Source organism: Gallinula chloropus (assembly GCF_964237585.1).
Source record: "Gallinula chloropus genome assembly, chromosome: 9".
Classification (NCBI taxonomy): domain Eukaryota; kingdom Metazoa; phylum Chordata; class Aves; order Gruiformes; family Rallidae; genus Gallinula; species Gallinula chloropus.
Window position 1 is genome coordinate 5,010,266 of NC_140094.1, and position 133,574 is coordinate 5,143,839.

Here is a 133,574-nt window from a genome sequence, read left to right on the forward strand (position 1 = left end):
GAGGAGGAAGAGGAGGAAGAGCAGGGTGCAGGAAGCGAGCCAGGCTCTTTGCAAGGGTGATTTCTCAGCAGCACACACACAACAGATGTTTCCCTAAAGGAAGCAGCTTCTTGTTTTTAACCTGCTTTTCACAGGAGGCCCCTGGACAGCAGCAGCTCTTGCCCTGTCCCCGAGGCTCTGGTGGCTGCAGTTCGTGTCCCAGGTGCTTGTGTGGGAGTTGTGGGTCTTGCATTGCTCCGGAAGCTCCTCACCCTTCTGATTACAGAGGAAAGCTGGAGCAACCAAACCTGGAGAGCTTAAAATTAAAAGGCAAGTAAAAATAATCTGAAACATGCTATACTTAAACCCTTTGACTCCCCCCCACACCCCCCCCCCTCCATTTTGCAGTCAAGGAAGGATTTTGCAGCGACAGAGCGGGTAATAAGGCTGCACATCTTGACCCAGGCACCGTGGGTGACAGCAGCAAGAGCAAGGAAGGATGAAGCCAATATACTTCAAAAGCCTGTGACTAAATCAGGAGCCCTGTGCTCGATTCGCAGATGTGCCCTGCAAGCCAAGAGGATTTCTCTTTCCTTGCCCAGCCTGGCGTGGGTAGTGCTGGATGTTCAGAGCAGCTGCATGATCCCAGCCTGAGCTGGCTCTGGCTCAGAAGCTCCTGCAGACCAGACACAAGCCATGTCAACCCTCTTGGCACGTTGTCCCCATCCTTTTTTAGAGGTTGATGGAGAAGATCCAACCATCAGCCCTCGATGCTGCAGCAGGGACGTTCTGCACAAACTGATCCCTCTCCCAAACCACATCAGCGATGGGTCCATGAACATCAAAGCTCTGCAGTCCCCACCTCCTACCCCCCCAAGAAACATGCAGGTCGAGCCCAAAGGTTTCACAAATCCCCACACACCCCCAAAAGAAAAGATACCACCTCTCAGCACTGAAGGGCAGGGCTTCACACCATCACTGCTTCCTCACTTCGTCCCCTCTCCCAACAGTTCACATGATGAAAGCAGCATCCTGGCTTTGATATCTTAACTGTGAGCACAACTCGGCTCCTGTTAGTCTTTGAAGGTACAAAGTGAGCATCTGAGCAGGGTGCTTTCTTAGTGTTAAATACAAACACCACACACACAAAAAAAAGGGAAGAAACTAAGGAGCTTGGAAACAAAGGCAGATTTTTCAACATCAAAACTAGCTAAAAATGAAAATCCACGCTGCTTGCAAGCCTGCTGGTAATTAACAATGAAAGACCTTCCAGGGAGGAATTGAAATGGGAGATCTTCTCCATCCCAAATGATTATTTTTGACTAATTTTCCTTCCTCAAACCCTGCAATACCCAAGATGTGTGCATAAGAAATGTGCATAATAATGAAGTTGACAAAAAAAATAGACAGAAAGGCAAAGATAAGGGCTGTGATTTGCAAGTTTAATTTCATGCTCAGACAGAATTTGATGGAGGAGAGGAAGGAGTGCCAGAGAGGATAGATGGGTGGAGATGCTGGGGCAAATCCCATGCTTCCCAACAATGTGTCTGCAGCATGCAGGTCAGCTCCGTGCATTTCAGGGAGGTTCGTGTGGCTGTTTCTCCCTCCCATCAAGAAAATACTGCACAACACCAGCAGTTTCCAGCTGCTGGTGATGTAGAAATCAGATATGCAATGCCCAGGAGGATTTCCACACAGAACAGGGCATCTGGCACCCCCTGCAGCGCTACAGGCTGGGGGAGACTGGCTGGAGAGCTGTCAGGCAGAGAAGGACCTGGGGCTGTTGGGTGACTGCAGCCTGAATATGAGCCAGCAGTGTGCCCAGGCGGCCAGGAAGGCCAATGGCATCCTGGCTTGTGTCAGACACAGTGTGGCCAGTAGGTCTGGGGAGGGGATTGTGCCCCTGGACTGGGCATTGGTGAGGCTGCACCTCGAGTGCTGGGTCCAGTTCTGGGCTCCTCACCATCAGAAGGACATTGAGGTCCTGGAGCGAGTCCAGAGAAGGGCAACCAGGCTGGGGAAGGGGCTGGAGGGCAAATCCTGTGAGGAGCGGCTGAGGGAGCTGGGGGTGTTCAGCCTGGAGAAGAGGAGGCTGAGGGGAGACCTTCTCCCCACCTCCCCTGCCCTGACAGGAGGGTGCAGAGAGGTGGGTGATGGTCTCTTCAGCCAGGGGACAGGAGATGGGACAAGGGGCAATGGGCTCAAGCTGCCCCAGGGCAGGGTCAGAGCAAATGGGAGGGAAAAGTTCTTCCCTGTCAGAGTTGTGGGGCTGTGGCACAGGCTGCCCAGGGAGGGGCTGAGTCACCTTCCCTGGGTGTGTTTAACAGATGGGGAGATGAGGTGCTCAGGGATCTGGTTTAGCTTGGGATGGGAATGGTTGGACTTGATGATCTTAAAGGTCTTTTCCAACCTGGTGATTCTGTGATTGTGATTCTGTGATCTTCATCCTCCATTCAGTAAAAGGAGGGGTGGAGGTTGAATCCCACCTTATTTTCAGCCTGCAAAAGCTGCCAAAATCAGTCAGGTCCACAGAGGGGTAACTGTGGTATCCCCACGGATGAGCAGCTGCAGCTTCCCACTGTGCAGTCCTTGGGCGTAGGGAAAACAGCTCCTGCTCCTCTCACTGCAGCCTCAACCCAAGGCAAGGAGCATGGCAGTGCCAAACAGCAAAGGATGTGGAGGAGCAGAAGGAGGTTTTGAGGCTTCTTTGAATCAAGAGGCAGAGCAGTGAGCCAGGCCCAGGAGAAAACAAATCCCACGACACTAACGTTGGGCTCCAGAGCCTGTGTCTTTTGGTTTTTGATGAGGCTGCATCTGAGTAACCTCAATCCTGCTCACTCCAGAGGAACAGAGCTGAAGGGGTTTGGATGTGGCCATCCCCAGACACAGGGTCAGGGCTGGGGACGGTGAGTCACTCACTGCTGGCTGACTCCAGATGTTTTAGGGCTGCACATGTGACTGGAGGCTGCTTGAGAGAGTGCTCAGTGTTTATGCAGCACACAAGGGTCATTCATAGGCAGAGAGACCGGCGATGGACTCCAGATGGACCACCACACCAGTGGGACACTGGCCATACTGGGATGAGCTCAACTGTTTAAAAAGGGCAGACATGGGCAGGACAAGGGGGTGGGGTGAAGCTGAAGGAGGGAAGGGTTAAAGGAGATATTAGGGGGAAGTTCTTTCCAGATAGAGTGGTGAGGGGCTGGAACAGGCTGCCCAGAGAGGGCGTGGGTGCCCCATCCCTGGGGGTGTTCAAGGCCAAGTTGGCTGGGGCCCTGGGCAGCCTTGTGTAGCTCCAGGCCTGGAGGTTGGTGACCCCCTGGAGAAACACTTCCAAAAGCCTGGGTCAGGAGAGCTGCCCACACACACGCCTGCCAAGGGCACTTCTTTTCATGTAGGAGGGAGGTGGTGAAGCTGTCCCCTTTGCAGAGGTGTTTCTGCAGATACTGTAGGATGAAAAGGCTCCTTCTCGTTTCAGCTGTGTTGCCTTTGAGGCACACAGGGATGGAGAGCAAGCTGTTAGACCCAGCTGTCCACCAGGCCCTTGGAGAGGACGTCCCCTCCCCCAGGCACTGAAAATGAGGCTTTTTCCTTCCTCCTTTCCTCCTACTTTGTTTCCACATCCCTCCCAGGCATCCTGCAGTCCTTCCGCCGAGGTCAACACTCTCCACAGCATGAAGTACTTCTCCAGTCACCACCTCTGCTCTCCAGCAACCCCACTGGACTGGGGGAGGCTGGGACTCATCAAAAAGCCAACAAAGCTTTTTTTTTTACCCCAAATCTGAGAAATATGAGGACTGCTCCCCCCAGTATATCACCCCTCTGCGCTGAGTCTTTCTCTGTTCCCAAGCCACCTTCATAGTGGCATAGCCAAGGGCTGTCCCTCCTCATCCTATTCACACCAGGCTGTGGGTGCCAGCCTGGAAGGGAGCAGGCAGGACCACTGTACCTGCAAAACATGAGGTCAGAAAAATGCCCCAAGTCCAGCAGAGGCAGGTTTGCAAGACACATTTCCCTGTCCTGTATGTGACTGGGAGCCCAGCTCAGGGTCCTGCCATGTGTCCTCCTTAATACGGACTGGGCCAGAGGTGGGGGTTGCAAATGGGGAGGGCTGCAGAGTCCACTCTGACATGAAGTTCCCATAGCGCTTGCAGCTCCTTCCCACATCTCCTGTCCTCACAGAGGCAGGGGGAATTTCACGGCAGGGATACCCCAAAGATCACACCCACACATTTTCCTCCCACCCCCATACCCGACAGACCCTCCCATTGACCCCCACAGCTTCCATCCCATGACAACAACCAGGTGCAGCTTCCTGAACACTGCCACCGTCCCCAGCAAGGGCACTCAGCCCATGGCCCTCTGCCAGCGTCGCTGCTCCGGGTCCCACCACACCAGACGAGCTGCCGGCTCACAGAGCAGCGGGGGGTTCGGTTACAAAGCACACGCTGCATTTCCATCCCCCAGGAAATGAATCCAGGTCAGAGCAGGCTAGCTAGCTGGAAATATTAGTGAGGGATTTTATCACAGAATCCCAGACTGGTCTGGGTTGGAAGGGACCCCAAGGGTCACAGAGCTCCAAGCCCCCTGCCACAGGCAGGGACACCAACCTCCAGCCTGGAGCTACACAAGGCTGCCCAGGGACCCAGCCAACCTGGCCTTGAACATCCCCAGGGACAGGGCATCAACCACCTCTCTGGGCAGCCTGTTCCAGCCCCTCACCACTCTCTCTGGAAAGACCTTCCCCCTAATATCTCATCTAACCCTTCCCTCCTTCAGCTTCACCCCATCCCCCTTGTCCTGCCATTGTCTACCATCTTAAGATTGGCTCCCCTCCTGTTCCTCTGCTCCCTTCAGGGACTGGAAGGCTGCAATGAGGTCCCCCCACAGCCTTCTCTTCTCCAGGCTGAACCAGCCCAGCTCCCTCAGCCTCTCTCCATAGGGGAGCTGCTCCAGCCCTCTGAGCATCTCCGTGGCTCCTCTGCCCCCTCTCCAACAGTCCCACATCTTTCCTGTACTGGGGCTCCAGCTCTGGACACAGGAGTCCAGCTGGGGCCTCGGGAGGGCAGAGCAGAGAGGGACAATCCCCTCCCTGTCCCTGCTGCCACCCCTCTGCTGATGGAGCCCAGGATCCCATTGCCCTTCTGAGCTGCCAGAGCCACTGCTGGCTCATGGGATGTTTCTCATCCACCAGAAACACAAGACTTTTCTTTTTTTCCCAGTAACACCTCTGCAAGATCACTTTTACTTTTATCAATTCATGATAAAAAAGGAAAAAAAAAAACTTTTCCTTCAAAGCCTTTTTCTTCAATGAACTCACCCCCCCCCTGCTCCCCCCACCCCCCCACAACTCCATGTAGGCAGCACAGCAACCTCAAGTGCACAGGCAGGGGAAAGCGAGCAGAATAAATACCTGGGCAGTGCCAGGACGGGATCACCACGTCCCAGGGAAAGTGAGGACACTGCAGCCCAGCCAGGCAGAACTTCGAAAGATCTCACAGCGGTGAAGATCAAACCCCACCTGGGCAGTCAGGTATTCAGCTTGCTTACACTCAAGCTACTCACTGCTTACAGTCAGCACACGTGCAAACACCAGGTGTGCCCAAACGCTGCACACTCAACACAAACTCTTCATGGAGCTGGGATTGTTCAGTCTGGAGAAAAGGAGACTGAGGGGAGGGAGACCTCCTTGCTCTCTGCAGCTACCTAAAAGGTGGTTGTGGTGAGGTGGGGGTCGGTCTCTTCTCCCTGGCAGCCAGTGACAGGGCAAAGGGGAACGGCCTGAAGTGGTGTCAGGGAAAGTTTAGGTTGGTATTAGGAGGAATTTCTTTACTGAAAAGGTTGTCAGATATGGGAATAGGCTGCCCAGGGAGGTGGGCAAGTCACCATTCCTGGGGGTGTTTAAAAGAAGAGTAGGTGTTGTACTGGGTGACATGGTCTAGTAGGACCTAGTAGGGCTGGCTGGATGGTTGGACTCGACAATCTTTTCCAACCCAAAACCACCCAAAAGTGGTTCTGTGACTCACCGCTTTCTCTACAACATAATCAAAGCTGGGTGTGACTGAGCTAACACAAACCTGTATGCTGTTCTCCTAAGGTAAAGCCCACAGACAGACCCACAGCCCAGAGCTCTCCTGTGCAGCACCCCTGTTTCTCCAGAAAAAGCCTCAACGGCCCAGCAGCATCCCTAAGGTAAAGGGACCGGGATGCCACTAGAGTCTGTGCTTTCAGACACACTAAAACCCCCTTTCAAGTCCAGCTTCCTATGAAAACCAAGTGCTGATTGCATCCCTGGTTGTCCTTCTTCTCCCCAGGAATGCACCAGCAAACTACTTAAGTCAGAAAGGAGATCAAAGCCCAAGGGGTGGTTTGGGAAAAAGTTCATCAGGAATCAGACCAACGCAGGCAGCCAGTTGGTGTTGCAGCACACGTCCCCCTGCCCATCAGCTGTTCCATCTTCTCCATAATCCATGTCATAGCCATCCTGAGGGAGAAAGAGTTATTGCAGTGGTGGGAAAGGGATAATCCAAAGGAAAATGAAGCCTTGAGAGGGAATTACCCCTTTGCTGCTGCTCCCAGAGCAGCTGATTGCAGAAAGGCGAGCGCTAGTGCACCACATTTCTAGAGGCTCCCACACATTTCTGGAGCCCACCCTATGCTCCACGGAACACAGCTTTTTTTTTTTCTCCAAGAAAAGCCCTTCCCAAAGCAGCTCCTCCATCTCAGCACCATCCTCCTCCTCCTCATTCTCCCCTTCCTCCGAGGCAGTTGCCAACAAGGAAGGGAATACAGCAACTGCAGAAGCTACCACGGAGCTCGTCTGCGGCTGATGCTTTCAGCTTCTAAATTGCAGCTGTCCCATGGCAACGTGTCAAAGGCATCACGCTCAGCCATCCCCATGGCAGTCCTCCCCATTGCCATCTGTTTGGAGCCCAGCCCCCTCGACAGGTGGCTGGTGGGACGATGAGAGGAACCGTCAGCTTTTCAGGGGGTTCTGCAGCACGGGATACACCGACTTTCTCCCAAATATCCTGCCGCCCGCTGAGGAACAAGTCCCACCAGGAGATTCCCACTCACAAAGCCAGGCAGAGGCACTGTCACGACAAACTCAAGATCAGCTTGCTCATTCTCCCACGCTTTTCACAGCAGCTTGATGGACCTTGGGGGTGGTTGGCAGCGCAGACCACCTTGTCCCGCAGCAGGACCCACCTGGGGGTGCAGCCACAGGTCTCACCTGGCCTGCTGGTGAAACAAACCCCATCAGGAGTCCAGGTAGCTTCAGGACATTTATTTGAGCTCAAACACACTCCTCTAGCTGGTTTGGACTCTTTTTTTTTGGTTAATTTTTAACCTTTAGCCTGTGGTTTGTTTGCACCGAGCTCAAACTGAGACAGAAGAAGGGCAGATGTCAGCAGAACCCTGAAATAACCACATACCTCTGCACTCTCCTCATCTGGTTTTTCTGGAGACCACATGCCCTCAGCGCTGAGGTTTATCTGAGATTTGGAGGCCACTCCCAAAGCCCACCAGCCTCACAGGGTAAAAACACCACTGTGTGCCTAGAAACCTTGGGGAGGGGATGGAGGGTGAAGGGACATCCCGCTCGCAGCTGCACAAGCACCCACCCCACTGTTCCTGGCACCCCAGCCTTGCTGGAGGCACAACCATCCTCCACCTCCCACCCAAGCACAGGTTTTGAAAGGCAAAGCAGTCAGGACTGCTGGCAAGGACCTCCAGAGATGAGATTTCTAGCCTTCCTGCCACTCTTTAGTCTTTACCAGACTTCCCTTTTGCTCCTGGCAAGCTCAGAGCCGGTTCCCTTTCCACACACACATCCCCCAGGCTCAGCATATCTCTAGAAGGTCCCTTTTAACACATCCTCTGCTCTTCTTCAGGGGTTAACCTTGCCTAGTTTATAAGCTTTTTCCCCCAAAACTAGTTCTGCTTTATAAAAGCATGTGGGAAGGTGGTTTCAGACTTTCCACTGAGACTGGCTTCTTCCTCCACCCGTACTTCCCTAAAACTGTAATTCAAACAACTTTAATTGCACGTTATTTTCTTTCTGAATTGCCCCTATGGATAATTTATCTTCTTTTAGTATAGCTGTAGGGTGTACAATCTTATCTTTCAGCTCCAGCAACGCTGACAATTTCCTATCATCTGATGCCTTCTGCTCTTTCCTACGTTGGGGCTTTGTTATGGAGTCGATTAAAGCCAAATTGCTTTTTGCTGCAATTTTACTGCAATCTAACCCAGAAACACCCAAAGAATCACAGTCATCTCTCACAATGCTCATCTGTTCGCTGCTAGAAAAGTCCTCGCTGCTCAGTCTGGAGCATCTCTAATTCGGTACCAGCCATAACATTTGCCATCAATTGAACCTCCCTTATTGACAGCACTCAGAACTTTTGTAGGTTAGACACTGGAGACATTCAGCTGAGCTCATGGTCACTCACTGCTACCTTCTCCCATTCATTTTCTCTTATTGATTAAAAGAATAATTCTGCACAGAAATTGCTTTTCTTCTTGTATTTGCAGCCAGAAGCTTTTACCCTCCCTCTACACCGCAAAATCTGAAGCCCAACACACACAACCTCTGTGAAAGAGAGAAACCCAAACTGATTCTCCCCATCCACCTCACTTCCAGACCTTAGCAGCACACACCATCAACCAACACAGCCCCCCTCTGCTCTGCCCTAGTCAGGCCCCACCTGGAGTGTTGTGTCCAGTGCTGGGCTCCCTGGGATAAAAAAGTCAGGGATCTCCTGGAGAGAGTCCAGAGGAGGCTACGGAGATGATGAAGGGCCTGGAGCATCTCCCCTGTGAGGAAAGGCTGTGTGAGCTGGGGCTGTTCAGCCTGAAGAGGAGAAGCCTGAGAGGGGACCTTATTAATGTTTATAAATATCTTAAGTGTGGGATGCAGGGGGAACTGGTCAGCCCCTTTTAAGTGTCTGTGGGGACAGGACAAGAACTTTTCCCCAGTGAGGGTGAGGGAGCCCTGGGACAGGCTGCCCAGGGGGTGTGGAGTCTCCATCTCTGGAGATATTCCAGCCCTGTCTGGACACCGACCTGTGTGCCCTGTCCTAGGGGGTTGGACCCGATGGACTCTTGAGGTCACTTCCAACCTCTACAGCTCTGTGAGTCTGTGAAAACCAGTATGTCAGGGTGACAGATGCTTTTTGGCTATTCTAGTTCACACAGGTACACTAAGCTATGCCTAGTTTCTGGATCCCAAACAAAGTGCAAATTCATGGCTCTGAGCTTTTATGGATCCCCTGGAGCAGTGAGTGGGTGTGCCAAGTGAGACTCAAGGCCATTAAAGCCCATCAGCACCCTCATGACTGGACCCAATTCTTTCTCACCATTGGTATTTATTTCAGGTGTCCCTTTGAAGGGGGAGGGAGCCTCAGGTTTCATTGAATCACTTTTTGCCCCATTGCATCACTGGCTAAAATAAATGTGCCCCAGTCCAGCCCGGACAGCCCCACTGCAGCAAGCCAGGAGAACCAGTAAGGCTAGAAAAAAACAGGGGTCTGATCTCACCTGCATCATGCAGGAATAGGAGAATAGATTGAGCTGAGCTAATTGTATAATTTATGACACTGTAAAGGCAGGTCAATACCTATAGCTTGGATTCAATTGAAACAGAAATGCCATGTATGATGCGATCCTCAGCAGAGGCAATGTGCCTGGTGCCCCACTGCCCATCACTGGGAACTGTCTCCACTGCCAGGAGCTGTTGTTTGTCAGCTCAGTAATGAACTCAAGGCCAGGCTGTTCCCTCTGTTGTCCCCCCAACCCTGATCATCTTCATTTCATGTTAATCATCAGCGTTTAGTCACACGTATCGGCCTTTCTGCCTGGGTGGCTGCCCGCGGCCCGGACCCAGCGGGTCGATGAGAAGCCATGATAGCAGAGCTGTCATTGATGTTTGGGTCACTGGGCTGCCTCCAGCCTCCCAAAAGCAGGCCTGAGCACCCCTGAAGCAATGCCCATACGTGAATGATGCTTTACGAAGAGACACGTGTTGGGGTGGGGGGGAAACCGGCACTGGAAGCCACAAGCCCAGGAGGGAAGAGCAGGGAGCCATGGTGGGTGGCACAGCCAGACGCAGCCCTGACAAGGTCCCTGAGGTGTCCCTTGATGCAAACACCAGTTTGCAGCGCTTCAGGGATGGCACAAGCTCTTCTATCTATGCCTGTGGGCCCACTGTCACGTTCTGGGGGCAGCAATGGCCCCTGGGCACCTGGGCCTCCCACCCACACCTGTCCATGGGCTTAGGAGCCCACGGCTCAGGGTTCCTTGTTCTTTGGGCTGTGCCCTTGGGGTGTTAATCTCCAGCTCAGCCCAAGCTAAGGTTGCCTGAGTGGTGTTGACCTGAGCCCTGACCTGGACTGAGTTCTTACTTTGACTTCAGGTTTGGGGGTTTTCTTTCTTTGCTGCTTTGGATTTGCCTGGGGATCACCTGGCCATGTCTGACCCTGGTTGCCCACACCAGAATTGATCGTGGCCTGTGGATTATTTCTCAGCTTCATCTTAAGCCTGTGTCATTGCTGTGAGTGTGCCTGATGACTGGGGGGTCCTGGCTGCCTTCTACTCTCCTTATGCAGCTACTTTGGGGCTGGTCCTTCACTCCCAGCCATGCTGGGCCCTTGCTTCCCCCTTGAGGAGCAGTACCCTCTGTGCTCCCTGGCACATCACCCCTGTTTGCTGGGGGCACCCCTTGACCAAAGCCAAACCTGACTGCCCCCGGTTGAGGAAGCATGACAGGAATAACCTGATCGAGTGCCCCAGGGCCACAACATGCAGGACACAGATGTCCGTATGTGTAAGCAAAACAGCTCCTTTCCCTGCCTCACCCTGTGCAAACCCTGTGCTAATCCATGGGTGCCACCTGCCGTCTACTTCTGATGGCATCATCCCCGTCTCCACCTTTGCATCATGCAAATGACTCCAGATGTTCAGTTTGGGGTTTTTCCCTGAGCTTTCTTGGAAGCCTCTTGCTGGGACTCACAGCGTTGTGAGACCCAGTTGGGGTGTAGTGTGGTTATGTCTGTGCATCCTGCCTGTGGCCAGCTGGAGCTGCTCCCAAGGAGAGGAGGAGGATAACGTCATCCCGTTCCTCGGGATAATGAGGTCAGGGAATAGCTCTTGTCTGTAAGTGGAAACTAAACTATTGGATCCGGTTCCCTAAAAGAAATTGGGTGGAGAAAAACATTACTGCAGAGCTGAGCTGGATGCAAAATCTGCAATTGAAATAACTTTGGGATTGGGTCGGGGGGGGGGGGGAGGGGGGGTGGTGAAGCATTTTCTTTTTGTCCTTCTTTCTCCACTCTGCAGCAAACAAGGTCAGATAAACTTCAGGTTCTTGTGCTAATGAAGAAGAAATCCAATGTGATTTTTTTATTCAGCTCTTTGTTTACACTGCAAATTGGTCTGCCCAACATTCCCCTTTCTGTCACAATGTTTGTTAGGCATGAAAAGACATTTCTTCTTAGAGGAGGGGAAAAGAAAAAAAACCCAAAAAAAATCAGTTAAAACATTTTGACCAGTTCTGACAGGAACATTTGAAGATGTAGGAGGATGGGAGATAGCTCAAAATAACCAAACTGCTATTACCCAGTGGGGTTGAGCTGTGTAAAGCCAGCTTTCTGCAAAATAAGAAAGCACATCTATATTCTCTTCTCATCACTACTTGTATAGGGTTGTTCCTCTTTCACCACCCCCACCCCCCCCAAAAAAAAAGCCTGTTTCTCTGTTATTTTACAAGCTTCCTCAGAGCATTCTTTTCCAGTTCAATCTTTCTTCAGCTATTTAGGATGAAAGCTTGATAAGGAGTTTTCTGTGGAGCACACCTGTCTGTGAGAAAAGCCAGAGAGCCTTTCTGGTGACTCACAGGAGGAATGGGTGTCACCTCTGTCTGGTGGCTCCATTCTGTTATCTGATAAGGTTAATGGTGTTCCCCCACCTGCCATTGTGCCTCTGGGGAGATTAATACGCATTAATCATGTGTTATCTTGGTCATAATGTGGTCTTACATTCCAGGTTGTGCACATGTGGCTGCCTCCAAGTTGATCTGAGCCTGTTGGGTACAGGTTTGTGTTCTCCTCGAAGTATTAACCCATCTTATTTGGTGTTTCTCAGCCCTGGGAACAGCTGAGTTTCACTGCCAGACATCAGGAAGCATTTTGTGCTTGCTGATAATAGAGTCAAAAGAAGGTGAACTGAAACTGAGACTTCTAGAGATGAAACATTCTTCAAGTGCCAAAGCCTACCAATACAGGATCTCTTAAATGCTCCTGGCTGCAAGGAGACAGGCTTGGAGAATGCACAGAGAAAAAGGGTTGATGGCTCCTGTTGGAGAACATGGATGAACTGTTGGAGAGGGGTCAGAGGAGCCACAGAGATGCTCAGAGGGCTGGAGCAGCTCCCCTATGGAGAGAGGCTGAGGGAGCTTGTTAAAGGGCAGACAGGAGCAGGAAAAGGGGGATGGGTTGAAGCTAAAGGAAGGAAGGTTTAGATTGGATATTAGGGGGAATTTCTTTCCAGAGAGAGTGGTGAGGGGCTGGAAGGGGCTGCCCAGAGAGGGGGTGGATGCCCCATCCCTGGGGGTGTTCAAGGCCAGGTTGGCTGGGGCCCTGGGCAGCCTTGTGTAGCTCCAGGCCTGGAGGTTGGTGTCCCTGCCTGTGGCAGGGGGTTTGGAACTGTCTGATCCTTGGGGTCCCTTCCAACCCAGACCAGTCTGGGATTCTATGATTCTCTTGGCTGTTCTGCAGTGGAAGAATTGAAACTCTTTCCTGAACTTGCTGCTGCTGGCTTGATTTCCTCTCTGCTTGTTTTTGAACCCAAGATTTTCTGGCCTATTGAAGTCTCAAGGAATAACTGGAGAATAATCAAAATTGAGGCACGCCAGGTGAAAAGACAGGCCAAATCAGAGGGGTAAATGAGGGGATTTTGATTGACTGTGAATGTGTTTGAGGTCCCCCTGATGCTTGTGAGGTCAGGAATCGCTATACCCACACAAGAAAACACACCACCTGTCAGCCTGAAAAGCCTCAATCTGCTGCAATACTTGTCTTCGCAAGAAGCCTGTTTCCTTTCTATCAAACCCCTGGGTTGAATCCAGTGCTGCTGAGTCCTGTTTCTCTCCACAACTCCACTACAAGTTTCAAGAGGATACTCCTGTGCACCGTAGAGCAAGTTTGTACCCTACACTGGCCATAGCTGGATACAAGACTATGGCAGGAATACACCTTGTTGTATGCATTAAGGGATCTGTAGGGATCACATTTATGTGCCTCAAAAGTCTCCTGAAGTCTGTGGCCAGCAGGTCGAAGGAGGGGATCCTCCCCCTCTGCTCTGCCCTGGTCAGGCCCCACCTGGAGTGTTGTGTCCAGTGCTGGGCTCCCTGGGATAAAAAAGCCAGGGATCTCCTGCAGAGAGTCCAGAGGAGGCTACAGAGATGATGAAGGGCCTGGAGCATCTCCCCTGTGAGGAAAGGCTGAGTGAGCTGGGGCCGTTCAGCCTGGGGAGAAGAAGACAAAGGGGGGACCTTATTAATGTTTATCAATATCTTAAGGATGGGATGCAGGGGGAAATGGGCAGCCCCTTTTCAGTGTCTGTGGGGACAGGACAAGGGGCAATGGCTGCAAGTTGGAGCACAGGAAGTTCCACACCAATCTGGGGACGAACTTTTCCCCAGTGAGGGTGAGGGAGCCCTGGGACAGGCTGCCCAGGGGGTGTGGAGTCTCCATCTCTGGAGATATTCCAGCCCCGTCTGGACACTGACCTGTGCAATATGAGCTGGGGAGTTGCTTTGGCAGGGGGTTGGACCCCATGGGCTCTGGAGGTCCCTTCCAACCCCTTTGAGTCTGTGATTCTGTGAAGGTTACATAAAGCTTCAGATTGGGCCTGTCAGCACAGCCTTTTGGCCACAGCAGTCTTCTGTTTTGGTTTCTTGTCTTGTAGGTTCACAGAACCCCTGTGTAAACCACAAACCCACGGGTTAGATCAGCACAGGCTAGCCAGGAGCTTTGATCTGCTGGAGCATGGTGTTGCGTGCCTGGGGTTGTCCCCAGCACAGAGCTAGAGGAATGCAAATGTGATGGGCAAATTACGCAATTGTGGGGAGAAGATGCAGCAAAACAGTGAGCTGAGCTGAGGTGGTTCCAGAGGAGAAAAGAAATAAAATACAAAAAGCCTTCTGCTAACTTCAGCCCAGGCCTCTGGCAGGGTGAGTCACTGCGAGCTGCCATGGTTACGAAAGAAGGATTACTGTGCTGATACAAACCATGCTCAGAGGCAAGTACATCACTAACTAGTTCCAAACTTGGAAAACATTTGAGTGTAGGTAAGGCCTAATGCTGAGTGGGTGTTTGCAAAAAGGAGAGTTACAGCAATAATCCTCTGGAGCTAATATTCAGCAGGCAAAGCAGCATGCTTTGGAAGGATGTTGCTGCATGAAACCTTGATTTCTGGATCTTTTTGCCTCTTCTTATTTTTTTTCCTGGTTTGCAAGTGCAGAACTGCTCCAGAGAGAAGGGGGGGGGAGGAGGGAATATAAAGGATGTTTCTGCACCATAGCGAGAAAACAAATAGTAGTGTCACAGATGATTCAGCTGGCATGAAGAGTGAGTCATGGAAATGCACCATGGCAGTTCTCCAGCGCAGGATGCACGGCGCAGGGCAATATCTGATGCACATCAAATCTAGTACCACGGCATCCCTGGAGACCTGTAGGGGCAGCCATGATTACCTACAGCATTAGCACATGCCCAGATGTCTCTGGCAGGTTGCCTCAGCTCTGCAAAGCTGCAATAGTTAAGCCCACGATGATCACCACCAAAGTCCCAAAGCCCTCAAGCAGCAATTTCACTGGCTTCAAGCAAGCAGAAGGGTTTTCAGGGAAAAAAATGTGTCCATCCTCCTCTTCAGTCTTTTGAGTCACACCAGCAGTAAAAGGATGTGGAGTGGGGTTCTGCATCTACTACCCCAGTCTATTGTGTTGTTGCTACTCTGATGCCCGCTGAGAGCTCTGGATTTGAAACAGAGGACTGGCTGGCTATAAAACTGGTAAAGGGTTTAGAAAACAAATCTTACCAGTTGGCTGAGGGAGCTGGAATTGTTCAGTCTGGAGAAAAGGAGACTGAGGGGAGGGAGACCTCCTTGCTCTCTGCAACTACCTAAAAGGTGGTTGTGGTGAGGTGGGGGGTCGGTCTCTTCTCCCTGGCAGCCAGTGACAGGGCAAAGGGGAACGGCCTGAAGTGGTGTCAGGGAAAGTTTAGGTTGGTATTAGGAAGAATTTCTTTACTGAAAGGGTTGTCAGATATGGGAACAGGCTGCCCAGGGAGGTGGGCAAGTCACCATTCCTGGGGGTGTTTAAAAGAAGAGTAGATGTTGTACTGGGTGACATGGTCTAGTAGGACCTAGTAGGGCTGGCTGGATGGTTGGACTCGACGATCTTGAAGAGCTTTTCCAACCAGAAGTATTCTGTGATTCTATGCTTTTTTGGGGTTTTTTGTTCTAGCATCCTTCTCTGCTGGGCTGTCCTACAGTCTCCTGGAACTCGTGCATCTCCCTGCCTTGGGTGTGTGCGGGAATGACGTGCTTACACTCAGGTCTGACCTGGAAATGACAGTGGCTGTTTTCCACTGACGCTTGGCAGGTCTGAGGAGACTGGAGCCAGTGCTTGTGCTTTCTGTGCCCGACTCCATTGCTCATCTGGGGCAAGCACCTTTGCTTCTTGCCTCCTTGGTTTCCTACCTATGCCAAAAAAGGCTGATGCCCTTGAAAAAAACACACTGACTTAAGTTTTTCATCTAGGTCAGTAGTGGTTATTGGTAATTTTGATCTTTCATGGATGGGTCTTCCTAAAGCTCACAGCACTTCAGTGTGGGTTTTGCATTCCTCAGATGCTGCCTGGACCTTGCAGGGAGCCATTAGTGGCCATTAAACTCCTCAATTCCCTCTTGAGACTATGACCAGCGCCAAGGTGCAGGTTCTTGGGCTGCCTTCCCTTCTCCCCAGCGGTGTTTTAACAAGAGAAGCGAGGAGGCTGCGGTGCTCCTCAGGCTGAGGGACGCCCCTATCCCGCTCACAGCACCCTTGAGGGGGGAAACGCCGCCCTCAAGCGGTGCCCTCACTGCCGGTATGAGGCTCGGGGCTGCCCTCCACCGGCCCCGGGAACTCGGCACCTCAGGCGGGAAGGCCGCGGGATACAAGGCCGGGCACCCAAGCCACAGGGAAGGGAATAACGGCGACAACATGGCGGCTGAGGGGGGCGGTGACGCGTGACCCCACCCCGCACGGGCGCCCCCCGCCCCGCCTCAAATCTCGCGAGAAGCTGCGGCGGCGTCGCGAGAGCGGGCGCTGCGGTAGGAGGTCGGCGGAGAAGGACGGAGCCGGAGCCGCCTCGCTCCCGCTGCCGCCGCCCGGCTCACCCTCCCCTCCCCTGTCGTCCCCTTCCTCTTGCTTCTCCTTCCCGGGAACGGGCAGGAGGATGCCGCGTTCCGGGCCGCTTCCCGCCGCCTTTTCGCTGTTGCTGGTGACGGCCGCGCTCCTGCCGGGACCCGCCGCGGCGCAGAACGGTGAGGGCGGCGGGCAGGGGAGGGAGGGGAAGGGGGGGGGGGGGGGGGCGCGTTGTTATGGGGGCGGCTGGATCACTACGGGGTGGCTGCGGCGGGGGGCGAGGGTTAAGCGGGGGTTTTGGACCCTCAGCTCCGCGGCCCCCTCGGTTCTGAGCCCGGGGTGTGTTGTGGGGTGGGGGGGGGGGAATGTCCCTGTGGGTAGGGGGGCGCTGACAGGGCCGCGCGTGGCGGCTCTTCCCCTGAGGCGGTAAGATGGAACATCCCCCCCCCCCCCGCCTACTGCACCCGCACCAGCGGGGCTGCCTTAAATCATTTACAATGCAATAAACCCCTAGTTCCTTAGCAACTACAGAGCTCCCCTGATAGGAGCGTAAAGGGAGGAGGGGGAAATAAGAAATAATTAAAGAAAAAGAAAGGTAAAGGAATCCCCCAGCCCACCCTTCCACTTTCCTCGCGGGGTAGCGGGAGCTGAATTGGGCGCCTCATGCCTCCTCCCTGGTGAGCCCGCAGCCAAGTGCATGGCAATTAGCGGCAGAAAGAAGCCGGGGCCAGGAGGCTGGCCGGGAGCGTGAGCCTGCCTGCTGCTGGAGGGAAGGTCCTGCCGCGCTGCCCGGCGTGCCCGCCTTGCCGGGAGCTGCGGCGGCCAGGGCGAGCTGCGCGGGCAGGGCTGGGCGCCTCGGCGCACCGGTCCTTATGCGGCACCACGGGGGGAGCTTAGCGATGGAGGGGCTTGGGGCCTGTCAGTGTGAAGGGCAGGGGTCTCGGCTCGCATGTCTGTGTGCCTTGGGGAACATTTAGCCAGAAGGAAAGGTTGCTTTAGTAATATAACAGTGCCGAGGGGGTTTCATCCTTCTTTCTCTTGCCATCCGTTCTGCTTTGCAGATACAGTTCGTTCCTAGCGTTTTCCCCTGTTAAGGCGAGTTTTGCCTTGCAGTGTGAGGTCAGCAGCTTCCTCAGCTGCTTGCTCTGGAAGAACCATCGAGGCTTTTGGTGTACTTGACAGCAATAGGAGAGATGTAGGTGAAAGAAATAATGTCCTGAAGATCCCAGATCAGAATTGCTGCCTTGGTGTGTGCAGGTTTTGCTGCTGGAAAGCAGAACGAAGCCTGGTGTTAACCAAACAGAGGGAGCTTTGGCTTCTGCAGTGGTAGGCTCCCTGCAATATGAGGGACTTTTTGAAGAAATCTGGGCAAATTTCCCTTGAGTTCAGTGGGAATTGGGGACCTGACTTCTGTGAGCTCCCAGGTTTGTGCTGGTTGTGGATAAAACCTGGTTCTCCATTGCAGAGATGCTCTCTGCTTCTTGCAATGGCTGCTGCCATCAGAGCATCATTGTGGCAGGTTTAATCTGCCTGTGCTGTTTCCCTCTCTATTTGGGTGAAGCGAGGTGAGGTGTCTTCTGACGTGTGGGTTAAATGGGTCATGTTCTCGTGCGAGGTATCAAATGCCCACATATGGTGTAACAATTCCAAATAGCTGGTTAATAGGCAGTGCAAGCATGCAGTGTTTGACAGGAGTTTAATGTCTGGAGATCAATAATGAAATCCAATTTGGGGATAGATGGAAGGATTTAGCCTTTCTGTGTCTAAATTGTGACTTCTATTCCTGGCATAGAGTGAAGTAAGCAGATCTTGGCATGAGGTAAGACTGCAGACCCCAGCTGTGGCCTGCAAGCTTATGAATTTGTTTGGTTAACTGGGGTCATCCAAGCAGTTGTGTGGTAAGGGAGGCTCCAAATACCTGTGCTGCTGTAGTAGTGTCCACAGGTGAGTGAAAGCCTACTTGGAAAGAAGCAGAACCCTCACGGGGGTCCTTCTGAATACCGCTTGATTCTGCTGTTGGAGTTTAACCCCAGTTTGAAAGCTGTTGTAACAGAGGGGAACAGTGTTAAAGATTGTAGGCCCTGCCACAGAGAAGCTCTTTCCTTTCATTGCTGACATGCTTAACAAAACAGAACCATTCCCTTTCTGCTTTGGCACGAAGAATAGGTAGAGTCATTTTCCTGAGTTGAGTATGTTCCTTCTAAGTCTTTAGAAAAATGATGCTGTGGATTGAATGGATGTGTGCAGGTGTATTAAAAAACCCCCAAACAGGTATCTTAACACACAGGCATGTGCTTTGAGGGCATGCAGAAGGATCCCAGAGTGCCAATGGAAGGGTTGTGTTATCCCTTCTTGATCCAGAGCCATCAGCATGGTGAAAGGGGATGGGTCCAAGTGCCGTTGAAGTCACAGCAACACCGTGTGAGTTTAGGCTCAGAGGGGAATGGTAATGAACTTGTTGAAACCACAGGGCTAGTCCACTGCTCGCAGAAGATGCCCAGTGGAATTCCCTGAGTGGGAAACAGCCCTTTTCTTTCTGCTTCTGACAGGAGATGGCTGTTGAATCACCAGTGATATTTCCAGCATTAATGTAACTCGGAATTGAGTAAGCTTGCTAAAGTAGGGTTTGACACTTGTATGGCTTATTTTTAAAGCTCATGCATAAACACAGAAAAATTCACCTGTTGGAAAACTAAACCTTTTCTTGAAGATTCTTTTGAGAAACTTGTTAGGGCCTTCAAGGCTGCATTTCTGATGCACACTAGCTAGTCTTTTGCATCCAGAACACAGTTTAGATGAAGTGACGGAAAGGAGGGTTAGAAGAGAGATGAAACCTGAGGAGGAACAGCTCGTAAAAGCCAGTATATCAAGATGATCTGTGTTAAACCTGTAATTCCCAACTGGTATGTGTTGGGAAAAATCACTTTAGTGCTTCAAAACAGAGAGCATCCTCCTGATGGGAAGGTGCTTGACTTGCTGCTTGGTCATGAGTGACACGCCTTGTCCAGCTGCTGTGTTTCAACCTTTGCAGTATCCCTGTTTCTCCAGCTGCTTGCTTAAATAAAGAGTTGAGTGTACTCATACTCTCACCTTAGGGTGTTTGGATTTAAAGGAGCGTGGCTGTATTCTTACTGCTGTCTAAAATAGATGCTTGGGCTGCCCCCATGAAATCTGCAGTGCTGCTTCAGCACAACCAACATGTGAGTCAAATTGCCAGCAATTTTTCAAGTTCTTCCCTTTTCAGAGCTCTGGTCTGGCAAAGCATGCTTAAACCCAGACTCTTACTGTATGGTGTGTAGAGGAGGGCATTAAACATTGTGTTTCGAAACTGAATTCTGTCTTAATAAAAGCTGCTGGGGTTACTCAAAGCTAGAAACTGGTGGAAATAAAATTGAAATGAAGTTAGGTGGTACTTAGTTAGCTCTGCTCTCATCATTCTCTGGGTGAATAAGAAGAAACTGGCTGGCTGAAAATAGAATGTGGTGCTTTTGTTGGCAGAAACTGGTATAGAAGTGACCATAAAATTGGGAAAGAGTAGCTTCTTAAAATGAGTTTCTTCTTAAAATCGTTTTTTTTCCCATAAGAGCAAGTGAAAAACCTTCCTTTAATCATAGAATCATTGAACGTGTTAGGCTGCAAGGGACCTGTAAAGGCCATCTAAACCCCTGCAGTGAGCAGGGACATCTTCACTAGATCAGGGCACTCAGAGCCCCAGCAAGCCTGACCTTGAGTGTCTCCAGGGATGGGGCCTCCACCACCTCTCTGGACAACCTGTGCCAGTGATCCACCACCCTCATATTGAAGAACTTTTTCCTAATATCCAACCTAAATCGCCCCTTTTCTAGTTTAAACCTGTCACCCCTTGTCCTATCACTCCATGCCCTTGGGAACAGTTCTTCCCCAGTTTCCCTACTGGCACCTGTCAGGCACTGGAAGGCTGCTATCAGGTGCCCCCAGAGCCTTCCCTTCTCCAGGCTGAACAAGCCCAACTCTCTCAGCCTGGCTTCACAGCAGAGCTGCTCCAGCCCTCTGATCACTTCTGTAGCCTCCTCGGACACGCTCCAGCAGGTCCATGTTGTGATGCTACTTCTGAGCGCTGACTCTCATCCATTTTGTACTGATTGTTTTCTGACATGGTTTTAATGGTCCCCAGATAAAACTAAGGCACAGTTTTTTACAGCATTTATGGAGTGTGAGTGTGGGCTGAACATCGAGGAAAATGTTCAAAGTTCTGTTCTCATTCCCACCATTGCTATTCTCCTTCCTCCTACAACTCCCGCATAGGAAACTTAAATACAAGTGATATGACTAACGTGTATACACTGGAAAATTACACCGACTTCTGGCAGCTGTCAGCTAACAGGTAAAGAGGCAATCACTGCTAGAACTGACATCCCAAACAATAGTTTTAATTATGTCAAGCAAAGGGTTCAAAGCCAGGGACTTTTAGTAGTGGAACTACTTTTCAGTGATGAAATACAAGGTGAGCATGAAGTGTCCTTTACAGCGGCGCTACTGTATGAAGACATCTTGTTAAATTCATGAATGAGGTGCATTCTTCCCATCACAATGAGCTGTTTCTTTTGCTGGCAGTACTACTTCACAGAAGGCAATTGTAGAAACTTGCATTGTGAAGGACAATGATAGCCTGTGATTCAGCCTTGGGTTGTAAAGCCAGAGCACTCAAACTCTTCTTGAGTGAGTGCTGGAGGCGCTGCAGCTCCCACCCTGCTAAGATTGAGAGTTAGATAAGCTGTTTCTGCTTATCCATTAGCTGGAAAACTCCTCTATGAATCTAATCCTAACCGACTTTTTTTTAGGCTTTTTAACACATTTTTCTTTCTTCTTTTTCCCTTCTCTGTGGCTCAAAGTGGAGAGCAGGGTGTTAACTTCTCATTAGCAATGCCTTTCTGTACTTCTCCAGGTCAGTGGTCAAGGTTGTTCATGGCAAGTTGTGTTTTCCTTGCTGTTTCCAGTGCTCTTCCATGCATTTTCTTCAGTCACGTGTACTGGAGTGTGCTGTGTAAAACAGGACGCTTCCAGTTGGGACCAGACCAAAGCTCAGTGGAGTGGAAGGATCCCTCAGTGTGTCTTGCATATGGCTTTTCCGTTTGCATCACAAAACAAATGGTTTCTTAGTCAAACATTTCTGACTCGGGTCCAGCAGGATCCTTTATGGTGGTCAGATCTTTGGGCAGGAGTGCTGCTTTGCATTCCTTTACTGCCCAAACCAAGTAGTTCTACTTAAGTGGCATCTTGCCTACTTCTGAAGTCTTTTCTCCAGTTGTCAAAAGTCTCATCTTCTCGAGTGTGTACCCCTATTATAGTTCACGTTGCTTTCATCAGCTTAAGACACCCTCGAGCCTGTCACAGGTCTTCTTTCATTCTGGTTTCCATCTACTTGTTCATGTACTGTATCTCATTAAAAAAAGCCCAAACAAACCCTCATGTGGCACAGCAAACTACAGTAATGAGATTTTATTTTTGGTTATGAGGCTCTTGGATAGGGCAGTATTAAAAGCTTTACTAAAATTAGGAAAACTGTGCCTGTTCTTTCTCCTCTGGAGTCTCCTTTGGATTTTATTAACTTTGTAGTAGGAGGTCAGATTGTCACAGGCAAGCTGTATCAAACCATGGGTAGAATCATAGAATCACAGCGGTTAGAAGGGACCTCAAGAGCTCAACCCCCTGCCAAAGCAGCTCCCCAGCTCATATTGCACAGGTCGGTGTCCAGACGGGGCTGGAATATCTCCAGAGATGGAGACTCCACACTCCCTGGGCAGCCTGTCCCAGGGCTCCCTCACCCTCACTGGGGAAAAGTTCTGCCCCATGTTGGTGTGGAACTCCCTATGCTCCAACTTGCAGCCATTGTCCCTTGTCCTGTCCCCACAGACACTGAAAAGGGGCTGGCCATTTCCCCCTGCATCCCACACTTAAGATATTGATAAACATTAATAAGGTCCCCCCCTTAGTCTTGTCCTCTGCAGGCTGAACAGCCCCAGCTCACTCAGCCTTTCCTCACAGGGGAGATGCTCCAGGCCCTTCATCATCTCCGTAGCCTCCTCTGGACTCTCTCCAGGAGATCCCTGACTTTTTTATCCCAGGGAGCCCAGCACTGGACACAACACTCCAGGTGGGGCCTGACCAGGGCAGAGCAGAGGGGGAGGATCCCCTCCTGTGACCTGCTGGCCACACTCCTCCTGATGCCCCCAGGATCCCATTGTGTCTCTCAGCCCCCAGGGCACACTGCTGGCTCATGGCCACCCTGTCATCTACCAGCACCCCCAGGTCCTTCTCCACAGAGCTCCTCTCCAGCAGGTCACCCCCAGCCTGTACTGCTTCAAGCAGTAGGCGATACAGCTGTGGTCTTCCCTTCATCAAGCCCACCTTTGGTTTTTAAGCACTTCCAGGTGGATGCCTTTTTCCTGAAGGCTGAAAATGGATTGGCTGCTCTGTGATTCCACAGGCTTTCCATTTAAGCACAGTCCCTGGCTGCCCATTTTTCTCCATGTTATTTTTTGTCTCAAAGGAGATTCAATCTAAACTAAATATATTTTTTGACCTGGATCAAATGCCTGTGTCTAAACTTGAAAGTACTTATCCCCTAGTAAGGTAACTATTGCAGACTTTTAAAAATTCATGCCCTGTTGATAAGCTTGAAGCTTATTTGGGTCATCCGTGCAGCTGAAGTCACCGCTTTGGTGCTGACGCAAGCTCATTCAAGGAAAAAGACAATAACTTTTGAAGCTGGGAAAGGTTCTTCATCATATGGTGACAGAAGCCATAGATCTTGGGTGTAATTAAGAACAGGAAGCTTTTTGAGAGCCAGATAGGTTTGTTCTTTGTTTTTTGGGGTGGGTTTTTTTTTACTGTTCCTTTTCAGAATGCAGTGGAAAACAGCATCATCACGTCAGCGTAGTATTTTGGCTTTGGGTGGGTATGTATGCGTGGGGAAAGCATGAATGGTGGGCTCTGATCTTGGGAAGCAGGTACTGAGTAAATACGACCCCAGATGGCTCACTCTTGAAGAGCTGGAGGATAGGAGATCCTTTTTCATTTTCTTAATTGCTTTGATAATAAAATGGCTTGGGAGAGCAGAGATGTCTGCTTTTTGGTGGAGGGAGGAAGAGGGAGGTATCAAGTGGGTTTTCTGCTCTTTGGAGGTGTAGTTGGAACTTCAGTGTGTAAGATGGAGTCCTAGGGACACTGTTGTTATTAACTGGGTTTTAGCTTCTGGTATCAGGTTGGAAGGCTTTTCATAAATCAAAGAAAAAGCAGGGGCAGGGACATACTGAAAGAGCAAATTTTCCAGTTGAGGAGGAGTAAAGTGCCCAAGACAGTAGGTGACTAGCTAAATGGATTTGCACTGTAGACCTTTTTGTGGAGGAAAATTAGATCATAATGTCCTGTTCTGGTTTGAATGAAGCAAAAAAACCCCACAACCCCAAGGAGGAGGTCCTAAATTGCTCTAATTTGTGTAGGCTTGTTTTACATGGCATGTTTTAAAATGCCACATTAATGAACCTAATGAGCCAAAGTGCTCCTTAGTGTAGCTGCTTGCTACTTCCCTCATTTTGTGACTATTGCTGGTTTTGAGTGTGGGTAGGGATCATGGTGACTTTCCCTAGAGTGAACTCATGGGTGCTTTGGAAACCTCAACTAAACACATTTTCTTACAAGTCTATTGAAGATGTGGGGAAATAAACCATTACAGAAAGGGAAGACATGAAACAATGCTGTTGGTCCAGAACTCTTAGTAGTAAAAGTGAGTGAAAGAAGTATTTAATTCTGGGAGGTTGGTAAAACTGACAAAGAATATATTTTAAATTAAAAAAAAAAAGAGTAAATTAAACTTCTATGCCTAGAAAAGGAGCTTGACAAGGATTTTGGCAATGCAGTAGGCTCCCAACAGACATCATGGCAGACCGAAATAATTCAGTGAAGGCGTACAGCAGGAGTTGGAAAAAACAGATGCTTGAGTGCATTAAAAAAAAAAAAAGAGTAGATACCATATTGACTGATCTTGCTTGAGATTTCTAACAAATGAGGCCAAAAGAAGGAAAGGAGGAAAAAAAAAAGGGTTTTGGTAGTTAACTTGGATAATCCACCTTTGCAGGTTCAAGTTACAAATGGGGAAATGTTTTAATCCGTAACATACTCATTCCAAACTCCTAATAATGAATTGTGTGATGCTGATCTGGTTTAGATGCAGTTAGAAATTGGAGTTCAGCAGCTCTGCTTCTGTTTGTCATGTTCAGTTTGTGCAGGTGGTGGAATGTGAAGAAGCCCTTGTCTTCCTGTGATGCTAAACATAGCACGTGGTGATTGGCATAAGTGTTCAAAATATTGCTCGATACCTACTTGCTTGAGGAAAATATGAAATTAATAATGTGGTCCAGAGCTTAAAAGAGCAATGAAGATTGCTCCAGAGGTGGGCATAGGACTTGGGATTGCTTGGAAAGAAAGGATGCAGGGTCTGTGATTGTGAGAGACATGAAGAGAGCTGGCTATGGGTGGTTTTGTTTTCTGTTTGTTTTGTCTTGATTCTCAGCAAAGAGTAATTAACAGATGAACAAAATAGATGCTACATGGGCATTACTTTGCTCTGTGATGTGTAGCTTCCATGGTCTTAGGTACACAAGTGGTAAGATTAGCCAGGCTGCTGTGAGTGCAAGGATTATCTTTTCCCCTGAATTCCTGGTGCTAAAAATCACAGGATCATTAAGGAAAAGACCTCACAGGATCATCTAGTCCAACTGCTCCCCCCCCACCTCTGTTACTCACTAACCTGTGTCCCCAGATACCTCATCCAACCTTCCCTTGAACACCCCAAGGGACGGTGACTCCACCACCTCCCTGGGCAGCCCGTTCAATGCTCAACCGCTCTTTGGGAGAAGAGATTTCTCCTCATTTCTAACCTGAGCCTCCCCAGCACAACGTGCAGCCATTCCCTCTGCTCCTGTCGCTGGGTATCTGTGAGAAGAGGTCTGAGCCCAGCTCACCACAACCTCCTTTCAGGGAGTTGGAGAGAGCAGTAAGGTCTCTCAGCCTCCTCCAGACTTAGCAGTCCCAGTTCCTCAGCTGCTCCTTGTAAGACTTGTGTTCCAGCCCCTTCACCAGCTTCACTGCTCTTCTCTGGACACACTCCAGGGCCTCTGTCTTGCTTGGAGTGAGAGGCCCAAACCTGAACCCAGTATTTGAGGTGCAGCCTCCTGAGCGCTGAGTACAGGGGGATGATCACCTCCCTGGCCCTGCTGACTATGCTATTCCTGATGCAAGCCACAGTGGCATTGGCTTTGGCCACCCAGGCACATTATATATATGTCTGAACATCAAATATATGCCTGAACATCAATTCCATAGTGTTATGGAAGACAGACTGATTTAAATTCCCTTTGAGCAGGTTATGACTGTTATGCAGGCTGGCAGAGCAAAGAGTTGGAAGATACATACTGTACATGTTAACAGTGTGATGTTGATCTTGTATTCCAGATATCTTCCAGCCAGGGCAGCAAAATTATGTTAAAACCTAATTTCTGCTTGAGAAATTTGAACCTGTACACAGATAGTTTCCCCAAAGCAGCTTTTTACAGGGGGCTTTAATATTGTTTCATTCTCTCCTCTCTCCTTCAAGCATCCAAGGTTGCAAGCAGCTGACTCCTCCTCACATAAAGATACTGTGACATATCTTTATGATTTTTCTAGAAGTGTGCTGACATTAATTCACATTTCAGGCTCTAGTTTGAAATGAGTAAAACTTCTGCTGCACTGTGGTACTTGAAACGCTTTTGCATATTAATCTAGAAAACTTGTAAAAATGCTTCTCTAGTAGCAAAATCTCTGCCTACAGTTCTCCAGGTGTTGAGGAGCTTTGCAGGAAAATCTGCCTCTTCCAAAATAAAGATTTGGGTTTTTTACAGGTGGGCAAAACTCTTACAAGAACAAAATTTCATAGCTGAGTCTTAATGATAAAGTGCATACAGGGGCATTGTGTAAGACAAAGACATCTTTTAGCATCCTCATCAGTGAGGACCCAGAAATTAAAGTTTGAGACCTCAGGGGTCGTTGTTAACTGCGGCCTTGTACCATTGATTTTTGCCTCTGTGAGCTCCTGTGTCATCTTTATTTAGAAATAGGGGGGGGGGGTTTAGAACAGAAAAAGGTTAAAAACTTATTCTAAGGAGGTTTGAGGAGGGAGTGAAGAGATTGAGATCAAACAAAGCCAAGATTAGATGATGTAAAGGAAATAATTAAATGTATAGGTGTATGTATGAAGTCTGCTGAATTTAGTCAGAAAATGTGGTAACAGGTTGTGCAAACTGTGGTTTTAAGCCAGGTAGTCACTAGAGGAGCAGTTTTATTCTGAGCGTGATGCATTATCCGGTGGGTCTCAAGCTTGTAGCTGAAGACTTTCAACGTAGCCTCCATCAGGCAGCTTAGTTTACCCGTATGATAAATGACCTTAATGACTCTAGGAAATAAACAATAACCTCAGAATCTGGTGATATTATTTATTCAGCATTTGCATATGGTGAAACAAGTTCTGCAGCAAGTTTTTTCTCTTGTTACGACTGCCAGGCTACATAAACAGTGAGTTCAGCAGTTGCCTGCTGTTGAGGCTTACCACTTCGCTAGGAGGGACTTGCCTTGCAGAAGCATTTGCAAAATCCCAGAGCAGCTGAACGGGGAGGTTTTGTGACTTGGAGCCAATCTGTACCTGGGCTTTGGAAGTCTCCTCCATATGGAGACTCCTCTTCTGTATCAAGGGCTTGTTTGGTTTCTGGCTTTTTTTTTTTTCTTTCTGGTTTTCACCACTGTTGTTTAATGCTGAGGAAGGAAATGTCTGGCAGAGTGAGCAGAGCTGTTACTGGTGCTACGCTGTATATGACCCACCCCATTAGAAGGAACTCTTATTTAACCTCATGATAAAATCTCCATGTGACTCCAACAGACTGGAGGACTTGGTGCAGATACTTTTGAAGGGCAGGTGGAAGAATTCACTTTGACAGCTGAACAAATAGATGTTTTGGTTATACTTTAATACGGTCAGGTTCATGCTGCCTTTGTGCTTAATTTTGACTTGAGCATCTTATTTAGTGCATGCTTGGCCCTGTAGACTAGAAACTAACACTGCCAGTTATTTCATTCAGGGTACTTGCCCTTTGGCTCATGTGAGCTTTATATCCCTTTGTGCAGGCCTGGGGATGACCCTCAAGCTCTGGTCTGGCACCATTTTCTTCAAAACTGTCAAAAATCCCTTGTGTTTCACAACATTGTCTTCTGCTGGTGACTAGAAGCCATGGTATAGTGCTTTAGGTTGCACTCACCTTTGGATTGCCCCTTCTGGGGTAAGTGCTATCCAATTGCCTCTGACCCTTGTATTTTTTGCATTATTTGAGCCTTACCCTGTCTGCACCAATTCTATCCTTTTTGTTTTTAAAATGTAAAATGGTTGGGAATGATGCTCGAGTTCTTGTCCAAGCTTTTCTGATGTGACCATAGTAGAAACGTTTTCATTTCCAGGAACAAACTGCTTAGAAGTAGGTGGGACAGTTCATGTATCTCCCTGGTTTTGAGAGCACTGAACCTAATAGGAGGCTAAAATACACAGTATCAATGGTTTACTTTTGGATTTAATGGGTAAGATTTTTAACTGACAGGTTTTCCAGCACTTTACAGCAAGTTCTGTAGTGCTCAGTAGCAACGTATGGTCTCACTTAAGGTTACAAGATAGATTTAAACAGAGCTGTGTGTTTTGGGTCTTAGGCTCCCAAAGCTGCTATTTTTAGCAATACCAGGATCAATTTAGTGACCCCAATCTTGAACCATATGGAGTAAGAAAAAGAAGCCGTCAGTTTGGGCTTCTGGGAAGGGAGCTACGTGGTAGAATGAAGCAAAAATGACAGGGCAGAGAGAAAGAGCTTTTAAGGAGCTATAAATAATGGCCGAGGCAGGAACTGTAAGAGGGCACGAAAGAATACAGAACTGCTTGGAGCAGCCTCTTTCCCTGCACACCTCCATCTTCATCTTCTCAGATCTTGTTTTATGTAGGGACAACAAGGTACGTGGATCTCTTAATACACATCAAGTGTCCAAGAGTTCTAGCTGTTTGTTGGTGGCCTGCATGTGGTTTTTACAGCAAAGCATTAGTGCACTTGTTTTGATGTCCATTTATTTATGGTGCTTCTAGGCACCAGATAAATGGTCTCTGCAGTTAATCCTTTTAACAGCACCTACTAAATGTTAACCTGGCATTGGTTGCCCAGTTGGTACTAGTATGACAGTGCCTTGACCTGCATTGCTGCTCTCCTATTCTGGGGCCTCTGTGTGACAGAAAACAAAGTGGATTTATCTGGTTCCCAAAGGGCTTTCCAAATACTACACCATCATCTTCTTTTGGAAGAGCAAACCTGAGCTATTGTCTCTCAAAGATGGAAAATTACTCAATAAACTCTTCAGTTTAAAGGTCAACTTGCTCTAAGGTGGCAATGAAAACATCATGGAGAGCCATCTGTAGCAAACCCTTGAAGGTTGGTAGAACATCACTACATGTCTGCCCCCTTTCTTACTGCAACCACCACTGTTAAAGGCCTGGTACAGGATAAATTATTTTGATGCTTTTGTCTGGTCTCTGGTAAAATATTTTTATAATACCTTTTAATAATATTATTTATAATGTTATAATCTTTAATAATATGAAATACCTGCACTGTTGAATGTGGTCCCTAGTTCAAGAGCACGTGAAAGATTTCTTTGTGTCATTGTGGTGTTCCTAAGTACAACAGCTCTTCAACAGTGCTGCAGTGTAAAAATAGGAGTAGTACCTTTTTTACTTGAGTTTAGGGAGATGATTCAAATTAGATTTGAACCATAACTCTTGTCACACCACAAAAATAACTACAATGTACTAAATATACTTCAGGTGTGGGTCTGGATCCCCTGATACTGAATTGGCTGAACTTGAGTTCTCCTCATGCTTCAGGGATGCTGGATCTCTTCTGTGCAGTGGTGTGTTTCTTTTGTATCTCATCCGCTGTACAGTGATGTCATCTCAAACCCCTTTAGCCTTTCAGGCTTCTCCTTTGTACTCCCATCAAGCTGCCTGTGTAAATGCATTGTACTGATGACGTGGTGTGACCACTGAATTAGAAAACAAAAACCAACCCAAAAGACATTCGAAATTGGTGTTTAAAGTTTGCTTTTGTTCTTATGGAAGCTTTATAACAAATACAAGTTTGGGGTCCCTGCAGCAATTGGGATTGGTAACATGGTAGGGCTGTTTGCAAGGCTGGGGTTTTTTATACTGAACAAAGGAATAGGTTTCCATCTATATTTTCTCTCAGCTGCTTTTTATGCAAGGGTCCCAATCTGCTTGGCCCTTCATTGCATAGTTGCTTTTCTTACAGAAGGAAGAGGAGTAGGGGAGCCCACAAGCGAGTTCCCACTTGTGTTTGAAACTGTGCAGTCTACTCTCCTAATACAATGCCAAAGCTCAAAAATGACCCCCTTTAACCACAACTGGCATTTTGGGGGTGGGGGGGTGTGTGTGTCTGTGTCTATGTCTATGTCCCTTGTGTGAGGCATGAGGACAAACCTTGGTGGCTTTCTGGCTGTGGGTTTGGGTGCGCAGGGTGGGTAATCACCAGTTAGGTTTGCATCAGTCTTGGCTGATCCTGAACTTGAATTTCAGCTCATAAATACAGAGGAGCTGCCCTCAGAAGTTTATTTTTGTACTAATAATCTAAGCTGTGTCAGTAGGCCATGTGAGATCAAACCCCTGGTCCAAGGAAGGATCCGATTTATGACGTAACTGATGTAGCCACATGTACCCGCACGAAGCGATTGGAAAGGGCAAAGCTATTTCTACTGGTATGTCCTATATACAAGCAGTAAGTGTCAGCAGACAGCCTGGTATGGATGTCTGAGTTAGGAAAGGCTTCCTGTGGTCAGAGGCATGCTCTTAGAGTAAGAGACATCTCAGGGAGGAGCCATAGTAACGGCTTGGGGAAAAAAATCGCTTAAAAATGTGACTTGGAACAGGCATTTCTCAATTTGCAAAGGACCCTAAATCTGACAAACCAATTGTGGCATCTCTGCTGCTTTTTAACACGGTTTCTTGCTGCCTTCTTTCTCTTCCCTGTAGCCACAATAGTAAAGTGGTATTTTGGAGGATCCACTGGCCACTTGTATGTGCTGCATAGCTTGTCTGACCAGACTAGAGAGGTGGAGACCTGACCTGCTGGAGATGTGTTTACTCTGCAGTTAGCAGTGATTCTCTCCAGCTACAGAAATTATAAACTTCTGAAGAAGCATTCCTCCTCTAACAATCTCCTGCCATGGGGCCAGCATTTTACATCTTGTTGTTAGGCTGATCTTGCTCTGTTAAAAGCCAAACTCTTGATTTAACTTTAAAAATGCATTGTACTGTCTGCTAGTAGCATTTCTTGTGCATTTAGTGTGGTGGTGGTGGTTATTTATTTATTTTAAAAACTGAATTACTTGTTCTCAGCCCTGCCTGGGATTGTGTGCCCTCTTACATAATCCAGCAATTCTGGGAAGGGTACTTCTTTGGAAAGGTCAGTGTATTAAAATGCCCTGCTGCTTCAGGGGTGACACAGAGTGGCTCGTACTTCTCTAGACTGCAGAGAAGGGGAAAATAGGGGATTGACATTCAGTAGGTGCTTCCTTTATGCTAAAGAGAAATGCAATCAGTCTCTTTTCAAACACATTTGTTGGACTGGGAAAGGTCAAAGCAAAATTGATGAGTACTTCAGACCTTTAGTTCTCTAATGGCATAGTCTGAGGATTTTAAACTGAGCTGAACACAAGATACTTCCTGTTACCCTCACCAACATTTTCTAGCGCTTTCAGGATCTTCAAGACACAAATCTGGTGGTCCTAAATACATTTTTTTGAAGTCTTTGACATGCAGGCTTCAGTTCTAGTGTTACACATCAACACTGGACAAATAGCAGTTTCTCTCAGCTGTAACTCAGCTTGTCTGTGTTGTGAAGCTGAATTCCTACCTGCTTATTCCCAGACAGTGGGTTCCTAATTGTTAGTTTATTTTCAGTATACAGCAGCTCTTCGACTCATGTCTTTGTGCTTCAGAGAAATTATTGTATATTCCTTGGCTAGAATAATATTTCTGTAGTGGCCTAAAAAAGGAGTTAACGCTAAAAAACACTGGGGTGGTTTTTTGCTTCCCCTTCCTCCCTGCATGGATGATTGCAAGTCTCTTGCCCCTAAGTTGTGCCGTGGAGAAGCATAAATTGAAAGAACAGGAGAAGAATCCCAGCCTCTTCTGAGGATGATGCAAGCTTAACCTTTGGAAAGACCTCTGAGAAACTGGTCGGTCTTTGCAGAAGAAAAATCTCTTGTGATAAATGCTTCTTGATGGGTAGAAACCAGCTTGCTGATAGTGCAGGCTCTTCTGAACAGCCCGGCATGCAAAAGCTGTGCTTACCACCTAATTAAGTTTTAAAGAGGCTTGGCTTAGCGACCTGCCCACCGGGCAAGCAGCAGTCCCAGCTCCTTCAGGTGATAGGATAGTGCTCTGTCAGTGCCTGTAGATAAAGGGATTTTTTTTCCTTTTGCCTTCAGATTACAATAGTTTATAGCTCAAGGTCTTACTGGAGGGAGAGTGTGGATACTTAGTAAACCTGATTACCTTAGATGTCTGCTTTGAATCCCTAAGCAGTTGACTAGAGGATGGAAACTGCCTTGAGTCACCTAACTCTCTTGCATCAGCCCCCCAAGGCTGAGCCCTTTACTTTGTAGTTGGCCCAGAGGAGTGTTTTCCAGTCAACACGTGTAGGGTTCAGGAACACAATGAGGACAAACCTTTTTGGGATTTTAAGATATTTGAATATTCATAGAATCCTAGAGTCTCTGGAGTTGGAAGGGACCCGTAGGGATCATCCAGTCCACCCCCTGGCTCCACACAGGCCCAGCCAAGTCACAGCCCGGGACTGAGCGCATTGTCCAGATGCTTCTTGGCCTCAGTCACGCTTGGTGCTCTGACCACTTCCCCGGGAAGCCTGTCCCAGTGCCTGACCACCCTCTTAGTAAAGAAGTCTGACTTGTGTTCTTCTGGCATTGCCCTGAGTTGAAATGGGCACCCTCTGTGAAGAAAGCTTGCTGTGCTCTTGGAACTGCTGAGGTGGCTTTGCCGTCTGCATTTGTTAACGGAGTGTCACACGAGTCTCTGTGAACCACTGAAGCTGCCTGGACTTGCCTTTGTTAACACAACACAGTGAACTCATTCTGTTTAGGATGGTGTCTTCTGTGCTACTCGTGATGTGCAGGGGCTGCTTCAGAGATGGCTAAGAGTAGTTCTTGACCAATGTCCTTTAATATTTGCTTTGAAAGATGAAGAAATGTGCTTTTAAGGCACTCAATAAATGCATGGAGTTGCTGTTGATCTGGATACCATTAACAGGCATCCATCAGGTGGATCAGAGCTGGCTTCATACTGTCTCTGTCGATCTATTATTTATTTGTAAAGTGTTGGTCAAAGTGTTCTAAGCAAAGGAGAGAATTTTCTGTGCTTGTGATAAAGTGAATGTTTTGATACCATGTCTGCAGGGACACTTAAAATGTCTGTCCCAAGATGTCCAAAGCAGAGAGGCTTGGGACTTTCTAGTTTATATTTCTTCAAGACCTCTAAGCAGACAGGCTTAAGAATTGGCTTGTTAAAAGGGTAGATAGTGGCAGGACAAGGGGGATGGAGTGAAGCTAAAGGAAAGAAGGTTTAAATTAGATACTAGGGGAAGTTCTTTCCAGAGAGAGTGGTGAGGGGCTGGAACAGGCTGCCCAGAGAGGGGGTGGGTGCCCCATCCTTGGGGGTGTTCAAGGCCAGGTTGGCTGGGGCCCTGGGCAGCCTTGTGTAGCTCTAGGCCTGGAGGTTGGTGTCCCTGCCTGTGTCAGGGGGCTGGAGCTCTGTGATGGCTTGGGGTCCCTTCCAACCCAGAGCATACTATGATTCTACGATTTGGGGAGGCAGCTAGACCAAAGGACCTTCAGAAATCCTTTTGCAGTCTGACTTCTCTGATTTATAATGCAGAAGCTGGTTGCTGTGTCCTTTTTCCATCCATGTGTGCAGAGAAGTCTCTCCTGGCTGTGTGGGGCATGTGTTCCTACTTAGGCTCTGAAACCCTTTATTTAAGGACTCTTTGAATTTCACTTCACCCAACAAATGAAATTAGTTTGTCTGTTAATCTTTTTGTGTGATGACCTAAGCAAGGTTTTTCCAATGCCCAGAGAAAGGAGGAAGTTGGTCTGAATGCAGCAAACATTAATCCTCATGTCTGCCTCAGGTTTCCCTCTCTGAAAGGAGTGTAACATTACATCATGCATGGGCTCACACATTGCATATGATGGCTCTCTGGGTGTCTTCCTCTGTAGCAAGTCATAACTTACCTTCAGCTATAAAAAGCTTGCAGGCAATACTGGCTCAATGGGATGCCTGATACTGGTGTCTGCTGGGTTTAAAGCCAGCTTCTGTAGCTGGCTAAAGACTAGGGCAAAGCAGAGCAACAAAATGAGTGCCAGTGTTTTATTTTATGGAACTGACATGGTGCATTTTGGGGCCTGGGAGCCAAAGGTTGTCTGACAGCAGTGGTGAGTCAGCAGAGGCCAGGAAGTGCACTCTAAGGCTTTACCCAGTCCCTTATCAGTGAAGTCATTAAGACCAAACTCATTCCTTATCAGTGATATGATTAAGCCCCATGCTTTCTAGTGATAAAGGAATGGGAAACCATGGAACCTGGGAAAACAGGCAGGATGCTTTAGTGGTTATCTTCACCTTCTCCTCCAGCTGAGTTGCTGGGTGTCACTTTTTTGTGGATTTGACTGATTTCAAATGCTTTGGATTAAGGGCAGGCATTGGAAAGAAGCTCTACATGGATTAGGTTGTTTGGGTTGTTTTTCTCTCCTGCATGAAGTAGAAATGCAATGCTTGGATAAAGTGATGGTGGGATTTTTTTTCTGCCCTCAAAAATATTTATCACTTGGTTAACACTTCATTCAGTGAAGAAGAAAAAGGTGTTAATTGGACAGAATACCAGTTTAAATGTAGACACCAAATGCTGGGTGATTTCAAAGCCCTGATGATGGGTGCAGTAGGAAAATGGAGAGAGGGAGGAGGGCAGCTTATTTGTACTTTCATTTCATGTTCTGATGCAAGTTAGGAGTGAGACTGTTGCTATATAATAAAGGTGAAAATAAGCTAAAGGGAGGGCAGAGCAAAAGCACCTGAGAAGGGTTTTGTAGGCCACCGAAGATCATCTGTGCATCTGTATTTTAATGAAGTCTTTACAGCTCAGATGGGAGGGAAAAGCTCTTCCCTGGCAGAGTTGTGGGGCTGTGGCACAGGCTGCCCAGGGAGGGGCTGAGTCACCTTCCCTGGGTGTGTTCAAAAAAAGGGTAGATGAGGTGCTCAGGGATCTGGTTTAGCTTGGAATGGGAATGGTTGGACTTGATGATCTTAAAGGTCTTTTCCAACCTGGTGATTCTGTGATCAGCCTCTTGCTGTTGCCGTGGTGGTATTCACTGTAAATACAGGCACTCTGTAAGGTCCCTAAGCAGCCTGCTTTCTGTCTGGGTGTTGTGGGCTCATACTGAAAATTTGGTTAACTTTTGCACTAGTTTTACAAACTCTACTTTCTTTTTGAGCTTTGTCTGTGTTTTCTTTCTCCATATAAGTGGAATCCAGCAGAAGGTAAAAGACAGGATCAGAGCAGGATAGGAGAATTACCTTGCTTGATAGAGGTGTGCACTGCTTTGACCCCAGCTGTAAAATTGCTTTGTGACAGTTATATTCCTTGTCATTGAAAACCTCCCTGGAAATACATCCCATTTCCTTCATTTGAGTCACCCTCAAGTGATCTTTGGTGTGTGTCCTGCTCTGAACCTCAGCAGCCCCTTGTTTCCTTGGGGCTTCATCTTTCCTGGTCTTTGCTGGCTGTTTCAGTACGATCTCCTCTTGCTTTTTTGTTACCAGCTTTAATCTATTTGCTTGATATACACTGGGTTTTTTAATAGATTGGGCTTTTTGCAGTTCTGTGTTTCATTTAAGCCTGCTTGTTTCTGTCTTTGCTGGCTACTGGTTTAACATTTCCTTTCCCCAGCTAGCACTCATCTACTTTTTTTTTTTTAAGGCAAAACCCAGCTTTATTTTTTAAAGCCCTTTCCTTAGACTGAACTTTTAATTTGTGAAGTTCAACAGTCTCCCTGCTTTGCTTTTTCCTGTGCCATTGGCTCTGATTCTTTAGCAACCCAGTACATCTTATTTTACCTTTCAGTAATAAAAGAATATTTAAATCAATAGCACAATTTATCCAACTCCAGGATGACTTTTGCTGGGCATTGCTTTCTGTATGTTCTTAGACTGGTAGATCACTATTAGCATATTTCATAGGAATTGCTCATTTCTCTCAAGATCCCTTTTTGTGTGTGCATTCTAGCAGGAGAGGAAGTTGGAACCTCTTTGGTCAGAGCAGTACTTATTTAAAGCTCTTCAGGAACTGTCTTTTGTTGCTTTTTCACTTGAGTTCCAGCCAAGGTAGACCATGAGCTGCTCTACCAGCTTCAGAGAATTAGTTAAATATTTCCACATGCTTCTAATATGTATAAATTTCTAGCTGTGTGCTATACTTAATCCTACATGGTCAGGTCAGCAGGAGGATAAGCCGTGTGCCTTCTCCCACCCGTGTCTCTTCCAGGGCTACTCGGGCACCTGCTCTGGGCTCTGTCAGTGAGGGGAAGAACCGCGGGTGGGAAGGTGCTGCTGCCCCGTGACGTCGGATGGGGTATTGTGAACCTGGAAAGCCAAAGCTGGAATGTAGCTTGGCTCAGCCTCCCTTGCTTTTGGCCAACAGGCAGCTTGGAAACATTGGTAGAAGAAAAGTTAATCTTGAGAGGTGTCTTTCGTTGATAAAGCCTCACTGATGAAAACGGGTCGCTCAGGAATGTAAGGCCAAGCGTCAACGCTCATTTAAACTCTCCCTCTGTAGGCTTCTTGTCCACTCTCCTCTTCTGAACCCGAGATTTGTTTAATGTGGAGCTTTTCCAGCTTTTTGGCTGTGGGAGGCTGCTGTACGTGTTTCTCTTGCTGCATATGGGAATTTTTGGTTACCCTTTTGAATAGCTCTTACCTCCCCTCACCCAAGTGCACCTGTCTTTCAAAGTGCTTACTTTGGTTTTGTTTTTAAACCTGTATTTAGTGGTTCTTCACTACAATGTCAACTTGAACATAAGGATTTTGCAACTTGCACCCTGGATTTCATTCCTCTCTGGCAGAGCTGTATGTAGAGACTAAATTGTTTCTCTACTTTTAGAGCATTGATCCATTGCTTTCCTTGCCTTTATCCTCTCTGTTGGTAGATGAGATCAACTCTTCAATAAACAAGCATCACTCCAGCAAGTGATTTTAATGTGATTGCTGCTTGCTGTTCCTTCTGTCCTTCAGGCAGATAGCCATCAATAGCAAAGAAATCATTGGCTGGAAACATCATAGTGTGCTGGAATAGCTGTGCCTGGGCTGTTGTGTGTTACTTTCTTGCATTCTTCTGTGTCGTGAACACTTGTAAAGACCATGCAAGGGACATTTAACTATAGGTTTTCCTCTGTTTTTTGATGCATTAGAATAATTAGTTTTAAAAATATCCCAAATGTGAACAAACACCCCCACACACACACCCCAAACACCTTTTCCTTTTAATGAGGAAAGCACTGCAGTGTGAGACTAATTCATTAGTGACTGCAGTGGAATAAATGCATCTGTCAGCAGAACGAAAGTTTACAGCCACAAAATGTCACAAGAATATTTCCTTTTAAGCACTTGAAGGTGCTTATTCCTGTTGTATTTGACATTAGGAGGGATTCACTTAAGACTTGGGCTGTTCTACTTCCCATGGGTCTATAAGATCATAAGGTATGATCTGTGGCTTATTGTCTCCTTCCTCCACCCTCCCAAGAGCCCTGACCTTTGTGAGCATTTGAATGTTGGCTGGGGTTTTGCTCTGCTATTCTGTACAGGCCTGACACTTGCAAGCTGAAGCTGAAAATGATTCTTGCAGCCTTACAGCTTCCTCTTTGGAAATGAGACTGCTATAAATTACAAGGGCAGGCTTTTGGTTTTAAACAGATAGTGTATAATCACTTTAACAAAACCTGACCTCTTGGCTTGAACTGGTTTTATCATATTTGTTCTTTTGATGCTCCTGGCTGTGGAATTGTGCAGACCATGGTAATAAGAAAGCAATGAGTGCAGTGCTTGGAGAAGACCAAGTAAGGAAACTGTTGGGCTCTGAATGCCTCTTATGTAAGCAATGAAAACTGTATAGTGTCATTTTCTGTTTGGTTTGGAACGATTATGGAAATCACTGACAATTGCCAAAAGCAGGAGTACTTCAGTTTCCAGGCTCCTGTTGTGTTACAGGGAGCATTGTCTAATATTTAGCCTTTTCTTCATTGAACCCCAGTCTGGTTTGGGTGGGAAGGGACCTTGGAGCCCCCTAATGCACCCCTGCCATGGGCAGGGACACCCCCAACCAGCTCAGGGTGTCCAAACCCCCATCCAACTTGGTCTTGATCCCTGCCAGGGATCCAGGAACAGCCCCAGCTTCTCTGGGCACCCTGTGCCATGCCCTCCCCACCCTCCCACCAGGGAAGGATTTATTCCTAATATCACATCTAAGTCTGCCCTCCCGCAGCTGAAGGCCATTCCCCTGGGTCTGTCCCTCCCTGCCCTCGGCACCAGCCCCTCTCCAGCTTTACTGGAGCACCTTGAGAGACTGGAAGGGCCTTGGGAGCTCTCCCTGCAGCCTTTTCTTCTCCAGGCTCTACTAGCCCAGCTCTCCGGAGCAGAGGGGCTCCAGAGCTCAGATCATCCCTGTGGCCTCCTTTGGGCTCGCTCCAACAGCTCCATGGCCTTGTTCTGGAGACCCCTGAACTGGAGGCAGCGTTGCAGGGGGGTCTCCCCAGAGTGGAGCAAAAGGGAAGAATTCCCCCTCAGACTTGCTGCTGGGAATGCAGCCCAGGATGTGGGTGGCTTTCTGGGCTGCCAGTGTACACTGCCAGGTCAGGTTGTACATCTCATCCCCCAACACCCCCAAGTCCTTCTCAGAGTGGTTCTCAATCCATCCTTTGCCTTTTGTTCTTGGGATTGGCCCAGCCTACGTGTAGGACCTTGCGCTTGGCTTTGTTGAACTTAATAAGGTGGGATGGTTCCTCCCTCCAAACATATCTGCCTGGTACTGGCAGATTCCAGCTCTTTCTGCAGCCTCTGGCTCGCTGTCTTCATGGGGACCAGCCCTCGGGCAGATGTTCAGCAGCTGGAAGCATCACCTGGCCTTACTGCTGCCGTTTGATGTATTACAGCCTTTGCTGGTTCTGAACCAGCAAAGAGACTCAAAGTCTCTTGAGTAGAGGTTTTATTAGCACTGCCTGCCCTTTGTAATGGTAAGGGGGCTTTTAAATTTGCATATGGAAGCTTTTCTACCACCTTTATCCCCACTTCTCATTCCAGGATTTTATTCTGACCTGGAATACCTTTAAAAAGAGTGGGTTTTATCTTGTGGTGGTGTGGGGAGGGCTGCTAAATCCAGTTTGATTCTTTCCCCGCCCTCCCCTTTTCTTGCCATCATTATGGAGTTACCTGCACTGAGGTGGTTACTGCAGTGAAGATGGAGTTTACATCAGAAATTTATCATAATCTGAGATACTGTTTTTCAGGAAGATTTGAGGCTGATGGAAATACAGGGTTTGGAACTTAAACCCAGAAAATCTTTACTAAAGAGACATTTTGATGCATTTGTCCAGCTTCATCTTGTAAAATTATTTTTAATGTTTGTGCAAAAGTGGCATTAACACTTCCAACAGCTTAGTGAATGCAGCATCAGATTCAAACCCAAAAGCTTTTGACAGGTTGTTTTGTCCAAATTACTGATTCTCCTTTTACTGAGAGGTTTTACAACGCTCCTTCATACCACAGATGTCTGTTGTGTAGCCCCAGCAGCGATGCAGCTAACAATGGTTTTAAAATACACCATCACACCTCTTCATCCTGGCCTCTGGGGCAGAGTAAGAAATGTTTCTTGTAGAAATGGTTGCTTGGTCACCGGGACAGCTGGAGGAATGGGATTGTGTTGCAGCTTTCAGGTTTTGGGTTGCTTGGCCTTTGACTTCAGAGATGTGTTTTGCCACGGGGAGGTTCATCATTGCACATCAATGATAAGTGGAAACTGGGAACCTGTAGAGAGGTCTTGCTTTCTGAGTAGACTTCCCAGAGTCTCACTGGTTCAGCATCCATTGGAATGAGGAGAGTCCAGCAGAACAAGATCAGGACCTGATCTCAGGTGTGACCCTGAGCAGCAGTGGGAAAACCAGCGTGATCCTTGTGAACCTCAAGAAACAGCAAGGGATGGTGGTCTGAGTGTGGTTTGTGGCTCTTGGTCAGTAGGGCACTTGGACAGCAATAGCTTTTCCCCTTTCTCCCTGCAGCAATGCATTACTTGCTATAGCATGTCTCCTGGGAGTAGACCTCCATCAGTGCTGGAGGATCCCTGTAAAATAAGCTTGTAATTGAAACAACTTCTGAGGTTAGTATTTTTTCCTTTTTGAGCATTTATTCTCGTAGCTGTTACCTGCAGCTACCACACAGTTGCTCTTCAAACAGAACAGTGCTGGTAAGGGATGGTTTCTGTTTGTGCTCTAGAGACTCTTGGTTGTGTTTTCTAGCTCAGATGGTTCTTTAGAGATGCATCTGGAGCACAAACATCCCATGCATTGTGTGTCAGTGCACAACTGTGTGTTCCATGAGCATAGCTGAACAATGTCTGTGTTGGAAATGCACCAGCAATGGTTCCAAGGCTCAAAGTCCACGTTTCCCTCTTCTAAAATCTGTTGACTTGTCTTTCAATCCTCTTCCTGAAAACAAGCTGTGGATTTGAGTGCAGGAATGAAACAATCTTGAGTTTTATCAGCTGTGTGGCACTCTTGACTCTGCTTGCTGATGAGAAGCCCTGCTTCCTGGGGAATGCAGCAACATGACAGGTTTTGCTGTATAATCTGTCTCGCCAGCTGTATTCTAATCTCTTGGGGCTTTTTTTGGGGGGGGAGGGGGGGAAGTCTGGTGGGGGAAGAGGCTAGCTTTAAGGCAACACTGTTTTCAATAGATACCTTTGAAAATAGGATTGAAGGACAATTTAGTATGTCAGTGCTCTTAGCACAGCTCTGAAGCTGGTAAGTATTGAAGGATTTCATGCAGTAATAAGGGTATTTTGGCCTGATCACGCGTGTCAGCACAGCATCTCGTTCCACAAGGCAAAAATAACGTGGTTTGTGTCTCCTGTATGAGTATATGTCACTGAATTTCCCCTTACCTTAGGAGGTCATGAGAGTCCTGGAGCTGCCATGATCCAGCTACTTCAGGAAAATGTCGCTTGTATCTTGGGGAATTCCCTGTCTCAGAAGTCCAGAGTAGATGGAAGAAGAGGTCAAAGCAGAGTTCACAACCGCGAGCTGTGTAGGGCAGCAGGTTAGGGGTTTTACCCATATTTTCCCCTGCAGATAGGTCACACAAAGCAAAAAAACTCTTCAGAGACAAGACATCTGGCTGTGAACACTTAATATTTGCAATTACAAGGTGCACATGACTGAAAAAGGCTTTGAAAGCCCCTCTGTCTGCTCTGCTGCTTGCAGCTACCTCCTCACCAGCGTGGCTTGAGGCCTGTGGCTTCCTGAGGACAGGCCACAGGTGGATCCTCTGGCATGGGGAGGGCAAACGCCTGGTGCCCTGAGGCTTTGCCTCCTGGTTGGGAATGTGCTGCAGTCCAACCACTCACCTCCAGCTGCAAGCACTGGGCGTTGTGCTTCTCTGCTGTAATAAAAGTTGGTGTTACTGTGGATGCTGATGTCTTATCTAACTCTGTTTTCTGCACCTCCTTGCTTTGTTCTTTGTAAGATCTGATTGTTTTCTGCCGCTCTGTCACTGCGTTTCTGCTGCCCCTTCCCTCTAGCTGGGTTTGTCAAGTCGCCCATGTCAGAAACTAAACTCACGGGGGACGCCTTTGAACTGTACTGTGATGTGGTTGGGAACCCCACTCCAGAGATCCAGTGGTGGTATGCTGAAGTCAACCGGGCTGAGTCTTTCAAACAGCTGTGGGATGGCGCTCGGAAGCGCCGTGTCACCATTAACACTGCCTACGGGGCGAATGGGGTGAGTGTGCTGAGAATAATCCGCCTTACCTTGGAAGACTCTGGGACGTACGAGTGCAGGGCCAGCAACGATCCCAGGAGGAATGACTTGAGGCAAAATCCCTCCATAACATGGATTCGAGCCCAGGCTACTATAAGCGTCCTTCAGAGTGAGTCCAGCACCCTACAGTAGTGGTACTGTAGTGTCTAGAAGCAGTCTAGTGACCCTTACCCTCCTGCTATCCCCATAAACCCCTGTGCTGCCTTCTCCCGTTGTTCTGAACCCACGACTGCCCCTTGCCTGTAGTGCTGCCGTTGCCTGCCACCCGTATCTCTTCTCAGGATCAAAGGACTCGGGAAAAGCTATGGATCTGTTTTCCTGCTTCTGTGTGAAAACAAGCCCAGTGTTCAATTTGTGTCTCTTCCCCAAACCCCTTTAGTTTTGTAGTAGGTTTCCAGCCACCCTAACGCTGGCTTCTCCGTGAGTGCCTTTCTGTTTGATTTCTGTGTTCTTCCCAGGTCTAACCATTTTATTTTGATTTCTTTGGCTCTCTTGGAATTTGCCTGAATGCCTTTTCACGTGGGTTTGGTTGCTTCCATGCAAATCCCTTCCCTTTTCATTGAGTGTGACCTTTAATGTTTAGATTTTTCCATGAAGTCGTGGTGCTTCTTTTCCTTTCTGAACAGCAGTGTGCTCCTACCGAGCTCTCTGATGCAGCAGCTCTGAACTGATGCAGCTATTCTTAATCCACCCTGTGAAAGGAGGGGCGAAATATCCTCCCCCAGTGTTGTATAAAGTATTAACTTCAGCTAAATGATTTTCATCTGAGAATACAACTTCTGGCAGCAGAAGAGCTTTCAAAAGCAGAAAATATGATTGACCCAGAATTGCTTTTTAGTCTCTATTGTTACAAGACATTTTTTTTGGGTTCAGCTCGCTTTTAAAAGCAGGTTTGTACTGCTTTTGAGTTCTGTCTGGGTGCAAGAGTGTTAAAATCTGTAGTTGTATCTCAGATACGTTTTGGGAAAATAATAAAAAGAAGTCTTCCTAAAGCACACATTCCCCTCTGGCTGCTGGTCTGCAGGACGACAGGCTGTGTGCAACGCCTGGTGATGGGTCTCCAAGGTATTGCTGTGTCCTGTGACCAAGCAGACAGTGTGTAGTCTGCTGTGATCCGTTGGCACTGCTGGATCAGAGACTGTCCTTCTGGGAAGTGGAAACAACATTGATGCATGTGGAAAAATAGATGGTGAACCCAATGATGTGGATTGACTTGTAAAGTGACTCTAACCTGCTTGGCTTTGGTTCCTAATGCTTGATACCTCTGTCATCCTTTGAGGTCTCAAAGGACTCTGATCAGTTGGTTGGTTGCATGACCCACACCAGCGAGAGCTGTGTGACTTCAGGAAGTGATATTGTCTCTTAGGATGTAATGTCTCCTGGAAATCCATCCCCTTTCCAAGACCTTTAGTTGTTGGGGTTGGGTTTTTTGAGTGTGACAAGTCTGTGTCAATCCCATCTGTGCTCCTCTCCTTGTCCAATCAGTTTTAGTAACCTACTGAGGGAGAAAATCCTTTTCATATGACAAGTCAGTGACACATCTGTTGGGGAGTGAATTACTGTGAAGATGTCTCCATATGGAAAGTGGGTTTTTCCTCTCTCAGGCCACTGATACTAACCTGCTCCAAGGAATAAGTTTAACCTTTTGTCTTCCTCCCCAGTTAACTCTGTCTTTCTGGATCTGGTGCTACTAATTCTGGAGTGTGTATTGTGACTTTGTTGCTAAGTGCCTTGTGCTGGGGTAATTCTTCTGCTTTTATGTTTTATTGATGGGGAGGGGGAAATGTTGACCAGAATAATGCCTTTACTCTGTAGTATTGTGTGTGTTAAGAGATCTGACTAGCTGCTGCTTGGGAAATGGACCGCTTGGACAACAGTCTCCTGTGTGACTGTGCTGGAAACAGAGATGGGGTGGGGGTTGGGGAGCAGGTTTCTAAGCCATCCCTGGAAGGTGGAGACCATCTGTCTGAAGCTGTCCAAAACGCCTCAGCTGCTCTATTGTCTGTGCAAGCATGATTTGTCTTTGAAATGGGGAACTTTCTGACTCAACAGGGTTGGAGTTCCCCTATTTTGCTGTGGGCATTATTTGTCATCTACGTCACTGAAAGGGACCATCAAACGCATCACAAGAGCACAACCTCTGTTTGCTGTTCTTTAAACACCAGGAATGTAGAGACCTCAAATGCAACTTGAATTTTCCCTTTTTTTTTTCCTCAAATTGAAGGTTGATGAGGTTTTTTGGTTGGTTTCTTTGGGTTTTAATTTTAAAACCTCAGCTGGCACAAAATGGGGCAGTTTAAGTGACGTGTAAAAAGAGACTCTAACTAATTGCTCTGTGAACTGGCAATCTTTCTCTGGATGTTGCTGTCCCAGAGTATTTCATTCACAGTTTGTCTTCTAGAATTAAATCAAGCTGAGACTGGTTCTGGTTCTTCAGTGTTAGAGGCTGAAGAGCCTGTTATCCACAGGATACCGAAGCTGGAAGATTACCATGGTCAAAACCCTTCTGGATTAAGCCTGTAACTTTCTGGTTTCTTTAGGGACGAGGTGAAAATGTTGAGTCCTTCCCCATGGCTGGCATTGATGTGATGCTTTCCTGAGGGCAGTGTGTGTGCTTTCTGTTTCCAGGATTGCTGCAGGCTGATCACCAGTGGCTTGGTGGAGCACAGACAGCGTCAGCCCCTGATATAACAGCACTCACTGAGTGTGTTGCAGCCTTGGTTACAGCTGCCTGAAGCCTGTCCTGCCAGCAACCTCTTCCTAAAAGGAAAATGCTGCAGACTTGAGGATGATGCTTTCATTATCAAAGGAAAATGTTTAAAACAAAACCCAGTATGACTAGTGAATTGGAGCAAAAGAGATTTCTCTAGGTGGTAATTTGGTGTCAGAACTCTTTATCTCAAGCTTCCACATCTCCTGTAGTGTGTTCCTGAGAACGCACGCACGGGTTTTGTTGGGAATGGAGAAGCATGTAGGGCAGTCCAGTAACAATACAGCTTCAACAAGACAGTTTTGGACCCAGATGGATCCCTGCATGCTTAAAACTCCCAGCATGGGAACAATGAGGCAGCAACACAGCTGAAAACGTGTGATGACAGCAAAGTGACTATGAGAAGTGTCAAAAAACCCCTCTGTTACTACAGTACCTGCCAGTTTTCCTCCAGCTAAATGGCAGTCCAGGTTTTAAATAGCTGTGAAAAGAAGCTGTGTAGTAGTCAGCTGAAAGAGGGGGAAGGGATGTGCCAGAGCCAAATAGATTTATTTTTTTCCTCCCTGCCTCTCTGGGCAATAATCTGAGTCCTGTACCATTGGGTAGGTGAAAGCTTTACATGCTGAAAACCAGTGTTTCTGATGGTACTGGTATTTTCCACTCCCCTTGTTCTGTTTCGTAATTCTTGCTCTGAGTGCTTTGCAAGTGAATATCCAAAAGGCTGCATGGGAATGACTCAATTTGTATTCCAGATGTGTCACCACAAGGCATAACCAAATGTACAGGATGAAAAATCCTTTGCTGACTTACCAAAAATCATCAGGATGCTCCTTGCAGAGTGACTTCCTCACCCTCTTGTACTTTGCTGGCCAGCAGAACACAGAGGAGGTGTTTGGAGAGGTCAGCACTGCAGGAGCATGGTTGGTGACATGAGTGGCTGGGAACAGCTCTCTCTTTGGAAGTCATTTTGCTCTGTAAAGTAAGGAAAGACAGAGGATACATCGGACATGTTTACATGGTACAGACTGCTACAGCTTGAGTTGAAACTAAAGCCTGTACTAAAATTTCCTTTAAGATCTGTCATCCTGTGTTTTTAAGGTAGCTATTTTTTTCCTGGACAATCCTTGTTACTTGGGACAACCCCTGTTACCCATACACCTTAGGAGATGATGTGCTGGGAAGCAGCCCTGAGGAAAAGGAGTTGAGGTAACTTGAAGCTGGACATGAGCCACCAATGTGCTTCTGCAGCCCAGAAGGCCAAACCCATCCTGAGCTGCATCGCCAGAAGTGTGGCCAGCAGATGGAGAGAGGGGATTCTGTCCCTCTGCTCTGCTCTGGGGAGACCTCAGGAGTGCTGTGTCCAGCTCTGGAGCCCTCAGCACAAGGAGGACATGGACCTGCTGGAGTGTGTCCAGAGGAGGCCACAAAAATGATCAGAGGGCTGGAGCACCTCTGCTGTGAAGCCAGGCTGAGAGAGTTGGGCTTGTTCAGCCTGGAGAAGGGAAGGCTCTGGGGGCACCTGATAGCAGCCTTCCAGGTGCCAGTAGGGAAACTGGGGAAGAACTGTTCCTGAGGGCATGGAGCGATAGGATGAGGGGTGATGGTTTTAAACTAGAAAAGGGGAGATTTAGGTTGGATATCAGGAAAAAAGCTCTTCAGTGTGAGGGTGATGGATCACTAGCCCAGGCACAGGTTGCCCAGAGAGGTGGTGGAGGCCCCATCCCTGGAGACATTCAGGGTCAGGCTTGGTGGGGCTCTGAGTGACTTGATCTAGTGGAGATGTCCCTGCTCACTGCAGGGGTGCGGACTAGATGACTTCCAAAGGTCCCTTGCAACTTTAGGCATACTATGATTTTTATGGAATCCCAGCTGTGAGCCACAAAACCTTCAACAGAAAGATCACTTTTCCAAGTTTGGGAAGAAACCTGTCCCTGACTCTTCTAACAATCCATTGGCCTTATCTGTTAAAGCCTGATAGCTGCCTGCATGATCTGAAGAAAATGGGGCTAGCAAATGTAAGAACAGAGCCCTCATGTTAATCTTACAGCTCTGAAAGGCTTTCCCCTAAAAAAAAATTGGGGTTGTAATGTGAAGCAGCCTGGGTCCAGTTCCTGATGGAACCAGCAACGTGGGGCTGCTTATACAACCAGGCTCACTGTTTATTCCTTCCTAAATGTTTATGTTTAAGGTTACTTTGGGAACGAAATAGTTCTCCACTCTAATTTTAACACTGTGTATGTTCTTACCTTTGATTGTTAAGTATTAAGGGCTGCTTTCAGCCATTCTTCATAAGGTTTGTGCCTTATTCCCACTGGGTGTTTGCTTGTATTTGGGATCAGGAGAGTTGTGTGGTTTGAAATGCTTTGTCTGCACAGGGTGTTCCCCTTAGGAAGACGTTACCCTTTTGCTAGGGGAAGGTCCAGAAATACTGTTTGGAAGGTTTAACTTTGAGGGCAGTTCTGCATAGAAAATGGGTTTTGTTTTAAACCCCAAGGCCAGCAGAGGAACCATGAGATACCCAGACAGAAGTTGCTTCCAAAGGACTAGATGATCTCTTGGGGGTGGTCACAGGAGACACGTTTTCCCCTGTTATGGTCAGTAATGCATTAAAAATAAAAGACCAATGAGTGTTACCCAGAAATCTGTAGTAATGTTTAGTTTTAAAATCTAAAATAAATAATTCTCTTTTTTCCCACATAGGGGTGCTGATCCATAAGGTGGCCTTCTGCAGTGGTCAGCTGTCTTATTGTGGCTTTCTTGATGTCTCCCAAATTAGTGCGGTGACATTCCTTGTGTAGTCTCTTTCCCTTCCCGATTCTCCTCTGAATTTTAGATTAGTGTGGCACAACTGTCAGTGAAGATTTGTTGCTATTTAATGCATCCTTTGTTTCAGAGCCCAGGATCAATGCCAGTGAGGATGTAGTCATCCATCTGTATGGTCCAGCCGTCACATTGCAGTGTAACCTCACCACAAGTCCCAGCCCCCTTTCTACCAGTTACTGGGTGAAGAATGGAGAGGAGATCCCTGGCACTAGAAAATCTTCAAACACTACAGAATACAAGTAAGTCTCTTCAGAATAATCTTCATGTTACGCTGGAGAATGATAACCCTGGTAGATGTATGGCTTTGGGATAGGTGGGTTGGGATTTGAGACTCTAAAGTACCTGTTTCAGCTCCTCAGTGGTCAGACAGGTCGAGTCAATCTGCATTAGAGGCTCCACAAAAAGTATGGCTGTGAACAATGTTAGAAGAGGGATCCCGGAAAGATTTCATGTCTGTGGCCATCCCAGCTAGCTCAGGTAGACATCATGTCAACAAAAGCATACTGTAACCTTCTCTCTTCAGTCTGAAGTCATTTACTTCTTCTCTAGAGCATTCTGGATGTGTGGGCACAGGCACACAGTCTAATTTTCTTCTGCTCAGAGTATGATGTGCAGTCTCTATCCTGCTTATGTCTATGTAAAGATGGATCTGCATCTTTATTGTGTGTGTAAATCACTGCTGAAAGCAGCTGGGTTAGTCACTTTCTGTGCTGGCATGGATCACAAATACAGCTATGTGCTCAGCATTAAGCTAAGGTGAAGAGTGCTTTATGGTGTGCTCTAACAGTGGTGGTAACCTGCCCTTTGGCTTCTGACCTTTTGCCCCAAAGAGGTGCTTATCTCTGATCAAGGCCAATGATGTTATAGTTCACATGCTTCATATCTTTAGTAGGTTCCTTGCCTATACCCTAAAGCAAGGAAACGTGCCTACACCCTCATCTTGCTTTCACTGGCTCTGGCGGGCACCTTCTGACACTGGAGACGTTTCCTGGCATAGGATTAAGAAATACTGAAGGGTTTTTTGCCTTAGCAAAGCATCCTTTCATCCCTGGCACAATGGAAGTTGTGTTTGGTTCTGATAAAGATGTCTTCAAGATTTTTCTTTTGGTTTTCCACTTTGCATTTATCTGTTCAATTTGCAGTTCCAGGCTTGTTTAGTTCCATAATTACATCCTGTTTCTCTCTCAGTACAAACTCAGTCTGAGTTTTAAAGGCTCTGCTTTCTTATCTAGCAATTAACTTGATGAGCAGTCTTGTCCAAAATTCACCAGTTTGGGGTTTAGAAGGCACTTTGCATCGAGGTTACTGAAAATCTCACGTTATTGCTCAGGGAACCAAGTATTGAGGCTGACTGCTCTGTAATCTGTCCTAAGGTAGGGAGAATTTTTTCCTTCAAAATTCTTCTGGAGAAGAAGACTTGAACTTGGCTTTGGTTTTAACTTCCTGGAGAAGAAAGCAGCAAGGTGGGGAGACTGTAAGACAGTCCTCTTGTTCCCAGTGAGTGAAGGGTTGTTAGAGCATGCTGCATTCACAGGATGGGAGAAAACTTGAATATGCAGCATTGACTTCAAATTCCTGCTCATTTCTAAGCTGCTTTGCTGTATATTCTGGTCTCAGGCATTTGTGGCCTTGCTTCATTGCCTGTGCATCTGGTTTAGTTAGATCCAGAAATACTAAATTCAGTAGTTGTCAATAAAAGCTACTTCACTTCAGCACCTCTTTACATGATTGATTAGTCTTTGGCATTCTCCTTATTTTCCACAAAGAATAAAGAAATATTTCAGATTCTTGGAGTTTCAGTCATAGAGATGTGTTGCTTTGCTACAAAATGTGGTTAGCTCATCCAAGTTCATTGTTGTTTACCGTTCAAAAAGCTTCAGCATTTGTAAGTTAAACTACTCAGCTTTAACATCCTGCTTTGTGCAGAGTTACACATTGGAATGCAATGTTTCTGATTCTTCTTTCGAGCTCAGTGTAGCTGCTCTGGCTGGAAGGCAACTGTAGTCAGAAAGCTCAGAGTTAAGTGTTGCATTTCAGCTCACCATTTTGATTAACAGGAATTATTTGACAAGCAGAAAGAGCCTGGAAGTCGTTCTGGCACCACGTGCTTTCATTCCAGAGACGTGTCCCCTCATCTGCTTTATAGTTTGGAGGAGAAATTCTTTCCAAATCCCTTGGCAGTGAATTCAGCATCGAGTAGCAGGTTGCTGGGCTACATTGAAGAGAATGGGGATTTTCTTGGGGGGTGGTTTTTTGCATCTGTTGGAAAGCCTGTGTCTACAAAATACTGGGCTCTTGGTAAAACCACAGTACTGAGGGAAGTTGTTGGCCAAGGAAACTTGTTTCTGGTGCTTGTTTGTTTATAAAGCTTTGCAGCTGCATCAACTTACACTGGCTGTAATGATTTATGGTAACAATACTCCTGCAGAACCTGCCATCCTTTCACCCTTTGCAGAGAAGCTGGTGTGCAACTGAAAGAACACAGCTCTGTACTTTCCTTTCCAAGCGTTGACTCTCCCGAGGAGTGGTCAAAGGAAGATTAATTAACTATTGAAGTTCTAAATGCCATTACAGAAAGCCAGGTATTTTCTGCCTTCCCTGACTCTTGGAGAGTTTTAGGATAGCTTAGCACTGGGAATAGCTGGGGTGGAGGCTGTCCCAGGGGAGCAAGGGGGAGGGCTGAGCCTTTGCCAGCAGTGTCGGCAGGCATCAGGAGTCAGGGCAGCCGTGTACTTCCTGAGGATCCTTCACCTGCAGTTTAAGCACAGTCATTGCTTTGATGTTTGCTACTTGATGACTGATCTGTCATTAAGATAATATTTAATGTTAACTCTGTGAAAAGCTTATGTATTCTTGCCATCTGAAAGACCTCATAACTTGATAACTAATGTTGAACTTTCACCAGTGACTCTTAAGTGCTGGGTACAGTGAAGACTTGAGTCAAAGGATTGTGTTAAACTGAGCAACATTTTCCATGTCTCCAAGCAGTTTCCACCTGTAATTAAATCATTTCATTACAGTGCTCTTCTGCAAGGTCTCTGTTCTTCTGCATGCTGGTTACTGAATGTGGTATTTTTAAATTGAAGAAGAAAAAAAGAAAGCCAAAAAGGTTTTCAGTTAAGGGAGGGACAGGGGAAAGCCTTCCTTACTTTCTGTGTGGGAATGTAAATTCTGGTCATGCTGCCATATGCTTCTGTAGTCTCAGATGTCTTCTGTAGGTGAATTTCTGGAGAAGGTATGCACAGGGCTTTTCAGTCGTTTGTATCCCAGAGCTTTCCAAAGGACAGCAGAAGCTGGCAGCCTTGAAGTTAAGCACAGTTTTGAGTATAAATTAATCTTGGGGCCTTTTTCCATGTTGGGGTTTCTGCAATTATTGCAGCTCTGACTTTCTTGTGGCTGGCTTGTATCTGTTTTTTCCCTCAACTAGCTGTTACTGTGTTGTCATTCCTAACATTAAGGGGCAGCAGGTTCCTGGGTGGTGTATTCCTTCATGAGTTGTCCAGCTTTTGTGGGTTTTCCACATGGAGTCTGAATCAGAAAATAACAGATACAAGCCTGGTCCTTTATTAGCTTACGGGAAACCAAGAAACCAGCTTACAAGTGGCAGCTTGATTGCATTTCTAGCCTGTTGCTTTCCAGTTGGCCACATGTGACTCTTTGATGCAGGCAGTAGGTACAAACCCTGGTTCTCCCTCGGTGGGAGGTGACACCTGCTTGGTGTGCCTGGGACTCAAGGGTGACATGCATCAGACTAACCATGGGGTAGAATTAACAGCTGTTGGGCTCCTTTGCTCGTAAACTTAATGCAACTTCTCCAGCTAAGCTGGTACTGATTTCCCCCCTGCCAGGTCTAAAGCTCACACCATCCTTTGTTTCAAGTTGGCATGCCTGTACAGCAGTGCCTTGAATTAACAAGCAACAGCTATGAAATTCAGTTCATTGTGGGGTTGGGGAGGGGGAAATAAATTCCTAGCCTGCTCATTTTTGATTGCTAACACAGTACCTAACACAGCTCCTGTGTTCTCTCCCTGTCTGCAGGATTTTGAAGCCCAGAGCGGAAGAGTCAGGGGAATACTTGTGTGTGTTTGTGTTTGCAAACTCACCTGTAGCCAACGCCACTATAGAAGTGAGAGGTACTGGTTTTTGTTTTGTTTTCCTTTCCCTGAAAACGAAGTGCTTTCAGCACCATTCCTCATGAAATCAAGCATATTGGCCTGTCTTTGGTTATAATTTCAGGGGAAGTCTTGCATGCAGCTGCAGGGGAAAGAGCTCATCGACACAGGAATACGACCACTGCGTTTGTGGTCCCCACAGGGCATATTTAAACACTTTCTAGTGCTCCTTTGGTAAACCTGACCATCGTGAGAGAGCCTGCCTGCCCTGCAGGGTAGAGGTTACTGTAGAATATGTCCATGCTCACGCAAAGACAGCTGTGGTTTCCTCCCTGTCTCATAGGAAATGAGGCCCTCTGAACAAATTTTATTTATTTGTCTTCTCCAAATAGCAAAGAAAGTAAGAACCAGCATATTGGGGATGTTGTTTTCTTCACAGAGGCCAATTTGGTTACTTGGGAAAGCCTGGGTTGTGGTTATGACACATGCTCTGTACCAGGGTGGGGTGTCTACTTTCATGCACCCTTTTTTTCCCCTCTCATACTGCGTGTGTTAGTAGTCTTCTGCCATCTGTAGAACCCTAAAATCATGAGTAGAAACAGCAAGATGTGAAAGCTTCACACAGTGTTTGGCTGTGGCTGTTGAACAAAAGAGCAGTGTTTGTCAGGCACGCGGCATAGAGAGATGGTGGTGTTTTATACAGTGTTTAACTGCTGCCACAATACAGTGGCTTGTTCATTGAATAACTGGAAATGACTGGCCCACTGCTCTGCAGCAGCCACAGCTTGTCCATGCTGTGCTGCAGGAAGGTGGAATCAATGCATCATGCAACTTTTAGTGAGAGGCAGATGAGTTCATGCAAAAACCCCTTTAAAAAGTCTTGCAACCAGCCTGTGCGTGCCTGGGACTCTGCTGATGCTTGTGTTGTTTTTGAAGGTGGACCCTGAACTTGTTTGAAATCTAAGCTAGAATTACTTAGTCTTCCTTGCATCCCCAGCTTCCTCTGCTCCCCTGTGAAAAGAGCACATAGAGGAGGATGCTTCATGCTGTCTCTTAGCATCCCTGCACCAGTCATGCAGCCTGTCCTGAATGATCTTTAGATTTATATGTTGTGGATCTGTAGGAAAAGCTGACCTCTTCCCAGGGAATTTCTGGTGCCTCACTGAAGACCACATGGTCATGTTCCTGAATCTGTGATGAGGAAGTGGGAGTAATTCAGCAGTAATTCAGCAAATGCATGGTATTATCCCGAATACCATCTTGCTTCTCTATAAAGAACAGCATCTTTTGAACCCTACAAACAGTTTCCTGGGTAAGAGAAACGTTGCCATATAAATAAGCAGCCTGACTGATACTGCACCAAGAAAAGCTTGCTGATTTCCTGTGTCGATTTCAAAAAATGGCTTGCTTTTTTTCCCAATGATCTTGCATAAACCAGCCTATCCCAGTATTAAATACCCAGTATGTAACCAAATCTGGTGCAAAGCTGTCGCTGCGAGGAAAAATGAAATCTAAAATTGAGTTTAAAAATATAACACAAGTTCCTCCTGGGCTAGGATTAAAAAATCTGACTGCATTGCCTTGCTTATAGCAAGGTCTTTCCCTCATTTGGGGGGGGGGGATTTCTTCTGGTCTCTGCTCTTCTGCTCCAGTTGCTAAATGGAATAATACCTTCAGTAAGATCTGGAGCACTTCCCGCTTCCTCTAGGTTGTCTGGGTTTGGGGTGGGCACAGAGAGAACCCGCCTGAGAAGTTTATAGGGACATGAGATGTAACTGTCACTTGGAAACTTGTGTCCTAATAAACTGGGACTGCCTTTAAAGCACGGGTTGAAGAGGACTTTGCAGTCTCCTTGACTCACTGCTCCTGGAAGAGCCAACTAATCTCATGTCCCATGCCTTTCCTTGGGTGTGAGTGCCTCTGAATAACATCCATGCTAGTCGCAAAGAATACCCAGGGGTGTGTTTTCCCCTCTTTGCAAAGAAAAGGGTTCTCTGCCATCCCTGCAGTTGGGTGTAAACACTGTACCCGTTCTGCCAAAGCAGTTCTAGTTCTCACAGCAACCTGACTTTGATACTACCTCGTGTGTGGAGATGTTACCTGGCTGTTAGCCGGGGCCGACGTAACGCCGCGGTGACGCACGAGCCGGGTTTGACCACGCAGAGCCCGTAACTGGGTGTGAACTCACCCCGTGAGCGTGGCGTGGCACAGCTTGCAGACAAACAGGCCGCCAAGCTAATTGCTTAATTGCTAGTTGTAATTATACTGCAGTTTTTAACTGCTGAGGCACAGAGAAAAGATGGCTCTGAATATGAAAGTGCTTGTGGACCAAAATAGTGACTTTCTGACAACTTGTGAACGACTCTAACAAATGCCTGGCAGCAGATGTGAGCCAGGATGCGCCAGTACCACTTGCCTTTTATGTAACACTCCCTATTTTCTTCCTGGATCTCTCCATGTGCTGTGTAAGACTCAAATGCAGAGATGTGAGTGTTGCCATTAGAACTGCTAGGTGTGCTTGTACATTAAAAGCAGATTTTCTTGGTAAGATACAAACCAAAAATACCAGGACAGCACCAGTATCACGGTGGTTGGAAATACTGGGATTTTAAAGCCAGAGGCAGGGAATTCCCAGGACTGGTGTGAGTCTAGCCTCCCTGTACAGCTGGCTTTTTGGATGGAGTGTCTGGTGAAGACTGAGTATCCTTGCTGAAATTATCTCTGAGCTGTCACAGCTTCACGCTGTTCCCTCGGGTTCAACCCCTGGTCACCAAAGAGGAGATGGGTGCTGCCCCTTCGTTCCCCCTCGTCAGGAAATGTAATTGCTCTGGCTCCATGAAGTGGAAATACCTGCAGTGATTTTGCTGTGGTGGTGTGAGGCTCTGAAGAATTCTGCCTCTACAGTCTTTCTGCTCTTATCAAGATCTTGGGAGGAAGAGGAGAAAACAAATTTCTCTTTGTGTTCCATTGTCTGGTTTGGAGCAGCAGCTGTGAAAACAGAATCACACAATCACCAGGTTGGAAAAGACCTTTGAGATCATCAGGTCCAACTGTACCTGTCCTCTACTAAGCCACATCCCTGAGCTCCTCATCCACTTCTCTTAAACACACCCAGAGTCGGTGACTCAGCCCCCTCCCTGGGCAGCCTGTGCCAGTGCCTGGTAACCCGTGCGGTGAAGAGCTTTTTTCCTCATGTCTCATCTGAACCTGTCTTGGTGCAGTACTTTTAAAACCCAGTGGGGAAGAAGGTACTTATAGTTCTCTCTGGCTGCCCAGAAAAAGCACAAGCATCAGGAAGGATCTTGATGGCAGTAGCATGACTGATAGAGGTCATCTGTTCTCCCTGCCCTGTTGAAGGCTCCCTTCTTTCTGTGCACCTGGACAGGTAGAACTTCTTAATGCTGCTGCTTCTAAGGACTTTCTGCTCTTACCTCATCAAGGGAATTCTTCTGCCTTCCCTTTCCTTGCTCGTGTTGCACCTTCCTCTTCACTCCTCCCCAGTTACGATTTGTTTCCCAGTAGCAAATGCTCAACCAGTCCTGTTTGCTACTTCTGAGACACACAAAGCTTAGTGCTTTCAAAAAATGCTTGGGACATCTTGGTTTCTTGACTCCTGGCTGTCTTAATGTCTGCTGCAGTTTCACAACCAGAAAATTAACCCAGGTATATTCTTGACACAACAGCATCTTGGAGCAATCCTAAACATTACAGAGAAAACTCACATCACATTCTCCCTTCTCACAGTACCTCTGGTGTCCCAGCTCTCTCTGCCCAGGTGATAATAAAGATTTATTAAAAATAATGCAGAAAAGAAATTTTCCAGAGACCGTTTACTAGGTCACACATAAAACCTAAATGATTTTTTGTGTGCAAGAATAATTTTAGGTGCTTTTGCCCTTGCTTTAATTTTGTCTTTTAATGGGAAAACTTCAGAAGGGCTTTAACTGGGACGTGGTTTGGAGATGCTACAGGTGTTAGTTCTCTCCTTTTTAGTAGTTCCAGTAAATTATCTTGAAAATACCTGGAAATTAAAGACTGAATACCTCCTATATGTCAAGAAATGACATTGTATGCCCTGTAACAAGAAAAATAAGCTCTCTTTTCAGGGCTGTGTTAAAAGCCTGCCATTCAGAAAGTGTATTCTGTGCCTGTGGGGTACTTGAAGCATGGAGGCACAAACCCCCTTCCTGTTATGATTCAGCTTGAAGTAGTCAAAAGAGGATGCTCACCAGAAGTTTAGTATTGTGTCACAGAATGGCTAAAGCTGTAAATTTTTTTCCCATAATAACAATTAATTTAAGCTCTGTTTCAAACAAACCTTCAGTGTTTAGCTTTCCCATTTCACCACATGAGAATAAAACCCTTGCCTCTCTCAGGGGGGCTTATCTTGCTTCAGTGACGTAGCATGTTGCACCCACGTCTCCAAGCCTACTGTAGCTGATGTGGAGATACGGATTCTGCTGCTTAAAAGCTGAAATCTAAATCCTTTCCCAACAAAACCTCCTCCTTTCTGGGCTTTATCTGTTATGGATGCTGGGGCAGAGTGGCTTAAGAAGAAAGCTCTTGACTTGAAAAGCCTCATGGGAAAACCTCACCCTGTTGCTAAATGGGTGGCTGGGGTCAGTTACAGCCGTGTTTTAATTGCAGCTTCCATGGCAGAGCATCATTAGCCACTCTGGCAGAATAAATACGGGATGAATGCCTCAGCCCTAGCTGAAGACAGGCTAGCATCGTGCCCTGAAATATTCATGCTCCCTGCAGAGCTCCCCCCAGGCTGCCTACAAAAATAGGCCCTGCCCTGGCAGAGCTGGGAGTGGCGCTGAGGCGAGAGCAGAGCGTATTTTTGTCACTTCGAGCTCTCGTTGGGATAACCCGGTGAAGATGTCCTCTTCTCTAGGAAATATAATTATCTCCTGGCTGTAGAAAGAACATGAGGTCACCCTGCAGTAAAAGTTACCCTGCTCTAGAAAGCTTTCCCTCTTTCTTTATCAGCAGCCTTACAGGAAAAAGTGGGCCAGCTGCCGAGCGCGGTGCCTTACTGTCCCCTCTTCCCCCGCGAGGCTCTGCAGTGCCTTGCTCTCTGCAGGGAGATGCAGTGACACACCAAGTGCTGACAGATGGAGATGGTGTGGGGCTTCTCTCAGAGCCCGTGAATCCCATTTTCCTAATGGGGGTAATTTGCATTGGCTGTTGACAGCCTGTTGTAGCCATTCCGGGACCATCGCCTTGCTGCTGCAGCCTGTCTCTCCTGCTCTGCTTCTGCTGGCCTTGTGTTCTCATCAGGTTGGCTGTGATCTCTGTGTATCGGTCTCTAGCAAGCAGACACCACTGGGAAGTCGCTGGGCTTGCCTAGCTCCTGCCTGAAACAGCACTTTCTAAGCCTGGCAAGCAAGGGATGCCACCTGGCAGTAGATTATGAGATGAAATTCACTTCTTGTTGAACCACCATAATTTGGAATCAATGTTATATTCCTCTTTGAGGCTGCAGATGATGGTCTGAAAGGATGATGCAGTTGTGTAGTGATGCCTAACAGCCTGAAGATACAATGCAGCACACTCAACCTTAAACCTGAGCTTATTGCCCTTTGTAAGCACAGGTAGTACACACCATCACTTAGCAAGTACTGACCGTTCTTTCCTTTCCTTCCTTCAGTTTTTATAGCACTGGTGTCTTCACTCAGTTCATGTGGTTTTGTCTCTAAAAGTATTATCACTCTTGCAGCGTAAAGATCTGGTTTTAGGTGTCAGTTTTCTTAAAGATCAGTAAAACCCCTAATGCCTTGTTCTTTGTCGTGGCTGTGGTTAGCATCATCTTGCAACTAGTTGGTTGCAAGTCACCTTCCCTGGACGTGTTCAAAAAAAGGGTAGATGAGGTGCTCAGGGATCTGGTTTAGCTTAGGATGGGAATGGTTGGACTCGATCTTAAAGGTCTTTTCCAACCTTGTGATTCTGTGGTAGTTGGCATTTGACTGGCTTCATCTGCTGGTCTTGATATACAATGTTAGCGAAGCCACCATTTGCCAACTTACAGACTTTGATCGAGTGATTCTTTCGTCATCCTTATGGGATGGAACAATCACAGCATTTTTCTTAAAAATGAGCTTTGTACCTTCATAGAATCATAGAATTGTAGGGGTTGGAAGGGACCTTGAGTGATCATCAGGTCCAACCCCCCTGCCAAAGCAGCTCCCTAGGACATATCATTCAGATTAGGCATCCAGATGGGTCTTGAATATCTCCAGAGAGGGAGACTCCACCACCTCCCTGGGCAGCCTGTCCCAGGGCTCCCTCACCCTCACTGGGGGAAAGTTCTTCCGCATGTTGGTGCAGAACTTCCTGTGCTCCAACTTGCAGCCACTGCCCCTTGTCCTGTCCCCTGTTCCTGCTGAGAAAGCATTTACTTCAAAATTGGGGAAAGGAAAAGAAGAGAATGTGTTTAAGATATGCCATTTGGAAACATTTCAGTAAATTCCATGGCTACTGGGGTTTTGAGGAAAAGTTGGGGTTGCTCAGCCTCTCCTAGTGCTGCCTTTTCAGGCAAACTCAGACACACTGAAGAAGGATATAGCTTAAGTATTCTTAAAACTCTGATTTCTCTGTTTGTTGGAACGATGCCATCAATCAGCTGCTTGGCTGTCTGGAAAGAATCTTGCAGGAGCAAGGCCTGGGATGGTTTCTGCCTTTGAAAAGCCTTTGAAACACAGTGATACCTTTAGTCCTTTGATTTTCTTGTGATTTGGGGTTTGGTGTTGGGGTTTGTTTGGTTTTCTTTGGAAGAGCAGGTTCAGCTGACATCCCCTGGTCACACAAGATGCTTCCTTTGCTTTTGTTTGCCATGGCTGATGACAGCAGTGAAATTTGCTTGACCCCTTCAGCTGGCAGCTGCAGATGAGCTGTCCAAAACCTGATCTCCCTCTATACTGTAGGGGTTGGTGGTGAAGGGGATCTCTCCTTGAATAAATTCCTGGTGCCTGGAGGTCTTTTCCTGGAGCACTCAGATTGGACTCTGACCGGATTAACAGATCAGCATCCTGTGATCACACAGCAGGCCACGTGTGGCATAATTAGCGAGCTAGAAAGCGAATGGGCTTTAAAGGTGGTCACTACAGCACCAAAGCCATCTGCTTAAGCCAAGGTTCAGCCTGGGCACTCCATTGATCCATTGTAATCTCTCGTGAGGCATTAGGCTGCGGAGAGCCGCTCTGGCCAGCACGGCAAGCAGTGGAGAAATTAAATCAGAATATCCTCTGTCGCTCTTCAGGGCTGTGTTTTGCTTGCAGTTCCCCATCTTTGTGTGAAACCCTCCTTAGAGCATATGTATTTGTGGGTAGACTGAATGAAACAATTTACTCTTGAAGGGGTTTTGACTTCTGCTGTGGTACAGGTCCCCAGGAGCAGTGTTGCTCTAAGGTGTCATCAGCAGAATGAGTCGTGGCATGGTTGTGGGCCAAATCTAAAATCTTGCTTACCTCGACTTGGCTTTTGGCAATTGGTGTTAAGACAGTACCAGTTTGCAGTCCTGATGAATGGGTAGGTGGTGTCCAGGCCAACAGCTGTATTTGGAAGCTGAAGGAACCTCCTGAGTTAGCTGGGAGGGAGACATGGATCACAGAACATTAGGAGTTGGAAGGGACCTTGAAAGATCATCCAACCCCCTGCCAGAGCAGGATCACCCAGACTAAATCCCACAGGAACACATCCAGGTGGGTTTGAATGTCTCCAGAGAAGGAGACGCCCCAGCCTCTCTGGGCAGCCTGTCCCAGGGCTCCATCACCCTCACAGTGAGGAAGTTCCTCCTTATCTTCTCATGGAACTTCCTCTGCTCCAGCTGCACCCGTTGCCCAGTGTCCTGTTGCTGCCATCCCTGAGAAGAGCCTGGCTCCAGCCTCCTGACTCTCATCCTTCACATATTTATAAACCTTAATTAGGTCACCCCTCAGTCTCCTCCAGGCTAAAGAGGCCTGGCTCCCTCAGCCTCTTCTCTTAAGGAGGGTGTTCCACTCCCTTCATCTTGGTGGCCCTGTGCTGGACTCATCCAAGGAGTCCTATGTCCTCCTTGATCTGAGGGGCCCAGGGCTGGACCCAATATTCCAGGTGTGGTCTCACCAGGGCAGAGCAGAGCGGCGTGGCCTCTCTTGCCCCACTGACCACTCCCTTCTCATACACCCCAGGATGCCGTCAGACACCTTGGCTACAAGGACACATTGCTGAGTCCTGGTCAACCTGCTGTCCCCCAGGTCCCTCTCACCTACGCTGGTCTCCCAACAGGCCAGTCCCCAACCTATACTGGTACCTGGGGTGGTTCTTCCCCAGATGCCAGACCCTGCACTTGTAAATGTCATTAAACTTCTCCCCACCCACCTCTCCAGCCTGTCTAAGTCTTAGTGGGTGTATCTCAGCTTACCTCACTGGGCAATAGCAGAGCCATCTTAAGTTTAGTAGATGTACAGTAGATGGGGCAAACCTGATGTTGAGATTTCTCCCTTGTCCCTCCATTTGCCTGGCAAGCCAGTCCTGAAGGATGTTCCTGCCGATCTTCAGTTGAGATGCTGCTTGGAGAGATGTAGGAATCGCAGTGTTCCCTCTGCAAGGTGGGCACAGTGTGGGAAAGGACCAGTGTCCAGGGAACGTGCTGCTTGTTTGCTGTTGAAATCCAGAGCTTGAAATAACTCTTGTCTACAAGGAGCAGCTAGTGAACAAGAGGTGTTTTCTTTCACAGCTACTCCTGACATCACCGGCCACAAGCGGAGTGAGAACAAAAACGAGGGGCAGGAGGCGCTCATGTACTGCAAGTCCGTGGGCTTCCCGCATCCCGAGTGGGTCTGGCGCAAGAAGGTCAACGGAGTGTTTGAGGTAAGAAAACTGGGGTGCTGGGCACGTGCCAACCTGCCAAAATCCCCTCTAAGCAAGGGAACGAGCACTGTGGCTCGAGGGATTGATTATTTTGAGGGGGCTTTCTGACCAGACAACTGCAGTGCTTAGGGTATTTCCAATACACAGCAAGCCATGAGATAGGAAACGGGATTTAAAAATGTGTTTGGCTATAAATCTCTCAAACAGTGCTGTAGTTTTGCTATTTGAGTTTGTAAGACTTAATACAAGGATGTGGCAGTGATATTTTCAGTCTAGAGAAGAGAAGGCTGTTGGGGGGACCTCATTGCAGCCTTCCAGTCCCTGAAGGGAGCAGAGATACAGGAGGGGAATCAGCTTGTTAAAGGGTAGACAATGGCAGGACAAGGGGGATAGAGTGAAGCTGAAGGAGGGAAGGAAGGTTTAAATTGGATATTAGGGGGAAGTTCTTTGCAGAGAGAGTGGTGAGGGGCTGGAACAGGCTGCCCAGAGATGGGGTGGGTGCCCCATCCCTGAGGGTGTTCAAGGCCAGGTTGGCTGGGGCCCTGGGCAACCTTGTGTAGCTCCAGGCCTGGAGGTTGGTGTCCCTGTCACAGAGTTGGAGCTGTGTGTTCCTTGGGGTCCCTTCCAACCCAGACCAGTCTGGGATTCTATACCTGTTAGCATTTCTTTTCTTCCCGTACTGCAGCTGATATGTTGAGCAAAAAAGCTTGCCCAACAGTTGGAATAGCAGAAGAGAAGAGAAACTGGAGCCTGCTAAATCCTCAGCCCACCTATTTTTTACATTGCTGCATGATCTGCCAGAGAGGTAGTTATCTGATTTATGGGCAAGGGAAAATTGTTAAGCATGTAGTAGCATGGGTTAATTGTTCACTGAGTGCAAGCTTCAGGTCTTTAGGATAGTCAGTCCTGTGTGGTGTTCTGAAGATTTCCATTTGCACTGTCATGCTGGTGAAGTTACTTACTTAGTAAATCTATCCAGGGTTGTCTTTCAGGAAGATGGAACATCCTTATTCTGGCAAAGTCTTGGTCCTTTTTAATTCTTTAAACCTCATCAACTCTGGAAGGTGTTTTTTTTTTTTTTTTTTCAAATGTAGAAAGAAATGGGTCCCTCAAATTCTAGCTTCTCTAAACATTCCTCAAGTCGGTGGCTTAGGCTCTTCAAAAAAACCCCTCAGATCTCTTCCAGTTTCCGTAACGCAGAAACACGAGGAGCCCAGAATGTACTAAAGCTCTTGCTCTCCCTTTTCCACCTTTCTCCTCCTACCAGGACATCAACAATTCTTCTGGCAGATTCTTTATCTCAAACAAAGACAACTACACTGAGCTCAGCATCACAAACCTACAGATCAACGAGGATCCCGGCGAATACCAGTGCAACGCGACCAACCAGGTCGGCTCTGTCTCGGTCACCACCATCCTCCGCGTCCGCAGTCACCTGGCTCCTCTCTGGCCCTTTCTGGGGATCTTGGCAGAGATCGTTATCCTCGTTGTCATCATAGTTGTGTACGAGAAAAGGAAGCGGCCGGATGAAGTCCCAGACGGTAAGTGTGCTCAGAGCCGCCTGTAAGGAGGAACAGATCCAAGGCCAAGGCAGCTCGTGGCAGCAGAACAGAGTGGGGCTTTGTGGCAGGAAGGATCAGCAGCGCAGTTTGTTCAGCTCGGGGCTCTCTGCTTTTCTCATCTCTTCTCCCCCCAAACATTAAGCCCAGCAAGCGCAGAGGGTCCCACCGCTGGAGTTCCCCGAGATCTCAGACTGTGGGGGTGGGAGGGTGGTTATTTCAGTGGCGTTAAACCTTGTGTTGCTCCAGGGTTCTAGTGTTCCCGTCTTGTTCCCTGAGAACTCCTGCTCGTTGGCCGTAGGGCAGCGCGGGAGGGAGAGGCGGAGACGCTCTAACCCCTGAGGCTGCTCCCGTGCGGTGTCTGGAGCACACGCTGGGCACATCCCCTAAGGAAACACTGCGCTGGAGAGGGATTGGGACCGCAGAGATGCTGCAAAAATAACAGTGTTAAAAGAGTGGGGGTGGGTGTCTTGTGATCTGTAATTGAGTTTAAACTATATCTGATTGCAGTAGCTGCTGAGTTATATCTTCTAAAGGTTAGGCTTTCATGCTCAGGTTTGATGGTAGCACGGATTAGTTAGTGTACTCACTAAAACAGATAGTCATACCTTTAATTTTTGAGCAGCTTCTGCTGCACTCGTTCTTTAAAAGATGAGAGGAGGGGGCAGTTTGAGGTTAAAACCAAGAATTTGAAAGAAACACATGGAGAACCACCTCACTGCTGCTTGTCAAGAAAACTTCTCCGAGGAACCCCAGGAGCAACAGTCGTGTAGGAAAATGATGCATCCAAGTACTGGAGAGCAGGTGCGGTAGAGTCCATGGAGGGAAACATGCTGAATCAGGACAGGAGGCATGGAATCGAACCGTTAGTGCCTTCTCAGGGTGGACATGCCCTCCATAGAGAACTTTCAGAGACAGTTGTCGGGCTGCACAATTCAGCCTTGACCATTTGCCTCTTTGGGATGAAAATGTAGGTGCTGAAATGGTGATCTGAAGTTGGAGCAAAACCCAACTTCACGGATGCGGGGCCACGTTTCGGAGAATAATACAGCAAAATAGTCACCTTACCAAAAGTTAATGCTCTGAGAATGGCTGAGGCTTGGATCACTCCTGTAGCAGGTCAAAACTGTCTCAAATGGTGCATCTCAGATAGTGCATACCTAGAGGAAAGTAGCTTTTGGTCGTAACCTCTTGAGTATCATTTACTAACCGCTTACAGAGCATGCGTTGAGACTGCTCGAGGTGTGTACCCAGCAAAATTCAAACTGTAGTGCATGTTCCTTTGCATTAACTAACAGCTTCACAGTTGCTAAGAGGGTTAATACTGCCAGCAGTTGGTCCTTAAAGTGGCTCTGGACCAGCCCAGAAAACTTTAAAGAAAATAATAAGGGGGGTGGCAATTGAAATGTTCTCTTGCACATCTCACGGGTCGCTGTGCTACATTGGCCTGGCTTTGATGTTGGGATGTCCAGGGAGAACCTGTGGCTTGTCACAGCTCCCTGCATTTCAGGATTTCATTTGATGGAGTTTCACCAGAACAAGGTGTCAGATTGTAATTTGATACAGAAAAAAATCATCAAAGAAAAGACCTTGCATGGACTTAAGTCAAAGCCAGTTTCTATGGGATTGACCAGATCACAGTACGACCACCACGCTGGTGCAGTGGGACACACATTGGAGGTGTCCAGTTTGCTACCTCTTAGTTTTGAAGGCAGAAGTTTTCCTGGCTGGTCTGACCACTCCTCAGATGCCTGAGGGATCCAGGCTCATCATCTCTAATGGAGGTGTCCAAGATGATGAGCCAAGTAACTGAGGTTACTAAATTTGCTTGCACAGTCTGCTGTTACTTCAAGGCAGCTGAGCTTGAGTCCTGGAGAGTGACAGAGCCTCTGTGGCGGACAAATATCTTCCCTGTCTGCCTCCCTTGGAGGACAGAACCCATATTGGAGCCGATAGCTGTGTGTTAGGTTTGCCTGGATGGTGAGGCATGGTCTGCATACTGTCTGCCCTGCAACAGGCCGACTTGGGTCCACATTCCCTGGGGTACTTCCTGTAGCAGCACTGAAGCTTCCTGCGATGTGGTGGTGGGAGATGCCCTGTAGACGGGGCGCGGTTCACAGGCGCACACGTGTGGAATCATTGATAGCCTGCTGATTTCCACACCTGGGGTGTTTTGTTTCCTTTGCTCTTCATTTCATTGGTTTGGAATATGTTGTTAGGAAATGCCAAAGTTAAAGTCTTCACGCAGCAGTGTGCTTACCCCATGAAACTTAACCCCCTCTCTGCTCCCATAAATCCTCCATCCACCTCCGCACGCTGCAGCGAGCCGTGTGGGTAACATCAGCGAGCCTGCAGCAGAGCCAGCAGCTCCTGCAGGTATTAGTCTAAACACCCCATTACTTAATATAAATATCATTTGGCAGCAGCTCTGATCTTTCTCAACTATCAGCTGGTTTCCTGAATATTTTTAAGGGGTTTTGGTGCGCTTAAACCTTAAGGACAAGGATTGTGCTTGCACCAGGTTACATGTGAAGCCACAGCAGCAATAATGACTAGAAAAACCTGGTAGCATCATGGGCAGGGTGACTTTGCTGAGGACCCTCCTTGCTGGGGTGTGAGCTTTGTCCATGGACCTCACTGGATTTTTCTGTAGATGCCGAGGTTCCTTCATATTCCCCACCATCCCCCAGCTTCCCATGGTGGAATAACTCTGGAGCTGCCCGAGTCCCCAGGTTTCTCTGATGTTCTTCCTTTTTTGAAGCTGGAGAGCCCTTCTGCATCTTGCTTTGGACTGTTCACCGTGGTGTGTCCTACTGCAGGCCATCCCTTCCTGCAGATACGGTGTCTGCTAGCAGTAAACAGCCCAAATATTGGGGTTCAAGCTTTGTTCCTGCAGTCTCGCTCCCTTTGCAGCGCTTTGGGGTGGGCTGCTGTAGATCCCACCTTGAAGAGAGGCTTCTCCCCATGTTCAGTGGAGAATTCTCTGAGGAGTGAGGATTTCTGCAAAGTTGACTTACTTGAGACACTTTAAGGCTTTCTTAAGTGTGGGAGAAACCCAGCGATGCTGAATGGGCCAATTTCCCTGCCTACAGGAAAAGTAAAGCCCTCCTGGCTAACAGTGTAGGATGAAGTGCAGTTCAGCTGCGTTTATCTTGGGTCTTGCTGGGAGATGCTGGTGCCCATGCTGAACTCTCACCTCATGTGTGCTCCCTAGACCATGGTTTCTAGGCTGGCTCAGTTAATAGGGGAGATGGTAAATCCTAAGGGTCAGGGGGAGGGACCGATTCTCTCTTGTAAAGTGCCTGGGATACAGCCCAGAGCGCTTGGGACCTCTGCCTGAGCAGCCAAAAAACCAAATCCCCCAAGTGAATGAATTCCCTTTCCTTCTCTCTCATCTCTCTCCATGTCTCATGGGTTAAAATTCCCTGTCTTACCATGCCAGGTACTTCAGCTCTTGGGTTGAGTGACAGAAAACCTGGTTCCATTTTCAGCAGTTCTCAGTTTACTGCTCAGGTTTCAGGGATCAGGGAGGGGGAATAAAGGGGTTGTGTTACAAACCCCTTTCCCTGCGCATTCTCTGGCCTTTCCAAAGGTGTTACCTCCTCCTAGAAGCGCTGCCATGGTGGAGGGGTGAGGGCACTTCTTTAACTTTGGCATTTCCTGACTGCAGTGCTGGGGTTGGGTTGGGTTTGGCTTTTATTTTCCATTTTGTTTTCTATTTTCTGCACGGACCTGGCTTTTCAGTGTTTAGTTTAATTGCTTTTCTGTGGTGGAACAGGGCTGCTGGGTAGCTCCTTTGCTGCTATTTCCTCCTTCACATAATTGACTTCTGGAGTTGATTGTTTTATTGTTTGCCTGCTGCTGTACAGCAGGAAAAAAACCCAGGAACTTTGCACCCACCAAATCCTTATTTCCACAAGCAGAGATGGTGCAAGGATGGCATTAGTGATGCCTGGGGCAGGTTCTTGCTGTCTTACCTGTGCAGTCAGGGCGTTTGCAGCCCCTGGGGAGGGGAGGTGACCGCAGCCTCCAGGAACCTGCCTGCAGGAGTCAGCCCTGGGCATCCCAATTATGTGCTGGAAGGAGGAGGGGAGGGCAGGTTTGCGCTTGAGTTCCTGCATCCTTTCAAAATGAAGAGTTTTGATTTGCTTTACGAGTGGTAAAGCAACACATGGATGGTGACCCTCTCCCAGCCAGTGGCTGGGGTTGGACCGTTGGGGGTGGGGTGGGTGCCGCGCCGCTTCCAGTGGCTGTTGGGGATGGAAGCTGCATGCACGGGGCATGTGGAGCCCGAGCCGCTGGCGCATCGCTGCATGTACCACGGGAAACGGTTTCAGCAGGGGGCTGCTGGTGCCTTTTGCTCACGACTCAAGCTGCTTGGGCTTCCCTGGAGGAGAAGAGGGAGCAAAGAGCTTTTTATTTCCTCTGTGGTATAGCTCAAGCTGGTTGTTTTCGATAGGCAGAGCGCTCAGCCATTGCGATCTGAATGTGGCATAGCAAAGATTCCTAAAGAAAACGGGGTGGGTGTTTTTCTGGTGTTGGATCAAATAGCCTGAAATTAGGAAAGACTCTGTTTGAAAGGGTGCGTTCTGGGGTAAGTAGAAAGTAAGAACTTCCTGGCTACACTCCCTCATAGGAATGGAAAGAGTTTTTACTTGGAAAATCCACATTCTTACACGATCTGTAGCTCGAAGCCACGAGGTGACTGGGTTGATAACATGTCCTTTTTCATTCTTCCCTTCTCGCTTCTCAGCTTAATACAGTGACTCTCTGTAACTGTTTCTCTGCTCCGGCTCTGTGGAAGCTCCATCCATATCCCCACATTCTTTCTAATACTCTTTTTTTTTTTTCTTGACTTTCCCTGTTCCTGCTATTACTGTAAGTAATTTGAAGAACAAAATGTTTTCATTTGAAACGGTTTTCCTTGTAACAAGTTAATTTTTGTTTGGGGTTTTGTGGGGGTTTTTTTCCCTTACCCACACCTTTCTCCCCCATGCTTAAAATTCATCAAGGGGAGAAAATTGCCAGCCAGGCACCCTGTGAGACTATGTAGTTATCAACTCTACCCAAGATTGAATGTTATTGTATCCCAGTGGTAACAGAATAACCCAGCTCCTCTGGGCCTTTATACACTTGTTTCTTAGATGTTATGATAGGATGAGGATTCCTCCAGTCTGACATAAGTGATCTTGGCCAGAGAATCTCCGTTGCCGATACGCCGGTGCCTTCATTCCATTTCAGAACAGCTGCTCTGATTTACTGGGGCGCTTTATGGAGCGAGACGGGCGTCTCCGTTCACCTCTTCCTCCTCCTCCTTCCCAAACGTTCCCACTAATGAAGCTGAAGGGAAGGGCTCTCTGCTCCAAACCTGTATCACAGGTGGGCAGTGCCACCTGGGAATCTATCTCAGCCTGCAGCCAAGGCCTTGAGTGGTTTTAGTGCGGGAGGTGACGCTTGTGAGAAGGCACCAGGGGCTGGGGGTGGCTTTACAAGCAGAGAATGGAACAACTTAGAAGAAATTTAAATTGTTTTTCAACTTGGCCAAACTCATCTAAATTCTCATCAATGTGTTTTGCAAAAGTTTTTAAGCCCCAGTCAGATTTTCCTCTTCCCCAGAAAGGAAAAAAATCTTAAGCCAGCCTTTAAATATCCATTTCCCCCTCTGTTTCCCTTTATTTTAAACAGGGAGTTTCTCTGCCATGGTTCCAACCCGTTGCCTCTCAGCCCCTTGTGTTGTAACTCAGGGCACTGGCTTTGCCTTCTGAGCCTTCCAGCAGGAATGGAACACGGGGTTAATGTTTAATAAGGCTCTGGTTTGCTCTAGATCTCCACAGGCAGGTGTGCGGGCGCCGCATGCCTGTGGGTGAGCTGCTGCTGGAGCACCAGGTCACCCTGATGCTCTCTGTAGGTTTATTTTTCCCCTGGCGAGTTTCTGAAGCACAGGCAGAAGTAGCCAGCAGTGGTTGGCTTGTAACTTCAGCCAGGCAGAGGTCACACAGGATTCATATTATTACAAAGAAATCCCAGAGCTCTCCAGAGGAAATGAAGGCGGAGAGTAAAGAGGGGGCCCCAAAACACAGCCCCCTGCTCAGGCTGCCAAAGCAGTGGGACATCATGGACAGTAAACACGAGCTGAAGGAGCTAAAGCAGGTTTGTCATCAGCCTGCAGTGCCTGTCCCTGGAAGGACTGATGTACACGTGTTACAGGATGTGTTAACCTCTCTGTTCAGAAACCAGCTGTTTCAGGGCAGCGCTGGGCTGGTTGGGTTGGGCTTCATTTCTTTCATGGTGTATTATATAAATGAGGTGGAGAGAGGGGTGGGGGGGTGGTTTGGAGCCTGAAGAACCCCCCCTCCAAATTGAGAAGTAAATTCCAGTGCAAGGAGGAGGCTTGGTGCAGTCAAGTCTAAAAACTGCAGCTCTGCTGGGAGTGCTTGGGGAGCGGAATGGAATGAAGCACCGTACCGGGAGGACGTTCTCTCCACAGCCAGAGCTTTTACCTGCGATTAGAGACAACCAGCTGCTAGACCAGGTCTTCTGGCATAAAGGTTTTTGAGTTATATTGATACTTGTCAGTTACTATGACTTCTTTTTTTGTTTTGTTTTTTTCCCCCCACCCCCCTCCTGCCCCCTTCAATTGCATCATACCCTTTAAAAAACGGTGGTAAGTGAGAGCTCTGCATGCTTTGGAGTTTGTTTAATCTCCGCTTCAGTCTATACAATGCACAAGTCATAACGTTAACACTTTTTTTCTTAAACCTTCTTCATTCACCTTCACGACTAATTTGGATTTGAGTTTGCTGTTTTTAATCTTTATTTGGTCTAATTTTGTACTTATTTTTCTGTTGGTCTGTTGCCCCCCCCACCCCTCGATTTCGCTACGGTTTCGGTCTTTGTCTGTACTGTGCTGGGGATGCTTTTCTGGCAGTTAAACAACTGACCAGGACAGTAGCTCACAGAGGAATACTCCTCAGTCTGATTTTCTTTTAGGCCATAGATGGGGAGGGGATGGGTGGTGGTAGTGACCCACCAGATAAATCTGAAGTGTTCCAGTAGGGGGTTTTTTTGTTGGATCTTTGGTAGGACAACAGCCCCTGGCAGCTTGTTTTTTATATAAACACACAAAACTACCTGTCTGAAACCGGCATTGAAATATTTTAATGGAGAAGGGGAAAAGGGTTATTTTTGTTAGGGAGAGAGGGAGAGGAAGCTTGTATCTTACTGGTGCAGTCCCATAGCTCTGAAGTCCAGCCAAACAAACTCTCAAAGCTGTCATTGACGCTTCTTAGAAAGCAGAGAGAACCAAGTCTGGAGGCTGCATGGCACCGACAGCCGTGCTGAGCCGGGGCTGGGGGCAACCCCAGGGCTCACTGCCCACCCCAGGCTCTCCCCCCAGCGTGGGGGGATGTAGTGCAGCCTGCTCTCAGATCTTTTGTGAAGTAAAAGATGTTTGCAGAGGGAAGTTCTAGATCTGTGCTTTGTGTTCCAGTACCTGATGTGTCTCTGTATATCTCCACTGTATATACAACAGCACATTGATGTCTGGTTGTCCTTACTAGTCCTAGTTCTCTCTGTATCCTGTCCGATAGTGTACTGTTGCTGGTAATGGACTTCTGTGGACACTGGTGTATCGCTAGTGTGTTATTTTTGGCTGTAAAGCTCTTGGTTTGTGGTTAGTTCTTTCTTTTTTTGAAGTATTTTTTGTTCCAGTCACTGTCTGTGCTAGCGGTGGCTTTGCCTCTCCGTTGCCGTGAAGGTCCAGGCGGAGTAATGTCCCCTCTGACCGACATTACTCCTCGCGTGTGCTCATGCGGATGCCTACACTGTTAAGACTGTAATTTCCATAACTGCTTCATGTGCACTAAGCACCCTTGTGGAATCCTGCTGAGAGTTTCTCTTAAAGACTTCAGTGAAAAAACAAACCAGTCAAATCCTTCTGGCACGAGGTGGGAACGGCAGCTCTTGAGTGCCAAAACCAGCAGGTCCTGAATTGGTGTGTCGTCCCGTCCGTGTCCCCCCCACCCCCACCCCAAAAAAGCCCACCCCACTGTTACAGGAGCAGTAATGTTCTGGATTGAATGATATTATTTTTTTACTTTATTTTATTCTTGTGGTACTGCTGTGGGAAGGCAGCTCTGTCTTCTGTACCGCAGCCTGGGGGCGAAACAAGGCGCTTTACAATTCGATTGGTGATGAAAGAGTTGATGTGGAATGTTACTCATTGGCAGATCTTTTTCCAATTCTCCAAAGCTACTCTTTTTGCTCTGACACAGGCAGAACAATGCTGTCAGTCTGCTGTAGCTGAAGTCTGTTGTGCCTGGAGGTGTTACCACAGGGCGGTGGTGCTGTCGGCCGCGCGCGCGATGCCCGCTGCTGTCCGCACTGCGCTGGGATGCTCGAGTCGAGTGTCACACCTCCGACCTCCTCCTGACCTGGTCCCTTCTGATTAGACACTGAGGGGGAAAAAAACCCACAAACTCAGAATGTGTAGGGGTTGTATCTTCCATGGGGGAAGATGAGTGTATGGTCTATATACCCTATCGTGTATATACCACCGATCACTCATCAGTGGTTGAAGAACAGCTTAAAAAAATTAAACAAAAATCAATGCAAGAAAACAACCAGCAGGATTTTACAACTGAAACGTTGGTTTGTCTTCTCATCTTATTTTTTACGAGATTGAACCACTGGAACTTGGGGACAAGATGAGTCTGACCATATTGCAACAATCTGTCCGCTACAGTTGCAGTTCTTCATGACAAGCATTCAAAGTGTTAACCCAAACCATTGAAGCAACACACCCGCCATTAAAACCTGAATCCTGAACAAAAATTCAGTCCAATAATAAATAACTCCATGAATCTTGGCGCTACCAAGTGGAATGGCCTTTACTGCTGTAGATAGAGCGGTTTGCTGCTTGCAGGTCAGCCGGGCACCAGTGCAGGGACTAACTCTGGTTTTTTTCTCTCTCCTTTTCCCTGTCTCCCCCCCGGATCACATGGGAATTCTTGCTGCAGATGATGAACCAGCTGGGCCAATGTAAGTGTGTTGTAAGAGGGAAATCCTGCTTGATCGGAGGGTTGATGGGAACCCTTTAATCCCTTAAGGGTGTTCCCCTCCCTGCCCCGCCCTGTGCTTGTGATTAATTTTTTGCATTGCCTTTTTAATTATTTCTAATTATTTCTAATTATTTTTCCTTTTTCTCCAGGAAAACCAATTCTACAAACAATCACAAAGATAAAAACTTACGCCAGAGAAACACAAATTAAAAATGCTTCTCATGTAAGTACGACTCGCGCTCGTCTGGGCAGCGGGCAGGCTTGAGAGTCCTTCACTGTAGCCCTTGGGCTGCGTGGCTGGAACTTGCTGCACGAATGAAAAAGTTCCTGGAGGGGGGCACAGGCTGCCAGAGAGCACCCAGGGGGGCTGTCAGAGAGCACCCGGGGCTATCAGAGATTTTTCTTCTCCCCCACCCCTCCCCCCCAAAACACACAGGTAGTTTAATGAGCCTGTAGCTGTCGAACCCTCTGTAATCATGCCTGTTGCTTAATTAAAACCAACCCCACCACAAAATCCTTCCTCATTCAATCTTAAACCATAAAGTAACCCAGCAGCGGCTGGGTTGGGGAGCCCTGAGCTCCCTTCAGGGTGGAAAGGGCTGTGCCAGGCTTTGCTTGCCTCTGGTGTGCAGGTGACGCTGCGGATGCTGCCCGGGCATTGATTAGCACCTTTGTTTTCTCCTTTTCTTTTTTAGAGCTTTAAGTTTCTGAGAGACTGATGGCAATATGACCTGCTAAATTTAAGGGTTGGAACTCTTGGTTCTAGAACTCCAGTTCTGTCTGATTATTATTATTATTATTTTTCTTTCCTTTTCAAGTGAGCAACAATATGACTGTCTAAAGCATGCCTTATTTAGCCTCTCCTGTAAGGATGACCTAGCCAGATAAATTTTAATAATGCTTCAGTGTAGAAGGTGTAAAACTATTTTTGGGCTTGATGTGCTGTGAATGTTGCTTTTTACTTTTTTCTTTTTTTTTGGGTTTCTTTTTTATTTTTAAATTTCTCCTCCTTTTCTTTTCCTTCCCGTTGTTGGTTTGGTTTGTTTTCCCTGTCTCCTTTAATCTATTCACCCATTAGGAGTAGTCAGCCGGATCACGCATGCGCCATCACTCCCTTTTTTTTTTTTTAAACTTCCTTGTAGCTGTTCTAAAATTGGCAAAAGCTCTAAAAAGCGCACCGCTGCCATCTAGTGACGACTTCTTTTTGTAAAGTACGGCGAGACTTCAAACAAATCTATATATATACAGTATATATTTATATTGGGGGGAGGGGGAAAACCAAAATCCAGTAACCGTGTTTCATTTTGAAGCTGCTGATAATTCATTCCTTACTGTATGTCTGAGAGGTGAGAGAATTCTACTGTGCTGGTACTTAGAGAAGTAATATAAATTGAAATTATTTTAAGGGCTTAACCTATAGAAAGAGAGAGAGAGAGAGACTTGGGTGTCCTATAATCAGACTTCAAAAGCTGGAATGGTTCGACGTGGTGGAATTGCAGTTGAAAACAAACAACAAACCTTCAGTTTATAAATATATATATATGATTGCTTTTTAAGTGAGTTCTTTTTTGTTTTGGGGGTCTTTTTTTTTTTTGTTAACTCATGTAAATTCTCGAATCCTTTTGCACTGATGTGTTCAACATATTCTTGTACATTCGATTCAGGCAAAACTTTTCTAATTTCCTTTGTTGTTTAGTTTCAATGATGAGATGTTACAGCATGGTGATATTCTATGCAACTGGTTCTACTCTTCAGTTTGACACTGTAATTTCTCCTGATTTAAAGATTGTAGAAATAGCCCTGACAGGGTTCTCACGATGTGCGTAACTGTAGATGCATGAACTTGTGTTCTGTGTATTTGTTGAAGTGCAATGATGTATAAAAACAAAGTGGATTTCACCTGTTTTTAAAAATAAAACACTGACCAAAAAAAGGAAAAGGAAAACTGAGGCCTGAGGCTTTTGTGTCTCGTGTTTAATCCCGCTCACAGCTCGCGTCCCCCCACCCCAGGAGCCGCTCCGCTTCTCACCCTTCCGTGAGCTTTTTCAGTTCCTTTTCCACATCCTCCACGAAGGCCGGGAAGTTCTGATCCAGGAGGCAGAGGCGGATGAAGGGCCCCAGCTCCTGCGCCCGCCACGCCGAGTGCCGATACGCCAGAGGGAGCTCAAGCTGCTTCCTCAGCACGGACTGCGGAATAAACACAACCCGCAGAGGGGCCGTGCTGAGCCCGGGCATCGCAGCGCACGGCCAGGGCTTTCCTGCCGTGCCCAATACAGCTACAGCTGCATCCATCTACCTCAGTGCTGCTGGAAAACATTCCAGCCGGTAGGATTTCTGGGCGTTAAGTGTGTTCTGCTACTGAACAGCTCCCAGTGCAGCTCTGAACCAACCTGGGATTCCTCTGGGGTTACTGAAACCCAGAGTGCTGGTTCCTGGGTACCGTGGCTTTGTGCCAGGGCCTGGGGGCAGCCTGAGGATAACCAGGTACCAGCTCGAAGCCCTTACATCAGCAAGAGGTAAATCATGGGGCTTTCCAAGAGCTAAAACACCTTTTTTTGGGTTTTTAAATGCCCATCCAATCCCCCCACCCACCTCCCTGTGTGCTGACATCCTTAAAGCTGGGTACTTGGCAAAGAAGAACATCCCTGAGGTGCTGTTCTGAGGGTGAGGTAGGTATGGGGCCCAGAGGCGCTCCGAGGTGGGTGGTGTTTTGACTTGTGAAGGGGGAAGGACTCGGGGGGCAGGGAGGAAACCCCTGACCCTTGATATTCTTGTGAATCTCAGGGTTGGTTCCCATGGCTGTGCTTTAGAAGGGAAGTTCTACAATGCAGGTGTTGAATTTACAATTCCTGGTGTTGCCTCTTCAAGCGGAGACTGATCAGGAGAAATAGAGCTGCTGAAGGCAAGCCACAGACCAGTTTTGTTTGGTGGCTCTTGTCGGGACAGTAACAAAGTGGAGGTGTTTAAAAGGCTGGTTGGGGTTTGGGAGGGGACAGGCTTGTAATGGGGAGCACAGGAGTGGTCCTGTGTAAACACGGATGTGAAGCAATGTTGACCTGACCAATCCTATCAAAACAGCCAAAGGGGTAGGAAGCAACTGCCCCAAACCAGAGGCTGGGGAGGGGGGAGTGTTCTCAGTCTGTCCTGTCCCAGGCTGACAGGGTAAGCAAAGAAGAGTCAGCTTCCTGCTCTTTTGTGGAGATGGTTTGTACCCCAGACATCTGGGTGAAGCCATCAGTTGAATTACGGACTCTTGTGCTGTGCTTGAGGATGATGGATGTTTTCAGACTTGAGCTGTGACTGCAGAGGTCCTTCTGCAGAGTCAGAGTGACAAAACCACTCACTCACTCACTGCGAAGAAACCCCTGTGTGGTTTGTGTTTACAGCAAAGCACAAGCCTGTTCTCCCTGCCCCAGAGCTTCAGTTACAGGATCAGAGTATCAGGTATTTGTGTGTTACCTGTGCTAGCTGTGTTACAGATCTCCTTTCTCCCAGGCTGGTGCAGGAATTTGGTAGAGGCTCATCTGGCTAGAAAACAGCAAATGCAAATAAGGGCTCGTTAAGGAGCAGAGTGTGGGTATGTATGTGCAAGAAGGGAAGAGGCTCCATTTTTAGAGAGAGCAGGAAGAGAGTGTGCTCAGCTACCTTATGCAGCAAGACAGCTTTTTATGGAACCTGAATGCACAGCTGCTGGAGTCTTTACAAATGAGAGACAGGAAATCAGGGACCTGCAGTTACACTGTCACGTCTCAGTGAAGGGAACTTTTAAGCTACCTGCTGGCAGGAACTGTTTTAAGCTGTGCTGTGCAGGAGTGCTCACCAGGGGCAGGCTCCTTTCTCCCTCCTCCTGGGTCACGTCAAGGAGCGATGGTTTAAGCTGTCGGCTCTATTTTCTGGAGCAAGGTTTTCAGTGCTACTCATGGTACTGAAGTTATGACTGTTGGTGTTCAGTAGCATTCTGCCATGAAATGCTTCCTTTACACCTTTCAGTCTTTGCTCATTTCCTGACAGGCTAAAGCCCCAAAGTACATGTCACCTGCTTAAAGACAATACATCTTGCCCCTCAGCTGTTGGAGGTCTGTACGCCTTCCTGGAGGCGGTGTGAGGCAAATGAGCCACACAGGGATTCCCCCCCCAGCCCCTGCTCTGTCTCTACCAGGTATCATTCCCCTGTCCAGGGGAGCAGCACCTTCCTAGGTTGTATCTTGCAAATGATGTAGCTGAAAGCTTTGATGTTTCTTCATCACATGCCCAAGGGCTAACCTGGCTAAGTTAGGCTGTACAGAGCTGGGAAGTGTGAGCCTCTGGATCCTCAGGAGAGCAGAATCTGTCACCCTCAAACACTACCTGCATTTGCCTTTTCTATTCACCTCAGGTCTTTGTCTTGGAGAGGAGAAACATTCCATTCCCACCCTGAAGCTGCTTTTAAACATGTCAGGTTTAAGCTCCCAGTGACACAGTTGCCTGCTGACCAGTTTCAACACTGCAAAAGGTGAGTGACTGGTAAACACTGCGAGAACACAAACCATGGTCACTTAACTGGCTCCTATCATTTTTCTTACCCCATGTGATTCATCTGAAAGTCTGGCAGGTGCTTTCCAGCAGGCTTGGCTGAAAGCCATCCCGATGAGATTGGAGACATGGGCTTTATTTGTAACTCTTCAGCTCTCACCTTCTGCTCCCTGCTGTTCATTAACCTTAGCAGAAAGCACCTAAGTTTTCCACAAGACCCCACCTCCACCTGACTGGGAGTTGGTAAGTCATGCTTGGCCATAGTGTTTGCTGCCATTTCTAAGGGTAACCTCCCGTCCTCGCCTGAGCCCTGTGTGACTCTCCTCTGCTGCCAGGTTCCCTGGCTGAGGAACAAGCCAAGCCCCAGATCTTCCTGTCTCTGCATCCTCGCTTACTTACTCCGTGTAGTACCCAGGCACTTTGTCCAGTGTCCTTCGCTTGACTGTCACCGACGACGAGCTGGCTGTGACTCTGTTCATCAGTCACTTCAACAGGTAGGTACTCCACGAGCTTCTGCACGCAGCTGCAGCAGTGTCCCAGCATCTGCTCCTTGGTATCACCACCGAACTGCACACGGAATATGCGGCATTCGTTCTGCTCAGAGACCAGGGAGACGTGTCAGTTCCCCTCACCCTGTCTCGATTTCATTCAGGTTGTGTCTGTTGCAGGTCTGGATCGCTGCACTGACTTGAAAGGCAACGATTTTTTCCCTGCTCCATCGTAATTCTTCCCAGGAGCTAAACCTCAAAAGCATGACTCACAGTTTGAAAAGCAGTTTAAAAAAAAAAAAAACCAGGAAAATAAGTGAACAGGGTCACTGGGCAACTAATTAATGACACCAAAATGAGCAGAATTCACAAAAAAAAATTGTGGGCAGTGTTATGTCCCATGTAGAAACCATGTCACTGTCTGCAACCCAGCCTTCCCTACCTACCTGGTGTGCCTGTGCATAGCCAAACATGGAAGGTTCAGTGTGGTGCCGCAGCTGAACGCTGCTGTTCCTGGACCAGCTGATGAGCAACACAAGGTGCTGACAGTGCTTGAAATAGTGAAATAATACTGGAAATAAGAATAAAGCCCCCTGGATAGATCTGATACCCAGTGTGGGCTGTTGGGCCACACCATAAGAGATCCTGATTTGAAGTATGTGTGGAAAACAGGGGCTGGAAGAGCCTGGCACGTACGGCTGATACAAGGCAGATAAATATTGAATCTTCTTGTTCAGGGCTCAAGGAGTGACACTGTTCATTACAGCCTGAAATTCAAAGCTCAGGTAAAGTACTAGAAAAGCAGCAAGTTTGCCTTGGATCAGCCCCGCTTCTGTGAGTCTTCATTTTGCTGAGATTTCAACGTCAAACCCGTTCTGGTAGTGGGCAGACACGCCACTAGCCTGCTGGGGACGTAAGCTGAAGGCCATCTTTCATGTTAAAAGACTTTGCTGCTATTTTAAGGTGCCTGTATTTCATCAAATGATCATTTTTTTTAGGACATTGCAAAGATAAAAGCTTGTCTTGGTGCCTTTTAAAGGCAAAAAGTGTCAAAAGAATTCAAACTAGTACTCATTTTACCAGTGCCCAGTTACATTTCCCCCAGTTATCTAAGACATCAACTTAACTGGGTTGGCATCACGCAGCTGAGGACTGGTTTGTGAACATGCCAGACAGGTAAGTTGGCACTAAATGACAGAAAAGTAACTTGCCTCTTAATCTGATGAACTCCTTTTGGAGACATTCAAAGAACACTGGTTGTAGTTACCCTCACGCCCTCTAAGTCAGTGTTCAGCCTGAGCTGTCTGTATGGCCCTTGGCCTTTTCCTGAGGACTGTCAGGCTGCAGTTTAACCATGATGATAGATGATGTCAGGTTGTAGCATAACCTGAGTACTGGGTGCTGAGACCTGAACCATAGGAGAGCCACAGTGTTTTAAAACATCACAGTCACTTGGAGCATCAGATTTGCACCATGCAGTGGCGAGTGGGGTGGGGCAGCTCTTCAATATGAAGGGAAGTTGCTCACTACAAGAACATGAAGAACACTTGTCTTGCTACCTCTTACAGATCTTCCTACAAAGGATTTTATTGTAGAGGATGTGAGAGTGATGTGAGAGAAGGATTACTGGAGATGGAGCTGTCAGAGGGCGGTCACAGCCACTCCAGCTGCTGCTTTACTGAGTGTGAGACAGGAGGGTGCATCTGACAGGCACAGCTTCAGGACTGCTCACTGAAAACTCACGGAGTAGAATCTGGTACAGCTGAGTTCCACTAGCGACCCACAACAGGTATCTTCTCTACATGTCCCTTTCCTTTCAGTCTCTTAATGCTAAGCTTCTCAAAACTAGTGTTTAGGAGCTCACTTTTGCTGGCTGAGCCCACAGTGCCCTAGTAAAAGAAAGGAGTAGCAAGTTTGGCTACAGATGCAGTATTAATGACATAACAGGGTGGTTTGGTTTCAGGTAAGCATAACCCAGGAATTTAGAACAGTTTGAGTTAGGGTTTACTCTGAAACAAGAGGAGGCCTTTATTTAAACAATGTTTATTGTGCCTCCCATCTACTCTCACCTTGCAATTAGCAAGGCATTCTCCTCTCTGCAAACTATATCATGCAGTTCACAGCATCTTCTAAAAAGAGATTTTATGCATCTTTTATAAAAGAAAGATGATAAAGATCCAAATACACTGCAGAGGAATTCATACAGCTTTCAGCTACTCAGGGTATTGGTATTACCTGCCTGGATTCCTGTCAGAGCAGGGTGCCAGAACACCTCAGAGTAGTTGAAATGGTTTTTTTTATGCCTGAACAGCTCATGAAGAGGGCAAAGAGTTAAAACTGGTTTCTAGCAGAGACTGAAGGAGGGGCTATCCATGAGGCACTCTTGCCAAGTGGAGATGGTTAACTAGAGGCAGCTGTTTCTGCTCCAAGAGCAAAGCCTAGAAGCTACTGGGAGATAAGGGAGAGCTCTTCTCACTTTGAAATAGGCTTTGTTTCTGAAAAACCTGTTGAGTGGTCAGCATAGATGAGTTAGAAACGTCTCAGAGTTCACCTAAGAACCAAGAAAACAGATTTCTACATGAGCTGGTAACGAGCAAGCGCCGTTCTAACTGCTTTTCATGAAGGGAAGACCAGAGACCACATGCCTGCATCACCAGCCTGCCACTACTGCCACACGGGCCACAAAATGGCTAAGTTACTGTTTGTGTGGATGCTTTGTTTGCCAGAGCAGAGTGTGACTGTAGGCAGATCGTTTCTGGACATGGGAGAGAATGGCTTCATCCTTTTACTTGTTGGCTGTGGCAGATGGCTGCTAAAATAAACACCCTTCTAGCTGTTCCTGTAGCTGACTCCAACAGGAAGCAGCAGTTGGAAGGGCTGGAATATTAGCAGTTACACAAGACATTAAGCTGATTCCATCCATTCTTCTTTAGTATCTAGAGTTAAAAAAAACCCCACAAGTCTTATAATTTATAGAGTTTACAGTACCTCAGCACTTCTGGTTTGATTTCTCCAGCCTTAAGAAATCTTCTGCACAACTCTGTTAGCTCTTATAAAGGTTCAAAGCGGCTCCACTCACCTTTGCCTGTGCACGGAGCAGGAGGCACTCTGCTCTCCTGGCTACTTTTAACCACTTGTGGGACTCAATCAGTGAGAAGCCTTCCTGAAACGAAGCAGAACACAAGGCACTCGCACAGCAGCCACACAGAGCTCAGAGGCACACGCTCATGGGATAGCTGAGACAAGTGGGCTGAGGTTTAACAAGGCCAAGGGCAGAGTGCTGCACATGGGACAGAACAACCCCCTGCAGCGCTACAGGCTGGGGGAGACTGGCTGGAGAGCTGCCAGGCAGAGAAGGACCTGGGGGTGTTGGGGGACTGCAGGCTGAACATGAGCCAGCAGTGTGCCCAGGCGGCCAGGAAGGCCAATGGCATCCTGGCTTGTGTCAGACACAGTGTGGCCAGTAGGTCTGGGGAGGGGATTGTACCCCTGGACTGGGCATTGGTGAGGCTGCACCTCGAGTGCTGGGTCCAGTTCTGAGCTCCTCACCATCAGAAGGACATTGAGGTCCTGGAGAGAGTCCAGAGAAGGGCAACCAGGCTGGGGAAGGGGCTGGAGGGCAAATCCTCTGAGGAGCAGCTGAGGGAGCTGGGGGTGTTCAGCCTGGAGAAGAGGAGGCTGAGGGGAGACCTTCCCCCCACCTCCACTGACCTGCCAGGAGGGTGCAGAGAGGTGGGTGATGGTCTCTTCAGCCAGGGGCCAGGAGATGGGACAAGGGGCAATGGGCTCAAGCTGCCCCAGGGCAGGGTCAGAGCAGATGGGAGGGAAAAGTTCTTCCCTGGCAGAGTTGTGGGGCTGTGGCACAGGCTGCCCAGGGAGGGGCTGAGTTACCTTCCCTGGGTGTGTTTAACAGATGTGGAGATGAGGTGCTCAGGGATCTGGTTTAGCTTGGGATGGGAATGGTTGGACTTGATGATCTTAAAGGTCTTTTCCAACCTTGTGATTCTGTTTAATCCCCAGTGAAGGTCAGCCCTCTGCATACATGCAACTTCTGTATCTTGTCAGTTGCCAACACGTGAGTTTTCCCACCCTGGGAATTCACTCTGAATCCATAGCTCTGGTAACAACAGCATCTCAAGGTATTTTTTCATTTCCACTTATGTTTTATGTTTCTCTTTGTGCAAGTTATGAAAGTCTCTATGAAATGCATAATAGAACACCTGCAACAGGGCTTTAAATTCTTCTGCAGCCCGTGAAATTGCCCGAGAGGGCAGCAGAGGGCAGGCAAGCCTGGAGAGTGGGGACAGCAGTTGGTTTATCTAAGGCTCAGCCAGGCATTTTCTCCAGATGGAGTCCGGGTAACCAAGAAGCAGCTTTGATAACTTGATAAAGATGTGTTTTTACTCCAGTTGTCTCCTCAGACAAGATGGATTGCACAGCATCCTGTAAAAATACCCCTAGGAAGCTGAAAACACAATACAAAAATTGCAAGGCAATGGGCTGTGTCTCCCAAGGTACCCCACGGGCTGCCACGGGCTCATTAGTTGGTGAAGTTTTTTTGGGGGGGAACCAAAACAAAGCTAATTTAAGGGCAGGGAGGAAATTGCCTGTTTTATCTGAATTCCTAATGCTTTCACTGACCACAAGTTTTCACACAGGCTGATTTTATGTGTGTCCTAAGGGCCAAGAACCTCCAGTTGTGTCCATCCTGCCCTGCCAGTAGTGTATTATTGCCAGAATTACTCTTCACCTTATGCAGGTCCAGGCTGGGAAACCATCTGCTGCTCTGTTTTGGCCTGAGGAACCACCTCAGTGGGATGTGGCTCACTCAGTGTGCTGGCACTGCTGTTACAGCCTCACCCAGCAACTGCATGCCAGTTTTTAAGGGGCCTTTTACCAGAGGAATGCCTGGGAAGCATTGAGGGGTCGAACCAAAGGGAAAGTGGATCTGATACAACAGACTCCAGAAGGTAAGACAGCAAGCAGGTATCACTCCCAAAAGATTTGGGGTCAGATGGAGAAAAGAATCTCCCTCTGTGCTGTAAAAGCAGGTGCTGACAGCAGGTAAGACAGGCTGGTCACTTGCAGCATGTCCCTCTGCACTGAGCTCTCTCAAATGTCACTAGGCAGGGCTTGCTAAGGTGTGAAAGGCTTCAAGCTCCAAAGAGGAGGAGAACCTCACTCTGTGAGTGATGCAAAATAGCAAGCTATGAGGAATTAGTGATCTACCTGCACATGAGAAGAGCTCAGAGCAGAAAAGAGCATCTTTCTTGGTAAGTCAGTGTTCTCCAGCCATCCTACGAGATTTCAGAGATAGGGAATCGACTCGGAATTCACCCTGGATAACATGCACTGACAAAAAAGAGGTAGTCCCTCCAGCCTGCTGCTGTCAGCAGCTGACAGCAATACAGAGACCAAAGCAGCTGTGGTCACTGTTCTCCTTGAGCAGGCAACAGCCCTGGCTGCTTTACCCCACCCCCCGAGCTGGGCAGTGCTGAGCAGTGTAGGGTGTTGGCAGAGACAGCTGGCACTGTAAGATTCATCAGAATTTAGACAAAAAGGCAAGCTAGAACTGGTTTGAGATGCTTTCTGAGTCTGGTCAGAGATGTTCAGTCATGCAGGTACTCCTCATGTCGCTCCCCAGGATCAGACCTGATAGAGCACTGTGTTAAAGGAGAACACCTTTTTTCATGCACCTCTGGCACCATCTAATCTAACTCAGAGGAAGGACCTCGAGAGGAATTAAGCTGAAAGAGGAAAAAAAGCCAAGGATGTCCCAAGTATTTTGGAAGCAAGAGACAACCACACCTTGCACGAGGCGGAGAAGCTGATAATCCTGGCCTAGCCTCACACCCACTAATTGGGAAACACTTTTGTATTCTGATTTTCCATTTTGGCATTCAGAGAGCTGGTGGATAACCAGGCCTGTGTCTATGTGGGAAGGTATTGCATGTTACCTGTGGATGTTCTTCTTCTTGTATCACCTAGAAAGCCTGTGGGGTTAAGCAACTTGCAAACACAGGAACAGATCCTCCAGTTTAGATTAATTGCAAGGCCTTTAGGCAACCCTATCTTAACTACACATTAATTAAGGTTCAGAAACCTTATCTGTGTAACAGCTCAGCTGGCATATATCACTGCCTTGTATTTACTCCTTCATGAGTGAGATGTTTTCAAACAAGACTGAACTATGTGTAAACAGCAGCTTAGGAGGTAAAAACTTTTCACCACAGACTTTACACACTCCACCTTAAATTACACTCCATATTAAGAAAAGACAAGCACAGCACACAAGGACACCCATTCTCCAGCTCTGGTTGCCAAATAGAGAAGGCTCCTGAAATGCAAATAAAAGAGTTTGTTCTCAGAGTTCCCAGTTCAGGATAAATCATAGAATCACAGAATCATAGACTGGTCTGGGTTGGAAGGGACCCCAAGGATCACAGAACTCCAACCCCCCTGCCACAGGCAGGGCCACCATCCTCCAGGCCTGGAGCTACACAAGTACAGGATGCATGCAGCCACCCTTGAGCCAACCCTGCCCTAGGGGACTCGGCAACAGATGAGCGTCTCTTGCCAAAATGCAGGTGCTGCCAGGTATCAGCTTCCTACAAAGAGTTCCCTCAGCTGGGTACAAACTACAGCTCCTTGAAGATATGCCTCTAACTCAGGACAAACATTGATATTTCCTAGTGAGAACTGTTTCTTCTTCCCCCTCCTGCTCCCCCACTTCAGAACAGTGACATGACCAGGGACCTAGAGGGGTGAACTGGATGCTTAAAAAAATACACTTCCCTAGATCGATACCATCTGTTAAACTCGAACTTCAGGGTAAGGAGATTGCATTAATAAACACCACTCCTCTTTGCAAACTATTCTACCACCCAGGTTTAGAAGAATTGGGGCAAGAGAGAAGTGAAGATCAGAACCCCCTACTTTTTTTTCCTGCTGCCAATCACCAATACTCAATCATTTTACAACAGTAGTTTATCATTATATCAAACATGAATGGGGAAGCTAATGAGGAAAGATATTAAGCTTGTCCAAAACAGTCGTGTCAATGGGACATGTTGAAATAAGCAAACCAAAACTGGAATTTTGTAACCACCATCATTGTACTGTATAAGTCAAGCTAAGATTCCTTCTACTCCTTGAAATAGCAATCTTAAGACCTTTAACAATAATAACAATAATAAATAATAATAATAGTAATAATAACAAGAAGAACAAGGGTGTAGCATTGTGATGTGCTGCCACTAAGCAGCATTAGCAACCTGCTCACTTCCCTCGGTTCCATCAAGCGGCCTCATTTATCGCACAAGGATCTTCATCTGCCCAAGCCACCGTTCCCAATATCAGCTCAAAAATTTGGTGCCCAAGTTTCAGGCACTGCAAAGAGAGCATCAAGAACATCAGAACCTCTGCTGAATACTTGCCTAATTAATGAGTTAGAATCCAGTGTATCCTAAGTGCTGTTAGCTTATTAGAAGTCACGAGGGGGCCGGGAGGGCGCTAAGGACATTAGTCTACACTTGGAAAGATCGGGTCACAAATCAATTACTCTGGATTAATTTTATCCTATTAAATACGTCCTCTTCACAATTTCAATTTGTTTAATTTGTAGGACATTAAGAATTCTAGCACTGGAATTAGTTGCACTGAATAAACCACCAAAATATAATTTTCACCATGTGCTGATTGGAAGCAGGGAAAGGAAATAAGAGTTATAGTAAACAGAACATGGTGTATCTTGAGAGTGTGGCCAGAGACTGACAGAGATACTGTTGAGATAGTCCTTTTAAAATCCTATTATCTCCAGTATGCAGGAATGAGATGTTTGTCTGCTGTAAAATATGCAGTCTGTTAGACAACACTGCAGCAAAGTCAGTGTTATGTAATTTCATTCCAAAGGAAGAACTTTGTTTTAAGGAAACAACCACTTTCCTTCTGAAATGGAATCTGCTTCTTGTGATCAGCCAAATGAAATGAACAAGAGGGTAAATAGAACTTCAGAGCCTGGAACATAAAAATCCTTAAGGTGGAGTGCAAATCAAAGGGTGTTTGGGTTTTTTGTTGAGTTGGAGGGTTTTTGGGAGTTGTTTTCTTTTTAAACTAAGTTCTTCCTTTGGAGTGAAAGTCTGTCTCTGGCAGCATCATTAAAGGATGTTCGAAGTGGTCTTGAATGCATACCCATTCCCCAGATGTGCAGCCATTAAAATTGCTTTCTTTGTGCAGCTGATGGGAAACAACTGAACACATCCACATTAATAGTAACGTTCTGGGCTCCCTGGGATAAAAAAGCCAGGGATCTCCTGGAGAGAGTCCAGAGGAGGCTACGGAGATGATGAAGGGCCTGGAGCATCTCCCCTGTGAGGAAAGGCTGAGTGAGCTGGGGCTGTTCAGCCTGGAGAGGAGAAGACTAAGGGGGGACCTTATTAATGTTTATCAATATCTTAAGGATGGGATGCAGGGGGAAATGGCCAGCCCCTTTTCAGTGTCTGTGGGGACAGGACAAGGGGCAATGGCTGCAAGTTGGAGCACAGGGAGTTCCACACCAACACGTGGAAGAACTTTTCCCCAGTGAGGGTGAGGGAGCCCTGGGACAGGCTGCCCAGGGGGTGTGGAGTCTCCATCTCTGGAGATATTCCAGCCCCGTCTGGACACCGCCCTGTGCAATATGAGCTGGGGAGCTGCTCTGGCAGGGGGTTGGACCCCATGGGCTCTGGAGGTCCCTTCCAGCCCCTGTGATTCTGTGATTAATGACAGGCTGCAGAGCACTCCCAGAAATCATCACCAATTGTGTTTCAAACCTCTGGCACACAGCAGCGTGCGCGGCACGAGGGTTTTCCTGCTCAGAGTCAGTGCCTGCACTGTGGCTGCTTCTTGGCAAGGAAACAGCATCCCAACTGCTGTTAGTGAAAGGGCTGCTAGAAGGGAATTCATTCAATACTCTGCTGGTTTATTGCCTGTGAAAACAATTCTGCAGTCTGCCCTGTGTATGTGAATAGCTCATTGCTATTTTACAAACACTGTTCTTGGAAAAGCATGTGAGAAAAGTCAGTCTCACTTGGCTCTAAACAGCTGGAATTCTTTAAGGAAAGGAAAAGGTTTCTTAACACTCCCCCTTTAGGAAAACAAAAAGGACTAAGGAAATACACATATACAACTTTATAGAGAAAATATTTTGATATCAAGTCAGGAAATCTTGCCCATTCTTCCTAGGATGGATCTTGTTATTCCAACCAGTCAATGAAATGAAGATTTCCATTTCCACACAACTCTTCCACCTCAGTTTTATGCAAATGGGGTTGTAATGAAAGAATGAAAGCTTTCTGTAGGTGAAAGCTGGGCACCAAAGAGGAGGATTCACTAAGTATACAACTTACACAGAACCTATCTCCTCCTGCTTTTGCACCCTTTAGAGAGTATGTTACAGAAAATAGTTTATGTATTCCAGTATTTTGTAACTTGACATTAAAAATGTTTAATGAAAGAATCACTAAGCAACAAAACAGAATATGCCCTCATCCAAAGAATTGAAAAAAGCCCCTTTTGTTGCTCTCTAAGAGAGGAAACATTGGGAGCTATCCCTAGCACACTGGCCAACAGAGATCAGTTTAGCAGAAAGCTAACTGTGAAGCTGATGGGCACTGAGTTCCCATGAGGGGTTAGTTCAGCTAACACCTCTGCTTGCTGCAGTGCAGAGAGGAGAGGAGAGTTTCATGGGAAAGACAAAAGAGCTGAAGTTGGGAAGTTTATGCTTTTCAGTACGTGACTTGGATGGGTTTTGCTGGGCTTCTTAAAAAGCACCAACCCATGGTATTATCAGCATAACAGAGTTTGCTGGCAGCCAAATAAGTTTGTTTGGGCTGTTGTAAAATGTACACACCACTGAAGAACAGATGCACTCTGACTCTTACCTTCCTAAAGAAAACACAGGGTACAAACCAAGATAGTTTACATCTATCAGTGCACTGATTTTACTACATTCCTTGCCAATTTAAAACCAGAAGAGATATATTCTTATTGTACTACAGTATTACCCATTTCAAAAGAATCCAATTAATGAGTTTTCTTTGGCATAGATGCTGGATGAAAAATTTATTTCTTTCAAAAAAATATTACTTAGGACGATCATGTTAATTCTTGGGGAGGGGATTCTCACTCTATCAGTACTGCTGCCATCAATAAAAAAATAGGAACTGAAAGAATTACGGAATAAATTCTTGAATTTAGTTAGCAGATCATTCCTGGATTACTGTTAGAAGGGAAAAATAAAATCCCTTTATTATTCATCCACAGAAACTGTTCAAAAATACAATATAGTTATTCAAGTTGAGAAGGAAATGGTGCCCCTGTGACACAGATGTTGTGCCTCGCTGTGTTTCTGTACAGGGGTATGAGGTACAAAGCTATGGTAATTGTTACCCAGTTCCCTCCAAACCAGGAGCCTGTAGAACATCAAACGGTCTGAAAGGTGGGGATTAGAAGATAGATCAAAAGGCTAGACATTAACAACTTAAAGGATGCAGTTACTACATAACAAGAAACAGTTCAGCATGTACATCAGAGGGAATTTCAGTGCAAGTCAGGCAGCAGGTACGTGTTGGAGAAAACCTTGGCAATACAGAGGTGTTCTCAGTAGCCCAAGCCAGCCAGCAGAGGTGAAGGTACACAGAAAAAATCCCCATCTGAGTCATCCCAACTGCCGAATTCTATCAAACTGGGTATGTTCCCCCTGGAGCAGCAACTTTCATGTTCTCCTCTGTGACAAAGTGTCCATTATAATGGACCCCCAGTGAGAGGATTTGGTCTGTGACAGACTGGAAAGAACTCTATGTACTTAGTGATGCAAAGCTTGTTTCAATATTGTGACAGGTTTCTGACAGCTCCTGAGAGCTGGAGACTAGAGGGAGATAGAACCAGGGAGACAGTAACCATTTTTCCAGTCCGGTTATTTCTACTGCCATAACAGGCAGCCCAGCATTGCAACTTGGGGTTTCTTTTTGGCCTTATGGCATCTTAATAAGGAGCTCACAACGTTTCACCAGCAGCCTGGCTAGCTTTGAGTCTCAGCACTGGAAGTGGTTCCTGCCGTCCAGTTCCGATTGCTGACAACGCCAAAGAGGTGTAAACTGCCCTAGGACAATGTTAATGGGCTTCTGGTGTCCCTGCCTGCTAACTGAAGAAAACTGTTCAAAAATCCAATTATGGTCATACATTGATGCTTTGATATCAATGCTGTTAGCAGCTACTGTGTGTTTTCAGCACAAGCCCTAAGCACCACCTTTCTGTTTGGTGATACTGGCTGCTATTCCACAGACTTTTTTTCTTCTTCAAAGCCTGAAGAGATACCTATAGACTGGAGTCGTCCCAGGAAGATAAATTTTATCACTGTGTGTTGGAAAAGATATGCATTTCTGGGTGGACATGTGTCTGAGGAACAAGCCAAAGCAGCAAAGCTAAGCTAGGTATGCTGGAGCATATCCTTGTAAACAGGAAACCCAACACAGGTTGGCATAGAATCATTGCTAAAAGAAATGTTGCTTTTTCTTAAAAAAAAAAAAAAAAGAAACAAAAAAAGAAACAACTTGTTTTTTCTTTTAAACTCTCAGTATTAGATATAGGTCACATTTACCAAGCATGCCCGTTCCACCTCTATTCTGTGCTGATCTTAGCCTGTGATCATTACTGCAATATTTTAGTGTCTCTTCGAAGCTGAAACAGACCTGATAGATCTCAGAGATCCCTCAGCTGGCAGCTGGAGCAAGGCAGCTGCCTAAAAGCTTCGCTGGCCACTAAACCCAAGAGCTGTATCAAACTGCTTTCCTCAGCCAAGTCTTTATACAGCTTCTCTTTCACTTTCACGCACTCATCCCTCACCACAGCACGCTTTTATCTGCTCATTGTTACTTGCCAGGTTCAGGCTATGCCAGTCACAGTCTTTGTGGGGTACAGCATCTGTGTCTTTTCTGCTCTTTAGTTATTGAAGCTTACTTTCAGTTAACCTTTATATAGTTATTTCAAGGACATTCTATAAAGTAATACAAGTCTACTAGTTAAACACTTAGAATCAAAGAATCACAGACTGATCTGGGTTGGAAGGGACCCCAAGGGTCACAGAGCTCCAACCCCCTGCCACAGGCAGGGACACCAACCTCCAGGCCTGGAGCTACACAAGGTTGCCCAGGGCCCCATCCAACCTGACCTTGGACACCCCCAGGGATGGGGCACCCACCCCCTCTCTGGGCAGCCCCTTCCAGCCCCTCACCACTCTGGAAAAAACTTCCTCCTAATATCTAAACCTTCCTTCCTTCAGCTTCACCCCATCCCCCTTGCCCTGCCATTATCTACCCTTTTAACAAGCTGATTCCCCTCCTGTGTCTCTGCTCCTTTCAGGGACTGGAAGGCTGCAATGAGGTCCCCCCACAGCCTTCTCCAGGCTGAACCAGCCCAGCTCCCTCAGCCTCTCTCTGTAGGGGAGCTGCTCCAGCCCTCTGAGCATCTCCATGGCTCCTCTGCCCCCTCTCCAACAGTCCCACATCTTTCCTGTACTGGGGCCCCAGCTCTGGACACAGGACTGCAGCTGGGGCCTCCTGAGGGCAGAGCAGAGAGGGACAATCCCCTCCCTGTCCCTGCTGCCACCCCTCTGCTGATGGAGCCCAGGCTATCTCATCTGGATACCACAAGCAGGGCTGGCCCCAGGAGAGGTGCCTTCTGCCCTGATCCATCCCAAGCAGAATTTGTCAAGAGATAGCAGCAAGTTGCATTTCTTTTACCTATCTGGACTTTCAATTACTCCATCCCCTTTTTCTTATTCAACACGACTGCTGAAATACTTTCCATGTTCTGCTTTTACCTTGTCCAAGAACATCTAACTTCTCCTCACTAAATATGTGAGCCAAATGCTGTGTCTTGTGTGAGGGATATCCAGACTGGCAGCTCTCTCTTAGCTCATTCATTATCTATTCAATACTCTTAGCATACTCCTAGGCCAAAAAAATTCAAGGCTATCCTTGGTTCTCCCCCTAAACTTGCAGAAATATCTTGTAATTTTAAGACCTTTTAAAAGGCACAGCAAAAACTAATTTTTATGTTTATTCATATTTAAAGCTGTAATATTCTCTCATATATATTCTGAATTTTAAAAAATACTTTGTTGTGTTTATACTGCAGCATCTTCTAGTGGCTTGTAATCAAAGGATTGTAGAATCACAGAATTGTAGGGGTTAGAAGGGACCTCGAGAGATCATCAGGTCCAACCCCCATGTTATAATAGCTTTATAATCTATTTATCAGCCAATTCCTACTTGTTATCATTACTGAGTGTCAGTGATATGAACTGAACACATGTGATTCCACTTTCCAGCACAGGCCACCTCTGCCATCAGCATCAAACCAACTCCACCTGGACCGAGTGTTGTTGTTAACCTCTTCAGTGTTACTCTTTTTTACAGCATAGCAGCTGGTCAGGCCACAACCCCAGACCCTTGGATAAACCAAATTACCAAATCTCTAACAGGTCATTGGCAAGAAACTAGCTGGACCGGACATTCTAGGGTCTAATAATTATATTTTTATCTATTTTTAACAGCCTATTTTCCATTTTCTTAGGTGGAAGAACCATTAAAAAAACAACAAGAAAAAAACCCAACCTAAAACAAGTGCGTATCTTGCAACACCAGCAACACTATTACATCTTAATCTAGATTTTTAGAGCCACGGAAGAAACACTGTTGTTTGTCAGTATGAAATAATGCTTTTACTATTATTCTGACAAACGTAGAGAGAAAGCAGCACATGAGAAGTACCAGAAGCAAAATAAAAATTGGCAGCTTCCTCTCAGTGGAAGAGAAAGTGACGCTGAGAAGGAAACAAAGTTAATGCTGATGTTAACCTGAACAGAGAAATGTTCTTTATGCACAAGAAACTTACCAGTACCATTCGCCCTTGGGAAATAAAGAAATGGCCAGATACAACAATGGTAAGGACAAGATAGCCTGACTCTTCATTCGATTCAAACACCTTTAAAAAGATAAACAAAATTAATATTAGCTCTTTAAGCTCTGTAAGCACAGAATGTACATTTTTCTGTTTCTAATGTAAAATAAGGGTTTTCAAATGTTGATGGTGTAAGAAGCCAGGTGTATAATTTACCTCTCAGTAATGCAACTTGCCCTCCACCTCACAGACAGGAAACATGGCTAATCACAGAACATTAGGAGTTGGAAATGGACCTTAAAAGCTCATCTAGTCCAACCCCCCTGCCAGAGCAGCATCACCCAGACTAAATCCCACAGGAACACATCCAGGTGGGTTTGAACGTCTCAAGAGAAGGAAATTCCCCAGCCTCTCTGGGCAGCCTGTCCCAGGGCTCCATCACCCTCACAGTGAGAAAGTTCCTCCTTATCTTCACATGGAACTTCCTCTGCTCCAGCTTGCACCTGGTGTCCTGCTGCTGCCATCCCTGAGAAGAGCCTGGCTCCATCGTCCTGATGCTCACCCTTTACATATTTATAAACATTAATGAGGTCACCCCTCAGTCTCCACTTCTCCAAGCTAAAGAGGTCCAGCTCCCTCAGCCTGTCCTCATAAGGAAGGTGTTCCACTCCCTCAATGATGTTGGTGGCCCTGTGCTGGACACTTACAAGGAGTTCTGTGTCCACCCCTGGGTGTGTTTAACAGGTGGGTAGATGAGGTGCTCAGGGATGTGGTTTAACACAGGACAGGAATGGTTGGACTTGATGATTTCAAAGGTCTTTTCCAACCTCATGATTCTGTGATTCCTGAACTGAGGGGCCCAGAGCTGGGTGCAACATTCCAGGTGCGATCTCACCAGAGTATTTTACTAATTCCCTACAGACTAATTACTACCTACAGACGTAATGCTTTAAACAGCCTTCTGGGCTCTTGTTTTTAATACCACAGGCCGCTGCTGAAGGAAGGAATTAAAAACCGGGAGGGGGGCGCTGTGGCATCACTGATGTGTTTACACGAATAACGCACAAAGCAGAACCTCTCCTGATTCCTGCACCAGGTGAAAGATACCTGCAAAGGGCTGGCTTCCTACTGCCTCAGAGAGCCCCCTGGGGCCAGGCACAGCGACACCACGCAAGCAGCACTCCCCCCTGCCCCCCGACAGCCCGTCACCTTCCACGAGGAGGTGTTTTGCCCTTCATCTTCGTCGTCCTTCGGGGGTAGGAAGCGGCCGTAGCGCTTCAAGGGCCACGTTGTGGCACTACCGAGGAGGGAGGAGGCTTGTCCCGGCTCGGAGCCGCGACCTCCGCCCGCCATCCCTGCGCTGAGGGGACCGCGAAGCACGACAGGAACAGCAACGCGGCTGCTGGCAAACGGGATGGGCGGGAAGCGGGAGCCAATAGGAAGGTAGAGAGAGCGCGGGGGGCGGGAGAGGGGAGGATTGTTCACCAATCAGCGGGCGGCAGGGAGACGAGAGGCGATGAGGTGGCGAGCTCGAGCTCGGGCTCGCGCTGCTGTCTCTGTAGCTCGGTCGCACGAACCGTGCCGGTGTCCTTCGCTCTCCTCAGCAACGGTCCCGGCCCTGCCCGGCCCGGCCCCTTTCGAGACGTTTTCTTCTCCAGGTGGAGCGCAGCTACTCGCCTCCCCCTTCTCGTAACAGCCCTCGGGTGTTCTGATGCATCGGAACCGTCCGGCGGTGCTGAGGGAGGGGGAGGCGGGCTCCCCGCGGTGCGCCATCTTGTTGGGCGCAGGGGGAGCGCGAAGACGGCCGCGCAGGGCGGCGGCGGCACCGTGGCTGCTCGGTGAAAGGCCCCTGGAAGCGCTGCGGGGTGTCGGCGTGCGTCCTTCCTCAGGTGAAACGCGTCAGAAAAGTTGTCCTAAGCTCTAAGTTGCCTTTCCTGCTCTCGGGGCAAGGTGCTGTGCTTGCTTCACGGACCTTGATGGGCGCTTGGGCGGCGCCTCTGGTGAGAGCTCCGCTCAGTGTCACAGAGCGTGTGTCTCGTCACCGGGTGTTCCCTGTCGTCAGACGGCCCAGCCTTGTGCGGCGGGGTTAATACATTGAAATTACGCTCCTTTCCCTTCCCATTTCACTTCCCCAGTGGTAAGAGGTTGCTCCTAAAATTACGTAATGCTACGCTTTCTCGAGAAAAAGAGCGATGCTGGGGTGACTCATAATAACACTGCACTTAGGTTTTCCCATTTATAGTGCATACCGTGGCCCATTAACAATAAAAACACGTGCATTAGCCAGTCAGGGTCATTTAGGGGGCATGGAAGAGGCAGCTACCGTTCAGGAGATGTGCATGAGAGTCTGCTGACCACAGTGGGCTTGGGGATGCCAGTCACCACCAGCCCTGCTGACCATAGCAGCCTTGGGGATGCCAGTCACCGCCAGCCGCTGTTAAACCATCTGCATGCTTGAGGCTACGGTGCCAGGAGCTTTTAATCCCCATTCTGAGCATTGCCTGCTGCCAGGAGCACATACTCAATCGAGATGAAGCTTGTCTTCTTAAATTAGGCAGAACAAATAAGTTTACCCCAATTTTTTCTTTCTTTTGTTACCTTTATGGTTTGCACTTAGGTTGCTGGGCTGGCTGATATGAATAAGGTTAAAATGGAATGAGGAAATTGCCTCATGTGGAATAAAGCCTTCAGGTAAAAGGTTAACTAATAGGTTAACCTATTAATTAAACTGCGATGGGTTCATCTTTTAGAAAATACTAGATTGATGTTTATGTCATGCAGCCATCATGTTTTTCCTCTGATGTTACACTCCAAGAGCCAGAACAACATCTGAGGATCTATTTCCATAATAAACAATTTTACAATGTTTTCCTGAGGAAGGTGTTTATCCAAACATTTTGCAGCTAGGGAGACACAGGCTGAAAGGCATTAAATGACTTGACAAGGTCATCCAGAAAAATCAGTAATGAAACAGGGAATACAGTGTGGGCCTCCTGGCTGCCAGTTGCTTTCTCTAATCACTGCTTCCCCAGGAGGATTTCTCAGATTGTGCTTGTCAAACATTCAGAATTGGCCTGTAGACTTGGGACTTTTTCGGCAGCTAGAGTAGAGGCTAAATATCCTTGTCAGAGAAAGATTGTATGAGTGCATATATTGAATCTATTTCCCCCTAATTCAGCAGAAGTTTTGAGGAAAATGCTTTGTTTGCAGCATCTTCTGCTGTCTAGTTTCCAAGAGTGATTTCTGCCAGATGTGCTAAAGGCTTCTGTAGGAGGAAAACAGACGCTCAATCTTTTACCAAAACAAGATTTTTACAATGTGGGTTTGAAAGAGGCCGAAGTAAACCGAAAGCATCAGGTACTCCCATCAAATCCTTTAAAAACAAGGTACTATTGAAACAGCACGTGAAAAGGAGGAATTAACAGGACGGCATAAGTCCAGTTGTGGAATGCAAAAGGCTGTACAGATTCTTTCCTCCACCGCTTTGTTAGGACACCTCTGGGGTGTGCACAGCACCCTCAGTGTAGTGGGACCTGAAGCTCAGCAATCGAACCATGGTTAGGCAGATTCTCCTGCTCCTCTCACATAAACTACCAGCCACAGCCATTTGGATGCTGAACCCTACACATGATTCTAGCACCCTTTAATTTTCCAATCATAGGTTTTTGCTTGGCTAGGGTCTACTGGTTTGCTTTTAGCTTTTGGACATGAATGCAGTACGTCTTTACAGGTGTATAAAGAAGGTTTAGAGCCAGGAGAAATGAGCATCGCATTAAGAGTGATAGGCAGGCTTTTGCTGCTTCTGATTTCTCTGGGGAATCGTGTGATTAGTTCTATATTCAGAGAGTAGGCATGTAGGATGATGGTTAAAATGTTTTTGGTTTTTTTTTTTTTGTAAAAGGCTACAGAGGTTGTCAGTCTCTTAAAATGACAGAATAGAATGTAGAAGGAGGGGACTGGTAGGTGAGCCTGGCAGATTAAAATGCACTTCTTCAGAGATGAGATAGCAAATCCCATGAACGTGCAGAGGGTTTATCATTGTGGTGTACTTCAGATTCGCTTGAGATTTTTGCAGGCTGCAGCAGTGAAAGTTAATTCTCTCACTGCAAAATTACTTCAGCGTGTTACTAAGTTAAGAGAAACTGCCAGAAGCAGAGAGATCCATTCTGTTGCTGCACAATATGGATTTGCTAATGTGCTAATAATTGTTTTCTCTGTAGAGAAGATGAGAAGGGATTTACCATTGTTTGGGAGTAAAGCAGAATGATGCAGTAATTTACTAGCCTGGATTACCTAACTATATGTATGACAGTTGATTTTGGTGCTAGGGATTTTGCTGAGCCATCTACATTACTGATTTGTAATAATAACGGTGCGATAATAGCAGCAGTAAAATCATATTGCCATAATTTTGTTATCAAGTATGAGTGTAGATTTGCCACGAGCACAAAGGATGGACAGGAGTAACTCTAACAAATTGGACAAATAATGTATTAATGAAACAGAGGCAACCAGGTGCACGAAATGGGTAAAATAAACAAAAAAAAAAGGTGCATTTAGAAATTTTGGAGGTTTCCCTGTGGTACTGACAATTTACCATCTGCTTCTACCCAGCTGTGTTAAAGGGATAAATTGGATTACTCACAGTGGCGTAAATAACAGAGTAGTGAAAGTGTTCTATTCAGAATACTTGATTTATTGCTTTGGTTTTTCTAATAAACAGTGTTACCTTATGCTTTAGGTGCTTTGTTTGGTAGTGAGACTTCCTCATTAGCAGATAGATCCATTCCCTTAATCAACATTTCGCATAGTTAGTTGTACCTGCTTGCATCTGAATGTGATCTGACAGTCACTCACCTCACTGCTCAGATCTCTCAGTGCTAATGAGATCACAGCATCTCAGGGTTTGTTTATTGCATAATAGCTCAGTATGCATCACAAAAATACCTTTATCCAGTTCTGTCAACACATGTCAGCATCGAGGGAGATGAGTTCAGGATTTTTCTTACACAGAAATGTGAAGCCAGGACCCATGGGGTCTGGTAGAATGGCCTCTGCTGTCCTGAGGAGTGGCAGGCACTCACCTGTTAGGAGACCTCATTCCCTGGCTGCTGTGACCTGCAGTCACTGAAGTTTACTCACTGGTTTTATCCAGTTGCTCTTTTTCCCTTGCCAAGATCTACCCCTTGCAATAAACTTTACATTTTTAAGTGCAAACCAGAAACCAAATCAGTGTGTGTCTGACTGAATATGTATTTCAGGTGGTGTTGTAAGGTAGGAGTGAAGTCCAATAGCTCGTCCTGGGCATCGGGCCCAAATTGTGATTTTCATTTTACTTCATAGTCTCTCTTTCCACTTCAGTGGCTATATCAAGATTAAGGTTGGCTCGAGAATCCACCATTTAAGCACCATGAGACTTTTAAAGGGTTCTTCCAGCTCAGTGTCTTCCAGAACTTTAAGCAGTTGATGCTTCTCATTTTCCAAGGTTGAAGCATTTTCTCCAATGAAGTTTTTAATGCTTTTTATCTCCCTCAGAAGTTACTCAGTTTTTAGCATGTCTCCAGAAATCGATTCTGTAAGTTCACATATCGTTTCACCTTATCTGATGGTGACATTCCTACTTTGTCAAGTGTTGTGTACTGAAATGACACCTTTGTCTTAGTCCCCACATTACATTCCTTGTGAGGATGCTTGAGATGTAGGAGGAAGCTGTGGGAGCTGATAGAGCAGCGTATGTTGGTGTGCACGCTCAGTTACGTGACAAAAAAGGTGCAGTTTTGTGGCTTGTGTATCTTAATTGTCCCTGCCATGGGATTTGCTGGAGTGTTTCAAATTGATTCAGAAGCTTTGAATAGGTAGGTGGATATAGATGTCAAAAATGTCTTCTCTACAGGAGGTCTGTGTGGCTGGTGTGCGGCGAGTGGGAGAGCCCTGTGCCGGTTCCTTTGTGTGAACAGACAGTGTCGATAGAGAGCAGAGCTTGTCCACAGTCAGCAGGGACAAACAAAAGGCAGCCTGACTGAGTTTGCTTGAAGGCCCCTGACTTAATGATGTCTTTGGCCTCCTCGTGTGTTTTGAGACACTGTTCCATAAAGCCTTAGACACTTATGAGGGAAGGTCACATTTATTCAAAACGTAATTTATCTGCATTCCCTTCATTTCCTTTTTAAGTTTTCTAACTTTAACACTCATGGCACAGATGAAGGAGCTTCTACCTCACAGATTTTCCATTTGCATGGAAAAAACCCACCCACAGACACCCTTCACTGTCAGTGCATCCATTTTGCTGAGTGCCTTTCATTTTCTATGACCTTGAAAACATAAGGGCGTTTGTTAATTAAATCGAATTTACAGATGGGTGGAGGGGAGGATTGCAGATCGGAGATAAGCAATTTAATGTATGCCCCTTGTTTGATGAGGATTGTAGAAGGAGAAAGAATCCTTGGCATTGCCAAGATTTCCCATTCCAGTCAACTGTATTTTCATTTAACCACCAGATAAATTGTGACCCTAGCAGGTAGAGAAGACGCTGGACTTAGAGTAATTATTGGAACCTGAATTTCTCAGAGTCTTGGATATGGATGGCAGCTGTAATTATCTCTGCTTTTTTAATTAATCTGTGCGTTTCCTAATGTAAGCCAGTATATACTGCTAGAAACACAGCAGTAATGGGAGGGGCTTCTGACTTGTACATCAGTTGTAAAGGAAAATACCTCTTTGACTGTCTCTTCAAGTCTCAGCCCTGAAGCTAATGTCACTGAGTTACATGTGCATAGAGAAGGAAGCAAATACATCTTGAACTCAAAGGATATTCTCTCTCCACTACCCACCCTAATTCTGAATTCTCTTTCTAGACAGCTGGATTGTCCCATGCTCAACCTAGGACTAAGTGGAGAAGGTGAAAAGAAGACTCTAAAGATGTCTAGCTAGTGAAATATGTCTGTGCCTCTTTCCCCATGCCTGAATAGAATATTTCAGATGGAACAACCCACATTAGCACCACTTAGACTTAAATAGTAGACAGGTCCAAGACACAAAGCCATTCCAAATAAACACCCATTTAAAGGACAGAAGGATCTTTTCTAGCTCTTAATGGCACGAGATTTTGACATGCAACTGAACAGTTGCTGTGCTTCCCAATAACACCCATATGCTCTGTGGTATGTTTAACCCCACCTTGCCATGTTCAGCTGTCCCTCTGACAAATAACCTGCAATATGTGCCACACGAGAAGGAGCCTCTAGTCCCCTGAATCCCACACTGTTTAGGAAGCAGAGAGCAGAATGCTAATAAATTTAATTTACTTGCTTAATCTCCACTGTGGTTTGTATTAATATGAATAGCATTATAGGAGCAGGGATCTGCTTAGATGACAAAATGTTCTCCTTCAGTTTAAAGTTAATGTAGTTAACCACACATAAAATGGAGGTCTGAATCTCTTGCAGCAGGATACAAGTAGCTTCCATGAGAATTAGTTATACTCTGTGCTAGGGAATGGGACAAGTAGATATGGCTTCCCCAGATCATGTAATATTAGATACCAGAGACATTCCCATTGCACCAAAGACAGCAGAATCAGAATGTGCAGAAGAATAATATTGATCAGGAGGCAGCAGTGATACACAGGAAATCTTTGCTCTAACAGCCTGAACCAAAATTAAAGACCTGTTCTTTCTCAAGCCCTCAAAGAGTTCTGCTTTGATACTGGCTTGCATACAGTAATAGCATCAGTGTAGAAATGATGCTATACTGTAATGTACACTATTGTTTTCTTGTTAATTAAAATATGTGAGATTCTTCATTTTTCCTGTTAACACTTTGGGTCAGGTTCCCTTTAGCATACACTGATGAAATCTCACTGGTAATGGAAACAGCATTACAGTATGTTAGTGTTTCACTGACTCAAAGATGTTCAACATAAGGGAATATTCTATGAGATGATCTATTCCTGAATCAGTATCATCAGGCATATGATATCTCCCTGTCCTTTAGTGCTATCTTCCTGTATGTCATAAGGAATTAATCTGATACATTGTGATCAGTAAAAATACCAGTCTCTTGTGCTCCCATGTGATACAGGTGTCCATGTGTAAGTCTCCTCTCTTGTCCCTGGCTTCACTGGGGACATTGGCCATAGTGACAAGCATGGTTATGCTTTGGAAGTTTCTTCAAGATAGAGTTTTATAATAATTCATTTTCATCTCTGAGCCTGCTTTAGCACCTCTGGGACCAGAACTGGTTTTGTTTTCCCCTGGTTTTGTAGAGCCAAGGACAGTATCACCATTTCATAAATATGGAACGCCTTCTCTGTACTCTTAAATTACATTTTTGTTAATTTTAATACAGTAGGCAGCTGCTTAGTTCAGTCCAATTTAGTTGCTGCATGAAAACTGAGAGATCTATCTATTGTCATTCTTTGCAGAACCCCAGTATGATTCTGATTGTCCAGCAAATTCACAGCAGAACAGTTTTACCAGCTTCAGCTGATTTCTCCCTGATACTGTTTGACAGAAGGTAAGAATGAGAGCCTCTCTCAGTCTTATTTGTTGTTGTTACACAAGACCTGAATAGACAGGGACACAAATAAACACAATCCTGGTTGTTATTCTCAGCAAAAAACTCAAGCGTGATAGATGGAATGCCATTTGTGATAGAAGGTATTTTGTTTTCCTATGTTAGCATTCCAGAGACAGGATGTTTGCTAACATCTAACAACAGCCTGATGTCAGTGGAAAACTCAGATGTCATTTGACATAAGCTCTTCCATTAATCAAGAAAAATGTCATTTTTAAGAGATGTTTCTGCTACCTGCTTGCATGCTGCAAAGCAGTGTTTTTCAAAAAGAGCCCCTTTTGATGGCTCCACTGCATTCATTTTAATGGTAGATATAAAAACTCTTAATTGAGACAGCATTAATATAAAATAATTGGTTTGTGCCTGTGTTTTAAGAATAGTTTAACTTGAAGAGTAAAGGACTGGAAGGGAATGGTTTTAAATTTTGCCAACATTTCCATCGCCTCAATCTGTCTCATATGCTGGGTGGTATGACTCTCTGAAAGCTACTGCTGTAGAATACCCACAAATCACCTAAACTTTCTACCACTCTTGAATTTCTCCTCAAAAAAAGATGATTTTGGTGTGATTTCCACGCATCTTTCACTTTCTTCATGGTGCCTGGATGGTCAGGGAAACCTGTTAGATGTTAGGTACGAAAAAGGCTACTGTATTACCTTCAGAACAACCTTGTATCATCCTGAGTGCTGTCTTTTCCACTTGTAGGGATCTTAGTAGTGAAGTAAAAGCCATTATACCAAAGAGGCTCAGTACTTAAAGAGCAACATTGAAGCAATTTGAGAGTATTTGGCATTTTTAAAGGTATTATTGGACAGCACACAGAAGAGAATACTTTGCTTTTCAGTGTAAGTGTGGACTCATATGCTTGTAAGTAAAGATAAGCACTCTCCATGTTGAGGAGAAGCAATCCTTTACATCTGCCTGGGCTTTTCATGTACGTTCAAAGAAGCACAGCAAGGTGATGCAATCTGTAGCTTTTCTTCTCCAGGATGCCTAAGTTTTGTAAGACTTGTTTCTTAAGGTTTTGAAAAGCAAAGAATAGGCTGCATTAATCCCAGAGTTTCTTCTTAAACAAAGAAAAATCTATTATTTCCTATGTTTCAAGGTTTTATTCTTTTTAAGAGAAATGTCTAAAAATACAGAACACATAGCTGTGCAGCAGCACACAGTTCATCTGTGGGCCTCGTTGTCATAGGGTGTTGTGGATGCCAGAAGTTTGCATGGGTCTTGAAAGAGCAAATGCAAGAGAAAAATATCTCTGATGGACTGTTAAATATAGAGATAGCCCTCATAACCAGAAAGTCATTGAGTCATAGCCTGCTAGAAGCTTTGAGAGGATAGTAGGGAAATGTTTTTGTGTAGGATTCACCTATTTCACACCATAGCCACTAGGTAACCATCCTCCCTAGCATACATGTTAGGACCAAAGAAGAGATTGAATTAGAAGTACATACAACAGGCAACTTTGACTTGATTCAGTGAATAGTGAATAATATTTTCTCCCTAACAATCTATCTGAAAAAAATTGTAATCAAGACTTGAGAGTTGGAGGTGTACTATTGCAATGGGCTATGCAGTTTGTACTGCCTGAGCAGAATAACGTCTTTGCTTATGCCATGAGCCCTACAGGATGCTTTAGTTGGGAAGTTACAGTGGAATGAGAAGATTCAGCCTTGCTGTAAATTCATATGCAGCCAGCAACAGCAAGCAGCTCCCCCCTTATGCCATGAAGGGCATCGTGCTTGCATTTTATAGACATTGATAGACAATTTTTAGCATCAGCTGTAGTTCATCAGCCAGTTCATCTCCTCTTTTATTCCAGGATGGCAGTAGGCTTAGACACTTATAACCTGTGCATAGTTTCCATGGATAAGGGCTAGAAATACTTTTATTTTTTTTTTTACAAGAAAGGTGGCAGTATCTATTGATGATGTGACACTAAGAACTGAGGACCTCAGCATATGTTGTAGCTTCTAAAGCTTAATCTGGGTTATGTACCAGAGAGATCATGATGCTTATTATTATTGAAGTGTGTGGATATATTCTTGCAGGGGTATAGAGGAATATTCAAGAAACAAATGTCCAAAAAGGAGTCAAAGTTAGATAGAAGGCAAAATGCTGCCTATCTAGGCACTTCAAAATGCTCTCTGAAGCAGTGTGGAGATCCAAAAGGCAGTGGCAAGATTAAAGAGAACCAGTCAGGGAGTTCAGGTTCCAGCTGGTGACTTTTCTTATATGAGAATTTACAAATTCCATTACACTCATGTTAACTTCAGAATTGTTCTTGCTAACTTTCTCCATTGAAGTGCATTGCTTGAAACTTGATAAAATAGAAAAAGTAATTATAAATCTGGCTCAGAGGCAGACAGGAGCTATGTCTGGTTGGGCCTGTAGCTGTTCAATATTCATTTTTCTTCATCCTTTTGCACAGTGAAAGGACACAATTTATTTTTACATTTGTATTGAGATATTTTGTGGAGGCTATCAGATGAACAAGCTTCTTACTATACCAAGAAGCTGTTGCTAGTCAGTCCTTTTATTCATACTCCACAGAACTCAGACTTCAAGGGAACAGGAGGGAAAAGACCCGACTTCATGTGGTCGCATTGCTTAGCCTACAGCTGGATGACAGTCAGCTATAGTGAGGAAAGCAGTATAGGAATGTATATAGCACACCTGTGCACTGCACTGAGGAATGCTGCAGTACCAGGTTACAGTTTCTTGAGAATCAGACTCTATTTGGAACATGTAGCCTCACTCATATACCATAAGCTGTAGTATTTAACCCAGCACTTCTTGCTGTAGCTTGTAGATGAGCATTTCTCTCAGAAACAGTGATTTGTTCTTGTTTTAAAGCCATTAAGTGATGCTGGATCATTTCAATTTTATCAAGTGAAGGAAGAGAAATTTTTTATAAAATCACCTTCTGCAAACAGTAGTACCTCTTTGTCTTCACCGCTCCATGAGGAGTAGGCCAGGCGTGAGCTCCTGGTCACACCACTTTGTGTGCAAACTCTGGAAGCATTCAGCAGGAAGAGGGTGGTCCTGAGTAAGGCTGGTTACTGTTCCTGGCTGTTCACCTTCTAGCAGGTTGCACACTGTGTGCTGTTGCTGTCTGTGCTGCTCAATGCCCTCAGTGTTAGCACTGTGACTGCTTCTCCAGGTACAAGTTTAAAAGTATCTTACTCATAATACTTTAAAAGTATCTTACTCATAATACTCAGGCAATGGCATGAACCTCCTTTGATATAGCACCCCATATTTCCTTTGTTGGGCTTAATATGAAGCAGAGTTGTTTCATTCCTTATCAGAGACTGAATGTGGAAGCATTTGGAGATAATGTTGTTCTTGAAGAAAGTCAAATATGCTTCTCACTGTCAATCATATTACAACATACAGAGTAAGATGGATGGAGCAGTTTCCCTGTCAGTCATTACTGTGGCCAGTGAAAAGTATTCCTGCTGGGTTTCATGCAAATAGCAGGTGCTGGGCTTAAAAAAGGAAGACATGAATGTAAGAGGAAATTCAAGGGAGAAATTTCAGTGTCTCAAAGTCTCTTTGAATTAGGTTTGGCTGGGAATGGTTCTTCCTGCTGGCTGATGAAGGCCGGTGGAATCTTCCTTCATGCTGTGAGGGGTGTCAAGGTGTGAATATGTATATGATGACAGACATTGCTGTTGCCTGACCAAGTCTATCTAACCTGCCACACTTTTAAAAAAACCCAGATAGCAGAGAATATAGCAGGCCTAACAGCAGAGTGATGGGCCCTCTTCATCCTGTAGAGCAGGTACAGGTATAGCAACATTCTCTTCCAACTTGACATATTCTGTAATTCTCTCATTCTGTACCACCTACCCCTCTCAACTACACATATGCTCAGCCCAGCTCTGGAGGAGACAGCAAGAAGTGAGAGGGGAAAATTCCTGGTATGAACAGAAGACTCTAGTTGTCTGGTTCTGCTGTCTGGCTCTGAAGTCACCTCTCTGTTGAGTCTGGCATGGTGGTGCCCATTAGCAGTATCTGCAGGAGGGCAGGCAGGAGGGGGGCGTGTTCATTCCTCCATGAGGCCTTGGCGTGAGATTCCACAGGAGTGCAGCCACTGTGCAGCCATTCAAACACAGGAGCCTGCCACCAATGCCGTGTCCTGACTGGCCTGAAGTTGTGACCTGGGACAAGAGTTGCCAGATTCCAGCCCTCTGGATTCCTGCCTTTTGTCTATATTCACTTTTCTGCCTATTGCCTATATCCAGTTGTGGGCACAAAACACTGAAGCTTCAGTGTTTGCTCACAGCCTAAGATGCAGTTAGGTACTTGCTTAGTCCTCCTTTGGTCTAAGACCAGCACTGACTTCTGCCATAATTTAATGGGATATTTTTATGCTAAAAGCATAGTCTGAAAAGGCTAACTTGTTCTACCATGTATGGCAAATGGATCCGTCTGCTGAGCCACCTGGAAGGCCTCTATTTTTAGGCTCCTTCCTCAGAGCAGTTGTAATTTGGATTGACATATTGTTAGTTAAATGCATGGCACACTGGGCAGTAATACCTCTGGAGCCACGCGAGTCCTTGATTGTTAACAGCACTAGAAACAGGGCCCTAGTGAGAGCCAGTTTGCTTTTTCCAAGCAGGAAAACAAGCACAGAAGTTTGGCTAGTGTAGGATTTGCTTTCAGTCTCAACAAATCAGTTATTCAAAGAGAGCAAAAGGATGAGGGACATGTATTTTGTCTGTTTGGGAAGCGTTCAGGCTGTTAGTTACCAGTTGGTGTACAAGGCAGACACAAGCGACTGCAGCCCGAAGTACTCTGTTTCAGTACTTCAGACCTAATCTGGAAGGGCTGAGGCACCTTCCCTGGATGTATTTAAAAAAAGGGTAGATGAGAGGCTCAGGGATATGGTTTAGCTTAGGATGGGAATAGTTGGACATGATGACCTTAAAGGTCTTCTCCAACCTTGTGATTCTGTGATACATCTGCTGCCTGCCCATACGGGACAGATCGGGTCATATGGATGACTACTTGCTTTGGCAGCTGCTGTTTTATAGGTGATGATAGACTTCTGTCTGTGTGGGGGTGTGTTCAGAAAAGAGTGGGTCTTGCCCTACTGCATTTCTCCCAGAGAGGTAATACACACTCTACAACTGTCCTAGAATCACCTGAGGGAAAGGCAGATGGACCATTTCATCCTTCCTTTCCTCACTGGAGGGTGAGAAGTCATATCTGGCTAAGGCAAACCTTCCAGTCGAGTATCCAGTCCTGATACAGGTTATTAAATGACTAAAAATTCAGCATCTCCTTTGGTAGTTTTCTCTGATAGTTAGTCTGCATGCTTTTAAAATGTACTCCTTACTTATCTCCCACTTAATTAGGAGATATTTGTTACCTTACTGTGTTTCTGTGCTGGCTTACAAAATTTGTTAGTTACTAGCCTTTTGATAAAGAAATGTATCACCTCTTGATCTCCTTGTCTGATAAATTAAGCATATTGAACTGTTTTCTTACTTTAAGGTATTTTTTCTCCACATCTTCACAGTTTTTCTTCACTACCCAGGTGCTTATAGTCCAAGGTCACAAAATCCCTGCATGTATTTGTGTGTGTGTGTGTGCAGATGCTCATTTGTGTTTGCTTTTTTATTCCTATTAAATGTTGGATCCAGAGCTGCTATTTCTGGGCCTTTTGTCCCCAGATCGACTTTGACAACAACTCTACCAAGACAGATTGGCTTGGAAATCTGTTTGTTCTTGTGTTTTAAGAATAGGGAAGTCTAATTTCTGCCCCAGATTCTAGCTCTGCAAGAAGCCATGTGCTGAAGCTTTGCCAAATGCAAAATGTTTGCATTCCCAGGAAAGCAGTAACACCTCCATTTGTTGGGTTTGTGCATCACTTGTACGAATGGATGCAGTTGAGGTGCTAGTTTTTGTTAAATTGTGAGCAAGGGAGTACTTTGATTCCATTCAGTCAATTTGCAGCAGCCTTTCCTCGCTCTGAAATGCTGTCAAAATCTCAGTAATCCATATCCTGTCTCAAAAACATGCATTCACTGAGTTTAAAATGATTTCCACTTAGTTTTGTGTTCAGAAGGCTGGCAGACCAGTGTATTACCCAGCAATTTGAACTGACTGTATGAGTTTTCCCCTGTAATATATATCTGAAGCAGTACCAAAGTGGGTAAGTCAACCAAACACTGGTCTGTTCGGTCTGAGACTTTTTGTTGGACTAATGCCTGTGTCCCAGGTGTGTGGTCATGTCTAGAAACCAGGTAGCACAGGGCACTTCATTTCTGCGGAAGTACAGAGATGTTCTTGTGATATAGAGGGAAAATGCAGGGTAAACATTTTCCTGGCGTTATTGATAGGAGAGCAAGAGAGAAGGTGATAAAATCTGCTTGCTGATACCAGTTGCTAGGCCAGGCAAAATGATGGGCTTTGCCTTTCTTGTTCAGATCTCTATTGCCAGCTGTTCTTCATGTAGCTGTGAAAAGACTAGCAATGAGTGTCTTAGACCACAGAGCTGGACAAAACCGGGGTCATTTTCTGTTTTGACCCCAAGCATTCTGTGCAGTGAAAAGATTTTGGGTGTTCCTCAGTCTGTGCTGTTCTCGTGTTCTCTAGTTAGAGAACGGAAATGATACTGCTCTGCTTTAGGGTTGTGAAGAGAGAGAAATAATGCTAAACTGAATTCACAGTTGTTCTGCATTCCTTCTGCAGGGGGATGGGGAGCAGTGTGACTTGATACATTAAAGCTGCTTTCTAAGTTAATGCTAAAATACTTTATTAGATCCCTTTTAACTACAGTGGAATCCAGGTCCAACTGCTTGTTGTGACTGTAGGAGAAGTCAGGAATTTCTACCAACTACTTATTGTTTCATTCCAGCTAAAGTGTCTGTTTCCAGATAATATAGCAAATGGTTCCAGTCTGTCAGAGGCTGCTACTATACCTCAACTCACCGAGCACTGTAGCTGTTCAGAAATCCAGGGTAATTGTGGTACACACTTTGACCCTACTTGTCAAAACAATCAGTAACTCAGGAAGAGGATATCAGCCAAGGCTGCAGCGTATTCCCGTGGGATATGGAAACTTCTCCCCTGTGTAATGGAGGACATGATTAATCCTGACTGTGTTGACACAAGAAGGTTATTGCATAGGATTTCCTTGTGAATGGGCAAATCCATTCCCAGCAGAAAACCATTAGAGAGATGTCAAACATACTCCCAGTGTGTTCTGAAAACCTATACCAAGGTTGCATAAAAACAGCTCAGGGTTTGCACAATTAAAAGTGACAAAGAACAGTCCACAAAGTTGTGCATTTTGTAGTATAGTATCATGTAGCTACAAAACCATACAGAGGAGATTCATTTTACTGAAGAATAATATTAGCTTTGCAGGGTCCCTGTATCTCCTCTATATTTGTGTTTTCAATAGCAACCAGACATTAATCTGTAAAAATCACAGATTTTGGTTCATACTGCTGTGTGTCCAGAGACTCTGATTCCTACTTGAGGAAGTATATAATCACATTCCACATTTTAAGGGGCTTAACAGATCACTGGCTTGGTCCATCCTTCTCCAAACACAACTTCAGTACCATCTGGAATAAGGTCAACCCATAAGGAAAGAATAGGTAGCAGCTGTTGAAGTTGATAGATGATCAGGCAGAGAGATGTCTTCCTCAGTGCTTGTAGCCTCTGTTGTTTGAAGATACATGCCTACACCTGACAACTGTAGTTAGTGAATCAGGAGACTGGAGGAACCTTTCCTGGCAGAAAGGTAGGATTTATTTCCCCCAGGGTAAAAATTTTGGGTGTCAGATGTTCGCATCAAGGCTGGTCACTACATAGCTCACTCTATAGCTCCTGGAGAGAAAGAGACACTACCAGAGTGTCCAACCCATTCTAGATACAGATAAACACACTTAGAGTGAGGAATTGTGCATCCATTGTTTATGAAGAGCAACAAATAAAATACTTAGACCTACATGTTTGGTCAAAGGAATCATACATCTGAGTGATTCATTCATCACTGTTACCATCCAGAAAGAAACTGAGGACCTTGGCAAACCTGATCAGCTTTTTCTTCAAATGCCAGGTACCCATCATGACTTTTGACAACAAACCTGTGCATGTGGAGATGGGTAACAGTTGACCTGCATATACTTTTCCCCCTACTGAGAGAATGTAAGTGACAGATAATTACTGATGGTGCTCTAAGCACTGTTGAAAGATGTTTTGGTGCAATGTAATGGATGTAGTAGAGATGTGTAGAATTCCCATTGAATTCACTATGATTTCAGTGTGCATTAAAACTACTTGAGTGCTTCAGTGGCTAAGGTAAGCTCCCCTTAGACAGCAGTTGCCTCTCTGTTGCACCATTAAGCTCACTAAAGTCTGTGGAAAGACTTGCAGCTATTAAAAGTCACAGAGAGGTATCTGTTGCCTCTCTATGAAGTTCTGAATTCCTCCTTTAGCAACTGTTGAAAAGCTCTGCCCATGACTCATAAAGGCTTCTCCTTTTCTTATGACCATGTCTGGCAGGTACATTTTGGTGGGCAGAGCAGTGTGTCCTTCTGGAAGGTGTAGATAGCTGCAAATACCATTTGATATTTTTCTGGTGCCACGTAGAAGACACAAAGCATTGCAGCAGTTAACAGGATTGGTGTGATTGCAGGAGCCCTCTCACTGCCTGGGTCTGGAGATTCCTGGGGATGAGTTCACAGCTTATCATGGTCATAATACAAAATAGAGCTCAACAAAGTCTCCAACCAAAGAAGAAAAAAACAGTTATTATTTCTGCCATGTTTTTCATATATCAGACACCTTCTAACTAGAATCTAAAGAAGACTCTCTGAAGAATCAAGACATTTTGTGTATTTTCTTGCCATAAGGTGTGTTAGGCATATGGTAAGTTTTGGAATTCATTGATTAACTCTCTCAGTCCATGCCACAGCTTTCTAGGAGCATCAAGCCCCATAGGAGAGGATCTGTAAGATAGTGGGTGCTATTAGAAATCTCATGGTTACTGGAAGAATATTAGGAATCTCAAGGTTAATGCAAGTTCAAAACCTCAGTGCATAGAGCCATGGGGAAGGAAGCGGTTCAGAATGTTTTCTGCTTCCACAAGTCAAGACTTAGATGATGGGGCTTTTGAACTTCAAGTGCTAACTAATATTTAATATACCTAAGTGGTAGATACAACTTAGGTGTCACAAATTCTTCAGTATTAACTATTGTAAATACATAAATCAACTTAGTGATGTTATTTATAGTGTTGTAAGTGTGAAATCAAGAATCCTCCTTTTACTTGGACAGATCTTATTGATCAAATAAGATTTTTTTTCCCAAGTATAATGTAAATTCCAAGTAAATTTCAGTTTTTGTTATGAAGAAATAAAAGAGCAAACATCTGCGTTGGTCACACTGCTCCTGAAGTTTGGAGGCGGAAACTTTACAGCTTAATTTATCAGTGATGCTGCTATTTTTATTGTCATTGTGGCATTTGGAATTGGTTTAGGGTTCTTTTCCTGCTCTTAGAAAAGTTTGGACATGTTTGTGTTTTGCCCTCTGGGTGTGTTAGAAAACCAGCCAGTGCTAAAGAGCCTGCATGCTCTGAGGCACAGTGACTGATACAAAGCTTTGGGGGAATGTGGCTTTAAGCACTGCCTTCAAGGATACTTGAGCACATTTCTAATGCCTGGCAGAAATGCTAGTCAGATATTTTTTCCTCAATTTAGATATCAAAATAAGCATTTCTCACTGGTAAAACTTCTTTGAATTACAAGAATTTAACCCTCAAGTATTTGCTTCTTGACGTCTGCAAGGCAAATTGTCACTTAAGCACTTAACCTGCCTTCAAGAGAAGGGTGTCCTGTCTGAATGGCTGCTTATTTGCAGGAAATCTCTTCCAAAGCATGGTCAACTTTTTGTCTGAATATGTGGACTTCAACTCTGCTCTCAGTCACACTGAGTAAATACACGTTAATTCATCCCAGTGCCATCAGTGGAGTTACTCTAGAGTTTCTTATATTAAATCAGATTTTGTAAAAATTCATTGTTCTACCTTCTGTGGTGGCATAGGGAATTGAAATTTCCTTTGCCATCTGGAGAGGATGGTTGGATCATTTTTCCCATGGAAGTGAACAGCCCACTGGTAGAAATCTGGTATATTTTTAGTTTGCCTCTCTGAGCTTGTCAGCTGCAACAGTTTAAATACAGTTTCTTCAACAATATCATTAGAACTTGACTGTTTGGGGTTTTTTTCCCCTTTTGAGTCTCAGTATATTTGGTATTTTGCAAATGCAGCAGCTTCCAAATTAAGAGTACCAGGCAAACATCACAGATTCACCTTGCTATTTATTTTAGGGGGTGGTGGTGGAAGATAAGATTTGTAGATATAGAAAAACATCAAGTGAAATGTTAGGCAGTTATTATTTTAAAATTGATCTCTTGGTTTTGAAAACCTGTTTAAAACTCTGAAGTGGTAATACTAAAGTAGAAGTTCTTCCTGAAAAGATTCTGAAGCAGTGGGTGGAGCTTCACTGTTGTGCAAGAGTCCATCTGAATCTGAGCAAGGCTGCAAGGGCATCCCACCCACATGTAGTGGGTGGTAGAGAAGTGTGATGGAAGGAGAAGAGAGAATAAGATGATCAGGTGAGAGGAAAGATGCTCCTTAATAACATTAACTTACCTTTTGAAACAAAGGTCGGGCAGTTAAAGATTCTGAGGTGCCATTGACAGTCACGGAACAAACCTACTGATCTAATACTGACTCCCAGCGTATTTCTAGTCCCTGTTACTCAGCATCACTTGTCTTGTGCCACAAATTGTATCTATATGGTTTGGGGGGAAGGAGCAGGTTGATTTCTGCTGTATTGTGAAATTCCTGTTTTCAGTTTAGAAGGTTCCTTTCTGCAGCTGCAAGGAATAATTTTTATGATGGCTGTGGAGCCTGGAGAAAGATTAAATCCTTATCACAGATTCCAAAAATAATCAAATTCCTGGTATTCTGAATCTAAGGAGTGGGTACATGGAGGCTGTTTGCTTGTTTCAAGTGTCTGTCTGAACAGCAGATGATGTGATGTAAGAACATCTAAGTGAAGGGGTTTTTTAATGTGCAGTATTTGCATTGGACATATATTGGGTAAGAAACACTGCTCATTGCCTATGTACATTTATAGCCACTTACAGAAATGTACACATACACATGCAGATCTATATGGACTCTGGAGATAAACCATCAGTTTTGAGCTTGTGTCTTGGTTGCCAGTCTGCCATAGAAGATAGCATTAGAAGAGGCTGCAGATCATTGCCAGAGAGGGCTCATTCAGTTTTCTGAATGCTCCAATTTGTGTATTTCAGCGTTGCTCCTTGGATTATGTCTCTCAGTCTGAAAGTGCAGGTAGGGTGAGATGCATTGTTCATCAGCTTGATGTTGCTCATTGTTAGTACCAGCTTGGGGACTGTATCCCAAGCCAGTAGGTGCCTGAACTGCAAGGGAACCTTCATGGCACTCACACGTCTGCTGTTTAATGAACTTTGGACTCATTTGAGAATGCTGCTCCACTAGTTCCATCTTGGTTGTGACCTGAGATCACATACTGGGCCACCACTCTTAAGTTCAACTTGAGGTAAAAGACCAAGTTAGAAAAGCAAATAATTACTAGCACAAAAGAAAATGCATCTCATGCTCAGACCAATGGGGTATACAAAACACTGTCACAGCTAGACAATATTATTGCACATAATCCCAGGCTAATATAGACCTCAAAAAGCCTCAAAAGAACCCCAAAAGTTTCAGTTCAGAGGGGAGAAAAAAGTGAAAATATATGCTGTAGGAAATGGCTTTTTATCACAGTTTGATTATCAACAGGGTGCCTCTTTGTCCAAGGCATCATCATCAATTGTACCTTTTCCCCCCAGAGCTGTTTACTGTAAAAATCTATTTTCAGAGCTATATGTAGTAGCATCAGCAAGAAGGAAGAAAGGCAAAGAAAACCGACATTTTACCCTTCAGGGATGGAGAGAGGGATCTATTAGTGGTAGGGGATGCTATTTTAGAAGCATTAACACTGTCCCACTTATTCTCTGGTCTGATCCATCCATCTACCTTTCAAAACCCTTTAACAGTGACAGGGGGAAAAAAAGCCTTTAGAAATATACGTGTGGCTTGCTCCTGTTTAATTGGTGTGTTGGGTGACTGAGCTCAAAAGCCTTTTTCCTTGTCAGTCTGTGTCCCAGTTCCTGCACTGCTGTGTGAGGCTGTCCTCACCATGTTCCTGCTGTGTGTAACACAATGCTCTAGCACAGCTGCAGAAGACTTTGGGTCCCTCTGCTGTATATTGCTGTCACTGACAGCAGGAAGGAAGATTTAACTGTTGAAAAGCAGAGATGCTCATAGTGCCTTTTTTAACTGCAGGGAAAAGCATCGGTTCATTCTAACTGCAGTGAAGAATAGGAGTACTGTGAGGGCCAAAACCCTCCATGTGTGGAAGCCCTGCTCCATAGAGACCTGTGAAGGCTTTGGACTAATTTTAAGGCTCCATGGTTCAGGGACAGGGTGTGAGGGAGTTTGAACAGCATGAAGTTTGGTCTAGTTTCCATTGAACAGTTCTAGAAGCTGGAAGCCACTGGAGTTCAGTGCACAAATCCTTACATTTGTTTTATCTAGGAAAACTTAGGAGCAAGGGAAGCAGATGGCTTACGACTCCATGTGTGACGAATGGTCCTACAAAGTGAGATCTGCTCTGGCTTTCAGGCAGTTTTGTTTCACAGAATCACAGGGGTTGGAAGGGACCTCCAGAGCCCATCGGGTCCAACCCCCTGCCAGAGCAGCTCCCCAGCTCATACTGCACAGGTCGGGGTCCAGATGGGGCTGGAATATCTCCAGAGATGGAGACTCCACACCCCCTGGGCAGCCTGTCCCAGGGTTCCCTCACCCTCACTGGGGAAAAGTTCTTCCCCAGGTTGGTGCAGAACTTCCTATGCTCCAACTTGCAGCCATTGCCCCCTATTCGGTCCCCACAGACACTGAAAAGGGGCTGGCCAGTTCCTCCTGCATCTCATCCTTAAGATATTGATAAACATTAATAAGGTCCCCCCTTGGTCTTCTCTCCAGGCTGAACAGCCCCAGCTCACTCAGCCTTTCCTCACAGGGGAGATGCTCCAGGCCCTTCATCATCTCAGTAGCCTCCTCTGGACTCTCTCCAGGAGATCCCTGGCTTTTTTATCCCAGGGATCCCAGCACTGGACACAACACTCCAGGTGGGGCCTGACCAGGGCAGAGCAGAGGGGGAGGATCCCCTCCTGTGACCTGCTGACCATACTCCTTTTAATGCTCCCCAAAGCTGGAGTTCACTGCACTCCAGTTTCTGGAGATGTTCCTCAGTGTTGTAAATTAAATTTGCTTTGCTTAATAACTGTCTGGTGTTTAGACTGGAAACCGAGATCGTGTCACCCTGGGGAAGCCATGAAATTGCATATGACCCTATTTGCAAGTTTAGGATACTAATTCTATTCTTGAAGAAGGGCAAGAAAAGGTCTATTAGGTTTCCTCAGAGGAAGACTGCAGCGAAAGTGAGCATCGCTGCAATTCACATGCATGAGGGAGACCCGAGTACAACTGGCTGGGAGGTCTGTAAGCATTAGCAATATTCTCTTCATACTGCTGTACTGAGATTTTAGAATCCTGTCGCTTTAAAATCAATATAACATGAAGGCAAATCAGCCTATGGAATGGAAGTATATTTCAGTGCATACACTCATCCCTTTTAAGATCTTTACATCCCAGTGGAAGTAGTTCATGCCTGTGTTGAGAAAAGCTTAATATGAGAAACTGAGGCACACACATCCTTCAGATTACTCACCTGCCCCAAAGCTTGTCCCTTTTTCCAGATGACACCACTTGCCATGACTATGGATCATTTTCATAATGAGAAATATTAAACAGCCCTGGAGAGCTCCCGACTTTTTACACATCTATCAAATGATTCAAGCAGAAAAACTTGTCCTAATTTTGCATGTGCCACTCTAAAAAGGGAGAAAGTTTGCTTTCCATGGCTCATCCAGTTCTTAATAGGTGAGCCGGTTTTGGTGTGGGAAGAGAGATGAAGTCATTTAATGCTCTCTGTCCAGTAATCAAGAGAAGAAAGAAATTGATTCTGCCTTTCTACTGAGCAATGTGAACTAGAATTGTTCTTGAGGCTCTGGTTACCAATGCAATTCTCTAGACATTCTGTCTTCTTTCTAAGCCTGTTCCAAATTCTTGTGACAATCTTTATCATGTCCCCCATCCTAGCTAGTCCTGAGACTATAATTTCATTATGTTGCTGACAATTAATTATGTGATGAATGCAAAAGGAGAGGAGTATGAAGGAGAAAGGAATCTTTAATTCCACCCACAGGCATCGCTGTCCCTCTCATCCACGCGTGGCCTGCCCTCACAAGGAGGTTATAGGTGAAATCGTTAAGCTTCAGGGAGCAGCAAGAGCGGGGCTGTTCCACAAAGAAAGGCAAGCCAGCAGCTAAGGGACACCACAGCACAAATGGGGGCAGCATCTTCACCAAAAGGGCATGATCTCCAGTACCTCAGCTGGGCAAGCAGAACAGGGCTGGTCACAGTAACAGATTCTATCAACAGTCCCTTGATCCTCAGGCAAAGAACAAGTCAAGTCCAAGGTTGGTCCAGGAAAGCGAAACAACTCAGGAACAAGGATGGAAACTCATACACCTATAATATTGCTCAGGCCAGGACTGGGTGCCCAGGCTAGAGCCTGAATGGAGCTCCTGGAGGAAAAAGCAGAGATTTGGGTAAGCTGGAGGGACGGTTAAGGCCTTTTGGTGCACGGAGGACCCTGACACTGCAAGTTGAATAGTGGTCTAACTTCACAAGATGAGTGCTCATTTTCCCATCTCTTCACCCCGTGCTGGCTGGCACTGTGAATACAGAGTTGCTGCTTCCTTCATTCACATAAAATGAGTCTACGACAGCCAGTCACAGCCTGACCACTGCAAGCTGTTTATGGTAAAGCAATTCTGTTGTTTTCCATCACAAGCCAATTTGAAATCCAGGGCTGTCTTCCCATTTCTTTAACTGTTGTTTCCTGCAAATTCCCAGGGTAGGAGAAATGAAGAGCACATAGGAATAAATTGCACTTGTTGAGACTGCTTGGTGTCCAAAGCCCCACAGACAGAAAGAGACGTCACATCATTGTTATGGTGACAGTGAAGTCAGTGAAGAATGATCCTTCCCCCACCCTCAACTCTAGTCATGAAAATTCAGCTATCATATCTCTTTAGTCCATGATGTATGCCAGCTGCCACTTATTAAACAGCAGTAGAGCATTTGCATCCATCCCTACCACATATAATTCACTCACCAACAACTGGCAACCTTTTCTGAAGGGAACAAGTTGTTTCTACCATCCTTTATACGTACAGTAGCTTGAGGTAGGGATATCTTTTATTCCTTAATTCCAAACGATTTCTTTTTCAGGTAACCAGATAGCTGACTTATTCCTAAGCACTTCAGTGTCTTCCTATCTTAGAGGCTCTTCCATGAGACAGCTGAGCTGTCCTTTTAGACATTGCTCCTTGGTTTGTGCTCCACAAGATACTCTGCTCCCATTCAGTACTAAAATATTAGGCTCTTGCTCTAAAAAGAAAGTCCCTGTTTCAGTCAGGTGATACAGCTGAGTGATGAATCCTTTCAGTCCCATTCAGAAGTGCTGCAGAAGTTGCTCATTAAAGGGAGAAGCTCTGTTTTCTCATGTGGTGTCACTGTTGTGAGGTGCCCCGTGCCTTGGGCCTGCCTAAGGCACTGCATCTAAAAAAGTTGTTATTGAACATATTTTGCTTCAGACTATTGAAACTTAAAGATGATCTGACAATTTTTAGTGCCATAACTGCTCTTCTTTGTGTTCCCTATTTTAGCACATTCTTAGTAAGAGAGCTCTGAGGTAATCTCTCCCTAATCCTGCAGAAACCTGGTTTTTACTAGGCTGCCAAGGGCTGTGATCTGCAGAAGTCGGATTTGGGATACAGATTGATGCGGGAACAAGGTCTTTCTTAGAGCTGGTGGGGTCTTCCTAGGAAGGATTCTGATTCTCAGCCTCTTTGTAATTTTTTGCTACTAAGAAAAGTCTTTGAAAGGAAGGGATGCTTCCACAGATAAGCATGATCAATTTACCAGCCTATTGGTATCCCTTTTCCTTTTGGATGAAACATGAGCCCCGCTTCTACCTTCATTTCAGTTTTCTGACCAAGAGACATCTGCATGTGTTACAGCTTGTCCCCTCCAAAATAAACTAAACATTCCTGTGTAGGTCAATACATTGAGCCATGTACCAGTTTGAACTCTTCACAGCTGGTGGCCCAAGAGCAGAGAGGTGCTGCATCTTTTTGTTACATGAAAGACATCTATTTTCCTAGAAGAGGATGTAGATATTAACATATAATTGGTGTTCTAGTTAAAAAAGGAAGCCATTTCCTATCGTCCCAGGGACAGACATTGGTTCCTGTAGAAATCCAACAATCTCTGACCCAGAAAACAGTTCTGTTCACTATTTATGACCTACACTGAAAGGTTTTCTAAAAACCTAGAGAGTCAGGGAATTCATCTTGAATGATTCATGAAAATCAGACAATAGTCGATCCCCGAGAAGGTCTGATAAGTGTTTCACAATTGCAGCAGCATCCTCAGAGGCTTTATTCCCGTTGCTCACTTACCTTCTTTGAACTCCTTATTAGTATGTGATTTTGTTCTGTCTTGCCCAGAACTGTCCTGAGCAAATCCCAGGGACAGGCAATCCTGTCACTGTCTCTATTAAGCTCGTAGCATTCATTTCTGAGTTACCACAACAACACGGATTACGTGACAAGCAAATGAAGAACCAGTCAGATAATGGAGTTTTTAAAATGGGGATTACTGGTGCTGAAGATGTAATGGCCTCTTTGATGCTGTTACTATCTATAGCATAAATCCTTCTGAGTCTTTGGACTGTTGATCTGACACACTGAAAAGGCTCCTTTGCAGCCCTTATTGTCCAAAGAAAGGGAAAAGCTTTGAGCACAGGCATCTTCAAGGCACAGGAAAAACACAAGGCCAAGAGATAAACTTGGTAATTTGAAGGCATTTGATTTCTTCCCAGCACAATCCCAACGTTTTAGCTGAAACTGATATCCTGATTTTATCTGTGTTGCGTTTTCTCCAAGGTGTGCACTCAATGCTTTGTCATTTCTAAAGATATCCTGAGCTGATCTCCTCAGGGCCAGAGCAGCAGCCTTGCAAATCAGCATCTGCTGAAAAGAACTGTCTAGTGAGATTTTGGAAAAAACCAGTTGTTGCCAACACTTCAGCCTTTGTACCTCTTGGTGTGGCTACAGGCCTCTCATACAGGATGACTGGTTATATACCTTTACTACCTAAGAATAAGTAGCTGGATTTTGGAGTAACTAGGTTGATTGTTCTTGACTTGGGAGATACCAAATCTCAGAGATATCTCTGAGTTCTTTGATAAATAGTTTATCACGTACATAATATTGTGAGAGAGCAGAGGAATATCCTTTTCCCTCTTGTACAGATATAAGGTGAAATTCCTTCCCAAATGAAGACAACGTTACACTTCAGAGCAGAGTTATGGAGGCTGCCTGCAGAACCTGAACAAGTGTAGCTGTGCTTCACCACACACAGGGACACACACTCCCCTGCTCTGTTTGCTCTGAGCTGGCTGATATGTTGGCAAAAGCGATCTGAGGGGTGAGGTGAAGGCTCTGCTTGTACAGCAGCTGCTTTCCTCAGCTTTAGACTCTGCTCCTCAGCTACACTCAAGGACAGGACAGATGCATGGGAACTAAGAATAGTTGGACTCATTCAAGTGCCTTTTCATCCAGATACCTTATCGCTGCTGTCACCATGAGTCTCTGTTACATAACAGTTGCTGTCACTCAGAGCCTGAACAAGCTTCCCACTGATGCTAATGCTTGTTTGTGACGTTACACTGCCCAAGTTCACAGAGGCTGATGCTTCTTGCTTCCTTTTTCTTGTTGCCTGTTTGCAGCTAAGGACTCTAAAGAGTTGTCCAGGACCTTGAAGCAGGTGAAGTGTACTTCTGCAGGGACTTCAGAGTGTTTTCCAGGGCAACTGTACTCTTTCCCTTTCCATGCCCCAGTTCTGTATGTCAGAGCTGTTTAGGCATTTGTGTGCATTTCCACAAGTTTTGAACATTTCTGTCTTATCAGTCACACTGTTCATGTGGCAGCGACATCTCAATGTCAGGCAGCTTTCTTGGGCTTTAGCCTACACAGCCTTTACTCCATTCCCTTTCCCTTCTCATTATAGGACTTCATAAACAAGTAAATTTCCCTCCCTCTGCATATTCAAACACTTCAGTAGGTGGCTGTTGTGAGCCCCCAGTTACTGCTGAGCCAAAGCTCTAGTTATTTAATGTTGTTGATTTAACCTTTCTTCACAAGTCAATCCTTCCAGTTCCCTAATCACTCACATTACTTTTTCCTGAGCTCCCTACAAAATTCGTCGATGTCTTCATGATGATACAGAGCCCACCACAGAACACCATGTTATAGATGCAGTTTTGCCAGTGGGAGAGAAGACATTTTGCTGTTTCCTTGTTTGATAAGACAATGCTGCTGCAAATTCTCCCTCAAATTCACTTTGTGAAAACCTACCTGCAATTTTCTGTTTATCCTAAGGCCTCAGGTCATGTGTAATATGGGGTATCTAGTAGCCCTAAGTCATTTGCAAGAAGAATCCAACTTTGTGGGGTGGCAGGGGGTAAGGATGGTGGTCTTATTTATCAGGGTGGATAGAACTAGTGGCAGGAGTCCCTCAAGGCACACCAATTCAGTTAGAACTAGGTTCAGGTAATGAGTCATGGCCAGAGCTGAGAAAAGATGACAGGAACTCTGGTTACTAATTTTCCACATCACCTTTGACCTCACACCTCAGATACACACATTCCTGACTGAGGAATGGCCTGTATCTGAAACTACTTGCTTTTAACTGCCTGAGGCAAGCTGAGCAGAATCAGCTACAAATTTATGTTTATCTAGTGTCCAGGCACACCAGAGCTGGTTGTCTGCAGTTCCCTGGGTGATCTCTTGAGGTCCATTCCAACCCCTATGATTCTGGAGGAGGAGCAAAGTTCATTGGCAAAAGCAGCTATTCTAGAATGCACTGCATGATCAGATCTCTTTAGACTGGAGCTGGTATAGGTGTTACCTGTTACATAGAGAGTGACAACATGAAACTGCAAATGGAAAATTAGCTGAAGTATTGAAGTGTCTTAACAGAGAAACAGCATTGGTATATTGAACTGGGCTGGTACTCAGGAGATCCTGCCCCTACACCAGCCTTCACCAGTGAATAACTACATGAGCATTATTAAATCACCTTCCCATCCTTGTCCTCGCTTTGCTCTGTGACCCTCTACCTAGAACATCAGCTGTCAAACAACAGCTGCCTGTGAAGGTATGTTTTATGCAGTGCCTAACACAGCAGGCCCTGGTTTTAGCTGGGATTCTCCTATAAATCTCCATTATGAAGCTCATTGTAATAGAACAAACTACAGAAATAGAGCAGAGAGGTAGCCTCTCAGTTACTTGAACTACAAAAGGGCTAGAGCTGACAGAATCTGCTGAGGATAAGACTGGCAGCAAAAGGGAATTTAAGTAATACAAAACACATATGAGCTTAGATACACTGGGAAAAGAATACATGGCCATGAGCTGCCCACAAGTAAAATTTAGGCTGAAAAGTAGGCAAAGATCTTTCTAAGCATCAAGTCAGGGATGTTCTGGAAAAGTTTCCCACTGAGGAATTTGGAGGCAAGAGACCTAACTTTTTGTACAAGCTATAAATGTCCTCTTGAAAGCTCATCAGTAACAACAAACATATTGAACCCTCAGTAAGTTTGCAGATGACACTAAACTGGGAGGAAGTGTTGATCTGCCAAGTATGGTAGGGAGGCTCTTCAGAGGGATCTAAACAGGCTGGAACGATGGGCTGAGACCAGCGGGATGAGGTTTAACAAGGCCAAGGGCAGAGTGCTGCACATGGGACAGAACAACCCCATGCAGCGCTACAGGCTGGGGGAGACTGGCTGGAGAGCTGTCAGGCAGAGAAGGACCTGGGGGTGTTGGGTGACTGCAGGCTGAATATGAGCCAGCAGTGTGCCCAGGAGGCCAGGAAGGCCAAGGGCATCCTGGCTTGTGTCAGAAATAGTGTGGCCAGTAGGTCTGGGGAGGGGATTGTGCCCCTGGACTGGGCACTGGTGAGGCTGCACCTCGAGTGCTGGGTCCAGTTCTGGGCTCCTCACCATCAGAAGGACATTGAGGTCCTGGAGCGAGTGCAGAGAAGGGCAACCAGGCTGGGGAAGGGGCTGGAGGTGGGCGATGGTCTCTTCAGCCAGGGGACAGGAGATGGGACAAGGGGCAATGGGCTCAAGCTGCCCCAGGGCAGGGTCAGAGCAGATGAGAGGGAAAAGAGTTGTGGGGCTGTGGCACAGGCTGCCCAGGGAGGGGCTGAGTCACCTTCCCTGGGTGTGTTTAACAGAGGGGAGATGAGGTGCTCAGGGATCTGGTTTAGCTTAGGATGGGAATGGTTGGACTTGATGATCTTAAAGGTCTTTTCCAACCTGGTGATTCTGTGAACAAGATACAGGGCTTGCTTAATAATGTTTTGTTAAAACATGGGCAAGTCACGAAGTTTAGGGACAGATTGTTACTCCACACCTTCCTTTCTCAAAGCTATGTCAGATCTTCATTCCTTCTCTGTTCTTTTCTAGCTTTAATTTTTGTGATGAATTTCATTGGGTTAACTTGAACAAGTATCTAAACAAATCTGTGAAATCAGCTAAGCTCAGATCAAAGAGTTTGACCTGTCCATTCTAAAGCTGAGAAACTGTGGCTTCACAGTCAGGACTTTTAACAGGACTTTTGTCTGGAACACCTTGCCATAATGGAGATAATTTGTCCCTTGATTGCATCAGGCCACTTAAGGAAGTTAGCAACTTAAGTGTATAAGCAAATGCACATTCTTCACTATCAGTAGGACTCTGCTCCCCTGCCTGCCACATTTGATTTATGCAGCACACTCTCCAGGACCTGCCTGGTTCTGAAATAGGTCAGTCAATATGTAAAGTGGAGCTGTAGCTAGTTATCACAGGTGAGAAAATCAGTGTCTTGGGTTTCAGCACAACCTGCTGATACAACCTGGTGGGAAAATTACTTCAGTGTAAAAAGCTACTTTTGTGAAGGAACAAAGCAGAGAGGAATTTTAATCTACTTTAGAGCAGCTGAGAAACTCTGCTTAGTTTCTGCCTGCCTTTGTCTCAGCTAACAAAGCATTTGCTGTACAGTATAGAGCAGGAGCTGGTTACCAGCAGCACCTGGACCTCAGCCTCTTGCCCCAGTTCGTGGCAGCTGCAGAGCAATTCCTGGCCCAATACTTCTTGGGCTGTGATACCACAGGAGTTCTACCTGAGCAGATCAGTGTGACTCTTGGGCCAGTAGCATGTCTCTGACCTGTCTAGTCAGAACCAATCAAACCTCAAGGCACAGACAAGGCTTTTTTGTAAAAGCATCTGTTACAGCATCTTTTCCCAGCCTGTTTCACAGAGTAATGCCGACTGGCAGGCAGGACAACCTTCCACAGACCCTGCATTTGTAGAATTAACACAGTATGTGTAGTGGGAAATACAGTCTGGATCAGTTGTTTCCATTTGAAGCCTTCCCACAGTCTGTGATTCACTGCATTATCCTTTCTCATACGATGGCTTGTCCTGACAGGCTATCACAGGTGCTCAGTCCTTTTTTACAGTGAGTTATGTATGCTGCTGAAATTAGAGTCCTGAGACTCCTGTACAGGTACTATCTGATACTGCCCAGTCAGAGCCCAGTACAGAATGTTCTTCAGGACTCCCAGCACTTCTTTCTGAATCTGAAAACATCTCAGCAGCTTTCCTGGCAAGGAATCCCTTCCTGATGTCTCTTACCTTACCTTGCTTTTTTGTGTGTCAGAGTGAACCTGATCAAAAGGTTACTGCTACTGAAAGAAGGAAGCTTTATTTCCCCAGCTACCTCCTACACTCTGCTGCATTTACAGCCTCTGGCTCTCATCAGGAGCTTTAATAAACTGATGTAGTCTACTAATCTGTCAGCTAACTAAAGAAGCAAACCAAAAATCATAACCCCCTTCTCTGGGTTAGCAAATAGACATGTGTGTTTATGAAGGTGCCGTGAGTGCAAGGAAAGGGGAAGAGAAACAACTGGAGGATGAACAAGGCATCTGCCAGCTGGTAGATCAGTGTGTGAAACCACAGCTGTAGTTTCACCCAATGATTTTCTTAAGCATTAGGAAAAACTGTAAACCTCAAACCAAATTTACGGTTCAGGAGGATGTCTGTCTTAATTATACAAAAATACCTACAGGGTAATGATCATAGACCACAAAGCACATGCATGTAGCTTCCTCTAGGTATATTTTGGCAGAGTTCAATGCTTAATAGTGGATATTATTCTTCTTGGGTGTAATCTAGGCCAGACTTGTATGTTAAAAGAAAAAATAAAGAACCATCTTGTCTGAGTGAAAGACAGAGCAGGGACTGCATGTCTGTATTACAACGTCAGTGTGGTATTCTGAACACTGACTGTTCTTTTCTGCTCCATACTTAGCCTGGTTTCATCTGCCTGGAAATGGCAACTGTGAGGTTCTGATGAATGGATTGCAAGGTTGTCCAGCTTCACTGTGTCAACCTCAGAAACTCGCTTATGTAACGAGTTCCTGGGTGATTCACAGCAGCTATGCCTGCTGGAGCTGCCAGAGACAGCTGGGAGAACCATTCTCCTGCTCTCTAGCGGTAGAAGCACAAAGAAGCCCAAAATGTTCTCAGAACAAACTCATCCGTGCATGCTTTGTTCTTGCAGTGCAGAGCTGGAAATGGCTGCCCAACTCCCAGTTGATAACTTGGAAAATGGAAGCATCTAAACTACCCAAAAAAGAACAAGAAGGAGTTTAACCCACCATGTATATATATGCATAGTGTTACCTGAGAGTATCAGAGCAATTACTATACTGAATTTGGAAGCTTTTAAAGTGAGAACTTTTTGCTTTTCTAGCAGAAACTATGTAGCAGAATGAAAATTTCTCCCTATTAGCAGCAGGCAGACCGGGACACACAGTTGCTCCCTTGGGTTACAGCCAGTAGCTAGCAGCAGGAAGCAGACACACCACTTTGCTGCTACTTTGTGCCAGGATAGGTAGAGCAGCACCTGGTGAGCAACAGAGACTGTTTCATGCCAGAGTTGAACAGTCCTGTGACGTGGTTCATTAGAGAATAGAAGTGGTGTGTGAGGCTGTCCTGCATGCTGAAAGGAAGTGGCAGCCGGCTGCAGAAGATGGTCATCGGCGTTGTCTACCAGGGGCATCTCAAAAGTGGCTTCTGATAATTCATGGGAAGTCAAGGAGCTGAGGCTTCCTCCTTTGGGCTTTTCAGAGGCTGGAAAACTGATAGATCAGCTAGTAAAACTGGGGGCAAAAGTAGAAATAAAGTCCTTACCCACCTCCTGGCCTCTTATCTCGGGGTGGCTAACTCTTTGTAACATCAGGAGTACTACACATCCCTTATGCTGGCACAGCCACCTGGGATCATGTAGTAAAAGTAGTAATAGCAGGAAGGCTACAGGCTGCCTGTAAGCAATCCTTAAACACATACCTATAAATATAGGTGAGTGCATACTAAATTAAAGGTGAACCTGGATTTTAAAGATGCAGACAGTTTCAGAACAGTGACATGTACTGGAGCCTCTCTACAATCCCATATAATAAGCCAAAAGTTCCCTTTAAGGCTTTGTTTAACACAGACAACTCAGAACAGATGAGTCAGTGCTGGAGAATTACAAATTATTCCTTTTTCCTTCCCCATCCAGTGGAAAATAAAGAATATAGGCTTTTTCCTACAGTTACCTGCTGACATGTGAGTGTGATACCTGCATAGGCAATCCTCACCTTAACTGCCTTAGTTGCTAAGTACCTATTTTAATCAGTGTTGCACAGCACCCTCTTCTGCTGAGAGGTGATGAGGAGTGGAAATCCCTGGTCTGTCTCTTTTCCTGTCTCTCATAGGCATTTATATACTGAAGAACAAGGTAAGTATAAAAACTCAATTACAGCAAATAGGGGAGAATCAATAAAGGAATGAGAAGCTGGCAGCCACACAGATGGGGGTTTATCTCTGCAGCAGAGCCCTGACACGCGACATTACAAGAACATAGAGTGCTCAGATGAGTTATGGAGATTGATATTTATGATGATGACTTGCAATTGTGCTATTTAAAAAACCCACCTATTTGGTAATGAAAACCTGCTGGCAAGATCTGATCAAAGAGGTAAAATTGCAGGAAGAGTAAAATAAGATCAGTAAATCAAATGCAGTAAATTGTCAGCGAGGCACACTGCAATTAGGGGTGACTTCAAGAAGGCAGAATTATTGGAATTGCAGCATAAATCCCTGTCATGCGTGTGCTGCCATCTCTTCTGGGAAACACAGGCTCACCTCTAGCATTGCCAGACTGACGTCTGGCAAGGGCACACAGATACCAACTGCCTCCTAACATGATGATTCCATGGACTAGGGCATCTTTCAGTTCAACAGAGGCTACGCAGGCCTTGAGGATGCCCATTTGGTTACCTCAGGAAAGCTCTCAGACTTTGTGTCTTCACAACAGCTCACACAGAGTACAGGCTGCGATGTTCACCCGCAGGAGTGGCCCACGGAGCACACTCTGTGGTGCAGAGAGGCCAGGTGGCTGTTGGTGGAGGCTCTGAGACCTTGGCTGACATTGCCTGGGAGGTTGTTCAGTGTTCTTAATCTGACATGCAAAACAGCCTTTACACACAGTGCTTTCTACCTTTCCTGACTACAAGCCTCATTGCATTTTTTTTTCTTTAATTCTACTTGCTCTGTGCTATGGAAACTTTCCTAACCAGGAAAGCCTTTTTCAGAGGGGAGTCAGCTTGTTGAAGGGTAGACAATGGCAGGACAAAGGGGATGGGGTGAAGCTAAAGGAAGGAAGGTTTAGATTAGATGTTAGGGGGAAGTTCTTTACAGAGAGAGTGGTGAGGGGCTGGAAGGGGCTGCCCAGAGAGGGGGTGGGTGCCCCATCCCTGGGGGTGTTCAAGGCCAGGTTGGCTGGGGCCCTGGGCAACCTTGTGTAGCTCCAGGCCTGGAGGTTGGTGTCCCTGCCTGTGGCAGAGAGTTGGAGCTCTGTGACCCTCGGGGTCCCTTCCAACCCAGACCAGTCTGGGACTCTATGATTCTAACCATATACTTTCCAGTGTATGATATCTGCAGCACAGGAACGGAAGGTGAATAAGACCTTCCAACAAATGCAGTACAACCTCTTGTATATGACATTATTATCTCTTTTCTTATATGTTGAGAGAATATTGTGAGACTATCTGGTCATAAAAGGTCCAGCTTGGGCTTTCTTTTTTGGTCAGAGATGTCTACATAGAACAGTCATATCAGACGGAGACTGAAGCAGGTCCTCCCATGGTCTGTGGTGATGGCAGCTGGTAGATCAGGTTTCCTGAAACAAGCATGTTTGGGAATGCATTTAGGGAAACACTTAAGAAAAGCTGCTCTAAGTTTAGTCACAACAGCTGGATTTTTGTTTTAAGAGGCACCCATGAACAAGCAGAAGTGGAGAGAAATATCTTGTTCCAATGGGCTGATGATGGGATGAGGAATCAGGAAATGCTGTGTTTTCATTCCTGCCACTGCTTTGCTGAGAGGCCTCAGTGAAACCTTTCAGATTCCCTGTAGTGAACATCTTGCTTATTTCATCTCATGTAGCATTACAACTTGCTTCAGTGAACAGCCACAAAGGCTACCAGCGTGATAGGGTACAAATGTCCCCTGTCTGGAGAATGAAGCTGTGCATATGGTTTCCCTCTGTTAATTTGTAGTAGGAACAGAAATGCTGGTGATGGGCATTGTCCCAGCACTGCCCATGGGAGTGATAATACACATGAATTTCCTATACTCACTAGGGGTAAACACATATCTAACAGCACTTCTGTTCAGTTTCCCCCATGTCAGGAAATCCTTTCTCTTTGGTCCCTTTATGAAGAGGAATTTGAATTAAAGTGTGATTTATAAAGAAAGAACCCCTCAAACTAATTTTGACTATTAGCTTTTAAACTTTCTTCTCTTGTACTATGCTGCAGACTGGTGAGTAACCATTAGGAAGCAACAAGAAGACTGTTAGAGCTTTTCAATTCTAGGTCCAACATTGACTTTGTTGTGGTAATCCGGATGAGGTAACAATTCTTCTTTTTCCTCACCCAGAAACTAGGCAGAAGGTGCTGAAACGAATCTGTGCACCTACTGTAGGGAGCAGATTTGGTGCAAAACAGAGTGAACTTGTTTCAGTAGCTCTGTGATTTCCCTTCTGTGTATACTGAAAAACTGCTAGAGGGAACTAAATAAATGAATGGTTAGTTATTATTCAGCCTTCAGAATGGCTCCATCCAGTTCTTTAAAATGCCAGTTTATTAGTCATTTTACTTAGCTACAAGGCATTAATAAAACATGAAAGGCTAAGGCTGACTTCATTGCATTTGGAAATCCATGCAGCATAGTTACACAGACTGGGAAATCTCGTTCTGTTGCCTTCATTTTCTTTAGGAAAATTAACATTGTGCACTACCAAAGTTTACCATTTCTGGGTTTTAATTTGGATTCACCACTAGGCCACACCATCAAAATCATAGAATCACAGAATCATAGACTGGTCTGGGTTGGAAGGGACCCCAAGGATCACAGAGCTCCAACCCCCTGCCACAGGCAGGGACACCAACCTCCAGGCCTGGAGCTACACAAGGTTGCCCAGAGCCCCAGCCAACCTGGCCTTGAACACCCCCAGGGATGGGGCACCCACCCCCTCTCTGGGCAGCCTGTTCCTGCCCCTCACCACTCTCTCTGTAAAAAAAACCTTTCCCCTAATATCTAATTTAAACCTTCCTTCCTCTAGTTTTAATCCATTCCCCCTTGTCCTGCCATTGTCTATCCTCTTAAAAAGCTGATTCCCCTCCCTTCAGGGACTGGAAGGCTGCAATGAGGTCCCCCCACAGCCTTCTCTTCTGCAGGCTGAACCAGCCCAGCTCCCTCAGCCTCTCTCCATAGGGGAGCTGCTCCAGCCCTCAATCCCAGCAAGATATCTGCAAGAAGCAGAGAGCCAAACCCTGAGAATCCATTGTGAGTCTTTTATTGAAGCACGTCCAGCCTGGTAGTAACCTGTGATGGTCCAGCCTGGTAGAAACCCTCAATACTCAGTCCTCAGAAAGCAGAAGAAAGTCTGTGTGCACTTCCATTTCATATGGGACAAGTGTGGGTGAACCCTCAGGGGATTATGACCCAAAGGCCATCTGACACTCATCTTCCTTGTAGGCATATTAGGAATTCCATCAAGAGTATGAGAGAAACCAATGGACAGGAAGGAAAGGTATTATCTCAGTTCAGGCACGTGTAATTAACAGTTCCCTTCTAGGCTGATTTTAATCAGAATGCCAGAGCTGGCACTGAGAATGATCAGAAGTGTAAACACACAGAGGATGGTTTGCTTTCAGTAAGAGCGTGGAGAGATCTTGACTGACTTGCCCTGTTCTTACTGCAGTTCTGCTCTGGAGAGAGATTGTCTACTGCATGTCATGGAGCAGGGTGTGTGTGGGGGCTGGCTGATGTTCCCAGGAGACATTGGCTGGGACAGAGTGGGGGTATTACATTGTTAGGTGGGTGTTGTGGCAATAGTATTGGCAGCTCCTAGAAAGGAAGAAAGATCAATCCATTTCTGGTTTATAACACTGGTTTTATAAAGGACACATGTAGCACTTGGCTGCAATACTATTAAAAGTGCAGGATAAAACCATCTGGGAATGGCTTGCTATTTTCCTCCATTTAGAAGGAAATCTTTAACAGTCAAATAGATCACTAGAACCAAAACTAGTATCCCTTAATTTTGGGGACTGGAAATGTCCTACAGAACATGAACTTGGATAAATATGATCCAGTTCAGTCTACTTGGGAAGTGTCAATGTGGCTTCTATAAAGGGGTTCCTAATAGTTTACAAACCTCCTGGACATCTTTGAAGAGCCATTGATAAGTGGAGTCAGGTTGATCTGATTTATACTGTCCATTTGAATTTTCAAAAGGCTTTGGCAAATTCATTTTTCAGGAAACTAAGCAGCCAAAGAGGATAAGGGGAGGTCCTAGCATGGGTAAGTAGTTGGGCAAACAAAAGAAACAGATGGCAAAAGTAAATGATCAAGCCTCACAATAGTGCCAACAGTTCTTTAGGGATTTGTGTGGGGATGTAGGCAATTCACCATATCCCTAAATGACCCAGAAAAGCATATGAGCAGTCTAGCCACTATTACTGGTCTTTTGCTTGTCCAGTTTTCCAGATTTTAATTTAGAAAGGAACATTATTAACATTTACTCTATCCCCCTGTGTGACATGATCTAGGACTAACTCAAATTAATTGCAGATTGAAGTTTAGTATCTGGGATTGTGCTAAAGCAGATCTTTTATAAAAACTATCTGATCTTGGTTTTAAAATTCCCTGTGACAGAGAATCTATCAAACACTTCCTCATGTTAATCTAGAGGTTAGTTGCCCTCAACGTTCAAAATTATTAACTTAACCCTGGCATGAATGTCTGTGGCTTCCAGGCAGCATCTCTTCTGCAACTGTGTCTGCTGGTGGGAGGACTCCTCTGTGTTCAGGTCTCCACCTCTCCATGTGGGTACTTACAGATTATTATCAAATAATTACTTATATTCCTTTTGCTTAACTACAAAAGATTAGGCTCCCAGGATCTTTTCTGTTAAACTATGTCTTCCAGTTCTTTTCCACTTGCTGCTAACATCTGTAACCACCAGCAGCAAAGGCAGTCCTGAGTGCAGTTCCACACAACTTTTGAGAGTCTTCTACACCAGAGAGGCCTTCAAAGAAGGTGGCTGAGAGAGACAATGGGATCCTGGGGAGCATCAGGAGGAGTGTGGCCAGCAGGTCACAGGAGGGGATCCTCCCCTTCTGCTCTGCCCTGGTCAGGCCCCACCTGGAGTGTTGTGTCCAGTTCTGGGCTCCCTGGGATAAAAAAGCCAGGGATCTCCTGGAGAGAGTCCAGAGGAGGCTACAGAGATGATGAAGGGGCTGGAGCATCTCCCCTGTGAGAAAAGGCTGCGCGAGCTGGGGCTGTTCAGCCTGGAGAGGAGAAGGATAAAGGGGGGACCTTATTAATGTTTATCAATATCTTAAGGATGGGATGCAGGGGGAACTGGCCAGCCCCTTTTCAGTGTCTGTGGGGACAGGACAAGGGGCAATGGCTGCAAGTTGGAGCACAGGGAGTTCCACAGCAACCTGGAGAAGAACTTTTCCCCAGTGAGGGTGAGGGAGCCCTGGGACAGGCTGCCCAGGGGGTGTGGAGTCTCCATCTCTGGAGAGATTCCAGCCCCGTCTGGACACCGACCTGTGCAATATGAGCTGGGGAGCTGCTCTGGAAGGGGGTTGGACCCGAAGGGCTCTGGAGGTCCCTTCCAACCCCTACAGCTCTGTGAGTCTGTGAAAAGGGGAAGAGCAGAATTGCTAAAACAACTCTGATACCACCCTCTTGTAGATCTTGGAGTGAGTCCATGGTCAGGGTCTAGCCAACTTAGAATAATAAATCTGCCTCTTGTGAAAAGCCAAAGTAAGCTAGCAAAGTCTTAAAGTCAGAGGAGGATGTCTTACCAAACTCTCTGTCAGCCCTAGGATTGATGGGACATCAGGTCCATTTGAATCTCATGTTCTTCAGATCTCACAGCAAGAGTCAGGCTTCGCTATTTATTCTACTCCAATCGTCTCCCAGCTAGAAAAAACGAAGCAGTCTGTAGTACTGAAAAGTGTAGGTGGCAAACACCTGATCTGAAAATTCTCCTCTGCTGTGAGGTTTGAAGTTAAAAAAGCAACAACAAAATTGTGAGCTCTCCCTCCCCCCTGCCAGCCCATTCCTCATGAAGTAGGTATTTTTATCACCACACATTCCTAAATAAATCCTGTCACCTAATCCTGTTAAGTGAAACTTGCAGATCCAAGGGAGAAGTCTGTTGCTCCACTGAAACAAGGATTGGTGAAGGGTTTTGCAGAATGGTGAAAAACAAAGACAGAATTAACAGGCACAGAGGTGGCTAATGATCTATACAATTTTACCTTTGAGCAAACTTTGAGCAGCAGCCTGTCAAGCATCCACTATGGGTGCACCCTCAGCAAGTTTGCGGATGAGTGGTGTGATTGACACAACAGAAGGAAAGGAGCCATCCAGAGGGATCTTGACAGGCTGGAAAGGTGGGGTTGGGTGAACCTAATGAGGTTCAACACTGCCAAGTGTCAGGTGTTGCACTTGGGTTGGAGGAATCCCAGACATAGATACAGACTGGGAGAGGAGCTCCTGGAGAGCAGCCCTGCTGAGAAGGACCTGAGGGAGAGACTTCCCATGAGCCAGCAGTGGCTCTGGCAGCTCGGAAGGGCGATGGGACCCTGGGCTCCATCAGCAGAGGGGTGGCACAGGGACAGGGAGGGGATTGTCCCTCTCTGCTCTGCCCTCGGGAGGCCCCAGCTGGAGTCCTGTGTCCAGAGCTGGGGCCCCAGTGCAGGAAAGATGTGGGACTGGTGCAGAGGGGGCAGAGGAGCCACGGAGATGCTCAGAGTGCTGGAGCAGCTCCCCTACGGAGAGAGGCTGAGGGAGCTGGGCTGGTTCAGCCTGCAGAAGAGAAGGCTGTGGGGGGACCTCATTGCAGCCTTCCAGTCCCTGAAGGGAGCAGAGACACAGGAGGGGAATCAGCTTGTTAAAAGGGTAGATAATGGCAGGGCAAGGGGGATGGATTAAAGCTAAAGGAAGGAAGGTTTAAATTAGATATTAGGGGGAAGTTTTTTCCAGAGAGTGGTGAGGGGCTGGAAGGGGCTGCCCAGAGAGGGGGTGGGTGCCCCATCCCTGGGAGTGTCCAAGGCCAGGTTGGCTGGGGCCCTGGGCAACCTTGTGTAGCTCCAGGCCTGGAGGTTGGCGTCCCTGCCTGTGGCAGGGGGTTGGAGCTCTGTGATCCTTGGGGTCCCTTCCAACCCAGATTAGTCTATGATTCTATGATTCTATGATGTGAAGTTGCTCAGAGAGGGAAATGTGTAGTTGTTGCTGTTAACCTTAAGTGCTTCCTCTGGGGCAGAGTATGCACTGAGATGTCACCAGCTTCACAGTGCTGTTTAGTCTGACATCCCTCTGAGAGCAGCAGGATGGAATGACTGCAGTGTCTAGCAGATCTGCTTTCCTATGTGTGTGTGTGTGCATACAGGTTTTAGTACAGCAGTAGCAAACAGAAGCAGCAAGTAACCTTCTGCTAGACACCACAGGAACATGTACAGCCTGAGAAGCTAAATGGACAGATGTCCTGTGTCACCTTAGGCAAGTTTTTTATGCCAGACCCAGTGAAGGGAATAGATGCTCAAAGGTGTTGTGTGTAACTCCTGGGGGCCTGAGGGAGCCTAGTGCAGGACACTGAACCTTTCTGTCCCGTGCCATGGCAGGTCTCCAGGCACTGTGGGCCAGCCTGCATGCTGAGCAGGAGCCAACCTAGCCATGAGGGGAATGCTGACAAAATCCAGTCAGAAACCACTTCTCCCCATTGTCTCACTGCAGTTCAGCCATGTGTGGGGCTGCATATACCTTCATATCATCTAGAACCCTGTCATAAAGATTTAAACTTTTTTTTTGTTTTTTAAATAAGAACAATTCTCCTGCTTTTTTCCTAAATTGCAGCTGGTGAAGCATATGCTATTTTCCTGTTCCCCTAATGTCCCACAGGAAACATCTTTGTGAAGTTGCTCCATTGAACAGAAGATTTAAGATTCCATCAGTCGGTAGGAGAGCACAGGAGGGAATATGATTCTGTCAGCTAATGGTTTAGGGGGAAAGCAGGAGGGCCTGTCTTCTGGTCCTGCTCCCAGGAATGTGTCTGCAAATCATATGGGAAGATGCATTGTCTAAACAGAAGACAGAGCCCAGAAAGCAGCATCTCCAAGTGCTGTGTGTTGTCCTGCCCTTGCATTAGACAGCACAGAGCAGTAACACTAGATGCAGGGTGCAGTTTTCTCATTGATTGCCCTGGAAAAACAAGCTTCAGCGTTCACAGAAGTGCCAGGTGAGCGGCATCCCTCCCCCTCACCACAACCCCACACACAAACACAAGGCTGCCATCCACTGAGACAAACTTCTACAATGATGAACTGATGCTATCAAGGCAATGGCCTCAAGAGTCTGGAGAGCTTTGTTTAAACTCTTACACAAAGGTCAGCAGAGTGTTGAAAACAAATGAAAGCACAGGCTGTGAAAATTAATCAATGGGGAGTCCCTGGGTGGACTTCTAGAGCTGCCACAGCATGGGGCAGGGCTGGTCACTCCCTGCCTGTGCAGAGCCAAACACCGCCTTGCAGCTCAGCTCCCAGAGCATCTGAGCATAATTGTTTAATTAGGGCCAGCTTGTGTGGCACTGTGAAAGAGAAAATCTTAGCCTTTAGTCTGTATGCCTGAGAGCTAGGGAGATGCCTGTGTGATAGATAGCACAAGGGCATACAGTCTGAACAGTCATGGCTGGCAAGGAGCATCCAGGGACGGAGGCACAGATGAGAACATGTTTGGATGAACCTTCTGCCTCCACTCTTCTGGGTTTACTGGGTATTTAATCTTTGTCAAGTGTGTAGCACTTGAACTGCCTTTTATTAGGAAGTCCAAATCTCATCTTATTGTTAGCTGCTTGGGTAATACATTGCTTCCTAAAATACCATTTAAATAAAGAGAATGGGATGAGTACGTTTTCCTTTTTTTTTTTTCTCTTTTACACATCCAACCTTCTCATTTCCAGATCCAGCAGGTTTTGCTTTAACTTTCAAAAGAAGGAAATTTGCTCTTTGGTAAAGATAAGGGTTTCAGAATGTCAGCTGAGTTGGTTGAGAACATGAATGACCATGGAACAGCTTATATGGAAATTCATACCCTCCTTAATGGTAGCATTGCAGCAGAACTTCAGCATACAGAAAGGCAAATGCAATGCAGACAATTCTCTCCCTCTTTCCATGTTCTTAGTTTCTTCTTCTTTCTACCTGCCCCTCTTTGGCTTTGTTCCCTGCTGTAACTCATCTCAACAAAACCTTCTCTAAACCTCAACCAGCCAAAAGGAAACAGCACAGAACTGGCACTGGAAAACCGTGAGGTTGTTTCCTCTGCTGCTGTATTCTGGTCCTTTGCTGTTTACACTTGGACTGGGCCACTTTCCTCTCCTCTGCTGGGGTTTTGATATCAGCAGGATTTCCTAGATGTTTCAGTAACACCTATAATTAAACAACAGCAACAAATGATGGACCTGCTTTGGCAGGGGATTGGACTCAATGATCTCTCGAGGTCCCTTCCAACCCCTGTGATTCTCTGATTCTGTGATCTTTCTAGTGTTGAGTGGGTTATATGTGGCACCGCTGCAAGGCTGGCTTCTAAAACCAAAGCCCAGAGAGAGGAGGCCTTAATTTTAGTTTCACAGAATTATTTGCAGCCTTATCAAGGGAAGCCTCTTCCCTTATCTGCTGGCTCAGTGAGGCACTCAGCATTGCTGGCAGCTGCAGACTCTGCTGCTGAACGACAGGCTTGGCGCTGGCACAAACTGCTGTTTCCTAAACTCCCAAGATAATGGGAATGTCTTGAGGACTCAGACTGGCCTAACCTGGTTGCTTGTTTGTAAAGGATATACTTATGCCAGTAAGGAATGAAACCCAGGCAGGAATGCTCTCCCTTGCCTTTGGCTGAAGTTGCAGAGTGGGCGCAGTAACTACCTGAAACGTCCCTCTCTGGGTAGCAGCATGACCAGGGGTTTCTGTAAGGGGGAATGGTGAACTAGGATCTTCTGCTTGAAGCTCTTGTAATGCCCTGGTGTTTAGAGATGTGAGCTAAGCTTGTTTTCACAATTTTGCTATCTTCCAGGGTTCAGAAATCATGAATAAGCATGAAAATGTCTGACTGTATTCTCCAGAATCATGAAAGTACTTCTAGCTGTTTACCTGAGGAAATGAAGCTTATACACACATGCTTTGTATCCACCACTCAGCTCCCACCTACTAATATTTCAATCTGTTTGATGGCTAAATCCAAATTTGATAAAGGTATTTTGTCTCAAAGATAGTATCTTCCTACATATTTCTGGAAGTAGGTAGCTGGAGTAAAGAGAGAATTCATGTAGAGACATAGAATTAAAGGACAGTTTAGGTTGGAAGGGACCTCTGAGGGTCTTCTGCTCAAAGCTGCTGGAGCCTGCATCACTGGCATCAATAAATTAGTACACATCAGGGAATCCTTACATGACAGTACAACTATGAATTATAGAGGAAAAGTTTGTGTTGAATCTTGTACATCTGACATGGGAGACTCCAGTCAGAAGGCATACATTTCTTTCATAGGCATCTTGCTCACAGAGCATCTCGTTTCTAATTGGTCTCTTATTTAGAATGTTTCAATCTGCTGCAGGGAGGCATTGTGAAGACACATCCATTAGGAGCACAAGTTCTTTAATCAGAGCTGTACAGATGTCTGACAGGTGGTATGGCTGTGAGACCGGGGTTTGCAGTTGCACCAACATGGTGTTGAGCTCCTTTGATTCACAGTTCATGTAGGCAGAAGATGCATGGGCAGGGACAGGCTCCTGACGCCGGATCCATTACTCTTTGTGGAGCTACAGCTCATTAAATGCTGCTGAAAGGCGCTATTTTGAGAGGGACTCATTTGATAGGCACTGAACTGCTCCAGTTTGAGCAAACCTCCCCATACTGTCTCAACCCTCTCCTGAGCAACTCCAAATGAGGGTAGAAAAATAAGCTGGTTCTTGGTTTTTAATTAGAGATTTCATGGAATATACATCTAGAAGGCAAATTTTATTGAAGCCCAATATGGAAGCTTAATATGAGCATTTCAATGTGAGTACTGGAAAATTACATGGTAGAGTTTAGACCATCATGTACAAATGTTGATGCTTTGAAAACCAGAAGTATTTGTGATTAAATCATATAGTTTCTGTAATCTCAGCAGCTTCTCAGGTCCTGTGTAATTTCTCTTCCTCAGAGCCAGGTCACCTGTCTCTAGTTTTCTATCAAGCTTTCTATTCTCTGAGGGAAATACTAAAGGTCAGGTGGCAAGATGCTCTTGCTAATCAATCTGTTGCTAGC

At 46.2% G+C, this 133,574-nt stretch overlaps 2 protein-coding genes across 2 annotated transcripts; one reads left to right on the forward strand and one right to left on the reverse strand.

The window, feature by feature from the left end:
* The first annotated feature begins 16,341 nt into the window (after positions 1-16,341).
* NPTN (neuroplastin) lies at positions 16,342-72,685 on the forward strand. The gene is made up of 9 exons (XM_084268139.1): positions 16,342-16,565; positions 41,409-41,756; positions 47,251-47,419; positions 51,219-51,313; positions 60,012-60,145; positions 61,413-61,686; positions 70,722-70,743; positions 70,913-70,986; positions 71,459-72,685. Exons 1-8 carry the CDS (start codon positions 16,478-16,480, stop codon positions 70,971-70,973), a joined length of 1,191 nt encoding a protein of 396 aa, XP_084124265.1. The 5' UTR covers positions 16,342-16,477; the 3' UTR covers positions 70,974-70,986; positions 71,459-72,685.
* Positions 72,686-72,748: 63 nt separating this feature from the next.
* On the reverse strand, positions 72,749-91,057 carry REC114 (REC114 meiotic recombination protein; the record flags this gene model as incomplete). Its single annotated transcript, XM_084267923.1, has 6 exons — positions 72,749-72,950; positions 74,223-74,291; positions 75,675-75,869; positions 78,843-78,926; positions 89,699-89,788; positions 90,914-91,057. 6 exons carry the CDS (start codon positions 91,055-91,057, stop codon positions 72,789-72,791), a joined length of 744 nt encoding a protein of 247 aa, XP_084124049.1. The 3' UTR covers positions 72,749-72,788.
* Positions 91,058-133,574: the final 42,517 nt, after the last annotated feature.

Excerpts from the sequence above, each read along its gene's own strand:
- NPTN (XM_084268139.1), top strand. The coding sequence starts at position 16,478 with ATGCCGCGTTCCGGGCCGCTTCCCGCCGCCTTTTCGCTGTTGCTGGTG. Across the intron at positions 51,314-60,011 it reads CGCCACTATAGAAGTGAGAG|CTACTCCTGACATCACCGGC; the intron begins GTACTGGTTTTT and ends TTTCTTTCACAG. Across the intron at positions 61,687-70,721 it reads GCCGGATGAAGTCCCAGACG|ATGATGAACCAGCTGGGCCA; the intron begins GTAAGTGTGCTC and ends TTCTTGCTGCAG.